General features: G+C 42.6%; 3 protein-coding genes, 1 long non-coding RNA gene and 1 pseudogene across 6 annotated transcripts; 2 read left to right on the forward strand and 3 right to left on the reverse strand.

Moving 5' to 3' along the window:
• Positions 1-279: 279 nt before the first annotated feature.
• Positions 280-10,172, reverse strand: BLOC1S2 (biogenesis of lysosomal organelles complex 1 subunit 2). Of its 3 annotated transcripts, none has more exons than XM_014064500.2 (5): positions 9,935-10,172; positions 6,280-6,393; positions 5,115-5,234; positions 4,179-4,283; positions 280-1,230 (listed from the first exon to the last, which is right to left on the reverse strand). In XM_014064500.2, the coding sequence occupies exons 1-5, from the start codon at positions 9,993-9,995 to the stop codon at positions 1,199-1,201; spliced, it is 432 nt and encodes a 143-aa protein (XP_013919975.1). In that variant the 5' UTR covers positions 9,996-10,172; the 3' UTR covers positions 280-1,198. The 3 variants fall into 3 exon arrangements, with proteins under 3 accessions (XP_013919975.1, XP_013919974.1, XP_013919976.1); XM_014064499.2 differs by having other exon boundaries at positions 6,280-6,396; positions 9,935-10,168; XM_014064501.2 differs by lacking the exon at positions 9,935-10,172 and adding an exon at positions 9,731-9,749 and having other exon boundaries at positions 6,280-6,396.
• A 234-nt stretch (positions 10,173-10,406) lies between these two features.
• LOC148042533 (uncharacterized) lies at positions 10,407-19,323 on the forward strand. The gene is made up of 3 exons (XR_015695176.1): positions 10,407-11,984; positions 12,423-12,552; positions 19,002-19,323. It is a non-coding gene; the product is annotated as an uncharacterized LOC148042533 (long non-coding RNA).
• Positions 19,324-21,319: 1,996 nt separating this feature from the next.
• Positions 21,320-66,133, reverse strand: PKD2L1 (polycystin 2 like 1, transient receptor potential cation channel). Its single transcript, XM_087702634.1, has 15 exons — positions 65,610-66,133; positions 56,206-56,319; positions 45,224-45,351; positions 43,451-43,704; positions 40,642-40,866; positions 36,705-36,933; positions 35,283-35,453; positions 34,072-34,253; positions 30,232-30,352; positions 29,158-29,256; positions 27,264-27,385; positions 26,490-26,607; positions 24,695-24,831; positions 22,959-23,085; positions 21,320-21,977 (listed from the first exon to the last, which is right to left on the reverse strand). The coding sequence occupies exons 1-15, from the start codon at positions 65,905-65,907 to the stop codon at positions 21,762-21,764; spliced, it is 2,541 nt and encodes an 846-aa protein (XP_087558760.1). The 5' UTR covers positions 65,908-66,133; the 3' UTR covers positions 21,320-21,761.
• An 18,747-nt stretch (positions 66,134-84,880) lies between these two features.
• SCD (stearoyl-CoA desaturase) lies at positions 84,881-106,402 on the forward strand. Its single transcript, XM_087702110.1, has 6 exons — positions 84,881-85,161; positions 88,512-88,785; positions 97,592-97,722; positions 99,136-99,341; positions 100,392-100,621; positions 104,521-106,402. Exons 1-6 carry the CDS (start codon positions 85,135-85,137, stop codon positions 104,718-104,720), a joined length of 1,068 nt encoding a protein of 355 aa, XP_087558236.1. The 5' UTR covers positions 84,881-85,134; the 3' UTR covers positions 104,721-106,402.
• LOC106551033 (small ribosomal subunit protein uS2 pseudogene) lies at positions 100,854-101,409 on the reverse strand (annotated as a pseudogene).
• Positions 106,403-144,179: the final 37,777 nt, after the last annotated feature.

A 144,179-nucleotide genomic window follows, 5' to 3' on the forward strand; every position in this document is an offset into this window, starting at 1 on the left:
GGAACCTTTACCTTTTTAACTACGTTAAGAATTTTAATGGGGTGGGGGGAGGAAATAATCCACAGACCTGCTATTTCTGGTTTGTGCAAGGGTGGCAAGAAGCCTGGTTGCCATTTTTTTGTCCTCTTCCCTCCTGAAAACGGCTTCTTCCTCTCAGAGCAGAGCCCTGATGCTGAATATATTTGGCATGTGGCTGTTTACAAATTATGTAGTGGTTCCCATGCATTGTAACTGTTGCGAAGATACTTCCTTTGAAACTAGAGTGGACAACATGGCTGATTACTTCACAGGAAAAACATTTATTATTACCGAAAATATTAAAGTTGTAAGTTCAACATTATAGCTAGCATGCCAATATTAGCTATTGAACCATACAAGCATTTAACATTTCTTTCATGTTCATAGGAAGGTCCTGAACCAGCAACGTTCACTTTGAAAGTGTTAATTGCTAAAATTGAAATAGTGGAAACAATATGATTATCTCGCCTACATTAAGATAGTGCTTGTTTTCATTTTCAACCACTTTCATTTTGGGGAATATCTCTATATTTCTGAGTTAGGTGTTTTTTTTAAAATAGCAGCTGACATTCTAGCAATTTATCTGTCCTACTGAAATCAATAAATACGGAATTTTTATATTTGTCTTCAACTCATGCAGATAAGTGCTGATACCATATCAGAGTTCTTCTATAGTACACTCATGCTAAATTAGGGCTAATAGTTAAGCCTCAAGTGCGTCAAACTATCCTTCCTTGATTTATTCACGAAAACAAAAAAATTAAAACAAGGCCAAGAAATATGTTTTTAGCAAAGCTATGGTATTTTAGTGGCAATCAGGAGACAACAAATTTTGATTTACAAGTGACAGGATTTATAGAGTGCAGAAGTGACCAATTTTTTGCTTCATAACATAAACTTATAAAAATTACACTGGTAGAATTGAAGCAGTTAAAAGTGATTTCTATGTTCTCAGTAAATGAATATCAAAAAAGTAAAAAGGGAATAGACTCTACAATGACAAAAGTAGTTAATTCATAGACTTGTGTAGCCTCTGTTACTTTTGAATGTTCTTAGATTATTTTAGTCCAAATGCATTGCTGAGGCATAAATTCTGTTTCAGAAGTTCAATAGCAGAAATCTTGAATTTCGCTTCCTGGAAAAAAGTCATGTATTCTAGAAGCAGATTAAGACCCTTCTTTCATCGCTTTTCCATTTTTTTGTACTTTGCTTCTGTAAGGGACAAAAAAAAAATAGTCTTAATATAAACATTTTGTTTACATTTTAGTTGTAAACCTAGTAGCATAGTCAGTCATGTTTAAGAAGAAGGGACAACAAAACCTTGAAAGCAAGTACATTCAATGTAATTTCTTCATGTAATCAATAGAACAGATTAGAATATCATATTTTATTTGGCCAAGTATGATTAGACACACAAGGAATTTGTCTCTAGTGCAGAAGTTCTCAGTGTACATGCAAAGCAACTTATGTCAAATTACAAACTTATTCTTAAAATTGACTTCATTTCTTAAAAGAGGTAGGAGTACAAGAAGTCCTTGACTTACTGACAGGTTGCTTAGCAACTATTCAAAGTTATGATAGACCTTCCCAGGGCCACTTGTGGCCCAAATTCAAAATTCTAACACATCCCCCCCCCCCATTACATCATTACATTTTGGGTGCTTGGCAGCTGGCCTGCATTTATGGCTATGCAGTATTCTGTAGTGAGAATGGCTTGTGATTTACGGCTTTTTTTGCCTGAGACATTGGTTTCCGGCAAAAACCACCCATTACGGACAATGGATTTACCTAATGACCATGGAATTTGCTTAAAGATCACAAAAAGGTTGTAAAATCAGGTGTGATCCCATGACCTGCTTGATGTCCAACGTTACTTCAGACACAAATTCAGGGCTCAGTTACGGTCATAAGTCAAGGACCACCAATAATGCTTTTGAAGGAATATATCCAAAATTTCCTTGGTTATCTAAAATTTTCCTATTTGTTGTAAAATTAAATTTCTTGAGACAGAGGGAGAGAGTGAGGGGATCAGCTGCCATGTGCTTAATGTGTTGTTTCTTGTCCGTTTAAAACTTCTGAAACTTAACTTCTGAGTTTTGGAGTTAAAAACAGAAGTGTCCAGGGAAGGCAGATGTAAAAAATAGTCTAAACTAGCAGCCGCATCTATTTGGATGCCCTTGGTTAAGAGTGGAAACACAGCCATATCCTGTCATAACTAATAATGTATAATATATAATAATAATGTAATAATAAAGTAGAGAAAAGAAATTGGGAGAGATGAGAATACAAACATACAAATATATAAGAGCTGAACTGATTAATCAGGAACTTGAAATACTAGAAAATGTATGTATGAAAATAATCTAAATAATAATATAAAGGAGAAAAGCAAATTGTGTACTGATTGGATCAAATCATGATAAAAATCTTATCTATATAATAGGATGTTAGCAATTGTCCCGATTTTGCTTTAATTGGCTTTTGCCTAAACTCTATACCCTTCTTTTAAGGGAAAAAAGCATTTGGTATGAGATCAATGTCACAATGTATTATCCTAATAATAATGAAAATGTAATTTGGGGCTTTTAATCTGTTGGGCCAGATACTCAGTACAAAGCTATGTTTCTCAGCTATTGTTGTATATTGATTTTTGCTTTGAATTTATTTCAGGGGAAACTAATAAGAATCAAAAGCATTTTTTTTTCTTCTTGTTCACTCCTTAAATTATGTCTGACTCTGCTGTACTTTGCTACTTTGTCCTCTGCTATCTCCTGGAGTTTGCCCAAATTCATGTTCCTTTGTCTTCCAATATTTCAAACCAGTAGTGGACACAAGTGACCAGATGGCATGGTCACCGTCCAAGTAAAAAAAAAGATAGGTGTTTTCAGCTTTGCATCAAATCCCATTGTATATCTCAGCAATTTGTGTGAATTGAATCAAAAAATATCATAGATTAATAAACTGTAGTTTAGTGAAATGTGGAATGCTTTTGGCCGTAAATGAATAGGTGAGAACTAGTTTACAAATAGATCTCTGTAGTAATCAATAACACAAGAAAAAAATACGCTAAACTTCAGTTATTCTCCATGGATAGGTTTATGGAATGCTGAATCAAATGTCCAGTTTTTCTTAGATCAGGCATTGCCAAGTCTCATTCTCTGCAGTTTGAGAGGTGTGGATGTTGGCATCGTAAGATAAAACTTACTAGTATTAAATAGATAAACTAGAAATATATTTCCTTACCAGATTCCTCAGTGCTTCCATAACTGTAGAGCTTTTAATGTACTTGAAAAGGTCTTAAAAATTCAGAGATATATTCAGAGATGTATCTGCCTTGAAAATAGCCCATGTTGAACTGTGTAACACAGTCAAACATTATTACAGAAAATTATGTATGACACTTTGTATTACCATAAATCCCTTATGGTTAATTTTATGTCATAAAATTTTTCATGAAAATTTGCCAAATTTTACTTCCCTGGGCATCTTGGGCCCTAGATTTTAGGCACATTGTTTAAGTTATCTCATTAGAAGTTCAAAAAGTTTTGCCCTTATAAGTACAATGTTTTGATTACAGCAAGGGTGTCAAACTCAAGACCTGGGGATGCTTAGATCTGGCCCGCGGGCCTGCCCTGGAAACAGTGAAGGAGCGACCTGCAGTGCTTCTGCTAGAGAAAACAGTTCAGAAGAACCATGCATGATCTACCTGGGCTCAGTGTTCGGCCACGACAACCTCCAGCCCTCTGCCAATAAAAATGGAGGTCGGGGAGGCCGCATGTGGCCCCCCCCCCGGCTCAGTTTTCATCCGCAACAGCCTCCTGCAGCCCTCTGCCACCAAAGGCCAGGTGGGCCATGTGTATCCTCCCCGAGCTCTGCTTTCGCTGGCAGAGGGGTGGAGGCCGTCACAACCAAAATCGGAGCCTTGATGAGTGACGTCGAGTTGGCCATGGCCACACTGGCCACGTCCACCCCCAGTCCTCCAAAGTCAAAGACAACCCAGATGTGTCCCTCAGGGAAATCGAAATTTGATATCCCTGGATTACAGGAATGAGCATTTTTGTCATATATGGTATTTATAAAAAATTACTTGGGAAAAGGATAAAACCAAAACTTTTAACACCACTGTTCTAGTATTAATTAGAGTTTCTTGGAATAGCTACCAAGTTTCTTGGAATATGCATCCAGCTTGTAGGCAGCCTGTTCCAAAGCTGCAACTTGTTCTTCAATCTGATTGATTTGTTCCAGGTATGGCTGAAGTGCAGCATCTTGGGGAAAATGGAAAGGGGAGAAAAAAGTAAGAATTTACTGAGGATTAAAAAAATCCCTGCAACTTGTCAGGAAGATGCCTTCTACTGCAGAGGTGTCAAACTCAAGGCCCACAGGCTGATTCCGGCCCACGGGGTGCTTAAATCTGGCCCACAGGGCTGCCCTGGAACCAATGGACCGCCCCGCGGTGCCTCTGCTAGCAAAAACAGCTCCATTTTCGCTGGCAGTGGGCTACAAGAGGCCGTTGCGGCCAAAAACTGAGCCTTAGTGATAGCGAGCTGGCCACACCCACCCTACCCACGTCCCCTGGCCCTCCCAAGGTCAAACACAACCGAATGCGGGCCTCAATGAAATCAGGTTTGACACCCCCGTTCTGGATCAAACCACTGCCCAGTCTTAATGAACAGTGGTTCGCTGGATCTCACCGTGGCCTGCCATGTTATTCTGGGCACTATAAATTAAAAAAGCTGCATGCATGCAAAGCTACGTCTCTTTTTCTATTGAGTAATACACATCACTATGAATATTGGATTTTAAAAAACAGATCAGTGTTCTCCATTATTTTATTTTAAAATATGTGTTGCCTCTTATGCTGTAGAATTTGCTGGAGCCTTCCTCAGGCTTTCTTTGGGCATGTTGTATTTAGAAACCGATCAATTGCCTAGATTAACACATCCATGTGGGAAAGGCTGGCTAAAGAAGTACTTTTTGTTTCTTGCATATTTTTCATATTCAATTCTTTTTTGGATATATTTTAACATACCTCCAAAATGCAAGTAAGCATGAAAACACCCTATGTTTGAACGCAATTAAAATTAGTTTCTACTTACATTTCTGATTTAAGTCTTTCAAATTCCGACTTATGTTTATAGCAATGTCTTTCATTTCCAGATACTTCAAACTAGTTAGTTTGTTCATGTTTTCCAGGAGTTTGTAATCTTCACTAGTTGCTAAAAAATAGAAGAGGAGGACGTGGGTTCGCACACTGCATTATGCCAGAGCTAGTTTTAACTATGATTTATTAATTACCGGCATTTATTCGTTAAATTCATTTGCCGTCTATCTCGCAATGGAGCTTCTCTAGGTGTCTTTATTGAATACTAGCTGATAACCCAGTGTTGCCCCGGTATTTATTTATAGGGGGGAAATGTCCAGACCAAACGTAATTTCTAATGTTGGCGTTTCCCCCTTACCAGAGAGAGCACCCTTGTAAAGCTGTTACCAAGGCAACTCCACAGCACTGTACAGTGGAAGCCATTTTATGGGAGTACACTAGAAGCCATTTTAAGATACAACAGACTATATCTTAATAGAACACACACCCCTGGGGGGTTATAGGGGTGTCTTACCCTCACAATATTTGTTTCCAGAGAATAAGTCAGAATTATACTGGAACATACGCACACACACACAGAGCCGTTTTTATATATATAGAAGAAACAAATGGCTGGCTTCACAAAATGCTAAACTCAAATCACAGTGGTTGATTTCACATATCAGACTGAAACAAAAACCAAACCAAGCAAGTGAAACTTTCCTTTTATAAAATGTAACCACAGTTTTAGTTTCAACGATATTCATAATATGTCAATAACTTTCTCATAGCTGATTATGAAATATGAATCCTAAAATCATCAGTGTTGTTTCTGGCTTTTACTTTCATCAGAAACACTCAGAAGAAAGTTTTTCTTAAGAGAGGAAAGGATTAAGTTGACAAATGAACAGTTTCCTGTTTAGACTGGGCCACAATTAGAAGCCTGACAAAAGTGAGTGTGGCTAAACTATTAGCAGACATCACTCTTTTTTGGGATGCTGTGAGGAAAAAGTGCATTGGTTGACCATGTAATTGATCGGTCATGTTCTGATTCCATTTGAAATTTCCTCTTTTTTTTAAAAAAGAAATTTTTTCAGTCCTTTTTTACACCTATTAAGGATTTCAGGAATATTTGCAAAGAATCACACAATATGTTAAATTTAAATTTAATGTTAACTCACCAGTCAGTTCACCCGTTAGGTAGATTGCCATTTTATTGAACATTTCCGTACAAAGTTCATTAATATCAGCTTCTGCTGGCTCTGTGGCTTCTTCTGCAGTTTCCACAACAGGTTCTTCTATTCAGAAGTATAGAAGAAAACATTATATATTTTAGCAGTACAAACCACCTTAATGTTTTATTAAGTGGTTATTAATTTTGGAAATCACTGGAAGGATGAAATCTCAGTGGCCCATTTAAGGCTGAGAATAATCTAAAGAATAAATATTGGGATAAACATATAAAAAACCGTAGTCACTTCCTGAAGAGCCATACACTAAATAAATAAACTTCCTGAAGAGACAAGCAATACAAATGACTCAAGAGCCTCTAATCCATTTGTATCTAATTATGATCCAGCATGCCATCTTGTCTCACAAGATGTGGCATTTTTACTGAGAGCATAATCTGATTCATTTTATTGACCATTTTTTCAACAGTCCATCAAGAGAGGCAATGTTACAGGCCCTGCTAGCTAAAGACTTCTATTTTATGCAATGAGATTCCTGTTTTTTGGGATAGTTGCAAACCGTGGCTAGTTGCAACCTTTTGGTCCTTTTCAAAATCTCTTTTAAGACATGGTTTATTTCAGCCGGCTTAGGGATCTCATGATAACCCCATAATCCTAAATGATCGTATTTGTATGAGATTTTGGTGCATTCTCCTGGGACCTTATTTATATTTAATGTTAACTGCTTAATGGATAGGATTTGATTGTTTTATTGTATATCAGCCAATAAGCCGGCATTGCCCGGGGAATTTATTTATAGGGGGTAAATGTCCAGATCAAACATAATTTATAATGTTGGATTTCCCCCCTTACCAGAGAGAGCCCCTTGTGGAATACTGTGAAGCCGTTACAATGGCAATCCCACTGTGCCATTATGAATATTATATTACATTCTAGTAATATTACATATTACTAGAAGCCAGTATGGCAGTACAGCACAACAGGATGCATGTTAACAGAACACACACCACGAGGAGTGTTAGGGGTGTCTTTCTCCCACAGTATTTCTCTCCAGAGAGTAAGTCATCTATGTACCAAGTTTGGTTGAAATTGCTCGAGGCGTTCCAGAGTTATGCTGGAATACACACACACACACACACACACACACACACACACACACACACACACACACACACGACTCAAAATCACATTAGTGAGATGGGTGACTATATAAATTTGATAAATAAATCTGAACAATGCTAAGAATATCCAGTTATCCAGCTGGCCTCTCAAAAGAGCTACAGAAGAAAAGTTTGAAGCTCCATCTTCAATTCCACTGAAGATGATCTCAGAGGAGACTTCTCATGCTTATAGTCATTTGGATAACTACAAAAAAGTGTGTAAGTGCTGACTTAAGTGCTTAAAATCTATCAGCAAATCTCTTGGTATTGGTGGTGTTCAGTGACTTTGCACTTTCCCAACTCAAACAGAAGACGACAAAGTTCTTTGAACACAGATGGATGCTTTAAAACTCTTGCTGCCCAGTAATCAGGGCCTGGGAAGGGGAAACCTGCCAACCAGCAAAAGGATCTGGAGAACAAAAATTCAAGGACAGATATAAGATGGGTCATGGGTCATATGCTGGCTCATATCATTCCTCATGCCAGCCTCCAAGAGCTTTTTGGCATCAAAGGCCACTGGAGAATGGTCTATAAAGAAGGGCATACATTGAAGACATCCTTGGAATCTTAGCTCATGAGCAACTTGCTTTACTAAATTGCTATGAATTTTAGATGATGCACGTCTTACCCATCCCTGAACCAACTGAAAGGTACACCATCAAACCATTTGTTATATCCACTGTCAACCCCCCTTTTGCATTTATAATCTTGGCTCATCTTGCCTATCAAGTGACCTGATTTAGGTGTGCAGGACATGATAAGCAAAGCTATGGGGTTTCTCTGGCCCTATCCATATTCAACCACTAGCTCACACTAGCTGTTCTTCCTCTCCTGGAACCAGGGCTAATCTGCAGAGGATAGGGATAGAGAGAGGGAGAGGGACAGAGTAGAGTAGAACAGAACAGAACAGAATTCTTTATTTGGCCAAGTGTGTTTAGACACACAAGGAATTTTCTCTGGTGCAGAGGTTTTCAACATGAATGCAAAACAACAGAAGAATAATCCTAATACAAATCAGAGCTGGTGGTAGAGAGGATGAAAAGGATAATAATACTAAGCCATGCAACATACTTAAGACATAGAACAATACTGTGAGGATTAGGTGTTCAGCGTGATAGTACGAGATAAAATTGTCCCTGTGTCAAGATGTTTTTAGCATGCGATGCCCTATTATAGTATAGCTGGCTGGAGAATTCTGGGAGTTGAAGTCCACAAGTTTTAAAGTTGCCAAGTTTGAAGACCTCTGCACTAGATGGAAACAGTTCCCACCTGTGAACTGGCCACAACACAAGACAGCAAGCACCTTAGAATTTGCACCATTTCCATTGGGGTGTTGTTGGAGGGGGGAGGGGACCACAGCCTAGGAAGCCAAAAAGGGTGGCCTGGAGAGGCACAAAATCAACGGGATGGTTCAAAAATACACCAGACTGAAGAAGAAATATGTAAATACAACAACAGAGAGAGTAGTAAAGGGAAAGGTAGGAAGAGGAGAAGAGAAGAGAGGGAAAGAAGAAAGGGAAAGGAGAGGAAGAAAGGGCGGGGAAGTAAGAGAAGAAAAAAAGGGAGAGGAGAGGAGGAAAGAAGAAAATAGAGAAGAAGGGAGGGGAGGAGAAAAGGAGAGGGAAGACAAAGTAGGGTGGTTGTAAAACAAGATGAATGGATGGGATGGCAGGAAAGCAATCTCGATTACATTTTTATTTTTAGGAGGAGAAGTGAATTGTTATCCATGTCAAAAGATAACACATATTATTAATAACAGCTATGAGATTGTATAGTTGTGAATATGCATGAGAAATAAAAAACTTTTTGGAAATAATAAAAAAAAATCAAGGTCGCGGGATGGTTTGAAAATACACCAGATTGAAGAGGAAATATATAAATACAACAACGGAAAGAGGGAACGGAGAGAGGAGGAAAGGGCAAGGAAAGAAGAGGAGAGAAGAGAGGGAAAGAAGAAAGGGAAAAAGAGAAAAAGAAAGGGAGGGTGGTTGTAAAACAAGATGGATGTATGGGATGGCAGGAAAGCAATCTCGATTGTATTTTTAATTTTAGGATGAGAAACGAATTGCTGTAAATGTCAAAAGATAACACATATTATTAATTGTATAATATAAATAATTTATATATTTATAAATTATATTTATAGTTATATAAATATAAATAATTGTATATTTGTTAATGCATGTATGAGAAATTAAAAAAACTTTTTTGAAATAATAATAATAAAATAAAAAAACGTCGCGGGATGGTGAAGATGAGACCAGCTGACCGCCGGGCAGGACCTGGGGAAAGGCTCCAGAGGCATTGGGGGGTTGGCCTTGCAGGGGCCTAGCCGCCCCGTTTCCTGCAGGGAAGAGACGCCTCCAATGCTCGGCGTGGGTGGAAGGCGGGGTGTCGAGGCTCCTCCGCAGAGGCGGGCAGCGGAAGAGCTTCCCGGCCTCCGGGCCCAAGGGCGCGCCGAAGAGGCACTCCAGGAAGGCGCTTACGTGTGGAGCCTGGGCGGCGGGCCTCCAGACCGTCTTCCAGCGAGGCGGCGGGCGCGGCCATGGCGGCCTTCCCGGGATACGGAAAAGAAGGCGGGCGACGGTAGCGGCTGCCGAGCGTGCCTGGCGTCTCCGGGGTGGTGCGCGCTCTTGGCTAGGCTCGGTGCGGCCGTCGCCCTCGGCTTCTCGGAGGCTGCGCTCTCGGTCCAGAACTCCCCCGCTGCCTTACGCCGCCGCCCGAGCCGAGGGGCAGATCCCTCGGACGCCTCTTCCGGGGCGCAACCGTTGGGACTCTCGTACGGGCGCCTCCGCGGGAGTCGCAGCGGGTTAAAATCCCTTGGCCGCCAAAGGAAAGGCGGAGTCGGATGCGCGCTGGCAAAGCCCGGGCGCATCGGGGCCTTTTGGGGCCGCTTTGGAAAGCGGGAAAGCATCGCTAAGGCGGAATCCGGCCCCGAAGCCGCCTTTGGCCCTACTTCCCACAGGTGCCTGGGTGCCTTTGATAACTTGAGGGGGAGAATTGCGTGGAACGCCGTCACTCTGCTAAACAAATAATTCCCTCACCACTGTCAGACTATTTACTAAGGCTGCATTGCTATTACTATTAATCTTCTCCTGGTTCCTATCACCCATCTCCTCCCACTTAGGTCTGCAGGACTGTAACTTTGTTGCTTGTATCCTTACAATTTATATTGATTGTTTCCTGATTGCTTATTTGCACCCTGTGACTATCATTAAGTGTTGTACCTTATGATTTTTGACGAATGTATCTTGTCTTTATATGTACACTGAGAGAATATGCACCAAAGACAAATTCCTTGTGTGTCCAATCACACTTGGCCAATAAAGAATTCATTCTATCTATCTATCTATCTATCTATCTATCTATCTATCTATCTATCTATCTATCTATCTATCTATCACCTATCTATCTATCCATCCATCCATCTATCCCAGTGGTCAGCAACCTTAAACAGTCTAAGAGCCACAAAGTCCTAACCGGAAGCCTCCCCTCCCCCTGTTCAATTTTGGAGCTGACCAGAAGTCAGGTTCCCCCACCATAGAGTCTCCTCCCGGTGTCCTTTTACCTGCCCTAACTGAAAGCCCTATTAATTGTGGAGCTGACCAGCGACGGAGCCGCAGCAGAGGGATGAAAGAGCCACATGCAGCTCCATAGCCACAGGTTGCTGACCCCTGATCTAACCTAAGGAGAAAAGTCCCTGTCCCAGCTGCAGTTAATTGGAGATCTGGCCATAATTGTCCAGAACTATACAATATTGCTCTGTCTATCACTTCTAGCTTTTGGGGGAGTACATTTGTGGTGTATTTTAATTCTGTTTTTTTCACAGTTTTAGCCACTTTTAAGATGTGTGCTCCAACTCCCAGAATTCCTGAGCCAACATGGTGCCTGGAGAATTCTGGGTGTTGAGAAACACTATTCTGGGTGTTAGATTCTAGTGGATTAAAGCGTACATGGGGTAGTGTCACATTTATTATATGAAATGGCATATAAACCTGACAAGTAAGAATGGATCTGCATATGTTTGTATGGTTTTTAGAACTTTAGATAATAAATGTAAAAGCAAGTAGTTAGGTAATATATTCTGGAGTGGCAGAAACGAAAGCTAACCCTGGCACACCCAGCCATGTGTGTGTAGGGGGCCCTCCCTCCTAAAAGAAAGAAATATTTTGGGAAATATTTAAAAAAAAGGCAGGATAAAAATATTTCCCCTAAAGGAGAAATAAAAAGATCTTAAGGGAGACAGAATCCTGCCGCTGTTTCCCTGCCTCAAGCAGAAACTGAGGAGGCCAGCTTTTAGAAAAGCAGATTTGGGAATTCAGAAAGACGGTCAAGACAGAAACTCAGATAAGCAACAAACAAAAGGATGACAAAATTAGCTGGGACAATCACCTAGGATTTGCATTTCTTCTTTTGCCTATAGAGCCAGCTATGACCCCTACATGACCCCCATCGGAATCTGACAACAGTCAACAGGATATTAAAGGACATATTCTTGCACAGGAACAGGAAGCTCAAATACAAAGCCTAAAGAAGGTATAAAAACCCCACTCTCTTAACTCCATTTTTGTCAGCTTCACAGAACTATAAACACAGGTGGTTCTGTTCATCATTAAATCATCTTTCCAATAAGTCTACATGTTTCCAGTGTCTTTCTCCCAGCTTGAATTGAACCAGATGAATATTTCTTCCAACATGTGTTTTGGCATCACGACAATTGAATATATGAGTGTAGGCAACACAACTTCCTTTTTTAAAAAAATGACTTGTTTAATTTATCCTGCTGAACAGTCTGACACACAGTCCTCCTTTTTGTCCTACACAGACACAGACACACACTTGAAATAGATTGGATCAAGAAGGAAGGGATGACCCAAAATCTCCCAAGGAACTTCTGTGGCTGAAGTGGCCTGGAACTCAGGTGTCCTTGTTTTTAGCTCAATATTCTAACTTTTACTTCTTGTTGGCTTTCAGGAAGTGGCTGAGCAATTTCTCTAAGGATTACCTATTAATTGCAATTGAAGGCAAAAGGGAAATGATCAAAACGAATATAACAGCATTACCGTGCAAATGTTGTGCTAATGTACCATGCCGCTCCATATAAGTAAGATGGGTACAATGGCATCATTGCATGGGGGTTATAATTTTGGTATCCTTACAATTTGCAATAGAAGTCTCTGACAACCTAGTAAGCTATTTTTAATGATAGTTCAGTTTTTCTTGTCTTGAAGAAATCCAGTGTTTATAAGATTTCTCTTGCAAACTTCCAGACTCGAAAACTCTTCTTTAGGCCTGATCCTGGGTTTCTACCAGTGGTGAAATCCAATTTTTTTTACTACCAATTCTGTGGGCGTGTCTTGGTGGCTGTAGTGTAACTTGATGGATGTGGCTTGGTGGGCGTGGCGGAGGAAGGATACTGCAAAATCTTCACTCTGGACCAGCCAGAGGTGATATTTGCCAGTTCTCCTAACTACTCAAAATTTCTGCTTACCAGTTCTCCAAATTACTCAAAACTTCCTCTACCGGTTCGTCAGAACCTGCTGGATTTGACCCCTGGTTTTTACACCAAAGAGACCTCGGTTCCAGCCCTTCCAGATCACCAAGGCTCCAGCCTATTGACTGCCACTCCCTCCTTTGCTGTAACCCTGGGCACCAGCATTCTTCTGCAGGCTTGTGCAGACAAAGCAGAAAGCAAAGCATAGAACAGTGATGGCGAACCGTTTTTCCCTCGAGTGCCAAAAGCATGCATGCCCACATCTGTAATTAAACCCACACCTGTAATTATTTACGTCCCACATTGTGTCCACTTGCGCATATGCGTACGACCCCTCTGCTGCCCCCTGCGCATGTGCACATGGCTTTCTTGGAACTGGGGGAGGGCGAAAGCAGCACATTTCCCGACTTCTGGTGGGCCTGTTTTTTGCCCTCCCCAGGCTCAAGAGCAGCGGGTCTCAACCTGTGGGTCGTGACCCCTTTGGGGGTCGAATGACCCTTTCACAGTGGTCACCTAAGTGACTTGAGTGTGGCTCTTCCACTCTTGCCCTGACCCCGCGCTGGTGCCAGCTGGAGAGTTGTGGCCGGCGGCGGCAATGGAGCCATGGCGGGCGGAGGCTGTGGCGATGCCAGGCACTTCTGCTGGGCGTGCTGCTCTTGCTCTCGGGCACCTGCCTCTACTACAGCCTGCTGCTCCCCATCCGTCCCCTGTTTCCCGGCCGAGAGTTCCTTTCGGAACTCCTCCTCCGCCTCCTCTCGCAACCCCCTGGCCAGCTGTGGTGGGGCTTGGAGGGTGCGCACACATGGGGAGACCACCCACAAGCAAGCACCAAATGAGCTGGCTGCTCATTTAAGGAGGGTCTTAACAGGGCACAAAAGGATGTGGCTTCTCTCCTGCACTGAGGCTCCAGCCATGACCTTGCTGTATCCTCCATGTCTTTGGCCAAGTGCGGAGGGCACAAACTCAAACCTGAAATGAAAGGAAGCGAAGGCTGCCTAGAGGTGAGGTTTTTTAGAGGTTTTATTTGCATTTGTAGGCCGCCCTTTTCCCTGAGGGGACTCAGGGCGGCTCACAGAAAACCAGGGAAGGGGGAAATACAACATTGAGACAACAACACATAATAAAATAATGAACAACATGCATACAACATTCGGGCGGGGTAGGAATCCTTATCCCCAGGCCTGACGGGCGAGCCAGTTCTTCAAGGCTGTGCGGAAGGCTTGGACGGTGGAGAGGGTACGAATCTCTACGGGGAGCTCGTTCCAAAGGGTCGGGGCCACTGCTGAGAAGGCCCTCCTCCTTGTGGTTGCCAGCCGACACTGGCTGGCCGATGGAATGCGGAGGAGGCCTAATCTATGGGATCTTATAGGTCGTAGGGAGGTAATTGGCAGAAGGCGGTCTCTCAAGTATCCAGATCCACTGCCATGTAGGGCTTTATGGGTGATCAATAGCACCTTGAAGCGCATCCGGAGATCGACAGGTAGCCAGCGCAGCTCGCGGAGGATAGGTGTAATGCGGGTGAATCGGGGTGCACCCGCAATCACTCGCGCGGCTGCGTTCTGTACTAGCTGAAGTCGCCGGATGCTCCTCAAGGGCAGCCCCATGTAGAGCACGTTGCAGTATTCCAGCCTAGAGGTCACAAGGGCCCGAGTGACTGTTGTGAGGGCCTCCCGATTCAGGTAGGGTCGCAACTGGCGCACCAGGCGTACCTGGGCGAATGCCCCCCTGGTCACAGCCGCAATATGATGGTCGAATGACAGCTGTGAATCCAGGAGGACTCCCAAGTTGCGGACCCTCTCTGAGGGGTGTAAAATTTGACCCCCCAGCCTGAGTGTTGGATTATTGGCCAAATCTTTGGGAGGAAAACACAACAGCCACTCGGTCTTTTCTGGGTTGAGCACAAGCTTGTTAATCCTCATCCAGTCCATGACGGCTTCAAGCCCCCGGTCCATCACGTCAACCGCTTCATTGATTTGGCACGGGGCGGACAGATACAATTGAGTATCGTCCGCATATTGATGGTATCTGATCCCGTGCCTGCGGATGATCTCTCCCAGCGGTTTCATGTAGATGTTAAATAGTAGGGGGGATAAGACCGAACCCTGCGGCACCCCATATTTTAGGGGCCTTGGGGACGATCTCTGCCCTCCCACTAACACCGACTGCGACCTGTCCGAGAGGTAGGAGGAGAACCACCGTAACACGGTGCCTCCCACTCCCACCTCCCGCAGTCGTCGCAGAAGGATACCATGGTCGATGGTATCGAAAGCCGCTGAGAGGTCAAGGAGGACCAGGATGGAGGGATGTCCTTCATCTCTGGCTCTCCAAAGATCATCCATCAATGCGACCAAAGCGGTTTCTGTGCTGTAACCGGGTCTGAAGCCTGACTGGAAGGGGTCTAGATAGTCTGCTTCCTCCAAGGACCGTTGGAGCTGGAAGGCCACCACCTTCTCAACAACCTTCCCCAGAAAGGGGAGGTTGGAGACCGGGCGATAGTTGTTAAGGACAGCTGGATCCAAGGATGGTTTCTTCAGGAGGGGTCTCACCACCGCCGCTTTCAGTGCGGCGGGGAAGTTCCCCTCCCGAAGGGAGGCGGTTACAACCGTCTGGATCCAGCCTCGTGTCACCTCACTGCAGTTAGAAACCAGCCATGAGGGACACGGATCCAGAACACAGGTGGAGGAACTTACAGCTCTCATGGCCTTGTCCACATCCCCGGGGGTAACCTCCTGAAACTCAACCCAGAGCTGTTCCGTGACCCGTCAAAAGCGCGGACGACAAAAGCGCGATCGACAAAATCGCGCCTTTGACGTCATCACAGCGCGACGAAAAAGATCGAAAAATTCAAATAAAAATTAATAAAAATTAAATTAAAGCAAGCCGATTCACATAAAGGTAAGGGTTAGGGTTAGGGTTAGGGTTAGGGTAAGGGTAAGGGTTAGGGTTAGCTTTAGAGCGTTAGCGTTAGCGTTAGGGTTAGGATAAGGGTTACCGTTCCGTTTTTCGTTACTTTAACGGTTAGGTTTAGGGTTAGGTTTAGGGTTAGGTTAAGAGTTAGGGTTAGGGTTAGGTTTAGGGTTAGGTTTGGGGGGGCTAGGGGAAGGTTTTAGCTTTATTTTTACATTTTTTCGATCTTTTTCGTCGCGCTGTGATGACGTCACAGCGCGCTTTTGTCGAGCGCGATTTTGTCCTACGCGCTTTTGTGGTGGAACCGAGCTGTTCTACTTGGTCCCCCTGTGCCTCGGCTGGAACTGCAGGTGTGGAGTCCAAGTCCGTCCGAAACCGAGCAATTTTGTCCGCTAAGAATTGGGCATATTCTTCAGCTCTGCCCTGCAAGGGTTCCCCCGTCTCCCTTTTGTTCAATAGGGAGCGGGTTATCCTAAACAGGGCGGCTGGACGGGACTCAGCGGATGCGACCAGGGAGGCTATGTGTGATCTTTTAGCTGCCCTAAGTGCCCTAGTATATTCCCTGGTGCAGGTGGTTACCATTGCTCGGTTCGATGCGGACTTATCGGACCTCCAACGGTGCTCTAGGCATCTCCTCCGGCGCTTCATCTCCCGGAGCTCCTCGGTGAACCAAGGGGGTCTCCGGGATCCGCCGCCTCGGAGGGGCCGCAGTGGCGCAATCCGGTCGAGGGCCTCTGACGCTGCCAAGTGCCACGCAGCAGTCAGAGTCTCTACCGGACTGTGGGCGAAAGTGTCAGGAATAACCCCAAGCTCTGTCTGGAACCTTGCTGGCTCCATAAGACGCCTGGGGCGGAACCACCTGGTCGGTTCCTCCTCCCTACAGTGGGGGTTTGGCCTCCGGAAGTCGAGCCTCAGTAGGCAATGGTCTGACCACGACAGGGGTATGATGTCACTCCCCCTCAGACCAAGATCACACATCCACTGCTCCGAGAGAAATACGAGGTCAAGCATGTGTCCCGCTGAATGGGTTGGGCCTCGAATTACTTGAGTCAAGCCCATGGCTGTCATGGAAGCCATGAACTCCTGCGCCCCATCAGAGTTTTCACCGAGCGACGGCAAATTAAAGTCCCCCAGGACCATCAACCTAGGGAACTCAATTGCCAGCTCGGCTACCGACTCGAGGAGCGAGGGGAGGGCTGCTGCAACGCTGTTGGGAGGCAGGTACGTTAGCAGCAGACCCACTTGACCCTTGAGGTCCAACTTTAACAGCAAAGACTCACACCCGACAATCTCTGGAGCAGGGACCCTACGAGGAACTAACGACTCCCGGATAACAACGGCCACACCCCCACCCCTTCTCTGGGCTCTCGGCTGATGCAGCACCTGAAATCCTTCTGGGCACAGTTCTACAAGGGGGACTCCTCCCTCTGGGCCCAGCCAGGTCTCAGTAATACATGCCAGGTCTGCCCTCTCGTCTAAAATTAAGTCCCGGACGAGAGGTGCTTTATGTACAACAGACCTGGCATTTAGCGACAACAGCCTGAGACCAGGGTCCTGACCACTTGCGCCATCTGGTCTTGGAGTGGGACTCCTAGGGCCGGAAGGAGGGATCTCTGTAATGTAGCGAACCCTCCTTCCCCGGTAATGGCCTGCCCTAAAGTCCCCGCCGTATCTGCCCCTCCCTGTTACGACCGCAATACCCCGACCCTCTCCCGTGTCTCTGGTCCCCTCAACCACCCCCGTGGCCCCCGCAGTTCCCGACAGGTCCTCCGAATCACGCATACTCATACACTCCCCCAGACAGTCCCCACGTAAAAAGTTTAAAAAAAACACAAATTTACAACAATATAATCATAAAAGTGGGACATTCATTCATATCAAGCATACCTCATGCATAGCCCATACAAAGGAAGAAGAAAAAGGTGAAAGAAAAGAAAGAAATTATAAATTGCGCAAAAAGTTGATTAATGTAAAAAGTTGATTAATGCCTAATGGGCGAATGTGGTGCAAAGGTGGGTACAGGGCTGCTTCGCTCTTGCACTAAGGCTCTGGCGACCCTCCTCCTCCCTCTCGCGTGTGAGGGGGAGGGATGACACAGCAAGGCCAGAAGATTGTGAGAAGGTCACCTGAAGGAAGGCCACCACCTGGGTGGCGACTATTCCTCAGCACAGAGAGAGAGAGAAGGGGAGGGAGAAAGAAACAGATGGGGAGAGGGAGGGAGAGATAGGAGGGAGGGAGAGAGGGAGAAAGATGCGGAGGGAAGTAGAGAAATGAGGGGGCGGGAGGGAGATAGGGAAAAAGAGAAATGGAGGGAGGGAGAGAGGTTGAGAACCACTGCTCTAGAGGCTTTCTTGGAGCCTGGGGAGGGCAAAAAAAGCCTCCCCCGCCTGCCCAGAGGCCCTCCGGAGGCCGGAAACAGCCCATTTCCTGACTTCCAGTGGGCCCAGTTGGCCCGTTTTTCACCCTCCCCAGACTCCAGAGCTTTTCCTGAAAATCAGCTGGGCAGCGCGCTTGCGTGCTGGAGCTGACATAGGGCAACGCCTCGCGTGCCCCTAGATATGGCTCCGCATGCCACCTGTGCACTGGCCAGCTGGTCTTCATGCATGCATGCACGCAAGAAACTGGAAGACCAGGTGGCTGGTACACATGCACATGCCGGAAACCGGAAGATCATCTTCCGCGCATGCGCACCAGATGGCTGTTCTTCTGGTTCCCAGCATGCATGCACGCCGCCCCCATTTCAGCATTCGGTGCTGAAAAGGTTCAGCAACACTGTCTTAAGATCAGTGATTCCTCCAAAGTTTTTACTATATTTTCTTTTATGAACTGCCTTTTTTGTAATAATTAGTACGGAGTCCACAATAATTGATTACTTGTCTTCTTGCATCTGAAGGAGAAAATTGTTAGGTAGGAAGATAACTTTAGATTTTTCTGGTAAGATGATGCTTCCTAGATTCTGCCTCCTAGAGAATGGCAGAGTAACTAAAGATCATCATCAACACTATTTCGCACATCTTTGAAAATATAATTTGTTTCTAGAAACTGCCATCCAAAACTCATAATAAAAAGTTTCATGAGATTGTGGATACCTCAGAACATTGATAAAAACTGAACCTTATTTGCTTTTTTCCCTTTTTTCCCTTTTGCTGCAGATTATTCAATTCAGGAATTAAAACATTAATTTACATAGTCTGGCCTTTTACTATGGCTGTGTTTTGGCCAAAATATATAGAATTGTCAACACGACTGTACAACTCCTGTTACGTATGTATCAGTTGTACCTTGTTCTAATAGCAAGTACTGTATGTCCAATTTGTCAAAGAATCAAGAATTCATTCATACTTCACAAGAATACCACATTGCTAATTGTTAACTCAGATCATGTGGCTTGCTAACACTTATATAATACTGAAAGATGACTGACATTTGTTAGGTTGGCATCATTGTTACCTCATTTATTTAATAAAGCAGAAAGTACAGTATGTACAGCAAATCTATTCTGCAGTAGCTATCTCTCTCACTGTCTATGACAAGAAAGGTTCACACAAGAAGATGGAAGTGAAGGAGTGTTTGTCTGTAAAATCGTAGTGCATTCATCCTCCCGCCAAGATAATGACCTTTATTAACACCCGTAGGCTCCCTAATCTTTTGAGTTTTCTTTCTTTGTGTGAGGAGAAAAAGTACAAAACAACGTTGTTCCCTGAAAAATGTTTCATTTTTTCAAGTTACATGATACATTATCAGTAGAAGCACAATATTGTTGCACTAATGCAAGGAGTTACAATAGAAACGCAGACGATTGTACCAGCCAACAATAGTCACACAGGAAAAGGTTCCTCAGAATTACTGCTTCACTGGCTTGAGGAGATTGTCTTGATGCATCGCACAAGAACGACTACGGTATAGCAGAGATGGAATAATGTGGCATTATTGGATCTAGTTTCTTTACTAAACGCCATTGGCTTTGTCTTATCAGTTTACATAAATGACAAACGGATCTATCCAAGCAGGACTAAGTGGAGCTTCACTGGGTCAGGACAAATAGCAAATCTATACAAGGCATGAAAGTGCTTTTTCTTGGGTGCTTTTTCAACTGCCTGGTCTAGGCCACACACAAATTCCAGGTTAACCAAGTACTAACTTAGTCTACCCCAGGGGTGTAAAACTTGATTCCATTGAGGACCGCATGACAGTTGTGTTTGACCTCGGGTGGGGGTGGGGCTTGACATCACTCACCAAGGCTCTGTTTTCTGCTGCGACAGCTTCCTGCAGCCCTCTGCTAGAATGCTTCAGGAACTGAATTGCAGTTTTTATATCCGTTAACCCCAATATTTATTCATTAGATTGTTCTCAGCTTAGCCTTAAATAGACTTCTGAGACTTCATCCTTCCAATGATTTCCAAAATTAGCACTCTTGCGCAGAAGAGTTTCACTTAAAGAACATGATTTTGAGATCCAGCCTGCAGGCCTTGAGTTTGACACCCCTGGGATAGCCTTACTTTGTTTCTGAAATCTGCCAAAGACGTCAGAGGAAAGATTAATGATGCTTAGCATATAATGGATTGATGTATTGCCTGGACATTAAAAACTACTTGCACTTCAATTCAGGACATTTATAAGATAACTAGACAAGGAGAAGGCATTTAATAGTCAAGAGGCAGTGGATTTCAATCCTATGTACACATGGGAAAATAATAGCTGCATGTATTTCGTCATCTGAATATCTGGCAGGAAACTTCAGCCTCAGTTTTGTTAATGGTTGTGCATATTATCCTTACCTACTAACTGATTTTTATTTTATTGTTAGTGCGTATGATACATAGGTAAAGGTAATGTGCTACATATGTACTAGTTATTCCCGACTCTAGGGGGCGGAGCTCATCTCCATTTCAAAGCTGAAAAGCCAGCGCTGTCTGAAGACGTCTCCATGGTCATGTGGCCAGCATGACTAAATGCCGAAGGCACACGGAACGCTGTTACCTTCCCACCAAAGGTGGTTCCTATTTTTCTACTTGCATTTTTACATGCTTTCGAACTGCTAGGTTGGCAGAAGCTGGGACAAGTAATGGGAGCTCACTCCGTTACGCAGTGCTAGGGATTCGAACCGCTGAACTGCCAACCTTTCTGATCGACAAGCTCAGTGTCTTAGCCACTTAGCCACTGACCATTTAAATATGCTAATCATCATGCAGATCTTTAGCCAGGTTTTAGAACTGTCACACATATTTGAATCCTAGCACAATAGTGTATTGGTGTAACAATAATATACCAGCTAATTACAATTTCTAGTATAGACTTGGTTTTCCTACAACAAGTGAAACCTGTGCAGAAAAATTCCTTCCGCAAATTCTGACAATACCAAATACAGGGATTGCCGTGAAACTTTTAAAACCTAATGCAAAATTTGAGTCCAGTTGGTGATTTAAAACCAACTGAATTCATATTTTAAAACCCAGGAAATGTTTCCTTTTTAATTTAATTTGGTCCTATATGGCAAAATACTGTAGATAAATCTGCCAAGGCCTTCATTCTTTGTCCCTTCTGCATCCATCACGCAACAATAAGACTAGTAGTGTTTAGAAAGGTTAAAACAGGGGCATCAAACTCTCGTCTTCACGGCAGTGTCACGTGACATATTGGGACTTTTCCCTCCTTCCCTAAACCGGGTGGGGGCAGAGCCAGCACATGACACATCTGGACTGCGGGCCACAAGTTTGACACCCCTGGGTTAAAAGAACCGCTTGCCCACTCAGTTCTGAAATGAATGAGCTCCCTATCCCAAAAGCTCCTTTTAGTAAAGAAAGGGGCAAAGATATTCCTAGAGGCAAGATGAAAACATAATTAAATGCTTTACTAATCTAAATATAGTGAAAAAGCAAGAGTAATGAATGCTGCATGTATTCAGCAATAAGCTAGAAGTTCTTGTTAGATTTGAACTGGATGGTCTTGGGAGTTTGAGAGTTTAATAGGTCTAATCTGGACAGAAGAGGGTAGACCCCCTGACTCCTATTCAGAGAGTTCACACTGATATAATTCTCCTGCACATGGGCCGCTTCCAATCCATTCTCTTCTGCAACAGCACGTTCAGCAGTCTGTGGAGCCAGATTTTCTTGAATCAGCTGGTCTCCCTGCAAACAAGGAGAGGCAAAAGACACTGTGATATGAAGGAAAGCCTAAGCCCGTAATGGCCACCTATGGCACACATGCCACAGATGGCACGTGGAGCCATCTGTTAGGGCACGTGAGGCGTTGCCCTGTCAGCTCCAGCGTGCGCATGCTGACTTTGTCCTTCTTTTTTGGCCATTTTTCCCCCTCTGGAGGCTTCTCTGAAGCCCCCGGAGGGTGAAAAACAACCCAAAGCGCAAACCAGAAGTTTGGGAACTGACTTCCAGTTTGCACATTGGGCCATTTTTCACATTCCAGAGGCCTCAGGGTGACTTCCAATTTGCCTGTAGAGCCATTTTTCCCCACTGGAGCCTTCAGGGAAGCCTCCGGAGGGCCTCCGGGAGTACAGGGGAGCCTGTTTTGACCCTCCCCAGGCTCCTAGAAAGCCTCTGGAGCCTGGGGAGGGCAAAAAGACAGGTCCATTGTGAGCCAAAAGTGGGGGGCGGAAGACGGGGGTAATGCACATAGCATTATGGGTGTAGGCAAGCCATGCACGACTCCTCTGTGCTCCCCCTGCTTTTGGCATGCAATGGGAAAAAGGTTAGCCATCGCTGGCCTAAGCCATTCTTCCAAAAGCAAGGAATTTCCCTTTATCTAGGGTGGCAATCAGAAATTTGCATTGCTCTCTTAGCTTTTGGGGTATATTGAATGTAGTGTCTTGAGTTTCAGGGAGAAAGTAAATGGCATAGATCAGTGATGGCTAACTTTTTCCGGACTGAGTGCCCAAAGGATGTGTGTCCAAACCCCCAAAATACAATGCGTGTGCGGCTGTCTAACCTTGGCAACTTTAACACTTTTGGACTTCCAGAATTAGCTGAGGAATTCCCCATATTGGCTGGGAAATTCTGGGAGTTGAAGTCCAGGAGTCTTAAATGTTGCCAAGGTTGGACACTCCAGCTTATATAAACCATCTCCAAGCCATCCCTGATAGTCTGCTGACATACCTCAGGTACCGAGTCTTTTTTCTTCATTTTGTTCCTTTCAAGGTCTTCAAATTTAATTACCAAGGCTTCGGTCTTGGATATGATGCCACCAACAGAATTCTCCAACTTTAGCACTCGCCGCAGGAGTCTGTTGAAAGGGAGAGAGGGAATGAGGGAGGCTTCGAAAACCTACTTTTAAAATAGTATCTAGGATAGAACATAGCAACAGTCAAGGCCATTCCCTGCATGTTTTATCCAGTTCTGATGCATGCACGACATCTATTTGATGTTCATCCATCTCCTGGTCACAAGTGTTCCTGAGAGCAGGAATATAATTTCGGCAAGAATTAACGGAAGTGGTTTACAATTTTAAACAAAAAGAGAGAAGAAGGTCCATTACATACAAAGCAATACATTGGATTGAGGAGAAAGAGCTATGTCCTTATATGCCATGAAGGATCCTGAAATTAGCAGTTTCCTGGACAAAGACCAGGGAGAATAAAAGAGAAGACAGTACTGTAAACCCCCAACTTCCAATTTGAAGAGCCTCGGTGGCACAGTGGTTAGAGTGCAGGACTGCAGGCTACTTTTGCTGCCTGCTGTCTGCCTGCAATTTGGCAGTTCAAATTCCACCAGGCTCAAGGCTGACTCAGCCTTCCATCCTTCTGAGATGGGTAAAATGAGGGCCAAGATTGTTGGGGGGAAATAGGCTGACTCTGTAAAACTGCTTAGAGGGCTATAAAGCAGTAATATATTGTATTTTTTAGTGCATAAGATGCTCCGGAGTATAAGATGCACCTTAGTTTTTAGGGAAGAAAATGGGGGGAAAAATCTGCCTACCAGGTATTCATCTGGCTAGCGTCCTTCAGCACAGCTTCAGCAGATTAGTTTGCTGTTTGTGAGCGAGCAGTGTGCATCGCCTGCATGCACCTCATTGGGGCTAAAAAGCAGCTTTTAAGGCACAACTGATCATCATAGGGAGCTGCAATTAGTAAAGCAGGCAAAGCATGGAAGAGATGAAAGAAGGCAGCAGCTGTTCCGGGTTGCCATTTTGGGCTCCACATCTTGCATTTTCAGCCTCCATACACTCCAATTGCCGCCCGAAAACGCAACATGAAGAGGCGGCGACTGGCAGTGATGTGCTCTGGTGATTCCAGCTGCCTTGAACGTGTCTCAAATGGAATATTTGGAGGCTGAAAACGCGAGGTGCAGAGCCCAAAAACGCAAGCCACTGTCTGTGGCAATCTCTGCAGCCAGGAAGAGGATGCGTGGAGGCTGAAGGGTGTTGGGCGGCGGGTGAGCAGGGCTACATTTGGAGTATAGGACACACCCATATTTTCAGCCTTTTTTAGGGGAGGGGGGAATGTGTGTTATACTCCAAAAAATACGGTAAGTCTAAGTGTTATTGCTATTTATAATTCATTACCTGTTGTAGGCAATAGGTTGGGAGGTGTAGAACACTGAAGGTTTGAAAAATTGGTACTCATTTTTGGTACTCATAATCCCACGCCTAACACTTCATAAACAACTTGCCTATTCAGCTGGAAACCGACCGCCTTGCTTTACTGTGCTCTGCCAATGAAACAGGTTTCATATTAATCAACACTAGCAGATTTGTTGGTCTCCAAGTGCTGCCATTTGTGTATGTTCATTTAGTAAATGTTAACATTTTCTTTCCCTTTAGGGCCTGTGAATTTTACCTGTATATTTTGATATGTATTTGGTTATTGGTTAAAATCAAATGAAATACTACACACATTTGGAATTCTTCCTCAGAAATTCGGCTGGTTTTGTTTGCTTGATTATTCTTTGCCTCTGCAAAACCAAGATTATTGTCTAAAGTGTTGTCCCTGAAGGATTTCCCCAAATTTTCAATTTCTTCATTCAGAGCAACCTGAGGAACAAAATTTAATCAGTTATTTAATCATAATGAGATTTCACTGTAATAATTTAAAATCTTGCAGACATGGATTTGTGTGTTTTCTTCCACTGGATTTATTACTGACCTACGAGTTTCACTTTAACTCTCTGTACAGCTAACAAATTTATGCCATAGCAATCTTCTACTACTTGATCCTGAAACTCCTATCTTTAGCGGGCTCTTCTCAATAACTGCTCCCGATCCCATAACTTATTTATTGTTCATAGGTAGAACTGTCCGTAGTTGTCACAAGTTCATATGCATTTGCACTCACATTGATCAGAATATGCATATTATACATATTATGCCTGTGAGTCTCTTGGACTGCAAGGCGATCAAACCGGTCAGTCCTAGAGGAGATCAACCCTGACTGCTCTTTAGAAGGGCAGATCCTGAAGATGAAACTCAAATATTTTGGCCACCTAATGAGAAGGAAGGACTTTTCCCCTTGAGGGGGAAAGAAGAATAGGACAACAGAGAATGAGGTGGCTGGATGCAGTCACTGAAGAAGACAACGTGAGCTTAAATGGATTCCAGAGGATGGTAGAGGACAGGAGGGCCTGGAGGAACGTTGTCTATGGGGTCGTGATAGGTTGGACATGACTTCGCAACTAACAACAACACATATTATTCCTAATATGAGCATCAAAAACTCCACAGTAAAATGCATTTTTGCATGTAATACTAATATATGCAGTTTCTCTTATTTCTACTTTTGTTGTCAGGGAGAAAAGTATAATAGAGATGAAGAGTAATTGAATATTGGTTTGCATATTGCTTCAGCAAAGTATTAATTAACTTAAAAATGAATTACACTCAGCTTTCTCCCTTTTCTTACTAAATGCGAAGAGCCCAAGATAGAGAAATCGTTATATGGCATGAGTCCTATCCCTAAAGCATTTCTTATTTCAGACCATAGAATATCAATATATGAAAGTTTAAACAGTGTATACAAACCAGATGTCAGGCTCAAAGCTAAGAATGTCATGAAGAGTTCTTCCAATCTGAGTCCCAGGAGTGGGATTCAGCCGGTTCAGATCAGTTCAGGTGAACCAGATGCTAGTTTTACACCTGGTTCACTGAATTGGTAGTTGCAAGGACTGGCTGGCCCTGCCCTGCCCACCCCACCCCGCCCCTCCCAGGAGTCTCCATGTGGTCCATTTTGGATGCCAGGTAAGTGCAGGGCCTGTGCAGAAGCTCTGGGAAGGTAAAAAATGACCCTCTCAGAAGTCCAGAAACAGGCCCGTTTCTGGCCTCTGGAGCCCAGGGAGAGAGCTATTTTCGCCCTCCCGGAGGCTCAAGAAAAGCCTCCAGAGCTCGGGGAGGGTGAAAATGCACCCCCACCGCAGTGCAGGAGGCCAAGTAGGCCACGCCCACCCAGCAAACAGGCAGAGAACCAGTTGCTAAAATATTTAAATCCTACCCCTGCTGAGTTCCTTATTGTTCCATACCTATAGAAAAAAAACTTGCCAGACTGAGGACTCTACTTACCTGAATCTACAATATACTCTGTGAAGTATTCACCTTTTTTCTCCCACACATGATACCTGAGCCGAGTTGCCTCTCCCTCCCTCCCTCCTGGTGATCCACCTCCTCATTATATTCCATCACAGATCACCTTTCCCCCTTACTTTGTTCTCCTCTAGATCATTCCGCATTCTCTTCTGCTCTTCCTCGTCAAGGATCTGGTTACCATCTTTATCAAATTTTGCAAAGGCTGCTGTGATTTCATGTTCCGCATGACCCAGCCTGAATAAATTGAGGGTAAGGATGGGGAACAGAGAGAAGGGTGAACACGAAATCTGAAAATGTAACACTTGATGCATAAATAGCAAGGTTGATACTGAAGCACACTGCTTGACTGGTATGATGGTACAATGCTATGATGGTGAACCTATGGCATGAGTGCCACAGGTGGCATGTGGAGCCCTCCTTGTGGGCATGCTAGCCATCACCCCAGCTCAGCTCCACCACACAGCACACGCCTCCTGACAGCCAGCTGATTTTTGGGTCTCTGCTGTGCATGCGCAGGGGCGCATGCAGGGTGTTGCATGTGCCTGCACTTGAGCACAGAGGGGATGCACTCCCCCCTGTTCCCCGTTTTTGGTCCCAGGAGGCTTCAGAGAAACCTGGGAGGCACAAAACAGGATGGGCGGCAGCGCCCCCCCCCCATGGCCTATTTTTGGTTCAAGGAGGCTGCAGGGAGGCCTGCTAGGTCCAAAACAGGGTGCAAGGGCGTTGCTCGTGCATGCACAGGGGTGGGGGGAACATGTGCACATGTGCAGGGGCAGGGTGCAGGGCGGTTGTCACATATGCATTGCATTTTCGGCACGCGGCAACCGAAAGGTTAACCATCCCTGGTCTAATGAGGGAGATTTGTGAATTTCAACTGGAAAGATGCTTACTCTCTCAAACTGTTCTTAAAGTCTTCATATTCCAGCTCTTTGGTTCCTTTCTGCAAAGCTTTCTGTACATCAGAGATTCGGTCTTTTTTCAGCTTCAGCTTCATCAGTGTCCGGTTATAGCCCTTTTACACAAATAATGCAAAAGAAAGTTATCGTCATTGTTTTACACTGTGGCCATCACAATACACAACATTAGCAACTACTGGACAAGGCTGCACAATGGCAGACACCCCAGCTGAGGCCTTAATTCACAAGTTCCTTTCTACCCTACACTTTTTCTGAAATTACTTGAATAAGGCACAGTCACAAATATTGGAAAGAAACTGATACTATCAGTTTCACTTTTATATAACTATGTTTGTATAAAGTACAGGCAATTCTTTATTTACAACTTTTTGTTTAGTAACCATTCAAAGTTACAATGGCATTGGAATACATATAACAATACTCCTTCTTCATCTAATATATTTAATAGGAACATAAATAAGTGAATATAATAATAAATGTGGTTAGAATTATTTTGTTATATCACTATTATTGCTATCAGTATATGTGTTATCTTTTTTTCTTTTGTTAAATGGTATGCCCGGACAATACACTATATGGCTGTGTGTGTGTGTTTGTTTGTGTGTGTGTGTGTTTGTGTGTCTGTCCGTGTGTGTGTGTCTGTGTGTGTGTGTGTTCCAGCATAACTCCAGAATGCCTGGGCCACTGAAATAAAAAGGACTATATCTATAGCATCAAGTCACAGCACCTTTGACAGTGATAGTGTGCATTTTAGATTCAGGAGTCAAGTTCTGTTAAGATACAGCCTGTTGAGCTTTAAAATGGCTTCTATTGAACAGCACAGTGGAGTTCCCATGGTAATGGCTTCACAGTACTCCACAAGGGGGCTCCCTCTAATCCAGGATTGGGATAAATACATACCCGGGCAACACTGGGTTATCAGATAGTATATAAATTTTAAAAACTTGACCGAAAAGTTACAATGGCATTGAAAAAAGTGACTTACAATCAAAGCTATAACATCGCAGCATTCCCATGGTCACATATTCAGAATTTGGCTGGATGGATACTGGCATGTATTTACTATGGTTGCAACTTCCCATGGATGTAATTGCCATTTATGACCTTGTCAGCTGGTTTCCAACAAGCAAAGTCAGTGGGGGAAGCTGGAGTCACTTAATGACTGTGTGATTCACATAACGGCAGTGATTCATTTATCAACCATGGCAACGTGGTTGCAAAATCAGGCACAACTCACGTAACAGCCGCTATGCTTAGCCATAGAAATTCTAGTTCCAATTGTGATAGTAAGTTAAGGACAGCCTGGGCTTCACTTCGGTATTGGAATGACTGGTGTCCCTGGCTTTCACTATGGGTCCAGGCAAAACACCAGAGAAGCTTTTATTACAGGTTGGAAACAAGGGGTAGGTTCCGGCCACCATTACTACTGGTTTGGTCGTAAAATTGTGCGCACGTGTTTTCTTTGCTCACATGTATACCAGACAGGGTGTCTTATCCCCTCAGTGCCCATTTCTGTTTTAAACGATCTGTGCATGCACACAACATTAAAAAATGAATAAAAATCACATTTTTTAAATGAAGATTGTTCTGCGCATGTGCAGAACAGAAAATCAAGATGGTGCTGCCGATCATAGAACCGGTACAGTCACGTGTCCACCGTAGTTACTACCTATTTGTCCAAACCGGGCCGAATAGGTAAGAACTCATCTCTGGTTGGAAACCCCCTGAGGGTTGCACCATACAGTTGCCATGGAAATGGAAATTCCCAAAGGATTTCTAGAGGTGCCAAAGTGCTCCCTAGCAAGCATTCATTCAAAAACAATCTCATTCATAAAAGATGAAATAAAGGTATAAATGGATGAACTACCTGCTTCAGGATGTCCGATAGCTGCAGTTCATTCTTCTGGTTTGAAAGTTCCTCTTTTACTTCAGAGTAGGTGTCATTTATAATAGCCAGAAACATGTTCTGTAGAAAAGAAAAAATACAGTGCAGATTATCTTGAAATTAAGAATCCAGTCTTCTGAGGAATTAAGAAAATATCAAAATGTAAATATACAAGCAGAAAAATGATATGAATTGACATATGTTAAATAACAATTATAAGAATCTATATCTAAGAATGAATTTGAAAGGAAAAATAAACTTTTTACAAGAATCTGCTCTTCTGAATGGTGTGGGGGGGGTGAGGGGGAATTTGCTCTGCACTTGTGGCTTTTATGTGATTTGAAGAATTGGAACTACCCTTTTCACTTGAACATAAGACCAATAATAAGCCCAATTGGCTTTTGAGCGCATGTGCTAAAATAAGCCCTCCCCCCAAATAAGCCCTCCCCCAAAATATTGCAACACAGCAGCAGCCCTCATGTGACCCCGCTCGCTGCCTTCTGCACCTCAAAAATAATAAGACCTCCCTGAAAATAAGGCCAAGCGCTTTTTTGGGGAGGGGGTCAAAAGAAAATAAGACCCTGTCTTATTTTGGGGAAAACACAGTAATGCTTCAATATTAGATAGCAATTCCAAAACAAAACTTTTTTTTGGTCTGTTCTATTATTTCACTTTTTGAAAACCAGGGAAAAGATTTTATATGAAAAACTAGGAATTTCTTTTAATTTTTTTGTTAGAATTATATGTTACAGAGGGAGAAATATTTATCAAAGCATCATACAGTTGAAGAGGGCATTAAAACATCTGAGTCCTGGGCTTACTGTCTTTGCTAAATACACTACAGGAGAGATCCATATTTCCCCTCAATCAAGGGGTGAAATGCTACCAGTTTGGACCGGTTTGCCTGAACTGGTAGTAAAAATGTTACTGATTCAGGCAAATCGGTATTTCCAATGATCAACTGTCTCACCCTAAATCTGCTTTTACCATTAGTCCCCCTCGCTCTTCATCCAAAATCTACCCTCCTTTAAGTTCATTAAATCAAAATCAACTTACCAATAGCACAAAGAAGACGAAGAAGACGTAAGTGACAAAATATATGGGTCCCAAGATTCTGTTGGCATTGTCAATAGCATTATAGTCAAAATCACCAAGAATGATGCGAAATTGTGTGAAGCTGTAGAATGGAAAAAGGAAATGAGTTGGCAATATGATTTTTCAGGAAAAGAGCTGAGATGGAAGGATTTAGATAAGCAAAAATATTTCTCCCTCTTCTTTCTGAAATACAGAGCTAAGTAGTTGAGTTAGATCTCCATATAAAGTCTCCTCCTTTAAATTCCTGGGAGTCCATCTCAGCGAAGACCTTACCTGGAAACACAACACGACCCAGGTGGCCAGGAAGGCCCAACAGAGACTCCATTTCTTTAGGGTCTTGCCTAAAAACAGGGTGGAAGAACAACTGATGACCAATTGTTGGAAGAAATGTCCTTCTGGATTCAGTTCCAAGTGGGGAAAAAGACACTGGAAACAAGAAGGCTGCTTGGAAAGATGGTTTTAATGGTGGACAGGACCACATGGCTTGACTTCCTGAACAGTCAGGGAGTCACATGCTTCCAGATGTTGGGTGAAGAAGAAAAGAGAAAGAAGGGGCTTACTGAGAGTTCCTGGGTTTTTTATACTCTCTATTCAGCCCCACCTCTCCATTTCCTGTTCCTGTCTAAGAAATGTATTCTGATTGGTTGTCAGACTCCCAGGGGCTGGGGGGGGGGGGTGGGTCTTAGCTAACTTTGTAGGTTGTGTGCCTTTTTGAGTCCCAAGCTTGGTTGAGTTCCCAGATGCCATGTGGTAAGTTTCTGTAGAAGGCTAATGCTACCTTTGTTATGTAGACTAGCTCAGGCTTTTTTAAAATGGCCCATTAACAAAGGTGGGGGCTATTAAGAGTGAGTCTATTTCCTGCCAAAAAACATGTTTCTCCATTTTTTATCCAAGGAAATATAATATTCTGCCTTTACAATATTTCCCAAGATATTTCATTTTTCTAGGAGGGGTTTAGGTGCTAACTTCCTTCATTCCTTTTACCGGTCCACAATAGAAAGCATCCTCGCTTATTGCACCACAGTATGGCATGCCTGTTTGACATCCACGGATAGAAAAACACTACAGAGGGTGGTGAGCACAGCACAAGACATCATGGGCTGCCCCCTGACACCACGAGATGAGATCGCTGGGGCTCTCTGCCTTAGAAGAATGAGGAAAACCCCCAGGGACGAATCGCACCCCATCAGTCCTTCTTTATTCTCCTACCATGTGGAAGGAGATATAGAAGCAGAGGCAGCCATACAAACCGGCTGAAGAACAGTTTTTATCCGTGGGCTGTCAGACTCCTGAATGCGAAATAACATCATAACTATGTAGTGCAATGGACTTGCAGGGCCAGCACAATGTGTAACATGTTCATACTGGTGTAATGGGACTGAGTGTTTGTTAATATGATTTATTGGTTTAGGGATTTTTTTTGTGCTCACTGTGTTGGCGGGGGGGGGGGATATGCACTGAGGGTATACAATGCCCTCATTGTACATATGTTGTGCGCTGGCAAATAAAGTATTATTACTATGAACCCATTAAACATGGAAGGAAACCTATGCAGAAAGTTCTGTGTCTACAATTCTTCCTGAAACATGAATAACCCACCACTACCACCACTGTGGATCATGTGGCTGATAGGGAACGGGATCTTGGCATGGGTGTTATTAAATCTATTTAATTGTATTATTGTAATATATTACACTGGCCACATTTCACAGCTCCTTTGGTAGGAAGAAGCAGAAGGACAGGTGAACGATGAGTTGAACCATCATGGCTGCCAGCTCCCTGATACATTCTCCTCTGAAAGACCAGATGGCATGGTAAAGATGGAGGAAGAACTAAGAAAATGGAAATGTGGAAAGGGAATTAGATTCCTCCTAATCATCTACCGTATTTTTCGGAGTATAAGACGCACCGAGGCTTTGAAGAGGCAAATTAAAAAAAAAAAAGGTTTTGCACTCTGCAAACCTCCCAAAAACAGCCCATTTTTCACAAAAATGGGCTCGTTTCCCCCCCCAAAAAAAGGGCATGAATAGCCCTTAGGAGGCTTGTAGAGTGTTCGGGGGGGGAGACGAGCAAAAACTGGCCCACGTTTTGCAAAAACTGGCCCATTTTTGTCAAAAAAGGGCATTAGGAAGCTTATAGAGCACTTCTGAGGGTTGAGGGAACAAAAATTGAGCAAAAAATGGGCTCTTGTTTGCTCATTTCTGCCCTCCCCAGCCTCCAGGAGCTCTCTGAAAGCCTCCTACAAGCTATGCATGGCCATTTTGGTGAAGGGGGCAAGGTTTCAGGAGGCAAAAAATGCTGCATTCAGTGTATAAGATGTACCCCTATTTTCAGCCTCTTTTTTGAGGGAAAAAGGTGTGTCTTATACTCTGAAAAATACGGTAATAGAGACTTGAAAACTCACCTGGATCAGCAGTTCTTCCATTCCTACAAATCCTGCAACTAGACTTCTAATTAGGTTCATAGAATAAAGTATACTGTATTTTTCGCATTAGATGGTCCAGAGTATAAAACACACATTAGTTTTTTGGGTGGAAACAAGAAAAAAAATTCTGCCTCTGCCTACCAGCATCCATCGGTATTCATCTGGCTAGCATCCTTGTAGCAAACAGCAAATAGCCTGGTCAGCTTTAGCATATTATCACAGCCTGATTCGGCACCAGCAACTGATTGGCAGTTGGATCGGTCTCCAGGAATACCACTAATGAGCTGTTCCAGGCTGTAGGGATTTCCACAGCCCATCTCCGCCTCTTTGCGTCGTATTTTTGGAGTCCTTGCATCGCGTTTTTGGCCTCTGCATGCTCCACTTTAGACCTGTTCCAGGCTTCAGGGATCGCCACAGGACACCACTGCCAATAGCTGCCTCAGCGTGTCGCTTTTTCAGCCTTCGCACGTCATGTTTTCAGCCTTTGCATGCCCTGTTTTTCGTCTCTGTGCATAGCATTTTCAGCTGGTTACAGGTGATGGGGATCCCGCCAATCCCTGTCACCTGGAACCAGTCGAAAATGTGATGTGTGGAGGCCAAAATCCGAGTGTGCAGAGGCTGAAAACGCGACACATGGAGGCCAAAAACAGCCAAAGGGTGGGGACCAGCAGGTGAGTGGGGCTTCAGCAACATTCGGTGTATAAGACACACCTCAATTTTCACCCACTTTTGGAGTGGGGGGGGGAGAAGTGCATCTTATACTCCGAAAAGTATGGTATATTACCAATCTTGCAACATCTAATCTGAAGTGGTTGTGAATCCATTGGAGAATCAGTTTAAGGAGAAGGGTTTGAGGCCAGGAAACATTAAGGATCATGTCTTTCACATGACCAGATATTTATTATTATAACTTTTACTGATACTTTTGGTCAGGGGTGTGAAATCATTTTCTTTTGGTCTTTTTGTCCTGTTTGAGGTCAGAGGAATAGGACCAAAGCCTTTGTGTCGCATTTTTGGAGTTCATGCATCATTTAAACAGGCAAGAACAACATTTCTTATTACCTGTGTGTTTGGAGTTTTGGAAGGGTTTCAAGAAAGATATGGGTACATGAAACCTCTCTAAGGCATTTATTATTTCAATTTCAATGCTACTTGACTGCACAGCTACTCTGGGCGGTTTACTGTTACAAAGCAAAAAACAAAACAACATATTTCAAAGAAAAAGAATAGAGTGGACCAGGATAACTTAACTCCTCATGCGGAATAATCAGTTCAGATTAGAAGTTAAACAGACTTCTGGATAATAAACATCTGGCTGAGATCCTTGCCATGAAGGAGAAGTAAAAAAAGGAAAGGACAACATGGGAGATACTCACATGCATTTAACAAAGGTGCTGAAGTTTTCCACTTGGGTTCCAAAAAGGAGATAGCCCAGTTGCGCATAGGCAAAAAAGACAATGAAGAACATGATGGCAAAACCCAGAATGTCCTTGGCACATCGGGCAAGAGTGGAAGACAGCTGGGTCATTGTTTTGTTAAAGCTAATATATTTGAATATCTGGATAGGAGAGGAAAAGAGAACTGCCAGTGAACTTCTTAGGTTTGGGGTTAGAATAGACGATGAAAAATAAAGAAAGACAATTTCTATCTGGACTTTAAAAATTCAGTATTCTGCATGCAATGGGATAAGGCATATATAAAGTAAATTGGCATTCTCAAATTGTTTCTCCTTTACTATTGTTTTGCAATCCCAAAAAGGGAAATGAGTGGAAATACTTTCCCAGGGCCATCTATTGAATTACTCCCCAGCTATAGAATATCTTCCTTCAGGAATTGCATTTGGCCCTGGCACTTTCAAGAAAAAGATCTTTCTCTTCCGACAGAATTTGTGACGAATGATGTTAACTGTTCTCATTTGGTTTTAATTTTTTGATGATTTATATTTTAGACTCTTGGCCACCTTGAGTGCTTTATGGATAAAATAACAGGGTATAAATCAAAACAGTAAACAGATACCAGCACTGTTCCTTTATTGCCACCTTATCACCCCAAAAGATAAAGGTAAAGGTTCCCCTCAAACATATGTGTTAGTCGTTCCTGACTCTAAGGCGCAGTGCTCATCTTCGTTTCAAAGCCGAAGAGCCAACACTGTCCGAAGTTGTCTCTGTGATCGACATGACTAAACACCGAAGGCACATGGAACGCTGTTACCTTCCTACCAAAGGTGGTCCCTATTTTTCTACTTGCCTTTTTACATGCTTTCGAACTGCTTGGTTGGCAGAAGCTGGGACAAGTAACAGGAGCTCACTCCGTTATGTGGTGCTAGGGATTCCAACCACTGAACTGCTGACCTTTCTGATCGACCGCATTCCTTGTCAAGCCACCCCCAAATGCAGCCTCTTCCTCTTTCAGCTCCTCCTAAGTTACTTCCACTTCTCTTGTTCAATTTCTTCAATGCAGTTTTAGCTAAAACATAAGACGTTTTAGCGTCTTAGCCACTGAGCCATCACATCCCTTTTATCACCCCTACTGGATAGAAAATTCTTACTTTATCAAATTGGGATGAGAGACAAAGGATGAAAAGTACCTTGATCCAGGCAAAGAACAAGTTCACAGCATTCATGTTGTTGTACTGGGTTTGCCAAAAAGCCAGAAATTCAAAGTCTGCGTAGATGTTGGGATTTCTTAGCAGCTGTCCCATTAACCTGTTGACTTCAATGGTACGAAAAATGTGGAATCCAATGGCTAAAACAGAAAGCTGAGAGAAATGTGAGATTCAATAGAAAGGGCAGAGGGTGCAAAAGCGTTTCCTTCTCCTCCCCTTTCAAATATCTGCCAAGGGATTCCAATGCACAGGAGCAAAGGGGGCAGAAGCCTCACCTCATTCCCATGTTCAACTGTGATTTCCTTACTTGGTCCTTATAAACAACTAGCTGATAACCCGGCGTTGTCCGGGTATTTATTTATAGGGGGAAAATGTTCGGACTAAACATAATTTCTAATGTTGGATTTTCCCCCTTACCAGAAGGAGCCCCCTTGTGGAGTACTGTGAAACCGTTACCATGGCAATCCCACTGTGCTGTACAGTAGAAGCCATTTTATGGCAGTACAGTAGAATCCATTTTAAGGCACAACAGTCTGTATCTTAACAGAATGCACACTCTGAGGAGGGTTAGGGTGTCTTACACCCACAGTATTTTTTTCCAGAGAGTAAGTCATTTGTGTGCCAAATTTGGTTGCTCGAGGTGTTCCAGAGTTATGCTGGAACATACACACACACAGCCACTTTTATATATATATATATATATATAGTCAGTGTAATTATAACACATAGGCACCTAAGTAAATGTCTAGTTAACTAATCATTTCAAAATCAATGAAACTTTTAAGTCTAATCTTTCTTCTCCCATTTTAACTATATTAATTATCACATTGCTTTAATATGTTTACTATTATAATCCTATTAGAAGAAATCTTGAGTGGTGCGGTGCAATGGTGGGTTATGGCCGGAACGCCCTGGTACAGGCGTACTGGTGCCCTCTGGGAGCACCAGGTACCGTTCCGGTACAATGCTCCAGAGAGCCCATCCACCCGCTCTCTCTCCTTACCTGCATTTGATACAGGTATACCCAACCGGGCATTTGCGCCTGTGCATGGAGCATACGGCGCCCCACCGAGCAGCTGGAGTGTGGCGGGTGGTGGGTGGTGGACACCCAGCCCATTGCAGCGTACCGGTTGCAAAGGGATCTGGAACCCCACTGGTGTGGTAGCCTAGAGGTGGAACTCTCACCTCACAATCAAGAGGCTGTGAGTTCAATCCTAGGTAGAGGCAGATATTTCTCTCTCTGGGCACGATGAGAATATATCTGCTGAGAACTCCACATTGGCGACAGGAAAGGCATCCGGCCAGTAAACACTCAGTTCCATTCAGTTGTCCCGACTCCAGCCCAATACTAGGGATTATGGGGTCATTAAAAGACCAAAAAAAAATATATAGAAGAAATCTCACCAAAATGACCACTATATCCAAAATGTTCCAGATGCTGGTGAAGTACTGAAGCCTGTGAATGTGCAGTTCCAAGATTTCTTCCACAACGTAATAGAAGATAAAGATGCAGAAGACAATTTCACAAGAGACAATGAAGAAATCCCAAGTGCTGACATACCGGAGTAGTTTCACAGTCCGGATCTGCCATGAGGGAATGGCACCCCCAGTGGCAGGGAATTCCACCACCAACCTAGGCAGCAGAGAAGATAGTGCGTAAACATACCTGGTAGCAAGGGCTAATATTCTTTTTATATTGACTATTTCCTGTTGGAAAATCAGCTACTAGATATATAGAAACATTTAAAATAGAAAGATCAATCTATTTGGAAGTTAACTTCTTATTTCTTCCACAGTCCCTGGGGAATTGCAATAAGACTGGGTGATTCACTTTTGCCCAAAAGTGAAGAAAACAAAAGAAGCAAAAGCCACTTTTGAAATTAATTAATTTGGTAGTAATCCTGATGTTAAGATGTTAGCCACGTTGTACTGTAGGAAGTTAAAACCCACCCTTCTCCTAGAAAAATGAAATATCCTGGGAAATATTGAAAAGGCAGAATATTATATTTCCCTGGATCAGAAATGAAGAAACATGTTTTTAGGCAGGAAGCAGACTCACTCTTAATAGCCCCCACCTTTGTCAATGCACCATTAAAAAGCCTGAGTCGATTCTACATAACAAAGATCTCCCCCCTTCAGCTCCAGGGTGATGGGATTAAGGTATGATGGTATTAGCCCTTTACCCATCTCACCACAGAGCACCTGGGAAGAAGCAATGCTCAACCAAACCTGGACTCAAAACACAGCCTAGAGAGTTGCCCCTGCATAGCCCCATGGGAGTCTGACAACCAATCAGAATACAAGATCAAGATCAAAGGCCAGAGAGGGTATAAAACCAGGAACTTTCAGCATCTCAGTCTCTTTTTTCTTCTTCAGCCAACATCTGGACACATGTGATCCCCCTTTTCTGTTCAGGAGCTCAAGCCATGTGGTCCTGTCCACCGTTAAACTATCTTTCCAAGCACCTCCATGTTTCCAGTGTCTTTTTCTCCACTTGGAACTGAACCCAGAAGGACGTTTCTTCCAACAGTACTTTTACCAGCCAAGGAATCCAGTCATTAGTTCCCGCATTCCATCTTTACAGTGTTTTGTTCCACCATTCCACTCTTTCACCATTCCACTGTTTCCAGTGCTCTGCTATTTATATAGGCTTGGGGCTACTTTTTCTCCACTTCTATGCTGTCACCAGCACTACAGGTTTAGGACCCTATCAGCATTTCAAGGTATGAATGGGGTATAAGGAGAGAGCATTTGACTGGGGCTAGTTCTCCTGAGTTGGTTTGGCCTCCATACTGCAGTTTTTCTCAATCTTGGGAACTTTAACACATGTGGACATCAACACCAAGATTTCCCAAATCCATACATCTTAAACTCCCCAAAGTTGAAAGAACTGCCATATTGAAATAAGATCTCGATCTTTTTTCATCAAAAGAATGGCATATTCAGTTAGGCTTGTTTCCATGTAAATATTGTCTGTTTATTAAGGTAAAAGTTCCCTTCAAACACACTATATTGCCAAAAATATTCGCTCACCTGCCTTTACTCGCATATGAACTTACTGTAAGTGACATCCCATTCCTAATCCATAGTGTTCAATATGACGTCGGTCTACCCCAGGGGTGGGTTTCTGCCAGTTCTAACCTCTTCTATAGAAGAGGCTCCACAAATCTACAGTGCCGTTTAGAACCGGTTCCAGCTCCCCCCCATCTGTCCGCACATCATCAAGATGATGAGTAAGAGGAGGAATTCTGGGAGTTGAAGTTCACAAGTCTTAAAGCTGTCAAGTTTGAACACCCCTGGGGTTTGTTTTTCTAAAGGGTTAGGGGTGCAAGGGTCTTGTAACTTGAGAGCTTTAAGACTTGCACACTTCAAATGCCAGGGTTTCTGAGCCAACATTTTGGTTGCTAAGCAAGAGCATTGTTAAATGAGTTTCACCACAGTTTACAAGTTGGCCACGCCCACCCAGTCACATGGCTGGCAAGCCACTCCTACCCAGTCATGTGGCTGGCAAGCCACTCCCACCTGGTCACATGGCTGGCAAGCCACTCCCACCCAGTCACATGGCTGGCAAGCCACTCCCACCTGGTCACATGGCCGGCAAGCCACTCCCACAAAGCAGGCCACACCTACAGAATAGGCTCTAAAAAATTTTGAAACCCACCACTGGTCCACCCTTTGCAGCTATAGCAGCTTCAACTCTTCTGGAAAGGCTATCCACAAGGTTTAGGAGTGTGTTTATGGGAATTTTTGACCATTTTTCCAGGAGTGCATTTGTGAGGTCACAGACTGATGTTGGACGAGAAGGCCTGGCTCTCAGTCTCCACTCTAATTCATCCCAAAGGTGGTTTATCGGGTTGAGGTCAGGACTTTGTGCAGACCAGTCAAGTTCCTCCACACCAGACTCTGTCATCCATGTCTTTATGGACCTTGCTTTGTGCACTGGTACACAGTCATGTTGGAAGAGGAAGGGTCCAGCTCCAAACTGTTCCCATAAAGTTGGGAGCATGGAATTGTCCAAAATGTCTTGGTATGCTGAAGCATTCAGAGTTCCTTTCACTGGAACTAAGGGGCCAAGCCCAGCTCCTGAAAAACAACCCCACACCATAATCCCCCCTCCACCAAATGTTACACTTGGCACAATGCAGTCAGACAAGTACCGTTCTCCTGGCAACAGCTGAACCAAGACTCGTCCATCAGATTGCCAGATGGAAAAGTGTGATTCGTCACTCCAGAGAACGCGTCTCCATTGCTCTAGAGTCCAATGGCGGCGTGCTTTACACCACTTCATCCGACGCTTTGCATTGCACTTGGTGATGTATGGCTTGGATGCAGCTGCTTGGCCATGGAAACCCATTCCATGAAGATCTCTGTGCACTGTTCTTGAGCTACTGAAGGCCACATGCCGTTTGGAAGTCTGTAGCGATTGACTCTGCAGAAAGTTGGCAACCTGTTCGCACTATACGCCTCAGCATCCACTGACGCTGCTCCGGTTGTTTACGTGGCCTACGTGGCTGAGTTGCTGTCATTCCCAAACACTTCCACATTCTTATAATAAAGCTGACAGTTGACTGTGGAATATTTAGGAGCGAGGAAATTTCACGACTGGATTTGTTGCACAGGTGGCATCCTATCACAGTTCCACGCTGGAATTCACTGAGCTCCTGAGAGCGACCCATTCTTTCACAAATGTTTATAACAACAGTCTGCATGCCTAGGTACTTGATTTTATACACCTGTGGCCATGGAAGTGATTGAAACACCTGATTCTGATTATTTGGATGGGTAAGCGAATACTTTTGGCAATATAGTGTATGTGCTAGTTGTTCCCGATTCTAGGCAGTGGTTCTCATCTCCGTTTCTAAGCTGAAGAGCCAGCGCTGATGACAATTCCGTGGTCATGTGGCCGGCATGACTAAATGCCAAAGGCGCACAGAACACTGTTACCTTCCCACCAAAGGTGGTTCCTATTTTTTCTACTCTCATTTTTACATGCTTTCGAACTGCTAGGTTGACAGGAGCTGGGACAAGTAATGGCAGCTCACACCATTACACGGCGCTAGGGATTCGAACTGCTGAACTGCCGACCTTTCTGATCGGCAAGCTCACTGTCTTAGCTACTGAGCCACTGTGTCCCACATCTGTTTATCACTTATCAGTAATTTTATTCTTGCTTCTGAGTAAGAAATGTTATGGATCATACAGGGGTATTTCAAAGTTGATTTTCTGAATGAAAATGGTTTAATAAAAAAAAATTGTAGGGAAAAAAATTAAAGACAAGGAAAAGTTCAAAAAATAATTTCAGAAGAATGAGCCAGAACTGCCATGTTCAAATGCTACTTACCTGAGCACACAGAACAGGTTGATGTTGGCATTATATACGGAGAAGTCCATAAAAACAGCACGGGTTCCACGATCCAGCCATAGGTTTTCTTTCAAGACTTGTAGAGTTTCTGCACTTTCCTCCCGGGTTATTTTGAGGTCTACATAATAGCCTCCTCCACTGTAACTTGTTAATCTGCCCCAGTGGGAAGAGCCATCGAGTTCTTGCTCTGTGTAATATTGCCACCTGTGCCACAAAAGTTTTTATGGAGGAAAAAAAGAGAGTGAGAATTGGTGAAAGGAAAATGCACAATGTCTTGAATTGGCTCAGCTTGAGCTGCATCCTTCATCCATGATTTCCTGTCCAAGAACAAAAGTATTGTTCAACTGTCTCCTGGATATAGAGGTGATATGATTATAGCCTCAAACCTTCACAGCTTCAACCTCAAACTGTCTAGCGTGGACTTCACCACATTCCTAAGAGGTCGTAAAGGGGGTGTGCATAACCGCACTAGCGTGCCTACCGTCCAGGGGTGGGTTGCTAATCCCGTTCTAACCGGTTCGGTTGGAACGGGGCCGGCGGCGTCCTCATGCACACACACAGTTCACGCATGCGTCTTAGCACTTGCGCGATGCTCCAGCTGCTTGCGGAGACTCGCGCAGGCGCTGTATGTGCCATCCAGCTGCTCGCGGAGAATCGCGCAGGCGCTATATGTGCCATGCGCCTGCGTGGAAGCACAGAAGCCTTTGAAGACCGGTAAGGAACGCGGGCAGGTGGGTGGTCCCTTCGCCATTCCCGGAAGTTACTTACTTCCGGGTTCGCCGACCAACCGGTTCGCAGGGACCGCTGCGAACCGGTTGAAACCCACCCCTGCTACCATCCCTGTCTTACTGTCCCCATTTATTTGTATTTACTTCCTTTGTTCATGTTTATGTTTATACCTATGCCTGCTATCTTGTACATGTTTGACAAACAAATACATACATAAATAAAGATATCATTTTTGAAGAAATTAACCAGTAATCTATCAGCAGCATTCCCAAAATACTATCTGAAGTACAAGGTTTAACTTTTCTCCCTTGACTATTTATTTTGATGACGTGAATCAGAGGTGGGTTACTCCTGGTTCGGCTGGGATTGGGCAAACTGGTAGTAGTGGCGGCGAGTAGTAGCAGCGGCCCACCCGCCCGGATGCTTCTGTGCATATGCAGAAGTGTTGTGCATGCATGGGCGCGCTCACAGGAGCGCGCCCAAACCGGTAGTAAAAATATTGGCAACCCACCACTGACGTGAATGCTATGAATATTAGGAGAGCTATGAAGAGGAAAGAGTTATGGGAAAAAGTCAGAATCTTGGATCTGGAATCCAACCCCCTTCTCAAGGCAGGAATCTAAATTCACAGATCCTCTTGATTCATTGACAACCCTGCAAAGTAATCCAGACAAGAAATACATCTAGAAGCACTAGCTATTATTTTATTGTAAGGCTACCTTAACAATATTTTGCAAGTGTGAAAGTACATATTTCCCCCTTGCCTTAACAATACAAGAAATTAGGGAAGGTCCCTTCTGAGCCTCTTGTCCCATCTGTCCGTGTGCATGAGAGTTCATGACTTGGCAGAAATATGATAACAAGGTAAGCCAACGAATAGACATGGCAACTGGGTCAGCCTATGAGGGCTGTTTGGAAACTGAAACAGTATTTGCTGGAGACAGCTAGGAGCCTGAACTGAAACTGAAACTTCTCTCCTCTGTCTAGGTTTGCTTGTATCTGCTATCACGTTGGAGAAACCTGTTTGGGTATTTATACTTATTTCATGTGTTATATTATATAGAAAGAGAAGTTAATGAATCCTGCTGTGTGTGCTTTCTGGATATGATTGCTGCTTCAAACTCTGACACCATCCACTATCCAGCTGTAGGCTGTACTCTGTCTTATCTGACCATCTCTTGGCAATATCTCTGCTCCCTATATCCCATGTCTTTCCCACTTACCGTTATATATTTTTCCCAGTGAGGATTTTTAACAACAGTCTCTTAAAGAAATACTTGATTGATAGTTTTGCAGATTGCATAGCATATATGTAGCCAGCATGTTATATTTGTGTCACCGGGATGAAAAGAGGAAAAGAGCAAGTGCTTTTTCTACATGCCCATGAGCTCTATGGTTTATTTTAAATTTTGTTTCAATGGTACGTAGACTAATTATTTTGAGTTTTTAAATGTTCTAATTAGCGGTGAGATTCAAAAAATTTTACTACTGGTTCTGAGGGCGTTGTTTTGTGGGTATGGCATGGCTTGGTGGGCATGGCAGGGGAAGGATACTGAAAAATCTCCATTCCCTCCCGAAATGTGACTTGGGAGGCAGAGAATAGGTGGGAGCAGGGCCAGTCAGAGGTGGTATTTACCGGTACTCCAAACTACTCAAAATTTCTGCTACTGGTTCTCCAGAACTCGTCAGAACCTGCTGAATGTCACCTTTGGTTCTAATGAAATATTTTGAGCAGGGTTCTTTCTCACAAACTCAAAACAGAAAACATTTCTCACTTCTGACAGTCCTATTAATTTAATATTGCCTTACTTATAGTTATATTTAACAAAGGTTATTCATTCTGATGGATTTTATGTTTTCTGTAATTTTATGATTTTGTTATCGGTGTTTTGAAAGCTTCCAAACTCATGATACATGATTTTAAAATAAATGAGACAACAAAATGAGATATTGTGCCTCTGAATCTATACAATAAATTGACTGCAATCTTATTTTCTGAAATAGATGTGTACTTCAGAGCTGTCATTTATGAAATTCAAAAAGGTTATCCTCTACTTACGCTGTCCCATTCAAAAGTCCAAAGGGTGATGTGTTCTCTTTCTCTTCACTGTATACATCATAACAACCAGCAATATCTTCTTTGAAATCATCATGCACCACGCATGAGTTGTTCTGGACCTTGAGTTGGCGTAGCCGTGGGACGCCAAGCAGTAAGTTTTCATAATAGATATAAGATTGTGCATTGTGGCCCAAAGATTTATTGTTATACCACTTAGTCCAATATAAACTATCCAGGAAAGGTCCTTGTGTATACTACGGAGATAAAGAACAAGAGGAATGTTATCTGAAACAGCCACATGGCACAGAATGACATTAATGTAATTTGCTTTTTGCGTATGTCAAAATGGAAGAAGTCGTATTAATGCAAGAATGAGCAATTGTGGCTAGTTCTTAGATATTTTTTTTAAGCTAGCTGAAGTCCCTTCTAGGGGTTACAGGAGAGATTTATGGTGTTTTCAGTTTCAAAAGTTCAGTTCAAAAGTTCAGGAAATGGTCCTGACAACTTTGTTGTTTATGATCCAAGGAGCTTCTGAGATGGCGAAAAAGGTTTGCAATCTCCAATTACTGACTCAGTATGATTGAATTTCAATTGCATAGGAAGAGAGTTCTTATTTGTAAATTGGAATTGTTTAGTGCTCTTTCTTTGCATAATAGTATAGAGGAAGAAGTATATATGATCTTTGTCTGTCTGTCTGTCTGTCTCTCTCTCTCTCTATGGCTCTTTGTGTGTGTGTGTGTGTGTGTGTGTGTGTGTGTGTGTGTGTGTGTGTGTATTCCAGCATAACTCTGGAGCACCTAGATCAATTTCAACCAAACTTGGTACACAGATGACTTACACTCCAGAAAAAAATACTGTGGGGGCAAGACACCCCTAACACCGCTCGGGTGTGTGTGTGTTCTGTTAAGATGCAGCCTGTTGTGCCTAAAATGGCTTCTACTGTACTGCTGTAAAATGGCTTCTATTGTACAGCACAGTGGAGTTGCCATTGTAACAGCTTCACAGTATTCCACAAAGGTGCTCCTTCTGGTAAGGGGGAAAATCCAACATTAGAAATTACATTTGGTCTGGACATGTTCCCCCTATAAATAAATACCCGGACAATGCTGAGTTATCAATTCTCTTTGATATATAGTCAGAGGACATTGAAAGCAATATAATTGTTGTCGTTAGGGGTGGTTTTTTATTTATTTATTTATTAGACTTTGTCAAACATAAATGAGAACAAGAATAAGAGTATAAAAATACAATGATAGGGACAATAGGCACATTAGTGCACTTACGCACGCCCCCTCTACTGACCACTTAAGTATCAAAGTAAGGTGCATGGAAGTCAAAAATTGTAACTGACACTGTGAAAATTTGTAGATGAGACAACTGAATCACGTAGGGCATTCCAGACTTCAACAACTCTGTTACAGAAATTGTATTTTTTACAGTCATTTATTGTTTTTATACTGGGTTTTTTATTGCTCAAAGTCACAGAGAGTGAGTTGGCCAGCCATATAAATTTAACCAAGCCTCACATGGAGAAATGGATGAACTGATTATAACTTAGTCCTAGAATGTGCAGAAATCACAATAGGATGAACTGTGTACATTTATTTTCATTGCAATTGCGCATAAGCTATCTGGTAATGAAATGTGGTTTCCACATGTGTACAATTCAATTGGGCAGATTAAAGTCAGTTCAAAAGAATCCTAGAAGTTTTCAGTCCCTGAGCCATATTTAAAATGGCTACAAGTCAGCACCCAAAACTTCTTGGCACTCACTCGCCAAAAGTCAGCCATGCTTCCAATGGTCTGGAAGGAGACGCCACTGTCTGAAGGAGTCTGCAGAAAGAGTTCAGACATCACTTTGGTATAGTAATAGGCATTTGAACTCGTCATCCCATAGGTCACTAGAGGAATTTAAGAAAAGAAGGGGGAAAAAAACAGGAAATGTATCAGTAACATCGAACATGTATTTCTAATTAAATGCCTTGAGATATGTAATGCTGATTAGGGATGATCTTGATTTTTACTGGATCTTATTCCATAAAAGCATTAGCTGGCACAGATGTTGTGGCATGTGTGTTTAGGTGCACCAGATATACCTACTCAACACTACTGCCATGTGAACTGCACTTACCCCCAGCAGGCTACTGTGTGAAAATCAAGGTGCTGGTTGCCATCTTTAAAGTTGCATGTGGCATAGGGCCAGGTTATTTGTGAGATATTATTTCTCTGACAGCGTCTGCCCTTCAGATCTGTCAGAGTAGATATGATCCAAGTCCCATCGGTTGAAACAATGTCATCCAGTGAGTCCCATCGGTTGAAATAGTGTCATTCAGGGAGGAAGCATCCCTTCTCTGTCACGACACATGCCTTTTGTCTGAAATGGTATAGGGCAGTGATGGCGAACTTTTTCAGCACCGAGTGCCCAAATTGGAATATGCATGCATGTCAGAGGTGGGTTGCTATCAGTAGTGGACATTGGGACTGGGTCATCAAACCAGTTGGCCACGCCCCCAAACCAGTTTGGCAGTCGCCCATGCCATTGCCGGCATGTTTTTACTCATAATTATTAACAGGCAACTGCGCATGTGCAAGCAATGCGTGGCGGGTGCACACGTGACCGTGAAGTGAACCAATAGTAACTCTGGCAGCAACCCACCCCGGTGCATGTGCGTACATATGTGTATACTAGAAACCCGAAGACCAGCTGGCCAGTGTGCATGTGAGCGCCGGCCAGCTGATCTTCAGGTTTCCAGCATGTGCATGCATGCCAGCCAGCTGGTCTTCACACGCGCTGGAGCACCAGAAACCCAAAGACCAGCTGGCTGGCGCACATGCCAGGTTTTTTGGCTGGTTTGGGGGCCATTTTCAGGCTGTTTTTTGGGCAGTTTTCAGGCTATTGGGGGGGGGGATTTTCTGGTGCTCTGGCGCCTGCGAACAGCAGCTGGTAATGGGACATGTGCCCACAGAGAGGGCTCTACGTGCCACCTCTGGCACCCGTGTCATAGGTTTGCTATCACAGGTATGGGGTCTCCTGTTTAGGCGTGTGTGTGAGAGAGATTGGAGGACCGTCAGAATCCATTCAAATTCAGTTATTCTATTACTCTTTCTATGATTACATGTATCAGTGGTGGGATTCAGCCAGTTTGCACCACTTCAGGACAACCAGTTGTTAACTTTCTGAGGAGTTTGGTGAACTGGTTGTTGGGAGAAATCATTAGGGCAGAGACACGATTGTTAAATTATTTGAATCTACTGGCAGCTCACTCAGGGACTCACTGTGCACGTGCGCGCACTTTGTGCGTGTGCATGCACAGTACAAAGAATGTTTCTGCGCATGCACAGAGGCAAAAAACAAGATGGTGGTGCCGTAGAGAGAACCAATTCGGGGGCGTGGCAGGTCAAGTTATTACCTACTTGGCCAAACCAGTCCAAATTGGTAGGAACCCACCTCTTATGCCCACCCCAGCCCCAAAGTCAAACACAACCCGGATGTGGCCCTCAATGAAATCGAGTTTGACACCACTGAACTAGAAGACTTTCAAGGTCCCTTCCAACCTCATTATTCTATGTTATATCCAGGTGGAACACCCTCACCCCAGCTATGAACAATCCAGAAAGTTGTGAGGATCTGGCTTTTTCCTCAGGCATGAGGCAGGATTTTGATAAAACTCTAACATAAATGTGAATGTGTTTGATGAGAATTTTAGTTTTCTGTGATTGCAAATTGAATTAAAAAAAACTTTGTTCAGTGCCCAGAATTCCATGGCTAGATGTGCAGCTGTACAAATGTATTAAATTAATATATGAATGAATATTGAATTTATGAATGTAGAATTATACAAATTATATTATATTCCAAGCAGAGGTGGGTTCCCACCGGCTTGGACCCAGGCCTGCCACGCCCTTAAACCGGTTCTTATTTTTGCCTTCTGTTGCACAGAGCAATTTTTGTTGTATTGTGCATGCGCGCGCAGCGCACATCAATCGCGTCTGGGCGCGGGACGCATCCCTGAGTGAACCAGCAGTAGCGGCAGCCGGAACCCACCCCTGATTCCAAGTGAAAGTCTTGGTTGTACCACCAATATATAAAATACAAATCTCACTTTGACTTCTTTTTTTTAAGGATATGTCCATGAAGAATATAACAATTGTTATATCTGGAACGAGCAAAACAAGGCAGGTTTTGAAACATTTTCTACAATCCCGGTGCCCTTCAGATGTATGAACATCTGCAGTAATTTCCAGCCTGGATAGACCTTGAGAAGTTCAATCACTAGAAGGCAGATCGGTTTGAAGAAATGTGATATGGACATTTGATGAACAAGTGAGTTCTCTGAATACTTTAACCACCTCTTAGGGTTGATCCATACATCTGTCAAAATTGTAATAGAATATTGATTCTCATCATTTGCCACATACATTTTTTTAAGAGATCCCATCATATTAAAAGCCTAAAGTAACTCCTAACAGAAAAATGATAAATTGAGAATATATTCTTGGCATATTTAGATCTGAAATAATTATGAAGAAAAAGAAAGTAGTTTTACCATCCAAAAATATAGGAAAGAGGTTTGCAGTATTCAGAAACGTGGAAAGAAAAATATTTCCAGCTACTGACTGGAAATAATTGAGAAGTTGGCATTCTAGTCACCAGTCTTGGTACTCCAGATGTCAGGCATGCCAATACCTCAACTCAAAAACCACACATCTGCAACTATTATAGTGTCATAGTTAAGTGTTAAACATTAATTTAGGATTAATAATTTCACTTGGCAAATTTTAGCTACTCACAAAAGGATGTCTCTCCAGAAAAATTCTGGCTGATGGCACCTGAAGAGAAATTGTTAGGTTGAAGAAGACATTTAATAATGGCATGAATCAATAGGTAAAGCTTCCCCTTGCACATATGTGCTAGTCTTCCTGACTCTAGAGGGCGGTGCTCATCTCCGTTTCAAAGCCGAAAAGCCAGGCTGTCTGAAGATATCTCCATGGTCTTGTGGTCGTCATGACTAAACTCCCAAGGCGCACAGAGCGCTGTTACCTTCCCACCAAAGGTGGACCCTAATTTTCTACTTGCATTTTTACATGTTTTCGAACTGCTAGGTTGGCAGAAGCTAGGACAAGTAATGGGAGCTCACTCCATTACGCGGCACTAGGGATTTGAACCGCCGAACTTTCTGATCTACAAGCTCAGCTTCTTAGCCACTGAGCCACCACGCCCACCCCCCATGAATCAATATTTCTTGATAAATAAAATGACAGTTTCCACATAGGAATCAAAGGCTTGAGTACAGACTCCGTGCTGTCTGCTCTTGATGGAATAGCTTGATGTAGGCTTTGGTGTTTTAAAAAGAAGCCAGCAGAAGATTGACTTTCAATTGTTTCTATGTAATCACTAGTTAGTAGGACTAATTTAAGAGATCCACGTATTAGCAATATGCCTCCTCTTGACTTCCATTAAAACATCCATTTTTGAATTTTACAGTTCTAAATCTACCATATTTTTCGGAGTATAAGACCCACCCTTTTCCCTCAAGAAAAGAGGCTGAAAATCTGGGTGTATCTTATACACTAAATACAGCATTTTTTGCCTCCCGAAACCCTGCCCTCTTCACCAAAATGGCTGTGCATTGCCTTTAGGAGGCTTGCAGAGTGCTCCTGGGGGCTGGGGAGGGCAGAAATGAGCGAAAAATGGGCCTTTTTGGCTCAATTTTGCTCCCTCCCGGAACACTCTGCAAACCTCCTAAAGGCTAATCATGCCCTTTAAAAAAAAACTGGGGCCGTTTTTGGGAGGTCTGCAGAGTGCAAAACCTTTTTTAAAAAATTTGCCTCTTCAAAATCGTGGTGCGTCTTATACTCCGGTGCGCCTTTAACTCCCAAAAGTACGGTATGTGGTGTCTAATATGCCAGACTAAACTTATTGCATTCTTTGACAAAGTGACAAAATTAGTGGACCAGAGGAATGCCGTTGATATAGTTTACTTGGACTTCAGTAAGGCATTTAATAAGGTAGACCATAACCTACTACTAGATAAAGTAGAAGAATGTGGGTTGGACAGCATCACCACCAGATGGCTTCTTAACTAGCTGACAAACCGCACTCAACGGGTAGTCCTCAATGGAACTGCATCTACATGGAGGGAAGTATGTAGTGGAGTGCCCCAAGGCTCTGTTTTAGGCCCAGTACTCTTCAACATCTTCATCAATGATTTGGATGAGGGAATAAATGGGGAACTCATCAAATTTGCAGATGACACCAAGCTGGCAGGAATAGCCAACACTCCAGAAGACAGGCTTAAGACACATAAGGATCTTGACAAACTTGAACATTGGGCATTATCTAATAAAATGAAATTCAATGGTGAAAAGAGTAAGGTTCTACATTTAGGCAAGAAAAATGAAATGCGCAGGTACAGTATAGGTGGTACCTTGCTCAATAGTAGTAACTGTGAGAGGGATCTTGGAGTCCTAGTGGACAACCATTTAAATATGAGCCAGCAGTGTTCAGCAGCTGCCAAAAAAGCCAACACATTTCTAGGATGCATAAACAGAGAGATATAGTCAAGATCACGTGAAGTGTTAATACCACTTTATAATGCCTTGGTAAGGCCACACTTGGAATATTGCATTCAGTTTTGGTTGCCATGATGTAGAAAAGATGTGGAGACTCTAGAAAGAGTGCAGAGAAGAGCAACAAAGATGATTAGGGGACTGGAGACTAAAACATACTGTATGAAGAATGGTTGCAAGAACTGGGTATGTCTAGTTTAATGAAAAGAAGGACTAGAGGAGACATGATAGCAGTGTTCCAATATCTCAGGGGTTGCCACAAAGAAGAGGGAGTCAAACTATTCTCCAAGCCACCTGAGGGTAGAACAAGAAGCAATGGGTGGAAACTAATCAAGGAGAGAAGCAACTTAGAACTGAGGAGAAATTTCCTGACAGAACAATTAATCAGTGGAACAGCTTGCCTCCAGAACTTGTGATTGCCCCAACATTGGAAGTCTTTAAGAAGATGTTGGATAGCCATTTGTATGGAATGGTATAGGGTTTCCTGCCTAGGCAGGGGGTTGGACTGGAAGACCTCCAAGGTCCCTTCCAACTCTGCTATTGTATTGTATTGTATTAATACTTTCTGAATCATCTTCTTTTTCATCATCATCCTTGGATCCATAGCGAAGGGATTCACCAAATATTTGAATTTTTAAAATTGATTGAACCTGAACACCACTGATTTATAAAAAAAACCATCTTGTTTGAACCTTACTTTATTTTACAGGAATAAGTCCATGAGTTCTAGACTGTTGATTAGAATCCAAAAATTTGAAAATACCAATAATAACCATGATAACAACAGCACATTTGGAGTTCTATCACTGGCGATCAGGATCCAAAGATCCTTCTAATCCAAAGATCCTTTGTTCCCATCTTAAATTATGATATTAAGAGATTAACAGAGTTGTAAGGGAGTTTATAGGTCATCTAGTCCAACCCCCGCCCAAGGAGGAGACCCTACACCGTTTCTGACAAATGGCAGTTCAATCTCTTCCTGAAAACTTCCAGTGATGAAGCTCCCACAACTTCCAAAGAAAAGCTGTTCCATTCGTTGATTGTTCTCACTGTCAGAAAAATTCTCCTTATTTCTAGGTTGAATGTCTCCTTGTTCAGTTTCCATCCATTATTCCTTGTCTGGTCTTTGGGTACTTTGGAGAATAGCTTGACCCCCTCCTCTCTGTGGCAGCCCCACAAATATTGGAACACTGCTATCATGTCTCCACTGGTCCTTCTCTTCACTAGACTAGCCATGCCCATTACTTTCCAAGTATTTGAAACTATGATTATGAAGTGGCCCTCTAATAGAAGAGAAATGCATTTAGCTCAGGGTTGAACTGCGGAGTCCCTTTGTACTTTCTAAGCTTGATTTTTTTGCTTGGAGATCATTACCCAAGTATGTAACATAGTTGGGTAATCATCAGAGTTAGTAAGTGGGGTTTGCTCCCTGTTCATATACAGTAGCTTGCTTTGCCAGATCTGTGCCCCAAACACAACTGAAGAATATATCTATCCCCATAGGCATTCATAGTACTAGTTCAAAACCTGGCACCTTTTTTGTGGGGTCATGCATATGTCTCCCTATATTTAGATGTTTAGCAACACATTTGGCTTTGCAGGGGGAAATCAGTGTTAAAGTTGTTGGGCAGATATTGCACATGTGCCAGTGTGGACTTCCTGAATTTGAGTCTTCCTGCCAATAAATGAGGACATGCATTGGTAGGAGCGAAGCCACACATCAATCAAATTGACAGCCCTGCCCTTTAATAACCTACATCTCCCCTTTCTTTTTTAGAAGGTAGATCTGGTGACCAGGCAATTGTATTGCCTAATGGCTGAGTCCACTTTTCTCATTCAAATCTATATGTAGCGCTATATAAACTTTCAGATTTGAAAACCAAAAGCAGCACACAAGGCTCAAAAATAACCCCCTTAATTGCAACTCCTTAAAGCAGATGGAATTTTTCAGGAGATTCTGCAACGTCTTTGCCATCAGAAAATGGTAACCATGAGAAAATCGTGCAGCAGATGCTTATTCACCCACAAGTTCTTTTGCTTTTGGAATCCAAAATGTTGCACAGCTTATGGACCATATCTTTCTATTTGTTGCAAAAATCAGGAACTGAAACTTGAAGAAATCAGGTTTTTTTTACAGACTATAAGTACCCGCAAGTTTAAACTAAAAGGAAATAAACCAGTGAGGCAAACCAATCAATACTCATTTCCCTTGGCCCAGCTGTGCTATGTTGATAGAGAAGAAAAATATGGTCAGTGATGCACACACTATATATAAATTTGCTATATTTTTCATCTGGCTTTGCAACTCTGTATGACTGAAACTGGATTTTGGGAAAACTTCTGATAATAGAAATGGAAGTGTGAACACAATACAGCCATGGCAAGCAAAAGCAAAAAAATATTGGACAAAAATACACACATGGTTGGAAAAAAATGGTAAAGTAACATATTGATTGAAAACCAGAAATATTTTTGTTGGGCATTTTACCGCATAAGTATAAAAGGGGAATACATATTTGATTTTATATGTATTAACTGCAGCAAGAATTGCATTTGCACAACAATGGAAAAGTGAAGAGATCCCTACAGATGAAAATGTGATTAGCAATAGCAATAGCACTTAGACTTACATACCACTTCACAGTGCTGTACAGCCATCTCTAAGCGATTTACAGAGTCAGCATATTTCCCCCACCAATTTGGGTCCACATTTTACCCATTTCGGAAGGATGGAAGGTTGAGTCAACCTTGATTAACTCTTATAATTAAGGAAAAGACAGAAACTGAATACTTTTTCACTTGGGACTTATTTTATCAATGGTTAGCTGACAAAAACAGAAGTTAGAAACATGGAAATATAAGAAAAGGACCAATGAAAAAAAGGGAGGATTGTTAAAATGGATAATCAAGTATCAGTATTATGATGATGATTACGCTAGAATGAATATCAATGTAATGAACATTGTTGTGAACATTTTGATGATTATTTGCTAAAACTATTTATACCCAGACAACACACTGTTTAACCAAAAATGGAATTTTAATCTATTATAAAATTAAAAACTTTATGCAAAAAACAAAACAGAGCCAAGGCATAAGATTCACTTTGGTTGCCTGGGCAGTAGGAATGCACACAGCGTGTACCCCATCAGTCATAGTAAACGCAATGAGAGGGCTATGTTTTTTTCAGTGATATCAGGATTGATGGTTGTGACATCACATTTGCCAGGTGACTCTTGATAGGGTGAAGAAATGTCATTTAGAAATAAATGGTGCAGTAGAACAAAAGGGATAACAATGACTCTTTCAGTAAGTTAATGGCCTACACAAATCTGATTTCTGGAATAAATGTCTCATCCATTCAACGAAAGGGCCATCTTTTGCTTACTCCCCAAGGTGTAATCAGTTGTGATTGGGATCAAACTTATCACACTCAGGCATATAGACCAAGAGAATCCAGCATTTACTAAGCTAAAACCAATAGCTAAGTTATCAGAAAAACCTGATGAGCCTCTTACTCAAACAAATGTTCAAAGCTCCCGATTTGCAATGAAAGGAACATCACTTCTACATGAGAAGAATGATTTCAGCTTTCCCTTGTGGCGCACAGCCGGGCTCCAGTGTTCTAGGCATGAAATACAGCCTTCTGTGCAGAGAGAACACAGGTGCTCGGTTGAGATAATGATGAATTTGCCAAACACAAATAGCCATTGTGTCACCACACAACAAAAATTGGTAAAGAGCTGCATTAAATCTCTCCAGAAAGTACAATAGAAACAACCCTCTATGTTATCTCCCTTTGCACTCTTCCTGTTCTGAGATTTAAAAGGCAATCTTCAGAGTACTGTGAAAAGTTTAGCCTAGGAGGCAGGAAAGATAAATTTGAGGTTCCTTGGCAGGTAGATGGGTCCTTCTTTCCATGACACAAGCCATCTACTGATGATGCAAAGGGATACAACTAGACTTACGGTAGGTCTGCTTCTCCCATGATCTAGACCAGTGATGGCTAACCTTTTCAGCACCGAGTGCCCAAACTGGAATGTGTGCGCATGCGTGTGCACCGGAGCACCGGATACCCGAAAAGCAGCTGGCCAGTGCGTGCATGCCTGTTTTTTGGTAGTTTTGGGGCATTTTTCTGGCCATTTTTTGGGCTGTTTTCAGGCCGGTTTTAGGCTTGAAATCAGCCCAAATAACGGCCTGAAAAGAGCCCAAAAAAGGCCTGTAGACAGCCCAAAAAATACTCTGTATTTGGGGCGTTTTTCAGGACATTTTCCAGCGCTGCGGTGTCCACAAAGACCATCTGGAAACCAGAAGAGCAGCTGGTGATGGTGTGCATGCCCACAGAGAAGGCTCACTATCTGGTTCACCACCACAGATCTAGGCCAATTAGAGCCGAAAACTCCACCACTGTCTCATCTCAAAAAGGTCTTGCCATCTGCCACACCATACTTGTTGCTCCTGCAAAGGGCTGGTTATTTATGTACACAAGGGTTTGAACACCACGACTACCCATGCTTCATTTGGGGCATCACATATGTCCGAGGGGTCGTTCCCGACTCTAGGGGGCAGTGCTCATCTCCCTTTCAAAGCTGAAGAGTCAGTGCTATCTGAAGACGTCTCCGTGGTCATGTGGTTGGCATGGCTAAACACCAAAGGTGCACAGAATGCTGTTACCTTCCCACCAAAGGTGGTTCCTATTTTTCTAATCGCATTTTTACATGCTTTTGAACTGCTAGGTTGGCAGAAGCTGGGACAAGTAATGGAAGCTCGCTAGGGATTTGAACCACTGAACTGCCGACCTTCTGATTGACAAGCTCAGCGTCTTAGCCACTGAGCCACCACGTCCCTAAAAATAAATACTTAGTACTTATTTAAAAGAATTCAAGTCTCAATGCATTATTAAGTGCTGAAAGAGCAAGAAGAGGTGATTGCAGAATCACTAGCTTATATAGCTGATAACCCATGGAAGACTTTTGGAGAAGTCCCAAAAGACTGGGGAAAAAGATATGTCATCCTGGTCATCAAAAAGGAGGAGAAGAATTACCTAAGAAACTAGAAACATGTCAGCTTGATATTTATCCTTGGCAAAGCAGACGCACAGCATATCTGGGAGCATTTGGAGAAGAATGAAACAAGCAGCAAAAAGCAGCATAGGGATTGTCACAAGCAAATAAGGTCTTATTAACCTATCTCCTCCTTCAATAGAGTTATTGGAGTTTAGTAGATTGGGAAACGCTGGGGCGATATTGTGCCTGGGCCTCATCAAAATTTTTGACAGTGCCTCAGAATATCCTCATCAATAATATGGTGAAATATGGGCTAGTGCAGGGTTGTCAAACTCGATTTCATTGAGGGCTGCATCAGGGTTGTGTTTGACCTCCGGGAGCTGGGGTGGGGATGGCCAGCTCAGCAGCACTCATGTCTGGAGCACCTGTGGTGGCTGAGCACTCTGCCAGTGGAAGAGGAGCGGCCCTCCCCAGCTCCATTTTTGCTGGCAGAGGCACCAGAGGCCAGTTCTTTGCTGTTTCCAAGGTGGTCCCACGGGGTCACCTTGAGTTTTTTTTTTACAATATCCTTGTCCTGGAGTGGGGAGGATATAGAGATTTACAGTATCCTTCTCCCAAGAGTGGGGAGAAAATGGGGATTTTGCAGCAAGCTTCCCCTGCCACACCCACCAAGCAACGCCATGCCCACAGAACCAGTAGTAATTTTTTTTTAAATCCAGCCACTGATCGTGATTTTTTCTTTACCATTCCTCTGGCTGTCATCTTTAATGCGTTATCACCTCCAATGTCCTACAATCAGGGAAATCACAGGTTGTATTCACACAACATGCATTGTCAGGTCATCAACAAATCTGGTAGATTCATTTGACAACCTGCTAAGTTTGGTTAGTTTTAACTTTTTTTCCATGTAGTTTTCTTAGCACCATTAAGGAAGTGGTTTACCATGGACTTTTTGGGGGATGTAAAGGGCTGATAAAAATTATAAATCTGCAGTTTCCATTAGCTATGATGCCAGTAAGCAGTAAAATATGAAATAATTTTTATTTTTGTTTTAAAAATGACCCCATGTGAGCCCAGAAAGAGACTAATGTAAAGGATTTTAAAAAGCATAATCAGGAGAATAACAGAAAGTATGAAATACTGGTATCAAGACTCAAGCGCAGCATCCACACTACTCACATAAACAGATGTCCACTAAGAATACAATATAGACCAGAAGTTCGCGCAGTGTAGTCTTCACATAAAGCTCTCGGTTCTCACTGGTATTTTCAGTCAAGGTTGTGCCCCAAAGCCCTGTAAAAAAAAGGAAAAAATGAGCATTGTGTGGATTTATTCCAACCTCAGTTGCTCCAGCATATCAGCGTGTTCCTAATGAATTGAATGTATTTGCCTTACAGAAAATGGAGCTGTAGGTGAGAAATTTGAATCCTAAGGCTTAGCTTGTAGGGATGACGGGATTCTAAGCATGTTACGATTTTTCAGACTTTAGAATATATTTTTTGAGAAGTTTTTCCCCCCATAACCACTTACATCATTAATCTTACAGTGTGTCATCTGGGTACAATCTTTGTGTCATCATATTTAACAGTTACATCATTTTAAATCTATTTTTATCTTACCTTTACATTTATATTTCAATTGCCTTTTAATTCAACTCCTCCCCTATCATTCTGCGTTCTTTTCCAAATTATTCAATTTCTGTTTCTTTTGGTCTATATTTGTTTTCTATCCAGTGATAAAAACATCCCCATATCTTATAATACTCTGATTCTTCCTTCTCTTTAATTGCCAACATTAATGTGTTCGTTTCTGCACAGTCTAATATTTTTTTAATTACCTCTCCCTCTGAGGGAATTTTTTCCATTTTCCAATTTTGTGCAAATACAATTCTAGCTGCAATTATTACATGAATAATTAAATATACATTTTCTTTACTATATTTCTCTGGTAAAATACCCAACAAAAACAGTTTTGGCTTTAAATCAATATGTGGCTGTATCATCCTTTCCAACCACATACGAATTTTTTCCTAATATTTTTTTGCCTCTGCACATGTCTACCACATATGATAATATCATCCCGGCATCTGGTGACACTTCCAACACTTGGTTGATTTATCTTTAAACATTTTTGCCAATCTTTCTGGTGACATATGCCACCTACAAAACATTTTATACAAATTCTCTTTATATGCTGTTGCCATTGTTAATTTATAATTTCTTTCCCATAATTGCTGCCACTTCTCAAGTTCTATTGTATATCCATTTTTTTTTACCTGTGCTATCATTGTTTCTTTTACTTCTTCTTCTTTTAACTTAACACAAAGTAAATAATTATATATTTTTTTAATCATTTGCTCTTCTGTTCATGTGAGTATTTCATCTAATTTTGTCAACTTCAAATAAAAACCATAAAGCTTTGCATCTTTTTTATATCTTGATTGTATTTGCAGCTTTGTATACCAAACCATAACTATCCCTTGTTCTTCTAACTCATTTCCTTTTTAGAATATTTTTTAAAAATAATTTTCTTTATTTTTAGACAAACAAACACAAATAAACATAAAACCATCTTCCAGTTACATTTTTAGAATATATATTTTTCTGAAGTGGTGTAAGGCTTCCTGCCTAAGCAGGGGGTTGGACTAGAAGACCTTCACGGTCCCTTCCAACTCTGTAATTCTATATTTTTGCAAGAATATTAATAACTTTAAGAAAAACTTAATTGGCAGGAAAAAGGCTGTGAAACTGGGAAATGCATGCAATCTGATTTCAACACCTGATTGTAAACATAGGTTTTCAATAATTTAAATATTCAGCTACAATGCCACCTCGCCATTTTCCAAGAATTGCTGCTACAATGGATAAATTAGGAATTGGCTCTGGATGTTTTCTGCAGTTATGGATGCAGGGATAAAAAGGGGTGAGTGGGCAGGTGGCTCAGGGGCTAAGATGCTGAGCTCATCAATCAAAAGCTTATTGGTTGGCAGTTCGATGGTTTGAATCCCTAACGCCGCGTAACGGAGTGAGCTCCCGTTACTTGTCCCAGCTTCTTCCAACCTAGCAGTTCGAAAACATGTAAAAATGTGAGTAGAAAAATAGGGACCAACTTTGGTGGGGAGGTAACTGCAGTCCGTGCACCTTCAGCATTTAATCATGCCGGCCACATGACCATGGAGACAGCACTGGCTCTTCGGCTTTGAAACTGAGATGAGCACTGCCCCCTAGAGTCGGGAACAACTAGCACATATGTGCGAGGGGAACCTTTACCGGGCAGGGAAAAAGGTATGTAAATGTAACAGAGTCTCAGAAGGACATTTAGGAGAGGAAACATAAATATTTCAGAGAACCAAACCTTGCTTTACTTGTTTGATCCTTCACCTTCAAGCTTAGGTCCAAATCAATTTCTCCTCTTTCATTTTAGTGATATAGCGTGAATTTTGAGTTCAAGACAAGCTGGTTCCTTTGAAACGTTCTTCATTTCACTTTTCTTGCATTGCTCACTGCTAATGAACACCATTAAGGCTTAATAGCTTGCCTCTCTAATGGCTTGACGTTATTGCTCTTCTCCTCTAAACCTTCATCCCAAGTTGGTGTGAATTCCTACTTGAAAGTGGAGTAAATGTTCTCGCATCAATATCCAAAGGGGTTTCTGTTCCTTTCAGGCTTAAAGGACGCTCAGAACCACAGCTCTGTGATAGATGTTCCTCCACACCCTCGATCGAAAGCTCTTGAGATGGAAGAACACAGGCAATTCGTGCCAGGAACAGCTAAAAGCTCTTTGGGGTTCCTAGTCTCGGTTCAAAAGGTAACTCTTTTTTTTTTTAAAGTGCTAGCACTGATTCCAAACTCAACTTTTAATTGAAAAAGATACAGTGGATTATAAAAAGTAGCAATTTGATAGGGCAACTTGTTTGAAAATAATTCTTGATTTTTCCCCACTTTGGTTTTATGCTTCTCTCTGTCCACACACTTTTTGATCTGTATCAGTGGTAGGTTCCTATCGCTTTGGACCGGTTCAGCTGAACCGGTAGTGGTTTAGTGGCATGGGTCGCTGGAACCCAGGCCTGCCACACCCCTGAACTGGTTCTCCGGGCGGCACCATCATCTTGTTTTACACTTCTGCGTATGCGCAGAACAATTTTTATTGCGCTGTGCATGCGTGTGCAGCATGCATCGAGCGCACAAACAGGGGGGGGGTTGCACACGAGTGAACCGGCAGTAGTGCCTGCTGGAACCCACCCCTGGTCTGTATGAACACAGAATGGAAAGGATGGAAGGGAGTGGAAGTTGCCATTCTTAAAGTTATCAAGGTTGAGAAGCTATATAGGGTTTGCAGTAAGGTGGATAAAAATAGATGGTTTTTTAAAAAAAAATCAAAAAGATCTGATTTTTACATTTAAATAGGATTTTTTAAAAATTTAAATCGGATTTTTTAAAAATGAAATTTATTTTTAATAAAATGCTTTTAGAGTAAAAAAAAAATCTATTCTAAAGGTATTTTTCTGTTTAAGGTACATTCATAATTTGATTTATTCTGCATGAAATGGAGCTTAGTTATGCAGCATGAGGCTTCATATTCTGCAATATGAGGACTGTCGGTCAAAGGGGGAGCCGCTGCGGGACAGAGATGACAGTTGCTCTTTAAAAATTATGATTTAAATTGAGTTGATTTAAATCAAGACTTTTTACTTTAAATTCACCCAGATTTAATCAAGTGTGTGTGTGAGAGAGAGAGAGGCGCAGGGGGAGAGGGAAGATTCAATGAGGAAATTTAAAAAGTCAAGATAGTGGTTGCCCCTTCCACGCATGACCAAGTTCTCCAATTGCTACAAGCATCGCCCCTGATTTCAACATTTAGATAGGAGAAAATATGTCAATCAAGACATTTTACTAATGATTTAAATCATGATTTAAATCGTGATTTAAATTAACTTAATTTAAATCAGATCCACCCTGGTTTGCAGTCTCAAAATTCAGAAGGGAGAGGGGGGGGAGGGAGGATTCAATGAAGACATTTAAAAAGTCAAGACGATGTTTGCCCCTTCCACAGTTGACCAAGCTCTCCGATTGCTACAAGATTGCCCCTGATTTCAACGTTTAGACAAGAGAAAATGTGTCCAACACAAGGTGCTGTCCTACTACTATTGTAATGATACGTATATGCGAAGGACTTTACAGAAGGGAGACCTGCATACTGGGTGTAAAACTACCTCAACCCACCAAAAGAGGGAGAGTATGAGAAACATTTCCGAAGAGGACCCTCCCTAGATTTCTACATAGTTAAAAGGAAAGGAAAGGGGAAATATTTTCAGACTTACCACAAGAGTTTATTAAACAATCTTACAATAAAGATAGAGCTAGTACTCCTCATTGTGCTTCTTGTCTGAACTCCCTTGTGTGGGGCTAACAGTTGCAGACTCACGTTCACAAGGTATTTCTGTATGGCCATCTCCAGAGAGAGACATTCATTCTACAAAAATCTGGTTTTCTCTACTTTTTTTTTCTTGTGGAGATACCGTGTTTCCCCCAAAATAAAACCAGGTCTTATATCAATTTTTTCTCCAAAAGACGCATTAGGTCTTATTTTCTGGTTTGGTTTTATTTTCAGGGAAATACGCTACTAAATGCATCCATCTGGCTGACAATCTTAACTGGGGCTTATTTTGGGCATAGGGCTTATATTACGAGCATCCTGAAAAATCATGCTAGGACTTATTTTCCAGTTGGGTCTTACTTTCGGGGAAACAGGGTAGTAATCATTATGACAGAGGTTAGGATTCAAAACTGGGTTTTACATGAACCAGGCAGTCCTACGTATGTGAGCAAAACTCACAAACTGAGCACTATAAACGTGGCCTTGAATTTCTGAAAGAACGTCAGGGTAGAAACTAATCAACCAACAAATTCCAGACTGCATAGATGTCCAGTTGGCCCTGAGCCATCCAGCATAAAACAATCAGTTTGGTCAAGTGATTAAGGAACCAGACTAGAAACCAAGCGTCCCCAAATTCTAGTCCCAACCGAGACACAAAAGCCAATTGGGTGACCTTGGGCCAGTCCCTCTCTCTCAGCCCAGCTCACTCACAGAGTTGTTGTTGTGAGAAAAATAGGATGAAGAAGGAGAATAAGATATGTTTGCCACCTTGTGTTGTTTATTAAAAATGGTGGGGTATATAAAATCCTAAATAAATGCATCAGACAAACTCATGGTTTTACAATGTTATTTATTAAATTTATATGTTTGCCCTCTTACTTGTCAAGTGACTCATATGGTGAAAAAGATGGGATTTATTGGGAAGGCTCCCTGTCTTTAACTGAAAGAGATGTAATTCCTGAGGAAACTATATTAGAATCAGGTTTGCCTCAAAATATTGTGGAAATAGTACCTTGTTTCCCCAAAAATAAGACCTCCCCAGATAATAAGCCCAATTGGGCTTTTGAGCCTAAAAATAGCCCCTAAAAATAAGCCCTCCCTGAAAATATTGCAACACAGTAGCAGCCATGAGGTGACCACGCTCGCTGCCTCCTGCACCTCAAAAATAATAAGACCTCCCTGAAAATAAGGCCAAGCTCTTATTTCAGGGGTCAAAAGAAAATATGACCCTGTCTTATTTTCGGGGAAACATGGTAAGAGAGGAGAAGAGATAGGGCCTTTAAAATACCTGAAAAGATATCACACAGAAAAAGATCTCCTTTATTCTAGAGCGCAGGACATGGAGAAAAGGGTTCAAGTTACCGGAAGACATCAAGACCCATAACAACCAGAAGAGTGTTGTATTACAGCAAAGTGGTGGGCTTAAGAAATCTTTCTAACTCTGCTGGATTGTAAGATCATTGGATGATTTGGAATTTAGGCTCTCTGTTCAGAAAGAATAGACAACTATTCTTCATGTCTATAAACTTATCAGTCTTCCATCAATTGCTGAAAGCTAATCTAAGTCATCTTTGAAGAAGTGGATTCAGACATATTCCATGACAAGAACCATTTTAGTTCTGAGGGTTTTTTAATGCAAATTAGAATAGAATTCTTTATTTGCCAAGTGTAATTGGACACACAAGGAATTTGTCTGTGGTGCATACTCTCAGTGTACATAAAGAAAAATAAAATAGAATACATTAATCAAGAATCATAAGATACAAACTTAATGATAGTCATAGGTTACTAATAAGCAATCAAATTATACTAGAAAATAAGTAAAACAATATAAAATTTAAAGATACAAACATGGTTATAATCGTAAGTCGGAAGAGATAGGTACTAGGAAGGAAGAGAAGAAGAATAGTAATACAGTCTTAGCAGTGGTGGGTTTCAAATTTTTTTTAGAACCTCTTCTGTAAGTGTGGCCTGCTTTGTGGGAGTGGCTTGCTGGCCATGTGACCCGGTGGGCATGGCCAACTTGTAAAATGTGGTGAAACTCACTTAACAATGCCCTTGCTTAGCAACCAAAATGTTGGCTCAGAAACTCTGGCATTTGAAGCACGGAAGTCTTAAAGCTGTCAAGTTACAAGACCCTTGCACCCCTAACCCTTTAGAAAAAAACTCCCAGGGGTCTTCAAACCTGACAGCTTTAAGACTTGTGGACTTCAACTCCCAGAATTCCTCCTCTCACTCTTCATCTTGATGATGTGCAGACAGGAAGGGGGAGGGAGCTGGAACCAGTTCTAAATGGTACTGTAGATTTGTGGAACCTTTTCTATAGAAGAGGTTAGAACTGGCAGGAACCCACTCCTGAGTCTTAGTACAGTGTTGTGGGAATTAGTTGTTTAGCAGATGGCATTCGAGGAAAGACTGTCCTTATGTCTAGTTGTTCTGGTGTGTAGTGTCCTATAGCTTTTGAGGGTAGAAGTTGAAACAATTTACGTCCAGGATGGGAGGGGTCTGTAGATATTTTCACAGCCCTCTTTTTGACTCGTGCAGTATATAGTCCTCAATGGAAGGCAGGTTGGTAGCAATTGTTTTCTCTGCAGTTCTAATTATCCATTGAAGTCTGTGTCTGTCTTGTGTGGCTGCAGAGCCAAACCAGATAGTTATAGAGGTGCAGATGAGAGACTTAATAATTCCTCTGTAGAACTGAATCAGCAGCTCTTTGGGCAGTTTGAGTTTTCCGAGTTGGCGCAGAAAGAACATTCTTTATTGTGCTTTTTTGACCTAACATCAAAAAATGTTACATGTCCATTTTAAGTCTTGAGATATGATAGAACCTAGAAACTTGTAGGTATCTACTGTTGATACTGTGTTGTTTAGTATTGTAAGAGGTGGTACTATAGGAGGGTTTCTCCTAAAATCTATGACCATTTCTACGGTTTTGAGTGTATTTAGTTCAAGATTGTTCTGGTTGCACCACAAGTTGTTCAACCTCCCATCTGTATGCAGATTCATTGTTAATTAAGAAATTAACAATCCTACTCTCAAATGATCTCCGTAGCAATTCTTGCATAACAAAATGTTTTCACATTCACAATACTGCCAATCCATTCATTGCCTTTATTATTTCATTTGGCAATATTTAATTGCCCGTAGTTCTGTGACATGGGGTAACTCACAGCTCACCCTGTTTATTGTTCACAGAATATTGTAACCTTGGAAGATATCTTCAGTGGCTGCAGTAGAGTTTGGTTTTGGCTAACACTTTCATTAAGGACTTTGGAGGAACAGAGGGGGAAGGAATGCTTGTCGAATGTGTACAGTATACAAAATTGGTGAGTGTAATAAGAATGGTTAATACAGCATCCCCAAAACTAGAAGCAATAACCTTGAGAGTTTAGCATAAAGGCATGAAAATAGCACAATGAAATTTAATTGAAAATTGTAACATCCTTCAGTTAGGAAAAGCAAAGCATTGTGCAATAGTTCACCATAATATTTGTGAAAATGTTATTGACGTTACATTAAAAAATAGGCATTTTTAAAAATGTAAACAACCAGATATACATTTTTCAAACTAAGTACAAGTTTGTTGATATACTTAAACTACAAAAATCAATTTTTGGTCACATCAATCTAGTATAATTTTGAAATCGTTCTATTCTAAAAACATTCTAAAAAAGTTCCCTCTAAAAAAGAGGGCTGTGATAATATTGGAAGGATATTTTGAGATAGTCTGCCAACCACAAATATTTGCATCCTGGACATAAATTGTTTCAATTCCTACCCTCAAAACGACGCTATAGAGCACTGCACACCAGAACAACTAGACACAAGGACAGTTTCCCCCCTCCGAATGGCATCACTCTGCTAAACCTATAATTCCCTCAACACTGTCAAACTATTCACTAAGTCAGCATTATTATTAATCTTCTCATCGTTCCTATCATCCATCTCTTCCCACTTATGACTGTATGATTATAACTTTGTTGTTTGTATCCTTACGATTTATATTGATTGTTTCTTAGTATGATTTGATTGCTTCTTTGTACCCTATGATTATCATTAAGTGTTGTACCTTATGATTCATGACGAATGTATCTTGTCTTTTTATGTACACTGAGAGCTTAGGCACCAAAGACAAATTCCTTGTGTGTCCCATCACACTTGGCCAATAATGAATTCTCTTTTCTTCTCATCTACATTGGTCAGATTCTACCTTGACTTATAGGCTGTTCAAGAAGAATTCTGTGGAAATGGAATGGACTTTGAGAAAGGGAATGGAATAGCTCCAGCCTTCCTCAGCTGACTCATCCAGCCGGATGGAGGGAAATATGCCTGGGAGGATATTTTGAGATGGTCTACCAACCACAAAGCATCTTGAGCTGGCAGTGAATGCTACAATGAGCAAAAATAGTGACACCCTTAAGAGCTTTAGAGATTTCAGTGTCTTTATTTCAACCCAAGGATGTCAGCAATATATTATAAAATATACAAATAAGGCAAGAAGTATAGTTCTTTGAAAAGAAAGCAGGCCAGGGGGGAAAAATCACATCATTAAACAGAAAGCAAAGATGCAAATCAGATCACTCGTTCACAGAAACAATGATCTTGGCTCCAAACATGTCAGCTCTAGAAAAGGATTGAAATTCTCCATGGATTTCATAAAAATAAATCCAATCAATCTGACTCCCTTTTCATGTTTTGAAAGCTATCTCTGAACATTCGCCCCCTTGAGTTACGACAACATTTGACAAAGATTGCTTCATTAATTAAGCTCAGCGTCAAGCATGCTTGATAAAATCTGCTCCAATTTTTCTATGCACAATGTTCACATTTGCAACTAAGCTAATTGGCAGCTAGGCACGACGCTAACTGATACTTTGCCACATGCTCCTATCCACCTTTTGAAGCTCAGGCAATCAACGTTGCCATTGATATCCCCAACTAATTTCAAGGTAATGGTCTCACCTTTCCAGCTATAAAAAAGGGGACAGTAACTTCTGTAACCAAGGCTCACCAATAGTTCACATTTTCCTTTCCGTCATTGCCGTGATTTTCAAATGTGTAACTAACACATTAGAGGGATAGTAAAGCAAAGTCTACTGCAAAGTATTCCTTCATTAGTTGTATCCTTTTCCCCTGCCTCTTGGTGGAGCTAACACATATGTCCACCTTCTCTGTATTTAATCCCACCCACCCACCACCCCAGTTACCTCGGATGCCTTTGAAGACATAGTAGCAGCATCCTGGGCTTTCCTTCTTCCTTGCTTCCTCAGTAGCTTTCCTATCCTTTAGGTAGGATAAGGAGCCGGTCAATTTTTCAATGTTCTCGTAGGGATTTTCCAAAATGGATTTTGGGTTGTAGATTGCTCTGATTTTCAAGGAGGAGGAGGAAGGGGATCCATTGTAAACAGGGTTGTCCCATGCCTTCTTCCCCAGAGTTTCCAGTTCATGTTCTTCTTGTGCCTGGAAGTGGCTCTCAGCTCTGTTGCTTAGGTGAGAAGTGCTCATGATGCTGAATCAAGCAATGGTTTCTTGTAGGAGGACCCCAAGTTACCAAGCAGTCAGAAGCATTCGTCTGCTTGGCACTTTTGCTCCGAGGCCTCTTTTATATTCAGCCACTGGGTGACAAATAGAGAGTGGAGGCCATTGTTGGGAGCAGCTATTAACTTCTATTCTTCGGTGAATCCAGCTACACCCAGGGGTGGATCTCTTCCTCTCTGCAGATAACAGTCATGAAAACCTGCATGGAGAGAGAATCTGGCTGTTAAAATATTGGTTCTTGTGGCTAAATTCTCAGGGAAATTAGAGGCAGGATGTTCATTGGACACTTTGGGCTGAGACAATGCTGAGTGACACCTGGCACATCCCCAAACATTACAGGCGCTCAGTTTTAAATAGAGCTGCACCAAGAGAGCATTTGGGATCCATAAATCAAACTTTACACTTGCTTCTTGCAACTAGACTTAGCTGGGCTCTTAAGACTCTCTAGATCTAAAATAGCCATTTTTTTCTCTATGAACCAGCAGCATTTGCAAATTCAAGTAATTTCCTAGTCAGGGTTTTTATTATCGCAGTCATGGTGATTATTCAAAAGGCAACATACAAGCCAATATCAAAGCAAAATAATTGCTGGGGGGCGATTTTGTGCTTGCCACTATGCAAAGAGTTGAATTGATCAACCCTGCCTCTCCATTTATCTGCATGGTGTTTAAAAAGTTCGAAAGGAGAAAATGGAAGAGGAGGAGAGGCCGATTTTCTGGATGACCCAGAATTCTAGACTTGGAAGGCCATCCAATCCAGGGGTGGGTTTCTGCTAGCATTACTGCCGGTTCAGCGCACACATGATTTTGCGTGCACATGCTCTGTGCGAATATGGAGTTGCCTATAAATAGGTCTGCGCATGCACAGAACATTTTAAAAGGCCAAAAAAAAGATGTCGCGGCGACTGTGGAATCGGTTCGGGGGCATGGCAAGGATGCTGTCCCTACTGGTTCGGAGACCCAGTCGCCATTTCCACTACCAGTTCCACCGAACTAGTGCGAACCGGTAGGAACCCACTTCTGATCCAATCCAATCCCTGTTCCAAGGAAAAATCCAAATTAAATTCAGTTATCCTAGAACAATGATGGCTAACCTTTTTGTCCTCGCGCACTGAAAGCATGGTGCACATGCGTGACAGCATGTGTGCGTGCCCACACCCATAATACAATGCACATCACCCCCTGCACATGTGCAGGAACCCCCTGTACTCCCCCCATGCATGCGTACAACTCCCTGTGCCCTGTTTTGGCCCTAGCAGGCCTCCCTGAAGCCTCCTGGGACCAAAAATGGGGTGTGGGGGCACGCTGCACTCCCCATGCTCCCCCTGCCCTCATCCATGCATGCACTTGCTTCTCCTCCATGCATGCGCACACATCTCCCGCATGCATGGCAGAGACCCAAAAATTAGCTGGCCGGTGGGTGGCATGTGCGCATGCATGGTGGAGTTGAGCTGGGTGATGGCTGGCGTGCCTGCAGAGTGGGCTCCACGGGCCACCTGTGGCATAGGTTGCCACAGGTTCACCATCACAGCCCTAGAAGGACAATTCTTTAGATCTTACTTTACCTCACCCATGCTAAATGATCCCACAGTCAAACTGCTTTTGCCGTTAAGCAATTCCTCCTAATATTAAAACCAGAACATGCCTTTGTGTAACTGAAATCTATTTTTCTCAATATTTCTCAAAGTTCTTTGTCTCAGGATGCGATTTCTCCGCGGGTGGTTCATGAAGCCAATGTGGAAGGAACACTCAGACACGAATTCCCTTCGGGACGAAACCGACCCAGAACGAAGTCTGGGGGTCCTTTTTATTGAGCATACACAAGGGAGGGGTGGATTCACATAGCCAATGGGGACCAATCATGATTGTGCAAGTTTACAGTATATGGTAACTCATTTACTCTCATGTAGACTCGAAGAACACTCATAGTCAATAAACCTTTTATCATCATGCAAACATCCAATGCTTAATTAATGTTTGAGAGTTAAACAGTTGTAACCCCTGATTTAATCAACGCTTAGTTACAAGTCTGTGGTTGCTGATCTGCTTAGTGTTAAGGGTACTGATTTAATCAACGCTTGGAGTTGGACAGTTTGTCTTACTGATCTAATCATATGGCCAATTATTGCTTTTAGTTTACTGATTTAATCATATGGTTAATTATTGCTTCTGTTCTATAGTGTTACAGTATGGCTGAATGCATACCTGCACGTATATCGCAACATCAGGACCCCTTTAAAAAATTTTGGAAGACCCCCCAAAAGAGCTTTGTTTATAGGGGCAGTAGTTATTTATATTTTCTGATTAAAAATGAAAATAGATGCATTGCCACTGCTATCACTTCTCAAGGTTGTCTGATGGGATTTTAATATAGCATTATTTTTCAACATAAGCTGGCAAATAATTTTAATTCTGAGGAGTCGCCAGAGGGTCTTGGTGGTCTCTTTGTCATTTAATGCATCAAACAGGAAAAGATTTGCTTTTTGGGGTAGGAGGCAGAATTTTATGAAAATTTATGACAATATAAATTTTGCTCAGGAAAAAATGATTTCCTAAATTTAATCCATTATTTGTATAACTTTTCATGGACTTCTAAAATGGAATATTTGCCCGTGTGAAGACATGCTAATTTATTCTAGTCTATTTTCAGATACAGGGCAATGTTAGATCCCTACCACTTTATGTATGAAAGTATTTTATCATCTCTCCCTCCCCCACCCCAATTTTCACAATTAAAAAAAGAAAAAGGAAAGGAAAGGAAAAGCTTTAGAGTGAAATTGGGAAAATTCTGGACTTTCTCTTTTTTTCTCCCTTTCCATTTTTCAAGTTTGTTGTTTCTGCAATTATAGATAATGGTGTCATTTCGCCTCCACTCGTGATATATTTGATCTTTACTTCATATTGTAAGGCAAAATAAAGCATATACTGTTGGAGAAGAAGGATGTGTGCTGAGTCTGTAAGAAAGACCTGGGACATTCCCTCTGTTTTCGCATAACAATCACCCTGTTATCTGCGACGGATGGATGAAATTCATGGATATGAGTAGATTTGCTGAACTGGACGGAAGTTTAGAAAGTTGATCTCAAAATATGGTTCGCAGATGTTAGATTCCCAAAAATCTGTTTTTAACCTTTTTGGCAACTGCGGAATCCAATCTAAACCAAAAGGACTGGTATGATTCCAACATGATATTACTTTGGGAAGATGGAGAAGGAAGCAAATCAAATACCAATCTCCCCCCCCCCCCCCCGAAGCATGGAGAAGAATCCATCTGCCACATCCATGCAGGGAAAACTGCCAGAACTCTTCCAGTTTAATATCCTGCAGTAAGTTTCAATGCCAAGGCAAGCGACAGGAAGGAAAAGCAATTCTGCATGTAATGTGTATGCAGATATCCCCCCCCCCTTTTTCCTTGAATATAACAACTAGCCTTTTACTGAAGACAGGTTGGGGTAGGGAAGTTCATCTGAGAGGCTTTTTTGGAGTCCTGAGATGCTAATTATGCCTCTGGCTGGCTAAGAGTACAGTAATTGTTACCTAAACAGTATTGGGAAAAAAATCCAGTCCGGCTCCAAGACAGGAGAAAGACACTGAAAATAAAATGGAGGCTGATTGGAAAGGAGGACTCTGTTTATTGATGAGCAGAACCAACTGCTCATGTAGTTCTGGAACAGCTGACAAATTGGTTTGATGAGTATGTGGAGATGCTAGCAGGGCCATCTTAACAGCATTATGGGCCCCTGGGCAAAGCAGTGTATTGGCGCCCCTACAGCAACTACTCACAGGAATAAAAATGTAAATGGTCGATAAAATTCAACATAGATTTCTTTTATTGGCACTTCCAACACAAGAATACTCAGTAAGCCATGCAGTTGCTGTATTTATATAATACAAGGTACATTGAAGGGTTAATGTACACTGATTAGCACACTGATTGGGCCCATGAGTTAAGACATCTCTGGCTGCTAGGGGATTGTGTAATGTAGTGAGCCTTGTGCCTTTTGCTATTCTAATGGTGGTGGGTTAATCCTATTATGCCCTAAAACCCATGCCCTGTCCTTCTTAATCCCATCAATAGGATGACAACTTTCAATTGCAGTACAATTTTAATGGTGAAGTGGGTTTGATGTCTTATTTTATCAACTACACCGCTGTTTTATTTACACACACACACACACACACACACACACACACACTCTTCTCTTTTATCCAGTTTATTCTTTGTTAATCCAGTTTCTACCAACACCTTTAGAATATAACTCTGTTTTTAGGTGGAAAGTTGAAAGAAGAAAGGCAGGTTAGTGAACTGTTGTGGTTCAGAAAACATAAGGCCTTTTAATAAAACTTGTGAGTCTGCTTTAAAGCTGCTACCAAATGTATGAAAGCCTCCAGGGGTTTCTTTTCCTGCGTATGTTCTGGGTTAATAATACCCATTATTATTATCATCATCATCATCATAAAAACTGATGCAACCTTATTTAGTTGTTATGTATTCATTCATTCCATTCGTTCCCAAAGTCACAAAACTTTGAGGGCGTTGATGTCCCTTTTACGGTTAATGGATATTTTCAAATTGAATTGGTTTGCCCTCAGACCATAGAGTATGATAACACTCTTTCTGAATCCCAGATCTCTATTTCTATCAGATTTGCATGGGCCTACTTTTAGCTACACAGTAAGTTACTGCACAGTAACCCTAAATCTAACCCTTTGGTATCCAGGATATGACTTATTATGAGATGGCCCCAATACTGTTCTCATTCTCTTAAGGTGCATGAGTGAAGTTTGAATGCATACCATATATCCCAGTGATCTTTTTGTTGTTGTGCGTGCGGCACTCATAATGCAATGCACGTGTGACACCCGCCCATGCCCCCCCCGTGCATGTTCACGCAACCCCACTGTGGCCTGGTTTGGGCCTAGTAGGCCTCCCTGCAGCCTCCTGGCACCAAAAATGGGCTGCGGGTGGAGGAGCACCACTCCCTCCGTGCATGTGCAAGTGACCTCCCTGCTCCCTGTCTACCACAGCAAAGACCCGAAATTCAGTTGGCTGGTGGGAGGCACGCACGCATGCATGGTGGAGCTGAGTTGGGTGATGGCTCATGTGCCCGCAGAGAGGGCTTTGCGTGCCACCTGTGTCACACGTGTCATAGGTTCGCTATCATGAATATATACCATATTTTAAAATGCAGGCTATGTGGGGGGGGGGGGGGGGAAGAGATCCTAAAATCTCCCAAAAGGGGAAATCTGATCACCTCCATGTTCTCACTAAAAATTAATAATTTCTGCTCTTTTCTTTTAATTATACTGAAGATGATCTTATAATGTTTCAGATGAAGGAAATGCAAAACCTGGATGTATAAATAATTTTGCACAATCTAATATACTTTAGCATAGCAATTAATGGATTACATTTGCTCCAAATGCTTGCTTGTTTCATTTGGGATAATTAACTTCTAAGTAGCTTGTTCACAAATTTTGATGCCTCAGTCATTCTTGTAAAACAACTACAGAACAAAGAATAAGGGATTGCAACATTTCTCTTTTTTTTTAAAAAAAATGATACAATAGTGACTTTAGATTTTGGAATATAACTAAACTTTGAAGCTGTTTCCATTTGCTTTCTTATGAACTACTGAAAGTATTGTGTTCCTTAAAATATGTATGTTATTATAGAATGTTATGACAAAATTAACTTTTAATTTCTTTTACATATAAAAAAAAATCTAAAAGTGCTGAATTTGCAGCAAGAACCTGAGTTTCAAATACCCTTTCAGCCATTGAATGCTCAATGAATGACTATGAGCCAATCCTTCTCCCTCAGCCTGACCAGCTATGCAAGGCTGTTACAGGGAAACAGCCTTGCATTGAGCTCTTGAATGAAAGTAGTTAGAGATCTAATCAATTAAGCTAAAAATAACATTCAAATTGCCAGTATATCAGAGGTGGGTTTCGGCATCTATTACTGCTGGTTTGCTCGTGGGCGCGCAGCGCGATTGATGTGTGCTGCACGTGCATGCACAGTACAATAAAAATTGTTCTGCGCATGCGCAGAAGCCAAAAACAAGATGGACAGGAGAACTGGTTTAGGGGCATGGCAGGCCTGGGTCGCTGCCGGTTCCAGTGACCCAGGCCGCCAAACCACTACCAGTTCAACCGAACCGGTCTGAACCGGTAGGAACCCACCATTGCAGTATATAAACATACCAGCCAGGTTCATAACTCAATCTCTTTCCTGGGATGAAATTCAGCATCTTTAGAAACTTTGGTTTTACAAACTTCTGCTTTGTAAAACTTTAGTTTCACAAACTAAATCAGCTAGCTGTAGATGACCACACTTGTAAATGGATCATAAGCTTTCTAACAGACAGGAAGCAACAGGTGAAGCTGGCAAAATCACCTCAGATACCTGTACAATTAGCACAGGAGCCCCCCAGGGCTGTGTGCTCTCTCCACTTCTCTTCTATCTATACACCAATGACTGCATTTCAAAAGATCCCTCTGTTAAAATACTGAAGTTTGCAGATGATACAACAGTGAGTGGTCTCATTTGAGATAACGATGAATCTGCATACAGACGGAAGGTTGAAGACTAGTCTTGTGGTGCAACCAGAACAATCTTGAACTAAATACACTCAAAACTGTAGAAATGGTGGTAGATTTTAGGAGAAACCCTCCTATACTACCACCTCTTACAATACCAGACAACACAGCATCAGGAGTAGAGACCTTCAAGTTTTTAGGTTCTATCATACCTCAAGACTTAAAATGGACACCTAACATCAAAAATGTCATCAAAAAAGCACAACAAAGAATGTTCTTTCTGCGCCAACTCAGAAAGCTCAAACTGCCCAAAGGGCAGCTGATTCAGTTCTACAAAGGAATCATTGAGTCTGTCATTTGTACCTCCACAATTGTCTTGTTTGGCTCTGCAACCAAACAAGACAGATACAGACTTCAATGGATAATTAGAACTGCAGAAAAAACAATTGCTACCCACCTGCCTTCCATCGAGGACCTGTATACTGCACGAGTCAAAAAGAGGGCTGTGAAAATATCTACAGACCCCTCATATCCCGGACATAAATTATTTCAGCTTCTACCCTCAAAATGAAGCTATAGGGCACTGCGCGCCAGAACAAATAGGCACAAGGACAGTTTTTCCCCAAATGCCATCACTCTGCTAAACAACTAATTCCCACAACAGTGTCAAACTATTCACTAACACTGTATTACTTCTCATCTTTCCTAGTAGCTATATCCACCCACTTATGCCTATAACCATGTTGCTTGTATTTTTACGATTTATATTGTTGTGTTTGTTTCCTAGTATGATTTGATTGCTTATTAGTAACCTATGACTAAAGTGTTGTATCTTATGATTCTTGATGAATGTATTTTTCCTTTTATGTACAATAAGAGCATATGCACCAAAGACAATTCCTTGGGTGTCCAATCAACTTGGCCAATAAAGAATTCTATTCTATTCTATTCTATTCTATTCTATTCTATTCTATTCTATTCTATTCTATTCTATTCTATTCTATTCTATTCTACAAATTTCTTCAAAGAGTATATAGTTCCCTGTGAATATTCAAAACATCAGGGCTTCTTTTGAGGGGGAACTGTGTTTGCTCAATAGAAATATCCCTTCTAAAACAATATAAAATAGAATTTTGCCCAGGAGGTGGCAGCAAAGTATTTTGCTTCGTTAATGCTGGCTTTTGTCTTTGACTGGGAAATAGATGCTGCTAAATTCAACTCTGTTCCAACCAACATGTTAGCAGTATTTGAACTGTGCCTATTTGTCAAACTGATTAGGTGGCAATGAAGACTATTTGGGGCTATGGTTCTGCTGTGACATTGATGAACGTCACATCACCTCTCCTGCGACTCAATAGGGTTAGTGACTCCCATTCTACAATGTGAAAATATATTTAATTCCAGTTTTGTACGATTCAAATTTGTATGATTTTTAGAATTCTGCCACCTCCCATTCTACATTCTGAAGAATTGCAGAGCAACCCATAGGCAATCGGGTTGGATGCCATGATAATCTATAATAATTTGGCATATAAAAGAACAGTCACTAAATGTCTGATATACTAGATGTCTATGATCTGGGATTTCTGGATTGTTATTGTTATACTGAAGCACAATGATCTCATGCGCATGACTAACATTTTCATCCCCTTATCTGCAGCTTACACACCTTTGATAAAGAGACAGATAAATATAAGCAAGGTTGCGAAAGATATTAAATAATAGCTTTATTTATTTATTTAAATGAAAGATCGGAAATATATAGTCCTCTCTGTTACTGCTTGAGGCGCTCCGACAGCACCATTCTGATGTTACTTAACTTTCTCAATGTTTGGTCTTGGCTCCCATAAAAATTAACACTGGGACTGCTGAGATTTAGGATATTTTACCTTCTACAGGTGAAACTCAAAAAATTAGAATATCGTGCAAAAGTTCATTTATTTCAGTAATGCAACTTAAAAGGTGAAACTAATATATGAGATAGACTCATTACATGCAAAGCAAGATAGTTCAAGCCATGATTTGTCATAATTGGGATGATTATGGCTTACAGCTCATGAAAACCCCAAATCCACAATTTCAGAAAATTAGAATATTACATGCAATCAATAAAACAAGGTTTGTACATAGAACAATATCGGACCTCTGAAAAGTATGAGCATGCATATATACTCAGTACTTGGTTTGGGCCCCTTTTGCAGCAATTACTGCCTCAATGCGGCATGGCATGGAAGCTATCAGCCTGTGGCACTGCTCAGGTGTTATGGAAGACCAGGATGCTTCAATAGTGGCCTTCAGCTCTTCTGCATTGTTCGGTCTCATGTGTCTCATCTTTCTCTTGGCAATGCCCCATAGATTCTCTGGCCAATCAAGCACAGTAATCCCACGGTCATTGAACCAGGTTTTGGTGCTTTTGGCAGTGATAAAGCCAAACATCCAACTTCTTTGGGAACATCCAACTTCTTTTGCAATTACCTTTTGAGGCTTTCCCTCCTTATGGAGGGGTTAAATGATGGTTTTCTGCACAACTGTCAGGTCAGCAGTTTTTCCCATGATTGTGATTCCTACTGAACCAGACTGAGAGACCATTTAAAGGCTCAGGAACCCTTTGCAGGTGTTATGGCTTAATTAGCCGATTAGAGTGGGACACTTTGAGCCTAGAATATTGCACCTTTTCACAATATTCTAATTTTCTGAGATTGTGGATTTGGGGTTTTCATGAACTGTAAACCATAATCATCCCAATTATGACAAATCACGGCTTGAACTATCTTGCTTTGCATGTAATGAATCTATCTCATATGTAATGAATCTATCTCATTCACCTGTTAAGTTGCATTACTGAAATAAATGAATTTTTGCACGATATTCTAATTTTTTGAGTTTCACCTGTATATGTGGCTGACTTGCTGTTCTGTTTCTTTGATGCTTAACTCCCACCAGAGAAGCTGCGGATATCTCAAATCGGAAAGGTGACAGAAACATGGAAACTATAAGTTTTCTGAACTGGTGTCTGATAGCAACAATGAGTTGGATAAGAGCAGGGCTGTCAAACTCTCAGGCTGCGGGCTGGATGTGTCACGCACTGGCCATGCCCACGCCCGGTTTAGCAAAAGGGAAAAAAGGTCCCGATATGTCACGTGATACAGCTGTGACACCATGAGTTTGACACCCTTGGATAAGAGGTAACAAACTAATTCTTACTCAAGGCAAGACAGAAGTGCTGTAGGGGAATAGGATAGAAATCAGTATCCTTTGGATGCAATAGTTCTCTCCCGGAAAAATTCAGGATGCACTTGGATCAGGGGTGGGTTGCTCCCGGCATTACTGCCAGTTCGGTGCATGCAAAACATTTTAAAAAGAAAAATAAATACATTTGTGCAACCACAATTGTTCTGCGCATGCGCAGAACCGAAAATCAAGATGGTGGCCCCGTAGAAGAACCGATTCAGGGGCGTGGCAGACCTGGGTTGCTGCTGGTTCCAGCGACCCAGGCCACCAAACCACTAGAGGTTCAGCTGATCTGGTCTGAACCGATAGGAACCCACCTCTGAGTTGAGTCTCAAATGACAACTGTGTAGGAATTGCTTTGGCCAACTGGCCAACTGTGTGGTCAGAGGTGCTCTAAGGTGAATCCATCTTTGAAGAGTCTTTAGGAATTTGAGTGGGCCCAAAATTCAGCAGCAATAATGGATACAGCAATTGACAGAATGAGATCTAACCTCTTTTTTAAAAATGTATATTGTTCCAACATTTGTCAGGGTTTGTCTGACGAAAACTAATGTAGTCGCTGGATGCCTGTTCCCGTAATTATCTATTAATTATCTATTAAGAGCTAATTAAAATATGTTATTTTGTACATTCTTAGCTATTTTATGATTAGCCTTTCATCAGAATTTCTACAAGAGAACTTTGTGGCAAATTATGCAATTGGCATTGGATGTGGACAGAAAGGCACTTGCAAAACACAGTGATGAAAGAACTTGGCAGTACAATATATGCACTGTTCCTTCTAAAGGGCTTTGCGGGAGTCAAAGGAAGCATGACAGATCCGAAAGAGCTACTGAACAAGCCAAGGGGGCGGCTTCTGAGATCATCTGGGATGAAGGCACATGGCCAGAACCAACAACACCAACTATTGTGTAGCTATGTTTACACAGTATCACCTGGTTGTGTCCAGGTCTCTCGGAGCACTGGACATTAGAACAAAGACCAAAGATTTCCAAGACTGGGGTGGTGGGGAGGTGGATTGTGTTCTAAAAGTGGTACCAGAGGTGGGTTCCTAGCGGTTCGGCCTGGCTAGGCCAAATAGGTAGTAGCTCAGCTGGACACGTGACTGAACCAGTTCTATCCTGGGCGGCACCATCTTGATTTTCTGTTCTGCACAGGCACAGAACAATCTTCACTGAAAAAATGTAATTTTTTAATGTTGTGCACATGCACAGACCTTTTTAAGTGCAAATGCGCACACATGTGCAAGTAAACTGAGCACCGCATGGAACATTTTTCGGGCGCTGAACCTGTAGTAATCCTGGCAGGAACTCACCCCTGAGTGGTACTGTGGGTCATTTAGAAATATCTGAAAAATGATGTCAGACTTCGTTATTATACAAAGTTCAGTTGGTGAAGAGTATGTGCAATGGTGAATCGCCTCTCCTGTTACTCATAAGCTATCTCTCCGATACTGTTTAGTTCAGATAAGGAAATGCATGATAAGGATATTATCTACATCAAAAAGTCCAGGTCTTGTAAATAAATCACAGGTTCATTTGCCAATACATGATCATTATCTCATTTCCCAAGGCATTCAACCGTTACGAATAAATACGTTAGTTTTAAGATTTAAAGTTAACTCTCAAAGCTAGGCCTGCAGTTGATGGAGGAGAAGGACTGCTGTTATATTGTTACTTGCCATGTTTTAGCTCCTCCTCTACAATTTCAGTTGTCATCCCTGTTTTTTTCTTGAGGACACAAGGACTAAACGCTTAACAGAGAGAGATAAAACTTGACTTGAGCACAATGGGCATTTCCTTATTGTGAAAAGTTTTATCTCATGCAGAAGATTAACCTGCCAGATAGAAGATAAGTTAAAGAGCTTATCTCAACAACCGGTTTTCTTTGCCGATAGGCTAACAACACAAATTATAGAATCATAAGGCTGGAAGGCAGAATGGGACAATTTGTCACAGCTAAAGTGCCACAGCCAACTCCCATGGCCAACTTGCCACAGCCAACTACCTGTCAGGGTTCCAAGTAAGACCCCCAATGAAAGAAGACTCTGAGGCTTGAGTTTCCTCAAAGTTCCACTTCATTAGAGATGTCATATTGGCACATCTGGGAAAACCCGAATATGAAAGCTTCCAGGTTTTCCCCACCTAAGTGAAAGTTCAAGTCCCTGCCCAGCACCCACATGTCCATCCCATAGTCAGATCAGGCACTGTCCCAACTGGAGAGACCTCCCAGCCACACCACTTCAAGTGCAGGGCAAGATGTCCTTGACCCTCTGAGAAAGGAATGTTATTATGACTATATATCATCCATGCTCCATATAATCCCCCCTCCCATTTCCCCACAGCATTGAATGTGACAGGCCTGAAGGCCCAATGTAAAATATGGCTTCCAGGCCTGCCACGAGCTGTAGCATAACTCACCACATTCAACTTGCTGTAGGACAACTCGCTATGCAACAATTCAATTCAATTATTTAAAATAATTTAAAAAATATTTTAAGTTCAGTCATTCACATTTCATTTTGTTCCTTCTTTGGCATCCTTTTTTTAAAAAAATGATTCTATCCCACCATTTTTTCAGTATTAGTTTAATTCTTGTCTGGTGGGGAGTTCTTCCATGGGGAGTTGGCCATGGGGAGTTGGCTGCAGCAAGTTGTCCTAGACCCCATTGGAAGTTTTCTAGTCCAACCCAGGGGTGAAATTCAGCAGGTTCTGACAGGTTCTGGAGAACCGGTAGCAGAAATTTTGAGTAGTACGGAGAACAGGTAACAGAAATTTTGAGTAGTTCGGAGAACTAGTAACGGAAATTTTGAGTAGTGTGGAGAACCAGCAAATTCCACTTCTGGCTGGCCCCAAAGTGGGGAGGGAATGAAGATTTTGTAGTATTCTTCCCCTGCCACGCCCACCAAGACACGCCTACAGAACTGGTAGTAAAAAAAAATGAATTTTACCACTGGTGCAACCCTCTGCCCAAAACAAGAATCCTCATACCATTTCAGACAAATAGTTGTTCAAACTTTTCTTGAAAACCTCCAGCAATGGAGCACCCACAACTACTTTTCTCACTGTCAGAACACGTACCTTAGTTCCAGGTAGGATTTTTCTTTAACAAACATCTCCCCTTACTTCTTATCCTTCCCTCAGATGCTTTGGAGAATAAATCAACCCCTCTCATCTCAGTAATTGCCCCTTAAGTACTGGAAGATTGCTACCATGTCAGCTGCTAATAATGTACATCCCTAGTCTCCAGACCCCTTATCAGTTTTGCTGATCTTCTCTGCACTTTTTCTAGTGTCACAGCATTTTTTTGTATCATGGTGACCAGAACTAGATGCAGTATTCCAAGTGTGGCATTACTAATGCAGTATAAAGCAATACTATCATTTGACTTAATGTTGATACTATCCTTTGTTTGATGCAGTCTAGGACTACATTTGATTTTTTGGCAGCTAAAGCACACTGCTGGCTCTACTAGGACACCTAGATCCTCTCACAGTTACTACTGTTGAGCCAGGTACCGCCTATTCTATACCTGTGCATTTCTTTCCTGTCTAAATATAGGACCTTACTTTTCTCACCACTGAACTGCATCTTATTGGATAAGACCCATTGCTCTAGACCAAGCCTGTCAAACTGGCAGTCCACAGGCCAGATATGTCCCATGCAGGCCACGCCAACCCCAGCTCCGCAAAGAAATAAAACTTTGCAATATGTCGCGATCCGGCCCGCGATGCGATCGAATTTGGCACCTATACTCTAGTCCTAATCCTTCTGAATCTTGAGTCTATCTTCTGAAATGTTAGCAATTCTTCCCAGTTTCATTTTATTTGCAAATTTCCTTTTATCGCCTCATCTAGATCATTAATGTAGATATTAAAGAGTACTGGAGATAGAACCCCACCGTGTCTTCCCTCCATGCAAATTTAATTCCGTTGAGGATTACATGCTGAATGCAAATCCTTCTGGTGGTGCTACTGTCTTTCCCACGTTGTTCTCTCTTACCAAGAAGTAGGTTGTGGTCTACTTTATCAAATACCTTACTGAACCCTAAGTATATTACATCCCCAGTGTTTCCTTGATCCACTAGTTCAGTCATTTTATCTTAGAAGACAATAAGATTTGTTTGGTATGATCTGCTTTTAACAAATTCATGCTGGCTTGTAGGAATCACCTTATTGTTTCTAGATGCTCACAAATTTGCTGCTTGATCTTTCCCAGGATTACCCCAGATATTGATGTCAAACTGATTGGTTAGTAGTTTCCTGAATTCCACCCCCCCCCACTTGAAGATTGGAACTATCAGCTCTTTTCTGATCCTCTGGCAATTCCCCCATTCTCCAGGAACTCTGAAAGATTTCATTCAGTGGTTCCAAGGTCACATCTGCTGGGATGTAAACCATCTGGTCCCAGCAATTTGTACTCACCCAAGGTCAATAGGTATTTTCCTACAGATTCCTTGCCTATTTTGACTTGCACTCATATTCTACCTCTACAATGCTGATTTTGATAGGTTGGGCTAGGTCTTCCTTTTGCATTAATTCAGATGCAAGATTAAGCAGTTATGTTCGCTCCCTGCTCCCTGTCACCTTCTTGCCAATTTCTCCCTTGCCAATTTCTTGCCAATTTCTCCCAATTTCTCCCTATTTCCTTGACTTTTTTTTGTTCCCTACATATTGAATTTTTGTTGGTTATTTTTGGCATTCATTGCCAGTCTTAGTTCATTCAGAGCCTTAGCCTTCCTGACTCCCCTCCTTGCAGATTTAGGCTAATTAGGCTGGTATTCTGTTATATGGCCTTCTTTTCATTATTTATACTTGCCTTTTCTTGTCCTCAGCTTGTCAGAGAGTTTTTGTTCAATCATGCTGGTTTCATCTGGAGTCTTATTTTTCTTTCTTTCTCTCTCTGGTTTCCCCCCTCCATTTGGCATTTTATTATGTTATTTTTCAGACTTTCCCAAGTATCTTGAACCATTTTTCCTCTGGAATTTTGATCTATGGAATCCTTCCCAATTGCTCTCCTGGTTTGTTTAAGTCAGCTCTCTTAAAGTCTAAAATACTGCTCTGACTTTATTAAGTTACTGTGGCTGCACTATGATGGATTCCACTGTATGACATGGTCACACTCCTCCAAAATTCCTATAATTTCTATTCTCCCAACCATTTCATCCCTTTGGGAAGGGATTTTAAAAATTGCAAAACAATTGGACATCGATTACTTCACTTTCTGAAAGATGAACTACAAGTGAAGATTTCAACTGCCAGCTTGCCCAGATCGGAATGTCTTTTTGGCCTGGGAGAGGAACTAAAGAATCTGAGAGAGATCTCCAAACCCATAAATTGATCGTGTGACCTTCTGGCAGTTGTCCTCATGATACATGTCAAACTGCATAATCCTACCATGAAAAAAAAACTGCCCAAAGTAGACTTGCATCATGTCCCAGGATAAAAGAACATCAGATAAGACTCACTCATAAACACTTAGGTAAAGACTATGGACTTCTGGAACAATGTGCTTTGGACAAAATAAGGTAAAGACAGAATTACTTGCCATGGTATCCGAAGACATGTTTAGCAAAAACACAGACAACATTTCACCAGATGAATCTTGATATCAGCTATAAAGCACAGTGGTGGAAATGTTAGCCTTGGGCTGTTTTGCTGCATCTGGAGATCACCATCAGTTCACCATTGTCACCAATCTTCACTGCACCAGTTTGAGGATAACGTGACACTACTTGTCAGAAGAATTAAGCTTAATTAAAAGCAAATCTTGCAATATGATGATGACTCTGAACATTCCAATAAATTCACAAGGAATGGCTGAAAAAAATACAAAAATGGAGGGTTCAGAAATAGGCAAGGTAAACTCTGAATCGGAATCCCATCAAAAAGGTGTAACTTGAAACCAGCTGTGCGTAAAAGAAATGTCTCCAACATTGCACACAAGTGAAAAAAAATATTTTCAGTCAGAGAGGATGGACAAGTTTAAAGGTAAAGGTTCCCCTCGCACATATGTGCTAGTCATTCCCGACTCTAGGGGGCAGTGTTCATCTCTGTTTCAAAGCCAGAGCTGTCTGAAGACTCTCTGTGGTCATGTGGCCGGCATGACTAAATGCCGAAGGTGCACAGAACACTGTTACCTTCCCACCAAAGGTGGTTCCTGTTTTTCTACTTGCATTTTTACATGCTTTCGAACTGCTAGGTTGGCAGAAGCTGGGATAAGTAACAGAAGCTCACTTAGTTACGCGGCACCAGGGATTTGAATCATCAAACTGCTGACCTTTCTGATTGACAAGCTCAGCATCTTAGCCATATGCACCAAAGACAAATTCCTTGTGTGTCCAATCACACTTGGCCAATAAAGAATTCAACCATTTCTCTGGAAGGGGAATGCCAATAGCTTATCTTCCACTATTTTTAAGAAGCTGAGGAGGGGAACTGCTCAGAATCCATCACAGAAATCAGAATAGCAAAGAAGGAGGGGAAGGAAGATTTGAAAGAGACCTGGAAGTATTGCAATAATAGGATGCAGAGAGGTATTTCTAGGTTTGCCTACATTTGGGCACAATGGGTGCTGCTGCTATGACTCACTGAAGAATTTTGCTTCCCACGAGTAAACCCTCTGTTTAAACAAGCTTGAGTTTTATAATGAAATGCTTACAACCTCCGGTCAGTCTGAAAGTGTCACAAACGGTCTTACGCAAACACCACATGCACACCGAGTGATATGTCCACCTCCCTCCCGTCCCTTGGTGGGAAAATCAGGAACCCTCAGATATGACATGGGATGCCTAAGGTCAAAAGTAGAGGGGATTCCACACACTTAACCAGGCTCTGGTCACTCCCTACTTCCAATCCCCCCCCCAAACCATTGCAGGGTGACACCCCCCCCAATCTCCTTATTACAAGGGCAAAGAAATGGCTGCTGGGCTCGGGAACCAGCTAGACCAGGGGTCTCCAACCCTGGCAACTTTAAGTCTGGAGGACTTCAACTCCCAGAATTCACCAGCCGGCAAGCTGGCTGGGTAATTCTGGGAGTTGAAGTCCTCCAGGCTTAAAGTTGCCAAGGGTGGAGTCTCCTGAGCTAGACTGGGGTATTCTGGGAATTGCTAGGCTTAAAGTTGCCAAGGTTGGAGATTCCTGAGCTAGACTGGGGAATTCTGGGAGTTAAAGTCCACCAGTTTTAGTTGCTAATGTTGGAGACTCATGAGGTAGCCAGGGAGCCTGCCAGGCAACAAGGCCTCACCTCACACAGCTCATCCAATTTTTTTTTGGGGGGGAGGGGCAAGGACGTGCTGACTCTGGTGTTGGTTCCCTAAGCCAGTCAACGCTGAAGGGGCTCCTATGGTTTCACCTTCTACCCTCAAAACGACACTATAGGGCACTATACACAAGAACTAGACACACGGAGAGTTTTTTCCAAATGCCATCACTCTGCTATACAACTAATTCCCACAACATTGTCAAATTATTTACTAAGACTGTATTACTATTATTCTTCTCTTCCTTCCTAGTACTATCCCCTCCCGCTTATGACTATAACCATGTTGCTTGTATCTTTACAATTTCTATTGTTTTATTTCCTAGCATGATTTGGTTGCTTATTAGTAACCTAAGACTATCACTGTGTTGTATCTTATGATTCTTGATGAATGCATTGTATTTTATTTTTCTTTATGTACACTGAGAGCATATGCACCAAATTCCTTGTGTGTCCAATCACACTTGGCCAATAAAGAATTCTATTCTATTCTATTCTATTCAGAAGCTTCCACTTGGGAAGCCCTGCGCCGGAGTAAAAGGCCTATCTGACCTCGGAGGGGGGAGGGGGAGTATCCGGCTGTTTCGGAGCACCCGTCTCGGCTGCCTCCCCTTCTCATCCCTTCCCTGGTAAGGGATTCCCAGCAAGGTCCGTGAGTCTGCAACAAATTAGGGGAGACATGATAGCAGTGTTCCAATATCTCAGGGGCTGCCACCAAGAAGAGGGAGTCAAACTATTCTCCAAAGCACCTGAGGGTAGAACAAGATGCAATGGGTGGAAACTAATCAAGGAAAGAAGCAACTTAGAACTAAGGAGAAATTTCCTAACAGAACAATTAATCATTGCCTACAGAAGTTGTGAATGCTTCAACACTGGATGTTTAAAAAAAAAGTTGGATAACCATTTGTCTGAAGCGGTGTAAGGTTTCCTGCCTAAGCAGGGGGTTGGACTAGAAGACCTTCAAGGTCCCTTCCAACTCTGTAATTCTATATTCTTGAAATAATATTAATAACTTTAAGAAAAACTTGGGAGATTGGCAAGAAAAAGGCTGTGAAGCTGGGAAATGCATGCCATCTGATTTCAACACCTGATTGCAAACATAGGTTTTCAATAATTTAAATATTCCTACCCTAACCCTAACATGATGTCGGATAACCATTTGTCTGAAGTGGTGTAGGGTTTCCTGCCTAGGCAGGAAGTTGGACTAGAAGACCTCCAAGGTCCCTTCCAACTCTGTAATTCTATTCTATTCTATTCTATTCTATTGATGTTGGATAATCATATGTCTGAAGTGGTATAGGGTTTCCTGCCTAAGCAGAAGGTTGGACTAAACCTCCAAGGTCCCTTCCAACTGTTGTTCTGTTTTGTTCTGTTCTATTCTATTGATATTGGATATCCATTTGTCTGAAGTGGTGTAGGGTTTCTTGCCTAAGCAGGGTGTTGGACTAGAAGACCTCCAAGGTCCCTTCCAACTCTGTTGTTCTGTTCTGTTTTGTTCTAAATGCCCCCGGGGGAGGCAGCAGGGCAGGGGCTCCGGTGGCCGAGCGGAGTCTTCCAGCGCCTTCCACCCAGCAGCATCCCCGCGCCGCCCCGTCCCAAGCCCGGCCGCGGGGGAGAGAGAGAGAGAGAGAGAGAGAGAGAGAGAGAGAGAGAGAGAGAGAGAGGGGCGTGGCTGGCGTGGCTGAGCTAGCAAAGGGGAGAAGCGCGGAGAAAGAGCCGAGGCCCCGCACCGCCGTCCAACAGCAGATTGCAAGAGAGCCAATGCCGAGGCGGCACCGGTGGCACCAAAGCCCCGGCAGCCAATCGACGGCCTCCGCCTCCCTCCTCCGCCCCCGCTGCGGCGTCACCGGCAAACCCCCCTCGCCCGGCACGCGCGGCTTTCACTCCGGCCGCCCCCTGCTTGCTGTTTGCTTTCCAAGGTCGCGCGGGATAGGCAGCCAAGCCAGCGGGTTATTGCAGGTCGTGGGGCCGGCCGTTTAAATTCCTTGGAGAAGAGGCTGCGAAGCGCAGGCTGCAACACCAAGCATCCCTCAAGAAGCTGCGGGGAGGAAGCCGGAGAGAAAAAAAAAGGGGTGGAAAAAAAAAAAAAGCCGCGTCTCTCTCTCGCTGCTGTTCCGGCCGAACGAGCTCCAGCCGTTGCCGACCGAGGGGGGAACCTTTCGATGCCTTCGCAGTTTTTGCAAGAGGAGGTAAGCCGGCGAGGGAGCCCCCACTTCTCTCTCTCCGCCGCCCGTCCCCGGCGGAGAGGAGCGAGCTACGCAGCAGGATATCCTCGTTGCAGTCCTGGAGCCTTCCAGAAACAGAACGCGTCCCCTCTCCTCCTCCGGGGCCGATCTGACGCTATTTCATTTTAATTTAATTTAATTTATTTTGTCAAGAGAACAGGTGTAAGTAGAGACAGGATGATGAATACGGGAAAGGGATTGCGAATCAGTGGGGAGGGTAGGACAGGGACGGTAGGCACGTTGGTGCGCTTATGCACGCCCCTTATTATGCAGCATTATTATTATCCGTTTTATTCATTAAACATGAAACTCAGTCAATTGAACATTTAATAATGTGTCACAGATACCATTTACTAGTGCTAATGGTGGTTGTGGGTTGCTGCCGGCATAGGTATCAACCAAGTATTATTATGATGACTGGCTGGTTGGAAGGTTTTTGGAGTGGGGGAGGGGTTAGGCCAGCCAGTGATTTGCTTTTGGGGGGGGGGTGGAAGCTGCAAGGGGGTGGGGAGGTGGCTGCTATGAGCCACCTTGGAGGGAGGGCTGCCCTGTGACTGATGCTCTCTCTGCGTCACACTGTAGGGTTTGGGCAACCGGTTACTCTCCCTGTTTTTCCCTCACGTATGCCCTGAACAGCTTGCAAAATATATATATATATATATATATATATATATATATATATATATATATATATATATATATATATATATATATATATATATATATATATATCTATCTATCTATCTATCTATCTATCTATCTATCTATCTATCTATCTATCTATCTATCTATCTATCTATCTATCTATCTATCTATCTATCTATCTATCTATCTATCTATCTATATATATATATCAGGGAATATATATATATATTTAATATATATATATATATATATATCTCAGGGAAAAAGAAAAAGAGGGAGCAGCAACCTTGAATGTCTGCATTTCTGAAATGGCACAGCTGGGAAGCACTATGAGGGAGCCAGCCCCACACTAGCATGAGAATGGCAAAGAAAATTCCACATCTTGCAACATTAGCAAGAAGACTTCAATTGTGCTATGGCTTTTAGGGCTAAGATTTTTTTTAAAAAAACTATTAAATTAGACTAGAGTCCTATAATTAAAATAAGACCTCTGATCATTTAAATCTAAGACAGTGGTTCCCAACCTTTTTTTGGCCATGGCCCACCTAAGCATCTCTAAAATCATGATGCCTCCTCCCCCCCACATATAATTCTTACTTTACTCAAAAAGTGAACTCTACTCATGCGGAGGAAGCCTAAAAGGCCATTAACTTGGTTTAAACAAGGTTCAAATTGCCCTGTAAAAAATCAAATTGCCCACCTGTTGGGCGTGGGGCCCAAGTTGGGAACTATTGATCTAAGGCGAGCTTGAGAAGCTACGTTCTTCCTTAATGTCATTCCTATGCCAAAGAGAAGCAGGCAAGAGTAAAGTGGTGCCAATTTTGGCAACGGTGCCAACCAGCAACTATCTACCCTGCACTGAAAACAGCCAACTAACCTTTTTTTCTGTGGCTTTGGCCTAGCTCTGCTACATTTCCTGAGAAGGGAAAGCAGCCAATTCACCTGCTAGGGCTGGAGACTGTTTTGTTGCTTCAGTTGGGCCATGCCCAGCACTGGCACCAGCTTTCCTGAGCTGAAGGAGGCCTGGGGGCAAAAAAGGAACCAGTCTAAATTTTTGAACTACTGTACCCTGTAGTTACAAAGCATTACTCATCTTTTCTGAATAACAGCCCTTTGCTATCTCCTAAAAATGAACTCGGTTTCTAAAAGCACTGGGCATAATATAGTGTATTAGTTTTATATTTTTGATATGATTAAATGACTAAATCAATATTTTCTCTAAAGATTCAATTACAGTACAATAATCTCTCTTTCTCTCCCCCCCTTTCCCCCTCTCTTATCTATCCCCCCCCCAAAGTAAGACCTATTGAATTCCATGGGGCTTCCTTCCAGATCTAGGGTCTCCAAACTTGGCAACTTTAAGGCTTGTGGACTTCAATTCCCAGAATTCCTCAGCTGGTTGTGCTGACTGGAGAATTCTGGGAATTGTAGTCCACAAGTCTTACAGTTGCCAAATTTGGAGAGCCCTGCTCCAGATAAATGTGTAGAGTACTCTTTCAGACTGGCAATTTTAAGATGTGTGGACTCAACTCCCAGCCTGCTGGTTGAGGAATTCTGGGAGTTGAAGTCCCTACATCTTAAAGTTGCCAAGTTTGAAAAGCACTTGTAGTCCTGATTGATTCAAATTTAATTTCCCTTTATATCTTACATTTTCTCCAGTGTTGTTAAAACAAACTCAGCCTAAATACAAACCTTTCTAGTTTTCCACTTGCAAAGAATTCCGATTCTTGCTTTGAATGGAAATAGTTTTCACTATAATTATAACTTAAAGGTGAGAGATTAATGCTTGTTTTCATCTTCCCAGCCAGCTTGGTGCAATCTAAACATCCCTTTTCTGCTTGATAGGACCCATAGTAATTTTTGCATCTCATCTCAGTATCTAACAATAATGTGAGGAGAGACATTCTTTTTCATATTCATTCATTCAGTTTCCATAGCTGTTTCCATAGCCATTTCTCAATGACTGTAAACGGCTTATGGCAGCATTCTTCTAGGCTCAACTGTTTACAAGCATGTTAATTAATTAAGTAAAAACAACAACAGTCTTCTCAGTGCTTTGGAGTGAGGTATAAGAATAAAAATAATAATCAACACCTACTGACTTCATAGGCACATTTGTGGAGTCTGTCAGTGCTTTTTTTGACTTGATGTTTATGGAAATTCTCAATCATCCAGATCATGGTAGTCTGAAAGGTGCTTTTTCGAAAATGCAACTGGACTTGCATTCTACCTTCTAGTGTATATAATTAATTAATTATGTAAATTTATATGCCACCCATCTCACTGTCTAATGACTATATATATGCACCAAATTAGTGAAATGCATGGAACGACAAGGGAAATCTGTTACTGATTCTGCTCTTGACAATATTTCAATACTTACGTGAGGAACAAGGGGATTTCTGCTTGCAGAAATCCTGTGGAACATTGGGTATCTAGCAAGCTATGTAAGTTATAATGCAAACAATGGCCTTTAGTTAAGTATTTAACAGATCAGACATTGCCCATCCTTGTCATGCCATAGAAGCTGGAAGTATTTCATTGCTTTGTAAACAAGTGCCAACTTTTAAGAGTTTAAATCAAGAACCTAGAAAAAAGGAAGGTGTTGTTGGGGTTTGGTCAACGAAGGACTTTGTATGTAACTTTTGTTTGTTTTCTTTATTTGCCAGATTACTCCAGACTTTTCTACCATGCCTGCCTTTACTCACATTACCCAGAATGGCGTAACTCATTCGGAAAAAGTCCACCCCACTTATGAGCAGATGGGGTCAGAAAGAGAGATGTCAGATGACATTTTTGATGAGACTTATCGTGAGAAAGAGGGTCCTAAGCCTGCAAAAAGATACGTCTGGAGGAATATTATTCTCATGTTGCTTCTCCATCTAACTGCTCTGTATGCCATCTGGTTCATACCTTCTGCAAAGCTACTCACTTTGGCATGGGGTAAGCTAAAACTACCCTCATTTACCTTGGAAGAGTCATAAAATCATAGGATCTAAGGAACCTTGGAAGTCTTCTAGTCCACCACCCCAGCCCAAGTTAGGAGTTTGGACAAATAGTTGCCTAAAAATGGTTATCTGGGTCAACTTGTTGTCCTTGGTACATAGTTCTGCTGTTTTCAGTTAGTTACTTTCCTCTCTTCTGACCTCTGAACATCTCCCCAATATCCAGAAGGAAGGTGGACTTTAGAAACAGGCTGTTCTAGGTAGCCATATGAATGCTCTTGAGTTCAAAAACATATCCAACTTTGTAAGAAGTATTCAGTGCTTTAGAAGGGCATTGGATTTTGATATGTACAAGAAAACCAGGCCTACTATGTAAAGAATGGGACCTTGAATGGACCATAGCATAGACCATAGAGGTGGTATTCAGCCAGTTTGGTAGTGAAAATCGCAGGTGGGCCTGCCCCCCAGCTCTATGCTGTCCTATTTAGGCACATTTTCAAGCCAAAGCACATACGCGGAAGGCCAAGTGTATGTCAGCGTTCCAGATAGCATCCAAAAGTAAATCAGAGTCCAAAGGCAAAGTATTGAAAAGATGGTTGCAGGCCTGACCACATATGCGCGGACAGGGCTCGTGCGAGCGAATCGAGCGAGTGCACGCTCACATTTACGAACTGGTAGGGAAAGTAAGTAAATACCACCCCTGACAGACTACTTTTTTCCATACTTCTTGGATATAATGTTATCAACATGTGGAGGGTCATAACCATAGTCAACAACCAAGCAGACATTCCAATGATTTGATTCATATTTCCTTCAGGATTCACTGTGAGAAATCAGGCACATCAGAATAGAATACTCAGGGATAATTCTGGGAAGTATCCAGCCATCCTCCCTAGGATAGTGAAGGTAGTTAAATGATTCACGAAATACTGGTTCCCAGCTCATAAACCATTCCTAAGTTCTTCAGATGGTGGTCGGAGACTGAAATAGAGGCGTATATGTTTGTGATTTGCCTTTTAAACAATCATTTTTGAAGACCTGCTCCCTAAAATGTCTCAGTGGAGAAGTGCTTCGTCCAGGTTTTATAAACTTGTGTTGGTTGAGCAAAAGTGTAAGAAGACAGAAAAGACTTTGCTTTTCCATGATGTTGTTCCTCTCCACTCAGAGCAGAGGTGGGTTCCTACCGGTTCGGCCGAGTAGGTAATAACTTGGCCGGACACGAGCCCGAACCGGTTCCATCCTCGGGGCCACCATCTTGATTTTCTGTTCTGCACATGTGCAGAACAATCTTCATTGAAAAAAAAAGTAATTTTAATCCCTTTTTTATGTTATACGCATGCACAGATCTTTTTAGGAGCAAATGCGCATGCACACAGAGCAAAAAATTTTGGGCGCCGGCCGAGTCGGTAGTAATGCTGGCAGAAACCCACCCCTGACTCAGAGCTTTCTACTCCATGTTTTCAGAGGGCAGTTTTTAAATGATATGATGTTGTGTGGAGGTTGTCTAAAAATGCAAGCATAGTATTTCTCACTGGTAAGATGTGCAGTCTCCCCAGAGTCTGGCATGTAGGTGGCCTGCAAATATTTGTATAAATAAATACATAACTACATAGGAAGATGGTTATCATATATGCATTTTTCATTTTGTATCTAGCAGTTTAATTTTTCATATAATCAATAGACAAACAGTAAATGTAACTAGTTAATTTATTTGAATTTTAAAAAGGGTAGCTAAGAGGGAATGTGTTGGCTCTTTGTCTAAAAGCAGAAGTGGGGTGGGGTGGGGTATAAGGGACTCCTGATGAAAGCCAGTCCAGATGGAAGAGGTAAAACCCACTTGAAATGCAGTTGAAGAAAAACTTCAAGGGCTTTTTGAGTCCTCCCCCCCACTTTTTCATTTTGTCCCCTGAAGATCAAAGTACAGGGAGAGTGACGGGGGTGCATCAGATAGGAGTGAATGGCACATGAACCAGCTAAGGAAATTCCATCGAGTTAAGTGTTTGAACAATTGCACAAAAGCCAGTTCAAACTGAGAAATGGATTTACTTGAGAAGTAGAAATTAAAACAGTCATAATGGCATAGAATATCTTAATTACAACCTTCTTTGACTCCATGTAGCATTCTAAATACAGGGCTAGGTAGAAAGCCACATCTCAGCCTATCTGTTTTCACCTTTATAATTTTTTTATTACTGGCAAGAACAATTGAGCGTTCAATTAAGGCTCATTCTTTTTTTTCCCCCTTTGGCTGCTCTAAATCTGAGCTTTTTTTGACACGCATTAAAAAAAGCCAGCAGAGACCCATAGTTATAACCATGGAAAATGACCCTGTGCTTTGAATGTTTGAAACCTGAACATTTCTGATCAAAGGCAATCAAGATGGCCAGCAGCTTGGCAATCTTATTCTTGATTTGCTTCTGAGAGGCACATGGATCAAGAATCATCCCTGAGAAGTCAAAAGAAAAAAAGTGGCCAAAGCTGGCATTTTCCATTACTTGGCAAAAGTAAAGATTAAGAGAAGAAAAACTACATTGAAGAAATTGAACAAGAGAAGTGGAAGGAATTTAGGAGGAGCTGAAAGAGGAAGGTGGCTTTAGGGGTGGCTTGACAAGAAATGTGGTGGCTCAGTGGCTAAGACACTGAGCTTGTCGATCAGAAATGTCACACAGGTCAGTGGTTCGAATCCCTACCATCGCATAACAGAGTGAGCTCCCATTACTTGTCCCAGCTTCTGCCAACCTAGCAGTTCGAAAACACGTAAACAATGCAAGTAAAAAAATAGGGACCACCTTTGGGGGAAGGTAACAGTATTCCGTGGGCCTTCGGTGTTTAGTCTTGCTGGCCACATGACCATGGAGATGTCTTCGGACAGAGATGGCTCTTTGGCTTTGAAACGGAGATGAGCACCGCCCCTTAGAGTCGGGAATGACTAGCACATATTTGTGAGGGGAACCTTTACCTTTACCTGACAAGGAATAGGGGAGAAGGGGGAAGAATGGCAAATTAGACAAATCACCTGGCAGAGAAAGAAGGCAACAGCAGAGCAGGAATGGAATGCAGAGATTGGCAGGCATGGCAAGGACAGAGAGGGGACAAAGCATGCTGTGTTTTTAATGTCTGTATGGAATAGGAAGGCAGACCCATTGAGAGGAGAAAGGATGGATTGGAGGGAACGGCCCTTGCTGGCTGGAGGAAGAGGGAGATCTTCAGCAAAAGTTCTACCTGCGTATCTTTGTTTTAGTTTTTAGACCTCAACTCTTCTTCCAAACGGAGTCTTTCACTTGTTGCCTGTGCCCTGTGCAAACATACCATCTATAGACTTCTCCTGAGACTTATATACTGTTGTGGCATGCCAGTGGAGCTGGTAGCAGATTCAGACAGTGAGGAGGTTGGGGAGGAACATGAACCAGTTCTGGAGTCTGGGGAAGGCTATGATGAGGGTTCTGTGTTCGAGGCAGAGAGGGGGCCAGAACCGTATGCCAGTCATCAGCTGCTTTCAGAGGCAGACATCAGTGAGACAGACCAACAGCTGGATCCTGTTCCCAGTGTGCGCATGCACAGAGTTGCCAGACAAAGGGAATAGCTAAAGAACAAGGGTCGACTTGGGAGTAAGGCTACAGGTGGACAATGAATGGCCCCTCCCAGAGGAAATAAAAGAGGAGCGAAAGGGGAGTGGAGTTTGCAGGAGACAATTTGTTCTCTTCATTGGTTCGTGACTCTCCGAGACTCCTTGCCAAGGTTTGCAGATATCGGCCTAGCAGCTCTCCAAGCCAGATAAGGTCTGTGACTGTAAATCCTCCCTTGAAAGGCTTTGCTGGATGTGAATGAGCAGAATTCACAGTCAATTAATAAATTTTTTGCCCGGACAAGGAGTTTGCTTCATGCCCTCGGGAAGCCTCGGTCAGAACATATACATTGGCAAAATATCTGTGCTTTCTCCCCCAGTCATCCCTAAAATACTATGCCTTATCCTCTACTCCATTCTTTCCGATGACTTTATCTGGGTTTAATACTGCAATTACCATATTTCATGGTAAAAAAATAAAAGGACAAACCTGACAAAGGGGCAAATCTGAAAGAGGTTTATAAGGATAAAAAAAGTGTGTTTATAACCATTCCTACAATTCAAGAGCAAAATATAAAAGACAGTTTTTTGAAATAAAGGGCTGCCCTTTATAATAAAAGATGAATAGTCACTGGAGCTAGTACTCACAATTGAGCATCCATTATCTCTTCTTCTACTACTGCAATAGCTGACCATTTCACCACACTATACTTGATGCGAAGTACAAAGAGTTTGACTATATGAAAACATACCACAAGATCTGAAGAATATTTGAAAATCCAGTACAGATTGCTGGGAGGGAATTATGGCCAATATGCTGAGAATGGAGGCAACAATTTTCTACTGAAAAGTTGACTTCTAAGATCTAGGCAAGATTTGGGGATAATAGCCCAACCAAATGTTCCTCTTTTTATTTCCTATTTTTGTAGCATTGTTTTTTCTCTCTCTAATGAAAGCAGAAGTTGAGTTCTTACAAACGTCTATTGAAATGAACTTGATGCCACTTCCAAGTCATTTCCCTAAAAGTTGTGAGAGTGACATCTGCTTCATGTTCAGAGTGCCATATTATGTAGATTGTCATTAAATGTTTCTTCTGGGAAGATAAAAGATAATCCCAGTTGTCTTATTAAATGTTTCTTCTGAGAAGATAAAAAGATATCCCAGTGGTATAATTTCAATTTATCAGGAATGAATCTGAGAACACTCTAGGAAACTAGCTGTGGGAATATCCTATGTAATCATTACTGGAAATAATGGCAAGTGTAATGTGTTTTTCTGGAAGAGTTTTGAAAAGCAACCAGATATGACTATCATCAATTTCTGGTGTGGCTCCATATTACTCACATCCATATGCAGTCCGCCTCTGTATTTGAGAATAGTAAAATAATTAATATATTCAGGGAATCTTTTTTTTTGAAATGGGAAATCTGGCCACCTAACTATTTTGCTTTTGAGTAGCTCTCATCTACTTATTAAGGATTTTCTTGACAATGATCTTAAAGAGCCAACTGGGGCTTGAAGATAGCCTAAATTTCTACACTTTCTCTAAGCCACAGAGGCATAAATGGCCCCTTTGTTACAGGGATTTCAGCACTATGACTTGACAAATATTCTAAAATTTATAATGTTATGTGAATTTTTAAATAATAACCCACCATATGATATGTAAAACCATCTGCTTCCCTAGCCCACAATGAAGGCTTTTAAACAGCCATAGATAGTTGACCATATCACCATCTTGGTTTTGTTCTTTTTCTTGTTCTTTAGTTTTTAATTATTCACGTTATATATTATTGGTTTTGTTCTGTGTCAGTCAAGGCCTAATAAAGTAAATGAAATTAAAAATGTTTTATTTTGACACTTGTTCATGGTTTATTTTCTTTAGATTGCTTTTTCTTATGTTTTTATTTTAATACTTTGGTTATCATTTTTTTTATCATTTAAGATACTGTAAATCATTTTGAATGTCTGTTTTCCTGACCAAAAAAGGAATATGCCTTTTCTTATAAATAAAACAGGCAATGTGCTTTGTGCTGCCTGTTGAATGAACTGGACGAAACAAAGTTTATAAATCACTAGCTTTAGGATTTTTCCTTCCTAGGACTTGCAGAATGAGAACAGAAAATCATAAGGTTGGAAGAGCCTTGGAGATCTTCTAGCCCAACCCCCTGCTCAAGGCAGGAGACCTTAAATCATCCTGGTCAAATGGTTGTCCAGTTTATTTTTGAAAACTTCCAGTGATGGACTACCCATAACTCTAAGAGCCAAACTGTCCCATTGATTCATTGTTCTCAAAATCAGAAAATGTCTTCTAAGTTGGATCTCTCTTCAAGTTTCCACCCATTACTTTTTGTCCTGCCTTTTGCTGTTTCAGAGTATAAGTCAATCCCTTCTCTGTGACAGCCCATCAAGTACTGGAAGACAGTTATCATCCTCCCTAATCTTTCTCTTTAATAGACTAGATATTCTTACCTGCCTCAACTGTTCAAACCATGATTTAGCCTCCAGATCCTTAATTGACTTGGTTGTTCTTCTCTGTACACTTTCTAGGATTTCAACATCTTTTTGTGTCATGGTGACTAGAACTGGATGCAGTATTTCAAGTGTGGCCTCACTAGTGCGGTAGAAAATGATACCATCATTTCTCACGATCTTGATGCTATCCTTCTGTTAATGCCAGTAGGACATTTAGATCTTTCTCACAGTTACTACTATTGAGCCTGGTACCACCTATTCTATACCAATGCATTTGGTTTTTCAAGCTTAAGTGCATGGTTTTCAATTGTCTCACAATTGAACTGCGTCTTGTTAAACCAGTTTGTTTTATTTGTATGGATATGGCTCAGTGGCTAAGACACTGAGCTTGTCGATCAGAAAGGTTGGCAGTTTAAATCCCTACTGCTGCGTAATGGAGTGAGCTCCCGTAACTTCTGCTAACCTAGCAGCTTGAAAGCATGTAAAATGCAAGTAGAAAAATAGGAACCACCTTTGGTAGGAAGGTAACAGGGTTTTGTACACCTTCGATGTTTAGTCATGCCAGCCACATGACCATGGAGATGTCTTCAGACAGCGCTGGCTCTTCGGCTTTAAAACGAACATGAGCACCGCCCCCTAGAGTCAGGAACGATTAGCACATATGTGCGAGGGGAACCTTCACCTTTTTTATTCTGAGAACTGCTGATGATTCCTTCTTTTCCAGATTTATTTGTTCTACACAACTGTTTTTTGTGGGATAGGTTGGAATGAAGTGTTGCAAAAACTTACCAATAATAGAGGTTTTCAGTTTGTTGTTTGGCAACAGGAAGTTTTGGAATTTTTTGCTTTTAAAATCCAACGTTATTTAATTCAGCATTCAGATGTAATTAGAAAGATAGCTAATTAAGCATTTCTTTATACATTAATTTGCATGTTTCAATATTTACTGAATGAATCCCGTGAGCCTGGAAAAATTTGTAACCTTGGGACGTTGTGCGGGAAAGGAACACAGGAGTTGTTGCCGATTATAATATTGCCTGATTTTCTTTTTTTTCTTTGCAAATTCTTTTTGCTTATTTTCAAACCAGTGGCGTTAATGTAAGGTTCAGGCTCATAAAAAATAGTTGCAGCTGAAATCCAGTGCTCAGACTTGGCATGTCCATTTGCTCAATGGTTCCCCAAAGTAGTAATGTCAAATGAAGGCTTTCTTGATTGACATCTGCCCCTTGTTTGGGTAGCAAGATGGGGATTATCTAGAATTCTATTCCCAGTGTTTCCTATTTATGAATCACTAGCCGATAACCCTGCATTGCCTGGGTATTTATTTATAGGAGGAAAATGTCCGAACCAAACGTAATTTCTAATGTTTGATTTTCCCCCTTACCAGATGGAGCCCCTTGTGGAGTACTGTGGAGACATTACCATGGCAACTCCACTGTGGCAGTACAGTAGAAGCCATTTAAGGCACAACAGGATGTATCTTAGCAGAACACACACCCTAAGGGGTATTAGGGGTGTCTTACCCCCACAGTATTTTTTCCAGAGAGTAAGTCATTCGTGTGTACCAAGTTTGGTTGAAATTGCTGGAGACATTCCAGAGTTATTCTGGAACACACACACACACACACAAAAAGAAAGATAACCACTCAGTTTCTTCAGAATGTTCAAAGACCCCTTACACAAGCCTTGAATGGTGCTCCCCTCTTTCCAAGTGATTATGAGTAGAGGAGATCTGTGATGTGTGAAAGAAGACTTTGTCCCAGTCCCTCAGCTCCCTCAAGGTAGTTGAGATAAGGTGGCATCAATTTAAGTTTGCAGTATTCATTTGAAAGAAAGGCATCTTAGCCTTTGCTGGTTTACTCCAAATGTTTTCAGCCCAAGCCTAGTGAGTAAAGAGATGCAGTTAAAATTGTCAGGATACAGATGTTTCTAACTCTCTTTCTGCTGAGTTGAGTAGATAGATTGCCTTGTGAGTCACAAACAAACAAACAAAACTCCAAAAGCCTTGATTTATGCAAGAATAAAATCTGAACCCTCTTAAGGAATTACTAGGCATGAAGTTTTGTAATTTTGTCTTTGGCATGAGTACTTACTTTGCATGAATTAGCATGATAATATAATGAAAAGTGGTTTGGAGTGGGATAATTAATCATTTGTGATATCAAAGCAACACTCTGTCATGTAGCTCATGATAGCCATACAGTTCAGACTCTTAGAGTTCCATAGATAATGGACTTATTTCTGAGCATCTGTGATAGAAGACATCGAATTCCTACACAAGGAATAGGAAATATAAAAATCTTGTATGATTTTGTAATGATAGTGACTCTAAAAAGAACGTAGACAACTGTGCACTAGAGGGGATAGTTTCCAAGTTGCATTGTTAGTTAGCTGAACAGAAATCTTTCTTCCATCTGAAGTATATCTTTTTTAAATCAAGGTTTTTTAAATTGGGTCTCTTTGGAGTGATGAAAGCTATACCTGAGTTTTACTATCAGATATATCAGGGGTGAAATCAATTTACCTTCGCTACCGGTTCGCAAATATGAGCTTGCTTCACTTGCACGCGCCACCTCCACGCATATGCAGGACCTTCCGCGCATGCGCTGGGCATAAAATACAGGATGTGATGACGTCCAGGTGGGTGGGCGGAGTCTCCCGCCGCCACCACTATTGGTTCGGCCGAACCAGATAGAACCGGCTGAATTGCACCACTGGGTTATATCCTTTTGACAGTTTCCCCCCTCCCCTTTATCTTCTACAGCTCTTCTGTGCTTCATTTTGGGTGGTCTTGGAGTTACAGCTGGAGCACATCGACTTTGGAGTCACCGGTCTTACAAAGCCACTGTACCTCTTCGAATATTCTTGGCCATAATCAACTCCATGGCTTTTCAGGTAAGAAGCATGACTCTGGAATTCCATTGTAGAACTTGTCATCTCATGCAGAATATGAAAACTTCCTCCTGTATTGTTATAAACAAGTTTCCAGTTTGCGTTTTGCTCACTCAGTTTTTCATTAATTTAGGCTTAGAGCTAGCTATAAACTAGCATTTACATTCCATTAAAATTCATGTCAATCTTCAAAACATTTTGACTGAATGTGTGAACATGGCTGTCGAAGACTACCAGCCACTGCTGCCTCAAATGTCACCAACTATCAGGTAGCCAACATCATCCTGCGACTTGATCAAATGGAAATTATTACTTATTGATTTCTATGTCGCCCATCTCACTATATAGCGGCTTTGGGCAGCTTCCAATACAACAAAAGTTCAAAAACAATTAAAATAGAATAAAAAGTTAAAAATTAAAACGAGATACTTTCTGCTTACCCTAGTGCAGGGGTGTTAAAGTCAAAGCGTCCATGGAGTGCTTCGATCTGGCCCGCGGGGCCGCCATGGAAACAGCAAAGGACTGGCCTGCGGTGGCTCATGACAGTGAAAATGGAGCTTGCGTTGGCTGCAGGCAGCCCTCGTAAGCTCCATTTTCGCTGGCAGAAAGTTGCAAGAGGCCATCGCAGCCGAAAATGGAGCTCGGGAGCTTATTTTCACTGGCAAAGTGCTCAGGCCACCACAGGCACCCCTGACACGAGTGACATGGAGCTAGCCACGCCTACCCTGACCCTCCAAAAGTCAAAGACAACCTTGAGGCAGCCTGATGAGTTTGACAACCCTGCCCTAGAGTAAAGAATTAATAAAAATATTAATATTTTAAATTAATATTAGTATTTTATAATATACTAATATATATTAGTATAAAATATAGTACAATATTTTTGGAGTATAAGACGCACCCTTTTCCCTCAAAAAAGAGGCTGAAAATCTGGGTGCGTCTTATACACTGAATACAGCATTTTTTGCCTCCCGAAACCGCGCCACCTTCACCAAAATGGCCGTGCATAGCCTTTAGGAGCGTTGCAGAGAGCTCCTGGGGGATGGGGAAAGCAGAAATGAGTGAAAAACAGGCTGTTTTTTGTTTGTTTTTGCCACTCCCCAAGAGCACTCTACAAGCCTCCTAAAGGCTACGCATGCCCTTTTTGGGAGAAGAAAAGATGGCCCGTTTTCGCGAAAAGTGGGCTATTTTTGGGAGGTCTGCAGAGTGCAAAAACTTTTTAAAAAAAATTTCCTCTTCAAAATCTTGGTGCGACTTATACTCCAAAAAATATGGTATATAAATAGTATTATTTTAATTAATAATCATATTATTAATATTTTCCCTCTTCCCTATTCTTTAGGGATAGGCAGGGAGTAAATCTTGAGAACTTTCCACTTTTAAACCTTGTTCAAATTATTCTCCTGCTTTGTCTAGAATGATATTTATGAGTGGTCCAGAGACCACCGTGTGCACCACAAATTCTCTGAGACGGATGCAGATCCCCACAATGCAAAAAGGGGCTTTTTCTTTGCTCATATTGGCTGGTTGTTGGTCCGCAAACACCCAGATGTCATCGAAAAAGGAAAGAAGCTGGACTTGTCTGACCTGAAAGCTGACAAGATTGTGATGTTCCAGAGGAGGTGAGCAAGGGGTTATTGCAGGCAGAGGAAACGAAAAGGATGTGGGAAAAGCGCTTTGCAGGGACTGAATTATAATGTCAGCTGAATTCTTTTTCATTCATCTGCTGCAATTTCTGTCTGCTGTTGAATTGGTAATTGAGCACAAATCTTTATTGCTTGGCTAGAGACTAAAATGCCTTGGCCATTATAATTCTGCTGTCGAATTATTCTTTTTATTTGCTGCATATTATGATCCATTTCCTACAGTATATCAGTAAATACATCAAGATCGTTTATCAGTTTAGAAAGTGATCAACCAAAATCGAACCTATAATTTCCAGAATGTTCAACAATGATCACGACAGCGTTCAATTCCGTGAATCAAAAGGCAGCGTTTCAGATTTTTTTTACAGTCACAATTTTAAACTTGAACGTTGACTGCTTTTGAATGAAACTCAACAGTCTCAAAGAGGAAAGCTGTGTTACTGCACGGTACAAAAACAAAAAAAGAGACCTGACAGCATGAAAGTTCATGCCTTTTAATAAAATTTGTCAAATGGAAAAGGTGCTACTAGATCCGTAATGGCGCACGCATAGCCCTCTCTGTGGGCACGCAAGCAGTTGCCAGCTGCTCTTCTGATTTCTGGCGCATGGTTTTCAACTGGTCTTCGCAGGTGCTGGAGTGCTGGAAAACGCCCTGGACATGGCCCAAAGAATGGCCAATAAACCGGGCTGTTTTTAGGGCTGTTTTCAGGCCGGTTTTTGCTAGAAAACGGACCCAAAACTAGCCTAAAAATGGCCCGAAAATGGCCCCCAAAATGGCCATGTGCGCTAGCCAACTGGTCTTCAAGTTTCTGGTGCTCTGATGCGGGCACATGCACACACGTTCTGGTTTGGGCACTTGGTGCCAAAAAGGTTCGCCATCTCTAGTACTAGATGCTGTTTTTTTTGCCATCCAGAGCAGTATCACAAGTAATTTCTTAACTGAAAATGTAGAAATCAAGAGTGACTGCTGTGATTTCCATGCTGCTTCATAGCTTGGTATATTAATGCATTATTTTTCCTTCTCAGATATTACAAGACCTCAGTGGTGCTAATGTGCTTCGCGCTCCCTTCCTTTGTTCCTTGGTATTTTTGGGGAGAAAGCTTTCTCATCAGCTACCTGTTGACTATTCTCCGCTACACGTCAACCCTCAATGCCAGTTGGTTGGTGAACAGCATGGCACACATGTATGGCAATCGGCCATACGATCGTCACATCAACCCCAGGGAAAATCACTTCGTGGTCTTTGGAGCTTTGGGTATGTAAAGAAACCTGCCGGGCGCCATGAGTTGCGGGTAGATTGTGTGCTTCAGCTCTGCTTTTCATTCATTCTCCATCATTCTCCATTTGAGCTCCTAATGAAGTTCAAAGCCATTCTAGAAGTGATAGAAAACATCTAATCTTTCCTTCCTCTGCTTGCTTGAACAGTTCATCCCCCCTTCATATATGGCAGGTTTTTTTTTTTTTTTTTTTTTACTAAGGAAGATATTTTATTCTTTAGTTGTCATTCTTGAATTGCTATTGCTTAACCAGGGCCATTCTGTGGCAGTACCAACCCACTCACTAGCCTGAGCTGTGGGAGCTGCAGACCAGTCTTCAGTGGCAATCTGTGAACTCCAGTCCTCAGTGGGGTTGGGCTGAATTGGGACAGAAGGCACTTGTATCCCTTCAGACCAATCAGACACCTCCGGTTGTGGGGGTGCAGTGAATTCAGGGGCAGGTGCTGTCCATCCACCCTGGAACTCCTCCTTAGTAACTGCTTTCTCAGCTGCAGCCTGCTCTTCTTTTTCAATCCCTCCAGGGTCTCGGTAGAAATAGAGCTATCAGGCATAACTTCCCGTGGATGCTCACGGGAAATGGCGCCATGCATTCATAGGACTTCTGGAGCCAACACCCACCACATCAGACCAACTGAGTTCCCTTGTTGTTGCAGGGAATAGCAATATCCACATAACGTAGGGGGGAATCTGTATTGCACAAAGCAAAGGTGGGAATATTTACATAAGATGCTTCAACACCGTGGCAGGTTTTTAAAAGACCCTCCATTATGGGACAAGGGCTTTCCCCACCACCTGCAGAGCCTTTTTCCAAAGGAACCAAGAGAAAGATTATGTTAATTTTACATCTGGTTCACTGAACTGGTAGTTGCAAGGACTGGCAGGCCCTCCCGCCCCTCCCAAGAGTCTCCATGCGGCCCATTTTGGATGCAATCCAATCCCCCCTCCCCCCCGATTGGAAATACAGATCTGAATCCTGCCAGCGGATGATATAATGTTCAAGTCCTGTTTTAGTAGGAAGGATTGGAGATTATTGGAGAAGATGAGCTTGTTCTGCTTACAGCCTTTTCAAGTCCTTCCTGTTCAGCATTTCGCTTAGGCCGAGGGACTTCATATCCGTGCAATAGGCAGGTTGGCTTTTGTGGTGAAATGAGTGGCTTAAGCTGCTTAAGTCTGTTTCAGCAAGAAACAAGAAAAATGGGTCCAGTTCAGGGTGAGGTTGTTTTAAGAGCTAAAAGGAGAGTCTCAAAAAGCTTATCTAGCTTTAAGATACTTGTTTTGTCCCTCCGCCCCAAAATACAATATTGGACAGATATTTTTTTTCCCTCAAGTGTTGGGAAGAACAGGGATGGTAACACAACAAGAGCTCTTCTCCTCCCTCTCCTCCCCTTCGAAAATTCCCTTCTGATGTGCTTCAATTGGCCTTCAAGCAGTCTTTAGTGTCACAACGATCCTTGGGTGTTGTGAGATGTTTTTCAAATAAGGTAGACATAGCAATACCACTTAGACTTACATACTGCTTCACAATGCTTTACAGCCCTTCTCTAAGCGGTTTACAGCCTCAGCATATTGCCCCCAATGATCTGAGTCCTCATTTTACCCACCTTGGAAGGATGGAAGTCAACCTTGAACCTGGTGGGATTCGAACTGCCAAATTGCAGGCAGTTGGCAGTCAGCAGAAGTAGCCTGCAGTACTGCACTCTAACTACTGTGCCACTGCAGCTCTTCAAGAGATCTTCTCCAACTAAACCCGTTGACTCCTAACTCAATAGCACTGACTCTGAGACTATAGAGTAGCTAGTTTCTCACTGGTGTTAACTCCTGAAATGTCTCTCTTTTTGGTTCTGTGGGAATGGCAATCCCTTTTCTCGTATCGAGAGGCCATCTCCATGACCACTATCATTCCATATCATGTCAGGCTCTTCGGAGTGGAGGTTTCATTGTTCCCTTGGAACAGTAAACAAAGCCTCCATTCTCATTGCAAAAACAATAATGCCTAGTCAAAATGAAGGATGGAAGGCTGAGTCAACCTTGAGCCATTGAGAATCAAACTGCTGGTAGTCAGCAGAAGTAGCCTGCAGTACCGCATTCCAACCACTGCGCCACCACAACATAGCTCCTTTTTTCTCAGCGTCATCCTGGCCCAGCAACCATAGGGGGAATTTGGTTGTAAAACATAGATTTCATATCAACATTTTGTTGTGAACATATAAATCTGGCAATGGAAATCTTGCTTTCGGTGAGGGCAGGACAAAAAGTAATGGGTGGGAGGTTGTTAAAGAGAGATCCAATCTAGAAATAAGGAGAAATTTTCCGACAGAACAATTAACCAGCTTGCCTCCTGGAGTTGTGGTTGCTGAATCACTGGAGCTTTCAAGAATAGACCAGACCAACCATTTGAGCAGAATCGTATAAGGTCTTCTGCCTTGAGCAGAGATGGACTATGCAACATCTGAGGTCCCTTCCGGCCCTAAGATTCTATGTTCTAATCATAATTCCAATAGTAAATCACCACCAGGGTGGATTTGATTTAAATCACGTTGATTTAAATCACTAACAAAAAGGCTTGATTTAAATCAACTCGATTTAAATCATAATTTTTAAAGAGCAACTCTCATCTCTGTCCCACGGCAGCTCCTCCTCTGACCCGCTGTTAACACACTGACAGTCCCATTCACTTTAATGGGACGGCTGGTTATCAATGTATCTTAAATAGAAAACTACCTCTAGATAGATTTTTATTCCAAAAGCATTTGATTAAAATACATATGATAAAAAAAATCTGATTTAAATTTTAAAAAAATCGGACCTTTTTATTTATTTTTTTAAAATCCTGATCACCACTTAAAACTCACTGAAAAGGAATCATGTTTAACCCAGTTAGTGCTGTAGTGGTATGGATAAAAAGATGAGCTTAAAGATGAGTTTAAATCTGTGCTGATGCTTAGTTAATTAAAGTCAGTTAAAGTTAATGGTGGCAGGAAGGCAACAATAGATGCAACCACTGTTGCAAATCTCAGGAAAGCCTAAGATGGTGATAAGGAAATAAAAAAACTTTGTGTTCCCATCCCAACACTGCCCTCTCTTTGTGGTTCTGCCTTGGGTTGGCTTCCTTCCGGGGAAAACAAGGGACATATTTCCTGATTGCAATACTCTCTCTCTGCTCAGAGGTGTAAGCTTTTCACATGAACCACCATCTTTCTTGCCCAACCAGGATTTTTGGATGAGTTGGTACTGTGCAGGGGTGGGCTTCAAAATTTTCAGCAACGGGTTCTCTGCCTGTTGCTGGGTAGGGGTGGCCATTGTGGCCTCCTAGTCGGCCTCCTGCACCACCGGGGGGGGGGGGATTTTCACCTCCCCCAAGCTCTGAAGGGCAAAAACTTCCTCCCCCAGGCTCTGGAGGCCTTCCGGGATGCCCGTTTTTCCCCCTCCCCGAGCCTCCACGAACACCTTGCACTTAACCTTGTTTCCAAAATGGGCTGCGTGGAGACTTCTAGGAGGGTGTGGGTGGGCGGAGCCAGCCAGAGATGGGATTTGGAGGTTCACTGAATGTTAGCTATGCACCCCACCCCTTGTACTGTGGTTGTTATCATCTTTTGTTTCTCTTCTCTTTTAAATGGTTTATGATGTTACTCCCCCCTGGTTTTAGCAGCATTTTATAATGAAGAGGGGCTAGTAAATGTTGTGGGTAAATATAAAATAAAGGACTACAATGCAGGAATCTGTAATATTGTCCAGTTTCAGGTAAATGAATTTCCTGTGTCACAAGAATGGGAACGCTGAGCAGAGTTAGCTACTTCCCAAAGGCTACTCCTAGGGAAAGGAGGGGAAAATGGGCTTCGTTTCTTACAATTTTCTTCTTGTTTTGCTCTCTCTTTAGGGGAAGGCTTCCATAATTATCATCATACTTTCCCCTTCGATTACTCAACGAGTGAATATGGCTGGCGGTGGAATTTCACTACTGGTTTCATTGATCTTATGTGCTTCCTTGGCTTGGCCAGTAACTGCAAGAAAGTAGCCAAAGGGACCGTCTTGGCTCGAAAAATTCGGACTGGTGATGGAAGCCACAAGACTGGCTGAAAACTGGTTTCCCTGATCTTTCTTTTCTCCTTTCTCCAACAACCTAGTCATATATTTGATCTGTTTACTAGCTATTAGGACTGTGCAAAGCATGAAACCGGGGAGGGGGCTTAGCAAAGTGCATTGGCACAAGTGAAACATTAAAGCAGCTGTGTCCTCTGAAAGGCCAGGTGTTTTGAAGGCTTTTTCCTGGTTCTCTGCTCAGGTGTGTGCATACACAGCTGCTTTGCTTGGCTGATAGTCGAATGAGATGGGCTTTCTGTGCATACATTAGATGTGAACAGTCAGGGTTGCCCCTCAGAACAGCCAAACTAAGCTGTCTGGATATTGCAGCTGCTTCATGCTTTGAGGGTGAATAATTCACTCGTTTTACAAAGCCCCCCTTTTCAAATGCTTTGCACAGCCACATAACTTACCAAGCAATGTGTTCAGGATGCTTAAATGGGTGACTAACTCATTCCAGTATTGTCTTTTGAAACAATATATTCAAGGCATATGGCAAAACCTTCCTCCCCCACCCACCCCTGACCTTGGAGGCTGCTTTTCCATGTCCTTTTCCACTCCTCTGCAAAAGTTTCTTTCTCTCTTCTCTGTTTTCTGTCTCTCTCCTTAGCAGCTGATAAAACACCCCAATCCATGTGTTCTTGGTTGGAAGAAGATTTTAGGAGGATTGAAAGGACAGACTGGTACCAAAGTAGAAACTTCCTTTCTTAGAATGAGTTAACAACTCAACGATTGGCTTATAAGTCATTTCCCTTCTCCTTACCTCTGGTGCTGTTGAAGCTCTCTTCTTTTTCTGGTAGGAAATTAGAAGTTGGACTTCTACGTAGCAGTTCTGAAAAAAAAAACTATTAGAAATTGAGAAAATGTGTATAGTGAATGGGAAGACAGAAGACAAGATCATTTTACACGGGACACACAGACGTAATTTTACAGATCTGTCCCGTAGAAGTGGTTGATATTTTTAGTTGGTGCTAGGTAATTGGAGCTCCCTTCCTCCAGTCCTCCTGTCATTGCTGCTTGTCCTTATGAAGACTTGTCTGCAGGATTCTGAGATGGCAAGATGGGAATGTCATGTAAGGATGCTGATCACTCTATAGCAGTGAAGTTAAGAACATGGTTAAGAACATGCTCAAAGATTTAAAAAAAAATGTATGCACTAAAGGGTTTTTTTCGTAGCTGAAGCTTTTTTATGTGCAAAAGAATGACTTGTATGTTGCATGCTTGCTGATATATGTAGTAGTAGATCATTTCTGTTCTCAAGTGATTTATTCAGTTTAGCATCAAGTGATTCAGCTAATTTATTTCTCAATTCCTGGACCATTTTCTGAACCAAATCTGCTGTAATTCTTTTCCCTCTAGGTAGCTCTAGCAATCCTCCCCTCCCTTCCATTCTCACCACTTTTCTGGTTGTCATTATAATATTATAATCCAAAAAGGAAAGTGTCTTAAACAAGGGGAAAAGAAAAGGCAAGCTTCCCCTTTTCTTTCTCTTTTCTCTTCCTGTGCCTTTAATATTTTTATCTCTAATGGCACTCCATAGTTACAGTCAGCATCACAATCAATATCATCATAGTTACAATCAACATCACAGTCTGGCTCATATTACCATTATCTTTTGTTTTGTAAAATCCGCCAATTGTCTGCACTCGTTAATAATAAAAAAAAAACATTCCCATGAAGGTCTGGTTCATTTGTCTAATTTAATTCCAATTTGTTCAAAAGCATTTTCACAAAAAAAAATATTTCAAAATAAATGTCCCTTTTATCTGTTTTAAACTTTCTTACGTTGACTCCTTATTAAGCTTTTTACCCCCAAAATAAGTTCTTTAAAAAAAAATCTTCTTCATTCCTTTGTAATCTGGAAAGAATTGTAACTCACCAAGTGGAATCTTATCCTGCTACTTAGAAAATCTCTCTTTCGCTCTAAATTAATTACCGTATATCTCAAAGTGGTTAAGAAACGAGATATTGTACAGTTGACTATAGTTATGGTTGTGGTTGAAATCCCTCATGATCCAACCACAAAAACCTCAGTTCCTGTAGTCTACTCAAAAGGAGAAGCTGTCAAGAGTGCAAGCCCAGGATCTCACAATATCCAGAAATACTGTGTCTTCTGATCTCTATTGATCTGGTTGCAGATTTTTGCTGCATTGCTATCCCCAGTCCTTCAGGGACATCTACTTCACTATAAATCCTCACCAGAATCTTCTATTATGGTTTTTGGGGGGGGAAATGGATGAAAGACTTGTAAAGATGAAAGAGGTGATTACAGAAATTAACAAAATGAAAAACTACAGAAGAAATATTTGGAAAGACAAATAAACTAGCTCTATTGGAATTGAGAGACAAGGAATTTTATCTGAGATTTAAAGCAATCCCAGAGGATGATGATGAAGCTGAAGAAAAGATTATCAAAGCCTTGGGAATTTTTTTGGATTGAGAAGAAGAGGATACTGATGAAATATATAAATTTGTAAGAACAAGAGATGTTCCACTTTGTCCTGGTGTTTTGGTGCACTTTGTCAGGAAGAAAACATGGGATCAAGTTCTACAGCAACATTTTAATACAAGATTGAAGATAAATAATAAATCCTATTTCAATTTTGCATAGGACAAAAAATGTATTGATTGAGATTAAAGCAGAAAAAGCAGAAAGAGAGAACAAACGGAATGTTTTTTACTTTCAAACAGCAGAGGTTATGACTAAACATAGTCCAAAAGGTGAGGAAATTTCTAGAAAAATTCAAATAGGAATCAGAGGACAGTCAAATATAGATACCAGAGAAGACTACACAGAAACCTCATCAGAAGGTTGAGACAATGGGAAACTGATAGGGATGATACTGGACCAAGTGTTACAAATATTGATTTTTTTAAAAAACTTTCAGCTTCATTATGGATAACTTGCAATAGTAGAAGCAATAGTGGAGGTTTGTAAAAAGAAAAAATGTTTTTTAAAAATAATTAATATAAAGGTATTAATTTAAAAATAGGTTTGGGATTCAGGTAAAGTTTTATTAGAGATTATTTTATTTTAGACAACACAATGAATTTAAGGAGAAATGAAAACAAACTACTGTTTCCCTGGAAATAAGACAGGGTCTTATTTTCTTTTGACCCCCGAAACAAGCGCTTGGTCTTATTTTTGGGGAGGTCTTATTTTTAGGTGCAGGCGACGGCGAGCATGGTCACCTCATGGCTGCTGCTGTGTTGTAATATTTTCAGGGAGGGCTTATTTTAGCGCATGCACTCAAAAGTCCGATTGCTTTATTATCTGGGGAGGTCTTACTTTCAGAGAAACAGGGTATTTTGAATGACATAGAAAAGAGGAACTAAAGAAATCTCCAGAGAAGTTGTTTCTCAATAAGTCAAACTATTACAATGACAATTACTTATGTTAAAAAGTAAGAAAAATGGGGGGGGGGGGGGAAATGAGTTATGTAAGGCAAAAAATTGAGTTGGCAAACCATGGAAGTGGCTCGCATATAAAATACAAAAAGAGAAAATAAAAAGTTATTCAAATACATGAGGGAAAATACTGTATTAATGGGCAATGCGGCTGTACAAAAATCATTCCATTAATATGACTCCAATTTATATAAAAGAAGTGACATCTTACTGGAAAAAATAAATGAATACCTAAAGAAACAATTTACCAAGCATTACAAAGGAACGGAGGCAAATACGTTTCTGAAGCTAATAAAAAGATTAAACTAGGAAAGGTCCCTGTACCAGATGGATTATAAATGTTTTGAGAATGACTTTATAAAACATGAACTTACAGGGAAGAAAGATGCCAGAGAGCTGGAAAGAGCAATAAAACACTAATACATAAAGAAGGGCAAGATTTGACTTTAACAGGAATCTATACATCAAAATCATTATTGAATAATGGCAGCAAGTTATTCGTAACTATTTTAGCTGAGAGACAAAATAATTTTGACAGGATTTATTCATGAGGATCAATGTAGGTCTTTACCAGGGGTGGGCTGCTGGAGGTTCATGGGGGTTCGGCACTTACTTCGCATCCAAAACCGGCCACGTGGAGATTCCTGGGAGGGGAGGGGTGGGCGGGGCCAGTAGGTGGGATTTGGAGGTTCTCCAAACCCACCATAATATTAGCTATGGGTTCTCCCGAACCCGTAGCAGCCCACCCCTGCATGTACTATATAGAAGTCAGACAAGAGAGCAGGAAGGGATAAGGTATCACCATTCCCTATTGCTCATACTTCCTCAAAATATTTGGCTGATTTGGAACTAAGATGAATATTTTGCCTAAATTGAAAGTTAGGGTACATATACTATAATAAGCAATTTGCTAAAGCTTGGTTGTACTTCCTTACGCACTTCAGCAACACAAGGAAATAATTAAAAGTAGACTTCATTCTTCTGGTACTTGCAAAACTAGAATCTCAGTCACTCTTGACTGAAAATGTTCCCTTTATACCTTTAAAGAACGGTATGTACAGACACTATAAATAATAGTTCTGATGATGGGGAATTGTGGGTTCTACAAGTATTTATTGAACTTATACCTGTAATTACTGTATATCTACAAAAATGAACACAACTATTAAGGTTCTCAGAGAGCAGGATATTCTCACCAGGCTGACATGACTTCCTGAACCATCTTAGCTCTTGGTTCCTTCTCCTAATTAATAAAAGTCAAGGCTTTTCAGTTGAGGAAAGGGAAACAATGTACTTGGGAACATTTTGCCCCGAAGTAAAGGGTGGAGCAAAAACTTTGTAAACTAGTTATGCAGACTTGAAAATGAGAAAGAGTTAGTGAGAATTCCCTCTTTTTTTTAACAGCAAAGCAACAGAAAAGAGGACAACGGGGACGAAGGAAAGCAGTGATTATACATAACAGTGTTTCTCAAGCTTGTTGGGAATTCTTGGAGTAGAAGTCCACACATCTTAAAATGTTCAAAAGGTTGAGAATGCTGACATATAGCAAAGATTCTAAATTAAATCAGTGAAGTCTCCCACTTAGCTAACTAAATGCTCTGGGCTTTATGAATCTTGGTTTAGGGGTTTATACTAAATTTAAAGGTGATGATTTGGTTAGATCAGGGGTGTCAAACTTGTGTTGTCAAGGCATCGTCAGTGACGCATCACAACCTTTTCCCTCTTTGCTAAACCGGACATGTACGTAGCCAGGGCGTGATACATCTGGCCCATAGGCTGTGAGTTTGACAGCCCTGGGTGAGATGCTGTTAGACAAGCAGAGGCACAGACTATGTTTCTGACATTTTTAGGAACCTGAGATCAGTAAAAGTAATCTTCTCAGAGGGGATATTTTCTTTTGCAGCAGCCTTCACTTTTCATGTCAATGGCATAATGGACAAAGAGGTTCCCAAAGGTTCATCTGATGGCACATGGTGAATTTGCCATAAGATGTTTGCAATTAAACAGGCCTGGTAATGAACAACTTTGTCTTCCTAAGTTTTGGACAACTATTTGGATGTGCCTTATAGGTTTGGGTTGATACTTTTCATGCATAGGCGTACTGAATTAGTTGCAATTTTTTATTTTCATCTATGTAAATTATTTCTGAAGTATCTTTCAAAAAATATGTATGGGGATTATTCGTCTGCATTCAGTTGCGCATAAAAACTAGCCTAATTGCAAAAACAGCTCTTATAAGAGCCGTGGTGACGCAGTGGTTAGAGTGCAATACTGCAGGCTATTTCTGCTGACTGCTGGCTGCCTGCAATTTGGCAGTTCAAATCTCACCAGGCTCAAGGTTGACTCTGCCTTCCAGCCTTCCGAGGTGGGTAAAAATGAGGACCCAAATTGTTGGGGGCAATAGGCTGACTCTATGAACCTCTTAGAGAGGGCTGTAAAAGCACTGTGAAGCGGTACATAAATCTAAGTGCTATTGCTAAGTGCTAGGGCTATTGCTCCTTCCTCAAAGCATCAGGGAGTATTGAAAGTTGCTTTCGTTTGGCTTCTTTGCTTGTTTTTTTTTTAAATCATGGGAAATCCATCATGGAAGGAATGAAGGGATTGCTCTTCAACGTGACCCGTCAAAACCGCGGAGTACAAAATCGCGATTGACGAAAGCGCGCATGTGATGTCATCACAGCGCGACGAAAAAAATTAAAAATTGAAATAAAATTAAAATTAAAGCAAGCTGATTCACATAAAGGTAAGGGTTAGGTTTAGGTTTAGGGTTAGGGTTAGGTTAAGGGTTAGGGTTAGGTTTAGAGCGTTAGCGTTACGTTTAGCGTTAGGTTAAGGGTTAGCGTTAGGTTTAGCGTTACGTTAACGGTTAGGTTTAGGGTTAGATTTAGGGTTAGGTTAAGGGTTAGGTTTAGGGTTAGGTTTAGGGTTAGGTTTGGGGGGATTAGGGTAAGGTTTTCGCTTTATTTTTACATTTTTCGATCACAGCGCGATGTTTTCGTCGCGCTGTGATGACGTCAAATGAGCGCTTTCGTCGAGCGCGATTTTGTACTCCGCGGTTTTGTGGTGGAACCCTCTTCAATGCCTTTTGATTGATAATACTAGAAATTGTGTTGGTTGGTTTGGGATGGTGTGTGTAATAAGAAGAGATGGCAAGGCCTGGCAACTAATAGATCAGCCTCTTCTCCCTGCCTTCACCCAGAAAGGAGATGTGACTTTAACTTTTCTGTGGCTTCAGGTCTGATATCTACATCAATATGTTTATGTTTACTATTTGAGACAAAGTTGGTTTGCATATCTGTCTTCTAATATAACTAACAATTTGTAGCTTGTAACATTTAATGTTATTTTGTAATACTTGCTGGCAATATCCTAATTAGATGGTATTATCAAACCACCGGAATGCAAAGGGCAAGCAAGTTTATTGCTCCTTTTAAACTGAAAAGCAGAATACCTAAATAGTTGGTGTGAAAGTTAATGTTGAATTTCCAAAGCTCTTGAAGTTTGGCTAGGATCTTTACTTTTCCATTTCTAATGTTTCCATATTTTATGTGCTGAAAAATAATTTCTTCTAATATGAGACTTGAAGTTATGTTTTTGTTTGTAATAAAATAGTTGATTTACCAGTTCTTCAGACTTTCTGTACAATCCCCATGTTTGACTTCTACTCATTGGACCTCTTAGGAGGCAGCTTTTGCTTTAAATTTCCACTTCTCTACGGAAATTTGAAAAGGCATAGATGCTGAGCTTGTCGATCAGAAGGTCAGCAGTTCAGTGATTTGAATTCCTAGAAACGCGTAATGGAGTGACCTCCCGTTACTTGTCCCAGCTTCTGGCAACCTAGCAGTTCGAAAGCATGTAAAACAATGGAAGTAGAAAAATAGGGACCACCTTTGGTGGGAAGGTAACAGTGCTCCGGGCGCCTTTGGCGTTTAGTCATGCTGGCCACATGACCACAGAGACGTCTTCAGGACAGTGCTGGCTCTTCAGCTTAGAAACAGAGATGAGCACCGCCCCTGGAGCCAGAAACGACTAGGACGCATGTGCGGGGGAATTTTTACCTTCATGGAAATTTAATTTTAAGAATATAATTATGGGAGCACCCAACATTGTCTAAGATAGTACTCTCCAACCTTGGCAACTTTAAACCTGAAAGACTTCAATTTCCAGAATTCAGCCAAGTTGGCTGGGGAATTCTGGGAGTTTAACTTTAAACCGCCAGGCTTAAAGTTGCCAAGGTTGGAGACCCCTGGTCTAATAAACACCTTTTCCTCTTTGAATCCAAAATACTGCACCAAACTACAACTATATAGGTGAGAAAGACCAGAGAATAGGAGTCAACTACGAAATGGACTGCTTCCCCCAACCAGTCTCCTTTTTCTAGTTCAGCCAGTTCAAAAACAGTTTTCCCCAGAATCAAATACCCATTTCAGGGCTTAAGGGTCTCTTGTCTAGCTAGCTACCTAACTAGGCCAGGTGAGTCTACCTTTTTAAAAACCAATCCGAGTTCTTGATTTCGTTGGGAACCTTCCTCATTCCATATTACGGGAGGCTTCGGGGGACAGTGAGTTATTTTAAATGCTTTTAATTTGCATTGTCAAATCACTGCCTGGGACATGGGAAACTAGCCCAGGCTAAATTATTCCACTTTAGGTCCTGTACCAGGGGTGTGGTGCCAATTTCAAAGCCTGTAACTAAGTACACACATCGGAGTTGGGCAATTGACAATCCCGAGTTCGTGTGTCACCAAGTTCTTTTGCCTAAGATTGCAGAGTAAAAGAATCTGGAGGAAGATTCTATTCTGCAACACCACAGATTTGCAGTGCAACTCTGCTTACTCAACGAACCATAAAATAACTGGGGAAAATCAAATCTTCTCCACTCATGCACTGTGGGTGATAGATATTGACAAATGCTTTCAATTATCTTTCATTTAAAGAAATGCCGTCTGTTTCATTTACTCCAAAAAATGATAGCCATCAGATTTAAAATGTTTGTGAAAAACTTTTTTCAGGTTATGAGAGAGTTCAAAGACATTTAATGTTCACAAATTAATGAGCTAAGCATGTGCATCCATTAGGGAAGTTTATGGTTTAATGTGCAGAAAGTGGATATATTTAGTAAGTAGTGTGAATACAGTAAAAAAAAATTAATAGGTTAGTTAGCAAAAGAAAAAGGAATATATTTCACTCTTGTTGGAAAGTTTTGAACCTTGATTTCTTTCAAATGGAAAAAAGTTGATCCATTCAAGATTCCAAAGAAAAGGAACTCTCCACAGCCTGTGGATATGTGTCAGCTTTTTGTGCACCCCAGAGGAACCTTATACTTTATTATAAGGTTACATTAAAAGGATCTTTTGCAAGACTGAAAACATTCCTCTTTTTCTCATTTCTGGAAAAGTAGGGAGAGTCCCTTCTGAAAGGGTTCCCATGCTTTTCTTCCACCTGTGGAATGAGCTGCCTCTTATCAGATCATTTGACCTGGTTATGTCTTCCTCCTGTTTCCCAAGGACTTTCCCACATACCATTTTAGTAGGGCCTAGCTCAGGGTGTCAAACTCAAGGCCCAGGGCTTGGATCCAGTCTGCAGGATGCTTAGATCTGGCCCACAGGGCCGCCCTGGAAACAATGAGGGGCCGGGCCGCCATGCCTCTGCCAATGAAAACGGAACTCAGGAGTCCGTTATCACTAGCAGAGGGTTGCAGGAGACTGTTACAGCTGAAAACAGAGCTCAGAAGTCCATTTTCATTGGCAGAGGGTTGCAGGAGCTGTTGCAGCCGAAAACGGAGCTCAGGAATACGTTTTCACTGGCAGAGCGCTCGGGCCACCACAGGTGCCCCTGATACGAGTGATGTTGATTAGGCCATCCCCACTCCAGCCATGCCCACTCTTCAGGTCAAACACAATGCTGAGGTGGCCCTCAATGAAGTCAGTGTTTGACAACCTTGGCCGAGCTGAAATCACTGAAATCATGTCACCCTCAAAACCTTCGCAAGTATAGCTGTACCTGATTGCAGAATGAGTATTTCTATCCCCCAACTTGCTCTGACTTCCTTTTCAGGAGATGCACCATTTTGATGTAACCTCTGAGGCTGATGGGATTGGCCCTGCCGCTCACGTGTTCCTACATTAACCCTCACATCTTTCTGTAGGAATTCTGTTCCTATCAACTTCCTTGTACCTACATGGACACCCACTTTTCAATAAAATCACACAACATGCCACATTTTTTTTATTTAATTTTTTTATTTTCATTTTCATAACACACACTCACATGTATACTATACATATCCCATATCATATAGTATTAAATAATAATTACATCAGTTCCTCTTGTCAACAATGCCCCCCCAAATAGAAACCTATTATAGCTCTTCTGCTCTCCATACACCTCTTTCTTCTACCACCCTCCAACTTTCTATTTTCCCTCCATCATCCTTTTCTACTCTACTTCCCCTCCCTTTCTACTGCTCCTCTCTCTACAATCCACTTCTCCTTATCATTCTCATCTTCCCCCCTTACCCTCTCTCCTATCCTTCTCTTCCCATCTTTCTTCTTTCCCACTCCTCCTCTCCTTGGTGTATTTCCGCTACATGTCAATATGCTTAGCTTATCCTATTTTCAAAGAAAAAGTAGTAATAATAATAGTAATGAGAATATAAAATAAAGAAAAAAAAACCAGTATACATGTGGAGTCAAATTACATTGAAATCTAACACATCTCATCTAACCTAATATATAAATCCCCCCCAACCCCCCCAACCTACCCCCCCCCCGACTTCCCAGAACCCGTAACGGTATAGATTTTTAATAAACACAGTCTAAGATCTATTGAAAAAAAAAGAATAAGAAATTAATAACAGGAGCTAAGAAGCTAAGTTCAATGTAAAGAACATGCCACATTTTGGTTCAGGGCCCTGTTTTTTTTTCTAATTTGAGCTTACCAGGGACGTGCAGTCACTAGAGGCAAGGGAGGCGGAGCCTCACCAGTCTCCTCAGGAAAAAGAAAGAAATTTAAATATATTTTTTTAAATAATTAAAGCCAAGATAGTTGCTACCAGATTCCAGCTCACAGTGGCTTGGTGTCTGCTTAGTGTTAACCAAAGCAGGAGGCGAGAGAACTCGGGGCCTCTTTTCCATAAGGAATTTTTCGCCTTCTAAAAGTTAATAGAGTTAAAAGGCAAAGAAGTTCAGATGGAAAAGAGGCACTAATTCTCCCGCCTCCTGATTTGGAAGCAGCCAATCGTGTCTTCTTGAGCACGCTTACGTTGGGCGGGGCGTGCTTCAGAGGAGAGAGGAGTGGGCAAGAAGGAGGAGGCTGCCTCTTTGCTGCAGACCTGGGCGCTTGGCGGCTCCCGTGATGCAAAGTGCCCCACCATCCCCGATGCTGCTGCCCGCTGCCTCGGCCTGCTTCTCCAGGCTCCGCCGTTGGAAGTCCCGGATCGCCTCTGGGGGAAGGCTGGGTGAGAAGCGGAGTGAAGCTTCTCTGCGGCTTCCCAGCACTGCGCAGAGGCTCTTGCAGGAGCACGTGTCAGCGGCCGGCGGCCTGGAGCGGCCCCGGCTGTGAGACAACGGAGCACTTAAAGCAGCCGCTACCGCCGCCCCACCACCCCTCCTTCGCCCGGTGGGGCGGTGGTGGCGGCAGCGGCAGTGGCTACTTTAAGCGCTCCCTTGTCTCATGGCCGGGGCCGCTCCGGGCCACCGGCCACTGGCACGCGCTCCTGTGAGAGCCTCTGCGTAGTGCCGGGAGGCCGCGGAGAAGCTTCGCTCCGTTTTTCACTCAGCCTTCCACCAGAGGCGATCCGGGACTTCCAGCGGCGGAGCTTGGAGAAGCAGCGGACGCAAGCCGGGACAGCGGGGGGGGGGGGCAGCGGGGCACTTTGCATCGCGGAAGCCACCAAGCGCCTTTGCTGCAGACCCGGGCGCTTGGTTGCTCCCGCGATGCAAATTCCCCCCCCCCCGCCGAGGCCGACCGCTGCCCTGCTGAGCCTCACCAGGTATCAACCTCACCGCACGTCACTGGAGCTTACATAACTTTGTGCTGTTGATCTCAATAAGTATTAATGGTAGGGTGGAATTAAAAGCTTTTGGAATGCTGAGTAGGCCTCTCCTTTACCATGCTAAACTTTCAGAAGGACATTCTGAACAGCTTGGCAAATTAGTTAAGTGTGGGTTAGATGGCATAATAATTAAGTGGATTCATAGTTGGCTCAAAAATTGCACTCCAAGAACTCCTCAGTACCTTCTCAAACTGGAGAGAGAGAATAGGGTGCCCTGTGGTTCAATTCTATAGCTTTTCTGCACTGCATTTGGCCAGCCCCACTTTGAATGATATCCCAAGTTCTGGACACTACATTTTAAGACCAACATAAAATAGAAGAGGTACAATGAAGAGGAATGATTATGAATAGGGAACTAGAAACTAAATCCTATGAGTCTGGGAAAAGTATTAGATTACACATTTACATACATGTTGTACCTGAAGAGCAATATGGAGGGTTCCCCCCTCTGAAAATAGAATCTGGACCAACACTTGTCTTCTACGCCTTAAACCAGGGGTGTCAAACTTGATTTCATTGAGGGCCACATCAGGGTTGTGTTTGACCTTGAAGAGGGGGGCATGGCCAGCTCGAAATCACTTGTGTCGGTGGCGCCTGTGGTGGCCCGAATGCTTTGCCAGTGAAAACGGGCTTCTGAGCTACGATTTCAGCTGCGACGGCCTCCTGCAACATTCTGCCAACAGAAATGGAGCTTGGGAGGGTGACCCGAGGTTCTCCTGAGCTCCATTTTCTCTGGCAGAGGCACTGTAGGCTGGTCTTTCACTGTTTCCAGGGCAATCCCGCGGGCCAGATCTAAGCACCATGTGGGCCAATTCATGAGTTCCGTTTTCAGCTACAATGGCATCCTGAAACCCACTGCCAGTGAAGACGGAGCTCAGGAGGGCCACACGCAGCCCTCCTGAGCTCTATTTTCAATGGCAGAGGCACTGCAGGCTGGTCCTTTGCTGTTTCCAGGGTGTCCCCACAGGACATATCTAAGTACTCCTCGGGTTGGATCTGGCCCCCGGGCCTTGAGTTTGACACCCCTGTCTTAAACCAACAAGAGTAGAGGTACACCTTGCAGGGAAATGAGCAGATAACCGCCCCACAGGCTGTAAGCTACTTCATAGTTTCCAGTCATGTGGAAAATTGGCCAACCATTTGGAAATATCAAGATCCCGATACTCTGGTTGCTTATGTGATATGATTTCACAATGGCTGGGATCTGAGGCAACCTCTGCCTCACTCTAGTACAGTGTTTTTCAACCTTGGCAACTTGAAGATGTCTGGACTTCAACTCCCAGAATTCCCCAGCCAGTGAATGCTGGCTGGGGAATTCTGGGAGTTGAAGTCCAGACATCTTCAAGTTGCCAAGGTTGAAAAACACTGCTCTAGTAGACCAAGAGTAGCGTCAGTCAGCAAATATCTGGCTCTCATAAGGACAATGAGGGCAGAGCAGGGGTCAGGATAGAATGACCAGGCAAGGGGAGGCCACCAGGATTCCTAGGAACAACCCTGTTTTCCCTGGGGGATGCTGAGAGAAGTCACAGCAAACAGCTGATATTGTTTCATCATTACAAGGTTACTTGGAGAAGAGAGGGCTTGAAAAGACTCACAAAATTTCCCTCAAAATTGAATACATAAGAATGAGCACAAGTAGCCAGATGTTCTTGGTGAAGAAATGATGGCAGGAAAATACAATGATAAAAAATGGTAATGGCAAAAGTGAGATCTACAGCACTTCTTGTTCTGACCCAGGCTTCCCGAGAGCATGAAGCAAACTCCTGATCCCCACAAAAAAAACACCTTTTATTAATTGACTGTGAATTCTGCTCATTCACATCCAGCAAAGCCTTTCAAGGGAAGATTTACAGTCATAGGCCTTATCTAGCTTGGAGACCTGCCAGACTGATATCTGCAAAACCTGGCAAGGAGTCTCGGAGAGTCACAAACCAATTAAGTGAACTAATTGTCTCCTGCAAACTTCACTCCCCTTTCCCTCCTCTATTATTTCCTCTGGGAGGGGCTATTCATCGTCCACCAGTGGCCTTACTCCCAAGTTGACCCCTGTTTTTAGCTGTTTCCTTCATGCGCAGCAACTCTGCACATGCGCACACTGGGAACAGGCTCCAGTTGTTCGTCTGCCTCACTGATGTTTGACTCTGAAGGTAGCTGAGAACTGGCATATGGCTCTGGCCCCCTCTCTGCCTTTGACACAGAGCCCTCATCAGAACCTTCCCCAGACTCCAGGACTCGGCCCATGTTCCTCCCCAACCTCCCCACTGTCTGAATCTGCTGCCAGCTCTGCTGTCTGCTGGCGGGCCACAACACTTCTCCCTCAAAAAAGAAAGCTTCTCCTTCTATATCAACCTTTTCTATATCCCAACCTTTTCTATATCCCGCACCCCTAGAACGCTTCTGATATATTCTCTAACCCTTGCAAAACAAAATAATCAGATGCATATAATGATGCCTATATATTATGATGTCAGGCCTGCAGCTATTTTTTATTTTGGGTCTTTGGCCTGTCACAATTTCTATTATTCTGCTATGCATTTTCTATTGTGGGAAAATGGTAGGGGGGATGGTAGGGAGTTAGATGATATGTAATCATAACAAAATTCTTTCTAGAAAGGTCATCCTTTGTCTCTGCACCTGACTGGAACTGGAATTGCCAGCAGGGCAGTGGGAGATTGGACCATGTGATGGACTTGTGGGTGTAGGGGAAAGATCTTGAACTTTCAACTGGGTGGGGAAAACCAGGAAGCTTTCAGATTGGGGCTTTCCCAGATGTGGCAACATGGCTCTCTTAATAAATTGGAACTTTGAGCAATACTTTGATTTGGACTCTGATTTACTTTTGGATGCTATTTGGAACCCTGACATATAATTTTGAAACTTCTAAACCCAGGTTTTTGCACTCCCTGGAATATCATCTCGCACCCCCATTGGGAACCCCTGTTCTAAATTTCCCAAATCTTTTCTGTTTGGCTGGCCAACAGCTTGAGTTGTGTGTTTGTTCTCTGCTTTGATTGACATGTAATAAAAGTTAGAAAAACATTGTTTGTTCTCCTGGCTCTTTTAAGTGCAATTTCTGCTGTGGCAAAGTATAGCTCTGGTCTGACACTGCATAAGATGTCTAAGAAATTATTCAAATGAATTTGAGAATAATGTAACACTCTTAATTTGATTAAAGTTTTTTTTCAGACACAGGGCTCTGATGGACACCAGCCTTGCATCACAGAAAAGCCATTTGAAGAAATTTAGGTTGTGCAAATGGAATTTAGGCAGATCCGAGAGCTGCAGGATTGTGTAGCTAAAGCCTGACCTTCAGAATTGCCCCTGTGGGATGTTGGTTTCCAGAATGAAAGCAGCTGGGGATAGTTGTGACACTTCTTTAAGCCTTAAATGTGACCAATTCAGTTTAAGATTTCTGGGTTAGGGTAACTCAAAATGCAATTGTTGCACAATTTCATTTCCACAAATGGCTTTTTGTGAGACACAAGCCTTTTGGTAAGCATGGGTATCTTGGGTGTTGCTAAACTAAAATGAATTTCATTGCAGCTTCAATGGCTTTCTGCATCTCAGAAGGAGCTTGTGTACCTAGTTACCAGTGCCCCAGAACCAGGAGGGATTTCTGCTGCTTTAAATGTTGCTGCCCTCCCCTCTCACTTCAGCCTGCTCTTACTTTGCAACTGGAAGAATATACAATGCTATGCTACTGTCCTTCCTATGCTGCACCACATGGTGTGGTGAGGATAATGAGCTGGGGTTGAAATTCAACGGCTTTGAAGCAGGGGTGAGTTCTAGCTGGCGTGACTGCCGGTTCGCTTGTGGGCGCATTTCACACTTCCCGCTGCATGCGCAGGTTAATGGAAATTGTTCTGCGCATGCGCAAAACTCAAGAACAAGATGGCGGTGGCGACTGCGATGACCGGGGAACAGGTTTGGAGGTGTCGCCAGCTGGTTTGCTGACGGTTCTGCTGAACTGGGCCGAACCAGTAGGAACACACCACTGTCTTGTAGGGGTTCACCAACAAATGCGCACTTGACAAAAGTGCACCGATGAAACCGCAGCGAGAAAACCGCAAGGTCAAAATCACGCCGACGAATGAGCGCAGAAGCACGCCGACAACAGCGCGCCGACAAAAGCGCACCTTCAACAAACAACTAATAACAACCTAATAACCCTAACCCTAACCCTAATCCTAACCCTAACCCTGAACCTAACCCTAACCCTTACCTTAACTTAAATCGCGCTTTTGTGGGCGCAGTTTTGTCGGTGCGTTGTTGTGGGCGCGTTTATGATTTTGCAGTTTTCTCACCGCGGTTTTGTCGGCGCGGTTTTGTCGTGCGCGCATTTGTCGGGTTCTTAGAAAAATGAAATATTTTAGGAAATATTAAAAGGGCAGACTTTTTCCCCTAAAAGGGAGGCAGAAACTCAGTCCCTCCCACTTTTGTCAATGAGCCATTAAGACCTGAGCCAGTCTATTCTACATAACAAAGATCCACCTCCTTCAGGCAGAGCCATAATAGGAATCCCAAAGCCCTTTTATTACATCATCACCCAGCAAGAGTCAATCAAGTTTGGGATTCAGGACAGCCTACAGAGTTGCCCCTGCATGGCCTCATGGGAGTCTGACAACCAATCAGAATACAAGCTCAAATTCAAAGCCCAACAGAGGGTATAAACCTCTCTCTCACCCATGTGCCTTTTTTGCCCAGGACTTCAAACCATGTGACCCTGTTCATCATTAAACCATCTTTCCAAGCAGTCTCCATGTTTCCAGTGTCTTTCTTCCCACTTGGAACCGAACCCAGATGGACATTTCTTCCCATAGTCTAACTACAGAAAAAGCCAACATCAATCATCATAGACAATATGTTATGGCGTATTGCATATGTATTCCAGGAATAGCATCCTAAACTCCCTAAAACCCAGACAAAAGTGGCTGATTCCACAACAGACTTGCTGGACCAATTGGAGCAAAGCAGATTCCTGACTCTGATGGCGTCATCTCAAGCCATCTCCTCCTTGCACACTAAATTATCTGTGTCGAATGTCCTGGTCAGCCTGGTATTGTGATCTAATGACTTCTATTTTTATCTTATGAAGCCAGGAGCTACTTTGAAATTGCATAGAGTTGATTTAACAGGAGTGATCCCACCTTGCTCTTGTCTTACTGTTCAGTGCTGTAGGAAGCCACCCCCTTACAGAAGAATGAAATGTTTGGGGAACTATTAAAAAGGCAAAATATTATATTTCCTTAAATGAGAACTGGAGAAACATGTTTTTAGAGGCAGAAAGCAGCCCCCACATTTTTTAATAGGCCGCAGCAGATGTCAGCACTTAAGAGGTAAAGAGCTTATTGAAAGGAGACAGGTATCTAGATAGCTCTATTCTTAAGTAAATACTCTCACTCACGAGCCATTAAGCCACAATAGGAATTATTGCATCACCCTCAAAGCAGTCCAAACTTCAACCAAACTTAGCTCAAACACCTACGATTTGTATTTCTTCTTCTTCTTCTTCATAGAGCCAGCTATGACCCCTACATGACCCCTTAGGAGTCTGACAACAGCCAATAGAATACATGTTTTTGCACAGGAATAGGAAGACAAGTGCAAAGCTCAAAGAAGGTATAAAAACCCCTCACTCTCTGGTCAGCTGCCCAGAATCACATGTGCTTGGTACTTCTGCTTCATCAATAAATGGACCCACTTTCCAATCAGCCTCCAGCCACCATTTTATTTCCAGTGCCTTCCTCCTGGCTTGGAACTGAACCAGATGGATATTACTTCCCCTAGTGCTGTTCCATCCAATCTCTTTGTTTGTATATGTGTGTTCCAGAATAACTCTGGAACACCTCAAGCAATTTTAACCAAACTTTATATACAGATGACTTACCCTCTGGAGAAAAATACTGTGGGGGTAAGATACCCCTAACACCTCTCGGAGTGTGTGTTCTGTTAAGATACAGCCTGTTGTGCCATACTGCTGTACTAGCTTCTACTGTAGCGCAGTGGCGTTGCCATGGTAATGGCTTCAAGTACTCCCTCTGGTAAGGGGGAAAATCCAACATTAGAAATTACATTTGGTCCGGACATTTTTCCCCTATAAATAAATACCTGGGCAAAGCTGGGTTATTGGCTAGTTTCAAATAAAATTGCTAAAGGCAAACAGAAATGGTCTTTCCTCCCCTCTTTACCTCTGGGACGTGGCAATAGGAGAATGTTTTCCCCACAAATTGCAGCCTCCTCAGGAGTTTGATATTGGGCCAGACTTTGGGGCCTTGATTCAAAGCTGCTTGGCCTGGGAAATCCGATCAAGAAGTATATTCTTGTTGGGCATATTCCTGGATAAGTACAATAAGGGGAATGCATATCTGATATTACATGTACTGACTACAGGTAGAATTGTATTTGCACAACAGTGGAGAGATCCCAACAGATGAGACTGTGATTAAAAAAAATATTAGAATGTGCAGACATGGTTAGCTAACACTTACAGTTCAGGAAAAGAAAGGAACTGAATTACTTCTTGACCTGGGACTTATTTTATCAATGGTTAGCTGACAAAACAGGAGTTAGAAACAGGGAAATGTAGGGAAAGGATCAATGATATAACGGAGGTATGTTAAAATGGTTAAGTAAACATCATCATCATCACTGTAACAGCATCACCAAAAAGGCATTAAGAGTTGTTAACCTAATCTTATGAAGCTTCTCCTCTGGTAATATTGTATTGCTAACTAGGGCATACAAAACCTTTGTTAGACCAATTCTCGAATACAGCTCATCTGTCTGGAATCCGCACTGTATCTTCGACATTAATACAATTGAGTGAATCCAGAAGTATTTCATGAGAAGAGTCCTCCACTCCTCTGCTCACAACAGAATCCCTTATGCCACCAGGCTCGAAATTTTGGGCTTGGACAATCTAGAAATATGCCTAGGGTCTGACCTAAGCATAGTATACAAAATTATCCGCTACAACGTCCTACTGGTCAATGACTACTTCAGCTTCAACTGCAATAATACAAGAAAAAATTGAGGGGGGAAAAAAGAAGTATAGGATCTCGTGCTCCAGCAAAGGGTTGGACTAGAAGACCTCCAAGCCCCCTTCCAACTCGGTTATTCTGCAGGCAGCTGCCATTCACATTCTTCACTGGCTCACAAGCGGCAGAGGCTGCGTAGAACTGGAGACAATGCCCGTTGTGTAGCATGTGTGCCTGTTATATACGTATAATACGCACACATTTTCTGTCACGTAGCCACACACGGACTGATAGGCGCACTTAATTAAGCTGTCATTCTGCTATTATTACCTTTTCCCCTTTATGACTCTTAAAAAGAAAAGAAAAAAACCCTCGAGTGGTGACTAATTCGCCAGTGGGAAATGGATGAGAGATGCTCGCCAGCCATTGGTGGAGCCGGAGTCAGACAAGAAAGGCAGCCCGCCGATTGGCTGCGCCGCGGTCAGAAGTTTCGGGCTGTTATGAATGCGAACAGTCAGCTCTGACCGGCAGTAACCTCCGGGGAGGGAGGAGGGTCAGCCCTGCCCAAATTGTGGGACGGGGATTGGTTAGAAAAGGCTGCTGCGGTTGCCATGGGAGCCAGGGGGTGCTTCATGCTCCAACACGTTGAGCTGCTTGACAGTGATGTACAGTTAGCCAGTGAAGGAAACAAACAACCTTTGTTTTAGGTTCAGAGGCTTTAAAAAAAATAATTGCTGATTTCAGAGCTTGCCTATGAAATGAACTCCAAGTTGAACCTGCCTGGTAGATCACTTTAAATCCTGCAGAGACTTGTTACAGGATTCCCCCCCCCCCCACATACACTCCTATCCCCTCCACCCTAGAAGGGAGGAAAGGAGAGGGAAAGAAGAAAGGGAAAAGGAGAGGAAGAAAGGGAGAGGCAATAAGAGTAGGAGAGAGCGGGTAGGAAAGGGAAGAAGGGGGAGGAGTGGGGGAGAGGAAGTGGAAGAAGAGAAGGGAAAGGAGGGGGGGAAGAAGAAAGAGAAGAAGGGAGAAAGGAGAAAGAGAAAGGAAGGGAGGGAAAATAAAAGTAGGAGAGAGGGAAGAAAAGGGAAGAAGAGGGGAGGAGTGCAGGGGAGGAAGGGGGAAAAGAAGGGAAAGTAGAAGAGGAAAGAAGAAAGAGAAGAAAGGAGGGGAGGAGAATAGGAGAGAAAGAAAGGGAGGGGAAATAATAGGAGAGAGGGTAGCAAAGGGAAGAAGGGGGAGGAGTGGGGAAGAGGAAGTAGAAGAAGGGAAAGGAGAGGAGGAAAGAAAGAAGGAAGGAAAGAAAAAGAAAGGAAGAAAGGGGGAAATAAGAGTAGGAGAGAGGGAAGGAAAGGGAAGAAGAGGGGAGGAGTGGAGGAGAGGAAGGGGAAAAAGAAGGGAAAGTAGAAGAAGAAAGGAGAGAAGAAAGGGAAGGAGAAAAGGAGAGGAAGAAAGGGAGGGGAAATGAGTAGGAGAGAGGGAAGGAAAGGGAAGAAGAGGGGAGGAGTGGGGGAGAGGAAGGGGAAGAAGAAAAGGGAAAGGAGGGGAGGAAAGAAGAAAGTAGAGAAGAAGGGAAGGAGAAAAGGAGAGGGAAGACGAAGTAGGGTGGTTGTAAAACAAGATGGGTCTATGGGATGGCAGGAAAGCAATCTCGGTTATATTTTTAATTTTAGGAGGAGGAATGAATTGTTCTCAATGTCAAAAGATAACACATATTAATAATAGTTATGAGATTGTATATTTGTAAAAGTATGCATGAGAAATAAAAATAAAAAGCTTTTCAAAAAAAGAAAAGAAAAATGGCTCCCTTAAAGGGCAGCAAGAATTGTATTTGCACAACAATGGGAAAAAGTGTGTGTGTGTGTGTGTGTGTGTGTGTGTTCCAGCATACCTCCGGAACGCCTGGGCCGCTGAAATGAAAAGGAATGAATTATATCTATAGTGTCAAGTCACAGTACTTTTGACAGTGATAGTGTGAATTTTGGATTCAAGTTCGTGTGTGTGTGTGTGTGTGTGTGTGTGTGTGTGTGTGTGTGTGTGTGTTTCAACATTACTTTGACTTGACACTATATATATATAATTCATTCCTTTTCCTGTCTAATACAGGATTAGCATAAATAAATACCCGGGCAACAACGGATTATCAGATAGTTCAATATAAATAAGACTGGGGGGAAATGGATTGACATCCAGCAAGGAAGGTCCCTATTTGTATGGGATTCTCAAGCCTGCTGAAGAGGTCACATCTTTTCAAAACAAACTTTTTAAAATTAAACTTCATTATAAAATTAAAAAAAACACACAAAAAAGTTAGAAAACTAAGCTGGGAGAAAAGCTGGGACAAGTATTGGGAGCGCACTCCCAGAGACCTATAAGATCGCACAGATTAGGCCTCCTCCGGATTCCATCTGCCGGCCAATGTCGGCTGACTCCCCGGGGGAGGGCCTTCTCTGTAGCTGCTCCGGCCCTATGGAACGATCTCCCCATGGAGATCCGGACCCTTACTACTCTCCTTCCGCAAAGCGATTAAGACCTGGCTCTTCCAGCAGGCCTGGGGCTGTTGATTTATCCACCCCCATTTTATGTTATGAATGTTGTGCGATTTTAATGTTTGTACTTTTAAATTTTTATATGTTCCCCCTCCCTACTTTATCTGTAAGCCGCCCTGAGTCTCTCGAGAGTGGGCGGCATACAAGTCCTAATAAACGTAAACGTAAACTCCATTACGCTAGGGATTCGAACCGCCGACCTGCTGACCTGTCCGATACGGTCCATACATAAACGTTTATTTTTTAAAAAAAAGCTCATAGGAGTGTAATTTTCCTGCTTCTCTTCATTGTTTAGATGGGAAAAATCCATAATGATGTTTTAAGACTTGACTGTCAGAACCTAATCTGAGCAATTAAAAAATGTGTGAAAGATAATCTGTTCAGAGATTAAATTCTTTAGATTACATCCAAATCTCAGGAAAGGTAGATTACTGCTCCCCAATGGTGAACATGTAAACTGTATAGGGCAAGCGAATGACAACAGGTTCAACAAACCTGAACTAACAAGAGAGTGAAGTAAGGCATAGTTGCTGCATTTTGGGGGTTGACGAGCAGCCAATGCCTAGACTAAAACATAGTTGTTAGAAATAGGGGTGTGGTAGGACACGCGGTGGCTCAGTGGCTAAGACACTGAGCTTGTTGATCAGAAAGGTCGGCAGTTCGGCGGTTCGAATCCCTAGTGCCACATAATGGAGTGAGCTCCTGTTACTTGTCCCAGCTTCTGTCAACCTAGCAGTTCAAAAGCAAGTAGGAAAAATAAGAACCACCTTTGGTGGGAAGGTAACAGCGTTCAGTGTGCCTTCGGTGTTTTAGTCATGCCGGCCACATCACCACAGATATGTCTTCAGACAGCACTGGCTCTTTGGCTTTGGAACAGAGATGAGCACCGTCCCCTAGAGCTGGGAATGATATAGTATGTGTGAGGGGGAATGATACAGTATGTGTGGCACATACAGTATGTGTGAGGGGGACCTTTACATTTACCTTTTAGGAGCGCAATGAAGGCCTTAGAAAAAGTACTCAGGTGCCAGGATGTGTTTATCCCTAGAGATAACTCTCAGTTTGAGCTACCCTTCAGTGCTACAGTGGCTCAGCTTGAGGAGGCTTGCAGCTGGTCCTCGAAATTGCAGCTGTCATAGCAACCACAGGGTCACCTGATCGTAAGTAAGAAACTTGGCAACTGACGGGCAATTACAATAGTGGTCCATGGGGAATGATAAGCAAAATCAATGGGGAATGAGGCAGGAGATTACAAATGGTGATCATGTGATGTCACGCTTAACCATAGTGAATGACATATAGATCTTAGAAGAATGACATATTCTTTAATATAACCTAGAGCAGTGATGGCAAACCTTTTTTGGCTGCCATGCCAAAAGTGGGAGGAGCACAGGGGGGGCATGCACTGGCATGCCACACCCATAATTTTACGCCCCTGACCCACCCCTTCAGGGAAGCCTCCTGAAGGCTCCCGAGGGCGAAAAACGGTTCTACAACAAAAGGCCTTCAGCTCCAGGGTGATAGGATTAGCCCTCACCCAAGATCCAAATGAGGACAAAGCCATTAAGCCATAATAGGAATTGCCCAATATCCTTTCAGAACACAAGACTCTTCATTACATCATCAACCAGAAAGATTCAACCAAGCCTGGGACACAGACAGCCTACAAAGCTAGCTGTGACCCCTGCATAGCTCCCTGGGAGTCTGCCAACCAATAGGATTTATTTCATGCCCAGGAACAGAAAGTTCTAGGGCAGTGATGTGAATGTTTTTTTGCTCGGGTGCCAAAAGGGCACGCACGCAATAGGGCGTGTGTGCGTGCCCACACCCACAATGCAATGCCCTTCCATGCCCCGCACATGTGCGCCAGTGGTGGGTTCCAGATCCCATTGCAACCAGTTCGCGCATGTGTCCTTCCTTCCAGCAACGCCTCCGTGAGCCTCTGCGATGCTCCAGCCTCCTTAGTGGAGCCTCGTGCAGGCACTGTACGTGCCGTGTGATTGCATGGAAGCGCTGGAGACTTTAAAGAAGTACCGGTATGCCCATACCAGGGCGTACAGCCTGCAACCCACCACTGATATGCACATACCTCACTGAAGTCTCTGGACTTCCGGTAGGCCCATTGGGCTGTTTTTCGCCCTCCCAGTTGGCCCTTTGGGCCATTTTTTGCCCTCCTCAGGCTTCAGGAAAGCCTCTGAAATCTGTGAGTTGCAAAAAATGGGCCCAAAAGGCTTACCAGAAGTTCAAAACTGTGCCCTCAGATATGGCTCTGCATGCCACCTGTAGCAGGCCTGCTATAGGTTCTCCATTACGGCTGTAGGGCAAGGCCCAAGAGAGGGTATACATCCCTGCTCCATTAAACTATCCTTCCAAGCAGCCTCCATGTTTCCAGTGTCTCCTCTACCCACTTGGAACTGAAGCCAGATGGATATTTCTTCCTACAATAGTATCTGATTCCCCTAATGAGCACAACTGGAACTGCTGGAACTGCTGTCAAACATCAGGTGCAATCCTGTGACATCAGTCTATGATCACCACATCAATTAGCAGTGGTGCCCTCCCCCCAGTTCCAATTGTCATTATTAGCTAAGGACTACCTGTCCAGCAATCAAACTCCTACTGAAAATAGTTGCAATAGTTGCAATTGAAATTTGGACTTTGACGAAACAAGATTGAAAACAATTAATAGATCTGAATTTTGGGGTTGGAGAAAGCAAACAAATGTATTGTAGAACTAATCAAATACCTAGGCTCGAATGAAGACCTAACTCTATGGGGATGTCTAAAATGCTGAAAAGAAAAAGGAAGTGTGAAATGGTTTTTATGTCAGGCTTACAGCCCTCTTTTCTTTTGGATCTTTGGCCTGCCACACTTTCTATTATTCTACTATGCATTTTCTAGGAAAATGCACGCGGGGGGGGGGGGAATTGTAGGAGTGAGATGTGAAGTAGCCATAATAAAATTCTTTCTAGAAAGTCAAGGTCATCCTTTGTCTTTGCACTTCTGCATCTGACTGGAACTGGATGGGTAGAACGGCCAGCATGGCAGTGGAAGATTAGATCATGTGATGGACTTGGGGTGTGAGGGCAAGATATTGAACTTTCAACTAGGTGGGGGGAAACTGAGAATCTTTCAGATTCGGGTTTTCCCAGATGTGCCAATTTGGCTCTCTTAATATATTGGAACTTTGAGCAATACTTTGCTTTGGACTCTGATTTAATTTTAGATGCTATGTGACATTTTGCTGCAGCTAAGCATTGATTAAGAACTATGCAATATCTTGTGGTTATGTTTTGAACGCTCTCTCTACACCCACACCTACACCCACACATCACTTATTCCAAACAACCTAGGTTTCGAGTTTAATAAAATTTGTATGCCGCCCACACCCATTGGGACTCTGGGCGGCTCACAGCAAGACAAAAGAACATTTAAAATGTAAGAATAAAAAATACAATTAAAAGTCCACATCATCCATTCTATCTAAGCGGGGCTGGATATCAATCAACAGCCTTAGGCCTCCTGGAACAGCCAGGTCTTGATGGCTTTACGGAAGGCCGGGAGAGTGGTAAGGGTCTGGATCTCTATGGATAGATCGTTCCACAGGGCCAGCGCAGCAACAGAGAAGGCCCTCCCCCGGGGAGCCGCCAGCCAGCATTGTCCGGTTGATGGCACCCGGAGGAGGCCCAACCTGTGCAATCTTGTTGGTCGTTGGGAGGTAAGTGGCAGGAGGCGGTCTCTCAGGTAGCCAGGTCCTAAACCATGTAGGGCTTTAAAAGTAATGACTAGCACCTTGAAGCGCGTCCGGAGACCAATGGGGAGCCAGTGCAACTTGCGGAGGATAGGTGTAACATGGGTGTATCTAGATACACCCCATATCGCTCGCGCGGCTGCATTCTGGACCAACTGTAGTCTTCGAACACTCTTCAGGGGCAGCCCCATGTAGAGTGTGTTACAGTAATCTAGTCCTGAGGTGACGAGGGAATGAGTGACTATTCGAAGTGCCTCCCGGTCCAGGTAGGTTCCTGTTTATTTAGTCTTGGAAGAAGACATGTTGGTCTCCTGTGGGAAGAAATATCCATCTGGGTTCAGTTCCAAGTTGGGAGAGAGAGAGAGACACTGGAAACATGGAGGCTGCTTGGAAGGATGGTTTAATGGAGCAGAACCATTAAGCACATGGTCTTGGTGCAGCTGAACACATGGAGTAGAGAGAAAGATATATGTAGACCCTCTCTTGGGCCTTGCCCTAGAGCTTCCTGTTCCCGTGCAAGAAATATATCCTATTGGTTGCTGTAGGGAGAGATGTGCAAATCCTAGGTGTTTGTCTGAGATAAGCCTGGTGGAACTGTGCTAGGTGATGTAATATCCCCAGGTGTCATGTGGTGAGCTCTGCTGATAGATGGGTAGAGGGCTAATCCTATTCTGTCCTGACAGTGAAGGTCTTGTAGATAAGCTGGCACCAAAACATCTGCTGGGGGCAAGGAGCTGGGGCTAAGTTTCTGTCTCCGAGAGCATGCTTCTCAATTTCCCATTCCAGGCAAATATAATATTCTGCCTTTTTAATATTTCCTAAAATATTTAGGAGAGGAGTGGGTGCTAACTTTCCACACTCCTTAAGGCTGAACTCAGATTCCGACCCACTTAGTCTCAGCAAAGTTTTGGTTACAGTTGTGCACTAGATCTATATTCCTGCAGCAGAAGATTGAGGAGTGCTTGGATCTTTGGTTGTAGGCTTCCATGGACAAGCTATAGTTGAATTGTTTCAAACAAAACAAAGCTTTTTCTTGACCCTTCCAATTTCTTTCATGCCTGATATAAAACAGGTGATTTGCAGACAAGTGTACATTATTGGCAAGAGCTGCCCCCTGGTGGTGCGAATTATTATTAAAATTAGTGTGCCCAAATCCGACATGATACCATATTTGGGACAAGCTATTAGTTTATTTCTATATTATATAACTGAAGGCTTATGTACTAATTTGATTTCTTTGGGGGATGTTTGTGAGCTGCAGATGATGAAGGGATATGCATCTTTCAGAATGTACGAGAAGACTTTTTTCGGTCTATGATGGCAAAACATCAGTACTATCAAATCTAGCAGGTAGAAGCTGGTGAGTTCATTGTAGCAGATCAGGTATATGCAGACATGGCTCAAACATTAGGTTAAGGGCAGGGGTGGGCTGCAGTGGTGGGTTCCTGGGAGTATGGCTCGGTACGGCAATACCGTTGGCAGCTGGGAGCAGCGGCCATCGTACCGGAACGGTGTTTCAGTGGGCCCACCCGCATTCCTTACCTCTATTAGAGGGAAATGGGTCACTTGCGCATATGTGCGCAGCGTATGGTGCCTACGCGACTTCGCCGAACAGCAGGGCCATCTCAGGGATCCGGAACCCGCTACTGGTGGGCTGCTGCAGGTTCTCATGGGTTCGAGAGAACCTCTAGCTAAGAAACTGCCCAGTTCAGAGAACCTGCAAATTCCACCCCTAGCTGGCCCTGCCCACACTTTCCCTCTCCTCCCTCCCTGCCCCTCCCCTCCCAGGAATCCCCATGGAGCCCGTTAACATTATTAAGATGCAGATGAAGCTTAGAGAATTAAAGGGAGAAAGTGCACCAGAGTTCTCGGGGAATTGGGCTGCTTATAAATACAAATAAGTAAGTCATGGAGAATGTAAAACCAGAATTGTGCACAGAATTATGGACTTCAATTATTGTTTCAATCTCTGGAAAAATCCATGACTCATACATTCAAAACCTTTCAAAAATAGCTAATGCATTTGGTCCAGACAAAGCATAACCATAACCTTTTTAAAGAAATTATCTGCTTTCAAAAGTTTTTAAAAGTATCATTAATTAATATTAAGGATATCCGTCCTATTTTTGGCCCGTACTGAAATTTTTGGCTTAGTAAGTGTCTGGGGGGTTAATATGGAGGGTCAATTGGGGTCAATTAATGTTTTGAGATGTCTGTAGAGATCCAGGCAGTCCCTAGTCCTGCAGGTGAGGCACCTAGTTGTGAGAAACTGTGACCCACAGTTGTATGGTCAGCCTCCAGTAAGAGCAGCCTTGATTTCTCTCTAGCAGTGTATTGTTACTGGCCTTGTTTCTCGATTACTAGCTAATAACCCGGCATTGCCCAGGTATTTATTTATAGGGGGAACATGTCTGGACCAAACGTAATTTCTAATGTCGGATTTTCCCCCTTGCCAGAGGGAGCCCTTGTGGAGTACTGTGAAGCAGTTACCATGGCAACTCCACTGCGCTGTACAGTAGAAGTCATTTTATGGTACAGTAGAAGCCATTTTAAGGGACAACAGGCTGTATCTTAATAGAAAACACACCCCAAGGGGTTTTAGAGATGTCTTACCCCCACAGAATTTGTTTCCAGAGAATAAGTCATCTGTGTACCAAGCTTGGTTGAAATTGCTTGAGGCATTCCAGAGTTATGCTGGAACATACACACACATACAGCCATTTTTATATAGATAGATTGCAGGTGTTCATAATACTATTAGTTAAAGTAATACATGATTTTATCCAATAAATGTTTAAGGTCAATGAACAATCTGAAAATCCATGAAGGGGTTGATGAGCTGAATAGTTGAAGAGTTTGGGTATCCCTAGTTTATGATATGAATTAATATGTTCTGTTTAAATAGGACCTAATTGTCAAGAATGCTATTGTAATGGTTCTTGCACAGGGCTTGGAACTGGAGTACATCATGATCTCCAAGGTGCCTTCCAAACTTATTATGATTCACCCCAGGCTGCAGTTCTTCGTATGTCAGATGGGCCCACCACCACTCATCATGGCTACAGTAAGTCAAAATGAGCAGTTATATGTAAAAAAAAGATGTGGAGACTCTAGAAAGAGTGCAGAGAAGAGCAACAAAGATGATTAGGGGACTGGAGGCTAAAACATATGAAGTATGGTTGCAGGAACTGGGTATGTTTAGTTTAATGAAAAGAAGGACTAGGGGAGACATGATAGCAGTGTTTTGATATCTCAGAGACTGCCACAAAGAGGGAGTCAAGCTATTTTCCAAAGCACCAGAGGGTAGAACAAGAAGCAATGGAGATGGAAACTAATCAAGGAGACAAGCAACTTAGAATTAAGAAGAAATTTTCTAACAGTTAGAACAATTAATCAATGGAACAACTTGCCCCCAGAAGTTCTAAATGCTTCAACACTGGAAATCTTTAAGAAGATGTTGGATAAGCATTTGTCTGAAGGTGTAGGGTTTCCTACCTAAGCAGGGGGTTGGACTAGAAGACCTCCAAGGTCCCTTCCAACTCTGTTATTCTATGGATAGCTGATTACTGAGTAGTAATCTGGGTATCTTGACAAAGTAATGTTTCATCAACATGTCACGTCCATAATATTATATTGCATGCAACTTGATGGTCCTAGTTATAAAACCTGGACACTTCTTTGATGATAAAATGTCAAAACCATAAGATTGCTGTGTATCTTCTTTACTTGGCTAATTCTTCAAATTTGCTGCAGTGGGAGAGCCTGACCTTGGCTTGAGGCATCCTGTGAATCATATTTCAATCCTGCTGACACGAATGGGCCAATATTGTGTTGTTTTGGGCTGGTGTAACAGCTTTCTGGATTAAGGTGCACTCAGAAAGAACAGATTGTTGCAAAATACTTCAGCTTGGCACATATTTCCTCTGAGCAGGCAGGCAGGATGCTCATGAACAAACACATTGATATTAACTGCTTTTACTTTTTTCCAGCATATGGTGCTAAAACTTGAAATAGATTCTTGCTTCCTGCAGGTGAAAAGGGATTCTTTTAGCTGGTATAGAGTTTTGCACTTTCGTTGACTGGGTCTTGTCCAAGGACTCCTGAAAGATCTGGATCTCTCAGCCTTGTGTTGTTGTTAGTTGCGAAGGCATGCCCGATCCATCACGACCCCATGGACAACATTCCTCCAGGCCTTCCTGTCCTCTACTGTCCCCCAGAGCCCATTTAAGCTCACACCAACTGCTTCAGTGACTTCATCCAGCCACCTCATTCTCGTTCGTCCCCTTCTTCTTTTGCCCTCAGTCTTTCCCAGCATTAGGCTCTTCTCCAGTGAGTCCTTCCTTCTCATTAGGTGGCCAAAGCATTTGAGTTTCCTCTTCAGGGTCTGGCCTTCTAAAGAGCAGCCAGGGTTGGTCTCTTCTAGAAATGACCGCTTTGATCGCCTTGCAGTCCAAGGGACTCGCAGGAGTCTTCTCCATAGTTCAAAGTCCTCCATTCTTTGGCGCTCAGCCTTTCTTCTTTCAGTCTTTACCTCCGGGGATAAAGGCAAAGACAATCCTGCAGTTTTTTTCCATCTTGTACATCTTCCTCCATGTTCTTCCTGAACTTACCCAATGCTTTAGATGTTTTTTCCCAGTGACTGATCTAGATTGGATCCTGCAACATTATTCTGGGACACATATGTTTGTCCTCATTTGGTTTCTCAAATGCACATGAAACTCATCCACGCATTGGTGGCTGGTGGAATTTATATATTAATAGGTAAAGGTTCCCCTCGCACATATGTGCTAGTCATTCCCCACTCTAGGGGGCAGTGCTCATCTCTGTTTCTAAGCCAAAGAGCCAGCGCTGTCCGAAGACGTCTCCATGGTCATGTGGGTGGCATGACTAAATGCTGAAAGCACACAGACTGCTGTTACCTTCCCACCAAAGGTGGTCCCTATTTTTCTACTTGCATTTTTACATGCTTTCGAACTACTAGGTTGGCAGAAGCTGGGACAAGTAACGGGAGCTCACTCCATTATGTGATGCTAGGGATTCGAACCGTCGAACTGCCAACCTTTCTGATTGACAAGCTCAGGGTCTTAGCCACTGACCCTCCAAACTACCATGTCCCATATATTTATTTATAATCAATACCTTTTCTTTAGGGAAAAATACCCCTTTTCCTTGGCTTGTTGGTAATAATTTCCATTTCTTTATACTCTATAACAATTCATAGCTTTCCTAGCCTCTGGTCCCACTTGTTCCAGTGAAACGCTAATGTTGTCTGGCTCATGAAGATCAAAATAGAGGAAGCAGAAAAGCAGCCACAATGTTTGTCTGGTTCTGGCTGTATTTGCTTCAGATGACAGCAGAGAAAACAATTCTGTCCACTGGATAGCTGGTTAGGACCAGAAGTGCTGCTTTGGACTGGTTTGGGCAAACCAGTTGTTAAAATTTTGCCCAGTTCAGCAAACCGGCTAATCCCACCACTTGCTGGCACCACCCCGGCCATTTTTTGGCCCTTTTTGGGTTGTTTTTCAGGCTATTTTCAGCCTGGTTTTCGGGCTGTTTTGGGGGCATTTGCAGCCCATTTGCAGCCTGGTTTTTGGGCCATTTTGGATGTTTAGTAATAGTAAATAAATAGAAAAGAAAATTGTGCCTTGTTGAGGACTTTGAAGTGAGTGGCCGGGAGGCAGGGCTGGGAGTGATGAGTGACGTTGTGTTGGCCATGCCCACCCAGTCACATGATCACCTGGCCACGCCACCCAGCCAGTCATTAGGACAGAGAACCAGTTGTTAAATTATTTGAATCCCATCACTGGTTAGGATCCTTCATTGGTATCTTCATCACCACTGAGAGATTGCTTCAATTATTATACTCAATGTCATCTTGTAGTGGGAATGAAGGTAAGATGCTACCAAGAGATTTGCACATAACAAAAGAAAATATAATGTTGAGGAGGAGGAGGGGGAGGAGGAGGAGGAGGAGGAGGAGGAGGAGGAAGAGAGCCCTAAATTTTCTTTTTGATAGTTGAAAGAGTGGAGTTTGATAAGCATGTCATAGAATCATAGGATTAGAAGACAGCTTGGAGATCTTCTAGTTCAACCCCTTGCCCAAGACAAGCGTCCTCATACAATGCATCCATCCATTATGTTATATTCCATGTAGCTCTGATATCTATAATCTTGCTCCTGCCCAGGAATTGTCTTTGTTATGAGAGGTAAGAGAGATTTCTTCAGAGGTGAAAACGCTGAAAGCAGAGCTGAACTCTCTCTTTATTACTTAGATCCGTGATGGCAAACCTATCAGCTGTCTCCCGTTGCTCTTCCAGGTTCTGGTGCGAGTGCCGAAATGGGAGTGCCCGTGCACATGTGCGGGAGAGCACCAAAAATTGGAAGAGCAGCTCCCCAGCATGCATGCACGGGAGTGCCGGAAACCGGAAGAGCTGTTCCCCGGCATGCATGTGCACAGCAGGAAGCTGAGCTTCTGGTTTCTGGTGCACACATGTGTGCCAACCAGCTGGCTTTTGCACACGCATGCATGCCAGAAATTGGAACGCCAGGTGACTGGGACTCCTGCATATGCACCCCAGGGAACTGCTCTTCTGGTTTCTGATGCCCCCCCCCACTTCAGCACTCGGTGCCGAAAAGGTTCACCAACATTGACTTAGTTTAGTTTTAGTTTAGTTTTAGTTTATTTGTATGCCGCCCTTCTCCAGGGGGGACTCAGGGCGGCGAACAACTCAAAGGGGGAGGGAACATAAACAACAGTACACATAAATTAAAATACACAAAAATCACACAGCCATACCAGTCGAGAGGGGAGGGGAACTCATCAACCCCAGGCCTGCCGGCACAGCCAGGTTTTAACGGCTTTCCGGAAGGCCTGGAGAGAGGTGAGGGTCCGGATCTCCGCGGGGAGTTCATTCCAAAGGGCCGGAGCTGCTACAGAGAAGGCCCTCCCCCGGGTAGTAGCCAGATGGCATTGGCTGGCAGACGGAACCCGGAGGAGGCCAACCCTGTGTGATCTGACGGGTCTTTGGGAGGTAATTGGCAGCAGGTGGTCTCTCAAGTACTCAGGTCCAATACCATGAAGGGCTTTATAAGTTACGACTAGCACTTTGAAGCGTATCCGGAGACCGATCGGTAGCCAGTGCAGCTCGCGGAGGATAGCGTGGGTGTACCGAGGTGCACCCACAATCGCTCGCGCGGCTGCATTCTGGACGAGTTGAAGTCTCCGAATACTCTTCAAAGGCTGCCCCATGTAGAGCGCATTGCAGTAGTAAATCATTCATCCAGTTAGCTGCAGTGGGAACGTGATGTGCCATCCTGTAGATCAAATTTCATCTTGGTTGATATTTAATAGCCCAGTATTGCATGGTTTTACCCTGATGTAACAGCTTCGTGGATTAAGGTGCACCGTACAGTATAGCCTTTCTTGTCATTATACAGAATAAATACAACGAAATTGGTTGCATTTTGTCATCTAGTTTGTTGCAAAATAGTTCTGCTTGCCAACTTTTCTGACAAAATCATTCTTACGGCTGGGCAGGTCTGCTCATGAAAGAATAGCTCTCTACAGCAGTGGTTCCCAAACTTGGCAACTTTAAGACTTGTGGACTTTAGCCCCCAGAATTCTCCAGCCAGCTCTGGAGAATTCTGGGGGTTGAAGTCCACAAGTCTTAAAGTTGCCAAGTTTGGGAACCACTGCTCTACAGTAACAACTGTCATTTTGTCTCTGTTTCATTATAATGCTGAAAATTTGAAGATGATTATTGTTCTTCACACTCGGAATAGCTATTGCTTTTCTTTTATTAAAAAGCCACTAAGGGATTCCTTCAGCAAACATAGAGTTTTGCAGTTTCATTGACTGTGACTTGTTCCAAGTCTCCCCCCGCCCCCCGAGGTCTGTGTCTCCCAGAATCAATCTATATATGTATAAACAGCTGTGTGTGTGTGTGTGTGTGTGTGTGTTCCAGCATAACTCTGGAACACCTTGAGCAATTTCAACCAAACTTGGTACACAGATGACTTACTCTCAGGAGAAAAATACTGTGGGGGTAAGACACCCCTAACTCTCCTCGGGGTGTGTGTTTTGTTAAGATGCAGTCAGTTGTGCTCTACTGCCGTACTGGTTTCTACTGTACGGCCAGAGGTGGGTTCCTACCGATTTGGACTGGTTTGGCCAAATAGGTACTAGGTATCCACACCCCCAAACCAGTTCTATTGGTGGCACCATAGGTGCTGGCATCTTGTTTTTGGCTTCTGCGCATGGGCAGAAGCCTTTTTTACCTACTGCGCATGCGCACCCTCACTCAAAGCACGTCCCTGAGTGAACCAACAGTAGAAGAAGTCGGAACCCACCCTTCTGTACAGCGCAGTGGAGTTGCCATGGTAACGGCTTCACAGTACTCCACAAGGGGGCTCCCTCTAGTAGGGGGAAAAATCCAAGTTTAAAAATTATGTTTGGTCCGGACATTTCCCCCCCTATAAATAAATACCTGGGCAACGCCGGCTTATCAACAATAAGGGCAGAGGCAGCTCGTGGTATATTTACATCCATTTCTTCCTCAGTATTTCTGAATTCACACAATGTTTTGGGTTTTCTCAAAAGCATGTAACATGGTGGCGCAGTGGTTAAATGCAGCACTGCAGGCTACTGCTAGATCAGCAGGTCAGCGGTTCAAATCTCACCGGCTCAGGGTTGACTCAGCCTTCCATCCTTCCGAGGTGGGTAAAATGAGGACCCAGATTGTTGGGGGCAATATGCTGACTCTCTGTAAACCGCTTAGAGAGGCCTGAAAGGCCTATGAAGCGGTATATAAGTCTACTGCTATTGCTATTGCTATCCACCCTTGTGTTCTCCTTGCCTTTGCTGGGCTTGGCCTTGTGGAAATGACATATTTCAAATCAGTATGTAAAGAATGTTTCCTTTGCTGAAAAATACTCCCTTGTGCTCCTAGACGTGGTAGTGATATCCTGTTTTCTCATTGTACTCTATGTCCAGAGCAAGAAATAATGTTTCTAACCCCTTGGATCCACTTAAGTTCTGAATGCTGCTTGGGCCTCAGGAGTATCAATATGAAGGAAGCTGGAAAATTAGGATGTTATTTGGCACTAAATTTATTTGCTTCGAAAGGTTGCCCTTGCAACTGATCTTTTCACTTATGAGCATTAACAGTAGCCCCATGATAATGTGTTCACAACTTGGCCACATGGTACACAGCATGTGTTTATGATTGTTGTAGTGTCCCGGGGTTCACCAGATGGATTCGTAATTGGCTGACAAACCTTACCCAGCGAGTAGTGCTTAATGGGTCTACGTCTACATGGAGGGAAGTAAGCAGTGGGGTACCACAAGGTTCCATCTTAGGGCCAGCCAGTACCATTCAACACCTTCATAAACGGCTTAGATGAGGGAATAGAAGGAGAACTTACCAAATTTGCAGACGATACTAAGCTGGCAGGAATAACTAACACCCTAGATGATAGGCCTGTGTTTCTCAACCTTGGCGTTCAACTCCCAGAATCCCCCAGCCAGCACAGCTGGCTGGGGGATTCTGGGAGTTGAAGTCCACAGGACTTAAAGTCGCCAAGGTTGAGAAACACTGTGATAGGCTCAAGATCCAGATGGACCCTGACAGACTTGAACACTGGGTCCTATCTAACAAAATGAAATTCAATGAAGAGGAAAGTAAAGTCTTTACATTTAGGCAAGAAAAACCAAAAGTACAGATATTGACTGGTTGAAACCAGGCTTAATAGTAGTAACTATGATAGGGGTATTGGAGTCTTAGTGGACAACCAGTTAAATATGAACCAGCAGTATGAAGCCAAAAAAGCCAATGCAATCCTAAATTGCATTAACAGAGGAATACAATCAAGATCAAGTGAGGTACTAATATCACTCTATAAAGCTTTAGTAAGACCACATCTAGAATACTGCATCTAGTTTTGGTCACCACATTATAACAAAGATGTTGAGTCTCTAGAAAAAGTGCAGAGAAGAGCAACCAGGATGATTAGGGGATTGGAGACTAAAACATATGAAGAACAGTTACAGGAACTGGGCATGGCTAGTCTAGTGACGAGAAGGACCAGGGGAGACATGAGAGCAGTGTTCCAATATTTGAGGGGCTGCCACAGAGAGGGTCAACCTATTTTCCAAAGCACCTGAAGGGCAGACAAGGAACAATGGATTGAAATTGATCAAGGAGAAATTCGACCTAGAAATAAGGAGAAATTTTCTGACAGTGAGAACAATCAACCCATGGAGCAGAAGTTGTCTTCAGAAATTGTGAAATTGCTTCATCACTGGAGGCTTTCAAGAAGAGACTGGACTGCCATCTGTCGGAAATGGTGTAGGATTTCCTGCTTGGGTGGGTGATTGGACTAGATGACCTACAAGGTCCCTGTTAATCTAATTTATTTATGGATTCTGCAATTGCCATTTGTGATCTTCCAAGCAGTCCACTAGAGAGACAAAGAGCATTGTAGTTTCTGCCAATTCCCACTTTCAGCTTCTTGCTATCTTGGATACTGGATCACGGGGAGCTTTGGCTCCAGGTTAAAAGTCAGGAGTATTTGTATTTGGTTCTAGTCCTTTGTGATTGGAAGGAGAAGAGAATGAACCTAGTACATCTTAACCAGAACTAGTAAGATTGCCCCCACAACTCATGATTTGACTCCAAGTACAGGAATGGAGTTAGCAATGATTCCTGGGAGAACTTTATGGTGGTCAAGTTCTGTGGATCTGATCATTTTTAGTTAATATTATAGCCACAGAACATCTCTAAATTATAAAAAAATCATGTGGAAGCTATTATGTGTTAGACACTCTGGAGTTGTGCTTCAGGTGCTGACCTAAAAAGCAAGAGGGCCACAAATTGCCCCCCCCCCCAATCTCTTCTTCCTCCTGGCCCTTAGTGCTGACTGTTTTTATTGCGTGTTGGGTGAGGTTTTGCTATCGCCAAGGAACTAGATAATCATTGATCTCTTTGGCACTTATATTTTTCAACTTTAAATTTTTGTGACAATTCTTAAACTTAATTTACCTCAATTTAGCTTTAAAAGACGTGACAAGCATCTTAAAAGATTCACCTTACTGGAAAGAATGGAATATTCTCCTTGGTTGCTGCTGTTACAAATTGGCCACCAGAGGGCACTCCTAGACAATTGTATGGTCCTGAAATGAATATGCCATTATTTTTCTCACAAATAGCCTTCTTGCTTATCAGCATGTGATGAGGGATTCTTTTAAATACTTCATTGAACTGATGGTATATTACATTTCATCATTCCCAGAATCTATTAGGGAAGTTAGTTCAGCAAAAAGACAAAATGAAATATTTATTTTTGATAAAGTTATGTTAATGTTTGATAATGATTATGTTTGCAAGGTGATTACAGACTGAAAACTATATTATTATGCCAATCATGGTGTAGTTTTTGTGCTTCCATAATCTAAGATCACTGTTTGAAGGTTAATGGAATTAATGTTAATTGACTAATCTATAATTCCCTGTAGTTCTTTTATATATTTTAAAGATAGGAGCAACATTTACCCTCTATTCCTCTGTATCTACCTCAGGATTTCTCCAATATAATATATAAAGGTTCGATCAGTACTCTAATATGTAATTGAAATGGTCCTAAAGATTTCAGACCAAGCAAATTAAAAAATATATTTGCGGGTTGTATGTCTATCAGTCTTAAATTTCCATTCCGCCCCTTCAATTTAGAATAGGATAGAATAAAACAGAATAGAATAACAGAGTTGGAAGGGACCTTGGAAGACTTCTAGTCCAACCCCCTGCTTAGGCAGGAAATCCTACACCACTTCAGACAAATGGCTTTCCAACATCTTAAAAACTTCCAGTGTTGGAGCATTCACAGCTTCTGGAAGCAAGTTGTTCCACTGATTAATTGTTCTAATTGTCAGGAAATTTCTCCTCAGTTCTAAATTGCTTTTATCCTTGATTAGTTTCCACCCATTTCTTCTTGTCCTACCCTCAGGTCAGAGGTGGGTTGCTCTCGATTCGGCCCGGATTGGGCAAACCAGTAGTAGCAGTGGTGGGAGGCTACGCCTACCCACCCAGATGCGTGCATGAGCAAACTGGTAGTAAAAAAAAAAAAGGCAACCCACCACTGCCTCAGGTGCTTTGGAGAATAGCTTGACAAGATTGTTGTGGACCACAAGTAGGAATTGTGTATCTTTTTTTGGTCCTTAGTTGCAATTTGGCAGTTCGAATCCCAGCAGGTGCAAGGTTGACTCAGCCTTCCATCCTTCTGAGGTAGGTAAAATAAGGACCCAGATTGTTGGGGGCAAGAGGCTGACTCTGTAAACCGCCTATAGAGGGCTGGAAAGCACTGTGAAGTGGTATATAAGTCTAACTGCTATAGTGCTAGTGCTATTTGGTCTTCTCCCTGCTCTTCTGCTTCTTTTCTTATTCCTTATTTTGAACACCACTCAGCTTTTTAAATTTTTAAACAGCCTTTGCTAAAGTTTTTATTTTTTATTTTGACCATTTGCTTTCCTAATACCAGTTCTACAGTTCTGTATTTCCTCTATGGCAGGGGTGTCAAACTCGATTTCATTGAGGGACGCATCAGGGTTGTGTTTGACCTGGGGCGTGGCTGGGGGGCGTGGCCAGCTCAACATCACTTGTCTTGGGGGTGCCTGAATGCTCTGCCAGCGAAAATGGGCTCCCAAGCTCCATTTTTGCCTGGGACAGTTCCTGCAACTCTCTGCCAGCAAAAACGGACCTTGGGAGGGTTGCATGTGGCCCTACCGAGCTCTATTTTCGCCAGCAGAGGCAACGCTGGCCAGTCCTTAGCTGCTTCCAGGGCGGCACCGCAGGCCAGATCTAAGTACCCCACAGGCCGGATCCGGCCCCCAGGTCTTGAATTTGATACTCCTGCTCTATGGCAAGGCCCACATTTCACTCATTGAGAGCCAATTGGTGTAGTGGGTTAAGGCACCAGGCTAGTAACTAGGACAGTGTTTCTCAACCTTGACGACTTTAAGTCCTGTGGACTTCAACTCCCAGAATCCCCCAGCCAGCACAGCTGGCTGGGGATTTCTGGGAGTTGAAGTCCACAGGACTTAAAGTCGCCAAGGTTGAGAAACATTGAACTAGGAGATGTTGAGTTCTAGTCCCATCTTCACTCTGAAAGCCAGCTGGGTGCTTCTGGGCCAGTCATTCTTTCTCAACCCAATTCACCACACTGGGTTCTTGTTTTGGGCAACTTAAGAGGAGGAAGAAGAAAACAGTATTAGGTACAGTATGTTCCAGAGGTGGGTTCCAGTGGTGGTGGTGGGAGGCTCTGCCCACCCACCCACCCAGAGGCTTCTGCACATGAGAGTGCGCATGTGAATGGACATGCGAACATGAGCGAGCATGAGTGAACTGGTAGCACTGGGGTTTGAAACCCACCTTTGGTATGTTTACTGCCTTGAGTTATTTATAAAGTAATAAATGCAGGGGGTGGGGGAAGGTATTTGCCCAGGTATTTAACTCAGATACTCTCTATTGCATTACTGTTAGTTCATTTGGATTTCTGAGTAGGAATGGGTATTGTCAGCATTCAACACAACTACGCATCCTTCCCCACACACTTTGTTGCTTTGAACAACATCCTTCAATCCAGTGGTGAAATTCAATTTTTTTTACTACCGGTTTTGTGGGTGTGGCTTGGTGGGCATGGCAGGGGAAGGATGCTGCAAAATCTCCATTCCCACTTCACTCCTGGGGGAAGGATATTGCAAAATCTACATTCCCACCCCATTCCAGGGGAAGGATGCTGCAAAATCCCCATTCCCACTTCACTCCTGGGGGAAGGATATTGCAAAATCTACATTCCCTCCCCATTCCAGGGGAAGGATGCTGCAAAATCTCCATTCCCACTTCACTCCTGGGGGGAAGGACATTGCAAAATCTACATTCTCTCCCCACTTCAGGGCCAGCCAGAGGTGGTATTTGCTGATTCTCCGAACTACACAAAATTTCCACTACCGGTTCTCTGGAACCTGTCAGAACCTGCTGAATTTCACCCCTGCTTCAATTGCTATATTCAGTCCTGGGAATCATTGTGTGACGTGGTATAGGATTTCCTTCCTAAGCAGGGATTGGACTAGAAGATATCCAAGGTCCCTTCAAACTCGTTATTCTATTCTATTCTATTCTATTCTATTCTATTCTATTCTATTCTATTCTATTCTATTCTATTCCATTCCATTCCATTCCATTCCACTCCACTCCTCTACCCTACCCTACCCTACTCTACTGTACTCTATCCCAGCATGTTATAAATTATATTTTCCTTTTTGAACTAAGAGCATAAACTCTTACTTTTTTTAATTTCTCACATTTTCAGCAATAATGCATAGACAAGTCAATATTATGGTTTATTTTGAGTAGTTTAAGAGATCCCATTGCAACTACACTAATTTCTACAGTTTGGTTCTGAGGTCCTTATTTCCTCTCAGTGGGGCTGCTACTTACATTCTCTCCCATAGGGACAGCCTCCCTATTGGTAAGTAAGAAGTAGGGGATAATGGCTTTTTGTGTGCGTGCCTATCTCTGTGTCATGGAGGTGAAAGTTATCAGCAAGACAAATCAGTGGAAATTCTTGCATGCCAGAGTATGTCTCCTCAAATCCTATCTTACTCTTTTGCCAGGTTTTAGTTTAAAGCTTTCCTAACCAGGTTTGTCAGACGGAACACGTT

The sequence above is a fragment of the Thamnophis sirtalis genome, unplaced genomic scaffold (genome assembly GCF_051295495.1).
Source record: "Thamnophis sirtalis isolate CommonGarterSnake01/CBP01778 unplaced genomic scaffold, rThaSir2_p1.2 scaffold_15, whole genome shotgun sequence".
NCBI lineage: Eukaryota > Metazoa > Chordata > Lepidosauria > Squamata > Natricidae > Thamnophis > Thamnophis sirtalis.

Coding starts and splice junctions, on each gene's coding strand:
- BLOC1S2 (XM_014064499.2), bottom strand. CDS start 9,995: ATGGCCGCGCCCGCCGCCTCGCTGGAAGACGGTCTGGAGGCCCGCCGC. Junction 5,235..6,279: donor CCTAACGGGTGAACTGACTG/GTGAGTTAACAT, acceptor TCTATTTTTTAG/CAACTAGTGAAGATTACAAA. Junction 4,284..5,114: donor GAAAGACTTAAATCAGAAAT/GTAAGTAGAAAC, acceptor ATTTTCCCCAAG/ATGCTGCACTTCAGCCATAC.
- PKD2L1 (XM_087702634.1), bottom strand. CDS start 65,907: ATGAGCACTTCTCACCTAAGCAACAGAGCTGAGAGCCACTTCCAGGCA. Junction 43,705..45,223: donor GCATGGCTGACTTTTGGCGA/GTGAGTGCCAAG, acceptor TTATCTCCGTAG/TATACACAAGGACCTTTCCT. Junction 24,832..26,489: donor ATGATCTAGAGGAGAACAAA/GTAAGGGGGAAA, acceptor TTTGTTCCTCAG/GTTGCTCTGAATGAAGAAAT.
- SCD (XM_087702110.1), top strand. CDS start 85,135: ATGCCTTCGCAGTTTTTGCAAGAGGAG. Junction 88,786..97,591: donor GCTACTCACTTTGGCATGGG/GTAAGCTAAAAC, acceptor TATCTTCTACAG/CTCTTCTGTGCTTCATTTTG. Junction 100,622..104,520: donor CGTGGTCTTTGGAGCTTTGG/GTATGTAAAGAA, acceptor CTCTCTCTTTAG/GGGAAGGCTTCCATAATTAT.